Source organism: Xenopus laevis, chromosome 4L, assembly GCF_017654675.1.
Source record: "Xenopus laevis strain J_2021 chromosome 4L, Xenopus_laevis_v10.1, whole genome shotgun sequence".
Lineage (NCBI taxonomy): Eukaryota > Metazoa > Chordata > Amphibia > Anura > Pipidae > Xenopus > Xenopus laevis.
The window spans coordinates 108,923,993-109,063,950 of record NC_054377.1 but is presented as its reverse complement, the minus strand read 5'-3'; the positions used below and the strand labels follow the sequence as shown (position 1 = coordinate 109,063,950).

The following is a 139,958-nucleotide window of genomic DNA, read 5'->3' as shown; positions in this document are numbered from 1 at the left end:
GAGTAGAGGCAACCGCATTACCTCTGTCAGCCAAATCCAAACATTTAGGAGGGAACAGGTTTATACCAGGCCCTTCTCACTGTAGGTTTCCCCCTAATGACCGTGGGTTCTTCTGCTTGTAAAGTTAAGCCACTGGTAACACTGTCAATCATTAATAACCCTTCCAAATAGCAACGGTGATTTAAATCTGTGGAATATTTCAGGACAGAAGAGGAAACAGGAGAGAGAAAACATGAGTGTGTACACATTCTGCATTGTCCTGCTCTGCCCTTGTTGTTGCTTTGCACAAGGTAAGATTATAATAGGTTTATGAGTTCATACTGTATATCAGTTATTTAGTTAGTGCCATGAATATTTTTACTTAAATAATGAAGGAAATAAGGCTATACACATTTACCCAGGTTCAGCCTGTCACAATAAACAAAAATGACAAGAAAATTACCAAATGTTACAGTAAAGGCAATAATTTCTGCTACTGAGAAAGAGGACAGTGATTATGCATGAAGCAAAGAGGAGCTCCAGCCCGAAGCAGAGCTGAAATTGTACAAGGTTACCCACCTCATCTGAAAGATGTGCCTAAAGCTGTAGTCACTAACATTAACAGCATTGGAAAATTGCAATGTCTGTATATTGCAAAGCTGATTAGAATTATATTTGTTTTGGGGAGTATCTAGCAATGCATGCAACTGCAACTGCTGAGAACTTCTGTTTCTGTAAACAATGAAGCCAGAAAATAAAATATACAAGTGTAGGCTCTATTACATTTCCAAAACACAAGAAGCTGAAATCCTCCAGCCGTTTGTATAAGCGTACTGCTTTCAACGGTGGGTCCGGGTGCTCATGCTCCAGACCTTCAGCAAAGGGAAGTAAGTCACAGAAAATTTATTGTAGGCAGGCACCAATCTGGAACACCAGAAAGTAGAATCCAGGAGTCCAATGTTTAAATAGTACAAAAAAGTTTTATTTTACATTATGCATAAAAAAACGAAAAAGCCTTAAGAGTTTCTTGTCACCCAAGGACACTTAATTATAGAGCCTATGATGATTAGGTATCCTTGGTGACACAAAACACATTAGGCTTTTAAGTTTTTATACATAATGTAAAATAAAACTTTTTTGTACTATTTAAACGTTGGACTCCTACAATCAATTTTCTATAGGCTCTATAATCCAGAATGCTTGGGACCTGTGTTTTCAGTAATTTGGATCTTACCTTACCTTACGTTTGCTAAAAATCATGTAAACATTAAATAAACCCAATAGGAATGTTCTGCCACCAATATAGGTTGTGTTGGAAAGGGCTGGGATGAATGTGTCTCTCAATCAGCCAAGTAAAATGGGTGCCTACCTCCAAACAACCAGTTTTTGTGTTTTTTAATGTTTTTATGTTTTCTCCCTCATGTTTCACCATTGTGGTCCTGTGAGGATGCTGGGGCTTGTGGTTCTAGTCCGAGCTGAACCAACTTGTCAGTGTAATGAATTTGGGAAAAAAGAGAGATAAGCAAATTGACAATTGGATCAAACAAAAGACTACTAAACTACAGTTCTTTCCCAAACCCTGCAGTTTAATTTGACAAAGTCTACCAGAGTCATTCCTTTCTACATAAATGTATTTTCTACATAGCCATGTGTTGTATATCTATGTATACATGTGTATATTTGTCTACTTATGGGATCCAGTGACCTGATAGAATGCTCCAAATTATAGGAAGGCCATCTCCCATAGACTCCACTATAAGAAAATAATAAAAAAAATTTATTTGATTTATTCCCTGTTATTTATATAGCACTGACATATTTTTAAAAAGTGATTTCCCTTTTCATTGAAGTAATGAAAAAGTACCTTTTACTTATTGGTAACTAAGCTGCATGAAATCATATTGGTGCAAAACAATCACATTGGGTTTATGTTATGATTAAATGTTTTTTTAGTAGAAAAAAGGTTCAAATTACACAACGACCCCTTCTCTATAAAAAACCCTTAGTCCTGAACATTTCGAATAACAGGTTCCGTACCTGTACCCATAGTTAAGGTGGCCATACACTTTAAGATATAAAATATATATATATATATATATATATATATATATATATATATATATATATATATATATATATATAGATGCAAAGTCGAAAGTAGCGACACTCACAGGTTTTGTAGAAGGTTTGAAAAAACAAAAAGTTGTTTATTAAAGCTCAACGTTTCGATCCCCCACAGGGATCTTCGTCAGGAGAGTACAAACATTTTGTTTGTACTCTCCTGACGAAGATCCCTGTGGGGGATCGAAACGTTGAGCTTTAATAAACAACTTTTTGTTTTTTCAAACCTTCTACAAAACCTGTGAGTGTCGCTACTTTCGACTTTGCATCTATCTAAACTCTTTGCTGGCAACCAGGTACGTGAACGTGGAAACGGTGTGCACCTTCAGACGACATATATATATATATATATATATATATATATATATATATATATATATATATATATATATATATATATGGAAAGAGGGGTTCAGGGATTAGTATGGAGGGGAATATTGATATGAGGGACACAGGGACTTGTTAGAATATTTGTTTTTGTGGGAGGGGCATATTAATATTGGGGAGGGGACTGGCTAGGACCCAAGACTCCAATATGGGGTAGGGGCAAATTAAAGGTTTATAGTTATTATCAATAGGGAATGCATCTATCCAGAATTTGGTTTAGGATTCAGCCTTTTTAGTAGCAACCATGACTTTTTGTCACAAAACAAGGACATAAAAACATTTTGCATATGCAAATTATGGTTTGGATTCGGTTCGGAAAGATTCCGGGGCTTCAGACGAATCCAAAATAGTGGATCCCTAATGATCAATAATGTGGTATTCCAGTGATGTTGGGGGTTGCTGCCCATGGAGGTGATGGGCCCTAGGATTCCATTGCTACAGGGGTCCTGAGCAAATGTTGGTGCTAAGGGAGGGACTTGAGCAAAACAATCCCAGAAGCCTTTGCTGTCAGCCTGTTCCCTGTGAGATTCTCCCTCATGATGATCATATTTCTTGTAAATGATAAGGATATTAGAAGTCATTGAGGGGTTGTTCTGTGACCATATAAAGGCACAAGGCTGCAGGCTGAGTTATACAGGGAACTCTGAGTATCACTCATGTATTATAAGGGATAATGTACCCCCTACTGTGTAAATGATAAGGATATTAGAAGTTACTAAGGGGTTCTGTGTAGATGGGCGAATTTGCGTCGTTTCGGTTTAGTTTTTTTGGCGAAAATGCATCAGCGTAAAATTTTTGCGTCCGTTTCGTGAATTTATTCGCTGGCGGTGAATCGGGCAAATTTGCCATGAATTCGCGCCTGGTGAATAAATTCGCCCATCACTAGTTCCGTGACCTTATAAAGGCACAGGGCTGTAGAATCTTTAACATATTTTACATTAATTACACTTAAGCGAGAAAGGCAGCTTTTTATGCACATAATTTTTTGCAGTTTTACCCCAATTTATGAGTGGATGAGTACTAGACCTTCGCATGTTTACCTCTGGACTGCTTTGATTTTTTTGCCCGGGCTGCTTTTTACTCCCAGTCCAGCCCTGCCATGTATGGCCACTAGTGATGGGCGAATTTATTCGCCAGGCTCGAATTCGCGAAAATTCGCCGATCGTGAATTTTTCGGCAAAGCTAAACGGCGCAAATTCACTAATGGCCACCTTTAGATAGATGTATATATGGTGATAGTTCAATTTTACATCCCTTGAATAAATTTCCCTGCATTTTACAACATTTTTTTGAGGTCAGGTCAGTTTTGGAATCTGGATTGTCAACCTGCGCATCACTGATCTGGCCATTTTTCAGTATCGGCCCTTCCTAAGAGCGAACCCCATACACACAGGCAAATACGCTTTGAGTATGCAGCTTACATGTGTACGGCTATAGTAATATGAAGTGGCACCTTTTGTCCCGAGCTATAAACTTTACCAGAAATCTGCCCAATAAATCCAGGCAATCCACATGACTTCTTTCTGTCTTTCTGCAGTGGAGAAACTGACCACCTGCAATACCATCCACTGTTCCTTGGAGTTTAAAATGTTTAATGATGTGCTAAAGCTTTTTTAAATCACAATTATGAATGGTTTTTCTATGTTAACCTATAAATGTTCTTACTGACCTCTTGGTTTTCCTACTTAACATTCCCAAGGTATATATATCACCCCTGCTGTATTACATGTACATTATAGAGAGATAGCAAGGACCTTTTATCCCATAGAAAGGGTCACCACACTAGAGGCCACCCCTTTAGACCAGAGCAGGGGTCCCCAAACCTTTGAGCCACATTCAAATGTAAAAAAATTTGGAGAGCAACATATGCATGCAAAATGTTCCTGGGTGTGTGCCAAATAGGGGCTGTGATTTGCAATTGGTAGCCCCTATGTGGTGGCTGGGAGCAACACTTGTTGGGGACCACTGGAATAGAGGGACAGAACTTTAAATTGAAGCAAAGTAGGTGGTTCTTCACAGTGAGGTTGTGGAATGCCCTGCCAGATGGCTGATTCTGTTAATGTTTTTAAGAGTAGCTTGGCTAATTTCTTGGACGAGGATAATATCATAGGCTATTATGATAAGAAAATCTACAATTAGCATAGATATATATCTATATATCATGTGAGTGTATGGAGGGGTGTGCACTGGGTTTCATTTGGAGTGGTTGTAAACTCAACTTAACTCTGTGGTGAAATTCTTTAGTTTTATTAGGAATCCCTTAGAGCAGGGATCCCCAACCTTTAGAACATGTGAGCAACATTCAGAATTAAAAGGAGTTGAGGAGCAACACTAGTATGACAAATGTTGTAATGTTCATCACTGATAATGCTGCTACAAGATAGACATGGGTATGTACCTGCTTTACTAAAAATATTTTAATTCTGGCAAATCAGCTCTCACTAAGTGGTCATCCAGATTCTGTGATCTATTGAAGGGAAACACTGATTTACACAGAGATAACCATATGCTATGTCCTTCTGAAGGATGTCCCATTGTTTGTAAATGATAGATTTTAAATGTGTAAATTGTTAGAGTACCTAGCGTCAGACTGGGGGCCCTGCAGCATACTGGGGTTGTTGACTAGGGGTCCCCACTACCCCCGGGGCCCCCCACCCCAGTCTCAGAATGTCCTCTGGCAACATCCTATCCCGTTTTTTGTTCAGAACGGGAAGTCGCTTCCGGCTTCTGTGCAAGGACCAGGACGGGGCCAGCGCCCACTAGGTTTTATTCCAGTGTCTGGCCGGCCCAGTCTGACACTGAAAGCACCTCCTATCCACTAAGCTACAACTGCTTTTTCAAATAGAAAAAAAGCCTTTCATCTTGCCAGCTTCTTAAAAACATGTCTGTGATTTTTTACAATTCTTGTGGTTGACTGGTAATGGTATCTACTACTACACGTTGTTGCTGTTTAAGCAAAAAGTAAAATCTATAGTTTATATATTACAAGTAACTTACAAACACAGGCACAACTAATAATAATTCTGAGTACCATCAGATAACATCTGGGTGCTTTGTATCCCACATTAAAACGAATAAACTATATATTTATGTGTATATACACAGGGTGGGATAAAATAACATATGTGTTCGTCCTGCCCCCCACCTTTTTTTGTTTCACACTAGATGCATTTTTTTTGTACCACAAAACAATATAAGCTGTGCTGCAATTTTTCTTATGCAAAAATTTTGCCTCCTGTATAATGTTGAATTGTGCAGCAAATCTGTAAATAGTAAAATTTTTTGCTCATCACTAGTAATGTATAGAGGTGGCTTATTCCTGCTTCACTAATCATGCATAATGGGCAAGGGTACAATGCAAACAAGTGGCAGTGGCCTTGGGCATATACCTATCATACTTCAAACAAACTCTCAGTTCAGTGGGCGGGACTTTGTTTATGCCAATACAGTACAGAAGAGTAGAAAATGGCACCACATACCAAGAGGTCTCCTCTTTCCTTTTTTCCAGTGATTCATTTCCACAAAACACACACTGCAGGGATCAAAATACACAGTACTTATAAGCAACACACAAACTGCAGATTGGATAACGCATTTGCAGTAGGGTTAAAAGCTTTATTTTATGGGGCACTGTTTAACAAATAGATTGGGGTTAAACGCTTTAGCAGTTTACATGGGAAGGTTTGAGGTTTGGGTCCTCAGCTGTTTACACTAGTCATAATGGGCTTGCTGACCTTAGCAAGCAAGCAAGAATCACTGAATGGACACATGAGTAAAAATTAAATACATATTTTAAAAAAAGTCAAAACAAGAAAAAAGGGAAGCAATATAGCTATGTATAAATATTTAAGGCACCATTTATTTTTTTAAATTTGACTGTGTTAAAAGTCTCAGTGATTTTTCAATATAATAAACCCTCTGATGTCTTATTCACCAGAGGACATTAGAAGGGAGAACTTTTAATGTTACGGGATGCATTCTGTTGTAGCAAAAAAAATCAATACAAGCTTACTGATGTTAATACATGGGGCAAATTAGATCACTGTTCCTTAGCAACCCTTAGAAACCCATTTGCAAATATACATATAAATCATAATCCCTATTTAATCCATGTGGTGTTAATGTGTTTAATTTATTTATCCACCAAACTTCCTGTTTACTTGATTAAGGTGATTTTTCTTTATAGGATTTTTTTATGTTGATGTATCACTGACTACTTGATAGCTAAACAGAATTTGTTAATGAGTGATCAAACATGCCTGGTAATGATGTCACTAACGAGGCGGGGTTCATGTATTTTTAAATTGCGTAACTTAATTAATTTTATTGATGGTAATGCATTTTGACAAAGGCTCTGTCTAGACCAAGAGCCGAAACGTTAATGCTATGATATGTGATTAATAAAAAAAATAAAAAAAATGAAGTAAAAACCGGAGTGCGTGAGACCACGAATCTTTCGATGATTCAACCACTACACAGCACCCAGAAGTGAGGAATACTGGTACAGCATGTGCAGATGGAACGGACAAGGTATATATATATATATATATATATATATATATATATATATATATATATATATATATATATATATATATATATATATATATGCATAGAATGGACCAGCACACCGTTTTCTTCAATCAAACGTGTTTATTCAATACACACTGTGCATCATTTTGCAGCACTATGGTGACATCTACTGGCAGTAATGTAAAGGTACACTTAATGTTTTATATTCACTTTTACACAAAGAGGTTTATTGCAAATAATGAGGACGCATTGCAATCAGAAATGAAAGATTTTAATTTTGAGAAATTGTGGCACTTATCAAATATATAACAGTTAGGTGGTAATTACAAGCACATTATAACTTGAAAAGATGTTTTTTCTGTGCGACATTTTAACACATGTGTAATTGGAGTGTAAATTGAACATTGTGATGAGGTCATCATGACATGACTAACGAGGGGGATTATGGGTATAAAAGGTTGATCACTATCACTGTCACTTTATCCTTGATAAAGGCCCGGATGCGGGCCGAAACGTTAGGATGCACAGTGTGTATTGAATAAACACGTTTGATTGAAGAAAACGGTGTGCTGGTCCATTCTATGCATATATAAACACTTTGACCGAGCACCCGGCTTGGAGAAAAAAGAGGACAGAGTGCAGGTGTTTGTACTATAATATATATATATATATATATATTGTAAGAGTTTGGGTAGCTGGGATCAGTTTTCCTGGGGTAACACAGCCCACGGCACAAGCACAACTCATGAGAGTATAGTCTCTTGCTGGCAGTTTATTGTCTCTTGCAGAAAAATAATAAACAAAACAAACAATTCAAAATAAAATCCTTGCCACTTAATGGGCTTCTAACTAATACAGGTCAGTTTTCCTAACTAACCAGGAGAAGGCCTACCGCCTGTCTCCCCAAAACAAAGAACATACAGGAAGATATACAATACCAAACCTTTTGGTGATTTCAGTCCCTCTCACACAGGCAGCTTTCCTGTGTCTTTTCCCCAGCCAGGAACTCTCCACTCTGGCTTGAGCTGCCTGTTTAATTAACCACCTGAGTTACCTCAGGACAACTCAAAACACCCGGGCTGGACTAGCAGTCCCGGAACCACTCTGTTAGGAACCTGGGGCATAAATAAGCTCCGTCCTGGACTTTCCCAGGTATCCTAGTAGTGACCTCACCACATACCCCCCCTCCTTGTTTCAACCCAATGGTTGGAACAACTGAGGCCCAACAGGAATGAACCCGGGACAGGGCATCAACATTGCCCATTTCTGACCCGGGCCTATGTTTCACTGTGAAACAGTAGTCCTGCAGCGTGAGGAACCAACGATTCACTCGTCTATTGGTCTCCTTCTTTTGGGCCATCCATTTTAGAGGTGCATGGTCAGTAATAAGGTCAAATTTTCTGCCTAAGAGGTAATACCTTAAGGCATCTAGGGCCCATTTTATGGCCAAACACTCCTTTTCAATTGTGGCATACTTCCTCTCACAGTCATTGAGCTTCCTGCTTAAGTACACCACTGGATGCTCTTCCCCGTTATAAAGCTGGGATAATACTGCCCCTAATCCCACATCTGATGCATCTGTCTGGACCACAAAGTCATTTGAAAAATCTGGGGAATACAAGACTGGTTGTGCACATAATGCATCTTTGAGGGCCTGAAAAGATTTTTCTGCCTCAGGGGACCACTTGACCATGACAGAGTTTTTTCCCTTTGTTAAGTCTGTTAAGGGAGCAGCCAAGGTGGCAAAATGAGGAATAAACCTCCGGTAGTAGCCAGTGATACCCAGAAAAGCTCGAACCTGCTTCTTATTAAGAGGGCGTGGCCACTGTTGAATGGCTGCTGTTTTATTTACCTGGGGTTTTACCACACCTCTGCCAATGGTGTAACCTAAATACTTGGCCTCCTCCAAACCAACGGCACATTTCTTGGGGTTGGCAGTAAGGCCTGCTTTACGGAGGGAATCCAACACAGCCTGAACTCTGTGCAGGTGAGACTCCCAATCTGTACTGTGTATCACCACATCATCTAAATATGCAGCCGCATACTGTTGGTGAGGTCTTAATATTCTATCCATGGCTCTTTGAAACGTGGCAGGGGCATTTTGTAGGCCAAAGGGCATTACTCTGTACTGGAAAGAACCGCCTGGAGTGACAAAAGCAGTTTTTTCCTTGGCCTGTTCCGATAATGGTATCTGCCAATACCCTTTTGTTAAATCCAATGTTGTCAGATAACGAGCAGTACCCAGCCTGTCTATGAGCTCGTCTACCCTAGGCATTGGGTAAGTGTCAAACTTGGATACTGAATTAAGCTTGCGAAAATCATTACAGAACCGCCAGCTACCATCTGGCTTAGGAACAAGAACAATCGGGCTAGACCAGTCACTATTGGACTCTTCAATTACCCCTAAGTCAAGCATTTTTGCCACTTCATCAGCCACAGCTTTTCGTCTAGCTTCGGGAATCCTATAGGGTTTGAGTTTAACACGCACTCCTGGCTCGGTTACAATCTCATGCTCAACAACGGGAGTCTTTCCTGGGAGGTCAGAGAAAGTATCCCTATTCCTCATTAAGAATTCTTTTACCTCCTGTTTTTGGGAGGTGGACAAAGTTTCTGCAATGGTAACCTCAGGGACCAGATGGGTCTCGTGAGTGTCCTTAGAAACAGCATAGGCTGGTACTGCAATTAATGATGCCCTGTCTTTCCAGGGTTTAAGTAAATTAACATGATAAATTTGTTCTGGCTTCCTCTTGCCAGGTTGGTGTACCTTGTAATTTACCTCCCCAACTCTCTCAATTATTTCAAAGGGTCCCTGCCATTTTGCAAGGAACTTACTCTCCACCGTGGGGACCAAAACTAGTACTCTGTCTCCAGGTGAAAAGACACGTATTTTAGCATTACGGTTGTATATCCTTTGTTGGGCAGCCTGGGCTTGGGCCAAGTTTTCTCTTACAATGGGCATAATTGAAGCAATTCTGTCTTGCATTTGTGATATGTGTTCAATTACACTCCTGTGGGGTGTCACTTCCCCTTCCCAGGTTTCCTTAGCTATGTCTAAGAGCCCCCTAGGATGTCTCCCATAGAGTAACTCAAATGGAGAATAACCTGTAGAGGATTGGGGAACTTCCCTAATAGCAAACATAAGATAGGGTAAAAGGCAATCCCAATCTTTCCCATCTTTGTCCACTACCTTTTTCAACATACTTTTTAGGGTCTTGTTAAAACGTTCCACAAGACCATCTGTCTGAGGGTGGTAGACAGAGGTTCGCAATTGTGAAATTTTAAACAATTTACAGAGTTCCTTAGTTACTCTGGACATGAAAGGGGTACCCTGATCGGTGAGGATTTCTTTAGGGATCCCAACCCTACTGAACACATGAAGCAATTCTTTGGAAATGGTTTTAGCAGAAGTGTTGCGCAAAGGAATAGCTTCCGGATAGCGAGTGGCATAGTCCATGATCACTAAGATATATTGGTGACCCCGGGCAGATTTTAACAAATGGCCCACCAGATCCATGGCTATTCGCTCAAAGGGTATTTCAATAATTGGTAATGGGATTAAGGGACTACGAAAATGTGGCCTTGGAGTGGAAATTTGGCAAACAGGACAGGACTCACAGTAATCCTTTACCTGCTGATATACACCAGGCCAAAAGAATCTCTGCAAAACTCTTTCGGTAGTTTTTTTCACACCCAAATGTCCCCCATTACATGACCATGGGCAAGATCCAACACCATTCTTCTGTATGGTTTGGGTACCACTAATTGTTCAATCACCTCATTAGATTTTTTTGATACTTGGTACAGTAGATCCCCTTTTAAAGCCATGTGAGGATAGGATAACCTGAGCCCTGGCTCAATAGGTTCCCCGTCAATTATTTTCACATTTTCTCTAGCTTTTATAAGGTCAGGGTCTTTTAACTGTTCTGTACCGAAATTCTCTTTGTGTACATTCAAATCAGAGAAATCCACAACACTGTCAATAATACCCGACTCACTGGTTTCCCCACTAGGGTTTTGACCATCTTCAGGGTCCTCCAAGTCTCCTGCTAATACAGAGAAAGGGAAAGCTGGGGTTTCCTGAGGAGAATCCTCTGAACCTGTTAGTTCTGAATTTTCTATGGGCACAGGTCCTTCAACCACTGCATCAGAGCAGGGAGAAACTGATTGATTCCAGAGATCCCAAAACTGGGGAAAATCCCTCCCAATTATTGCATCATGCAGAAGGTGTGGTACTACCCCTGCAGAGTAAGTCACTGTACCAAGGCCCGTTTTAAACTTTAGGGTTGCCACAGGATACTCCCGTGTGTCACCATGAATACAAACCACACCAACCCTTTTTGACTGGAACTTAACAGGGCCTACGGAGTCTAACTTTACCAAAGTGACTAGACTACCGGAGTCTAGCAATGCAAGCAATTGTTTCCCATTCACACTCACTTTACACATTTGCTTTTCCTGAACCGGCACCGCAGTGCAGGCAACCGTAGCAAACAGGGACTGACGTCTATTCCTGGAAGAAAAATCACATTGCATGGGATCATCAAGCAAAGGGCAATTTGCTGCAATATGACCAAAATCATGGCAACGGAAACATTTAACAGTCTCAGAATTAAACCTAAGAGTCTCAGACTTTCCAGTTTTAGATTGCCAGCCTCCCGGGTTTTTGCCAAAATTCTCTCCCTTTAAGGGTGATTTACTTTTACCACCACCCGTGTCCCCATGAACAGTCTTACCCGTTGCCAGGGTGTACCTCCCTTTCAGGTGTGGAGCCCGGAACGATGCGGGAGGGGTGCCAAAGTTCTCAGCGGCAAAGTACCTTTCCACTAACTCCACAAGGTCATCTGCAGTTTTAGGGTCTCCATGGGTCACCCATTTGCGCAGGGCAACAGGAAGGGACCTCAGGTAGCGATCCAGTACCACCCTCTCAATAATCTCAGGTCCAGTCAAGGACTCTGGCTGCAACCATTTTTTCACCAGGTGGATCAGGTCAAACATCTGGGAGCGTGGAGGCTTCTCCGGGTGATAAGCCCAGCTGTATACACGTTGGGCACGAAGCGCCAGGGTAACGCCAAGGCGGGCCAGAATCTCTTTTTTCAGTTTCTCATAATCCTTGGCAGTAACAGAGTCAAGATCAAAATATGCTTTTTGCAATTCACCGGTTAGCAGGGGTGCCAAAAGACCTGCCCACTGCTCTTTAAACCAACCCTCTCTTTCGGCGGTCCGCTCAAATGTAGTGAGATATGCCTCCGGATCATCCTCTGATGTCATCTTTTGGAGGAAGCGGCTTACATTGATTTTGGGTACATTGCTATGTACTACTGCAGGTGGCTCCTGGGGTCTCTGTGCCAACTGTTGGACCAATCCTGTCAGTACCTGCCGGTCTTCCTCTGCATCTTCTGCCAGCTTTTTAAACATGGCCATCATCTGCTGTTGCTGTGCCTGTTGTTGAACCATTGTCTGTTGCTGCAACTGTAGGACCAGCTCCTTATGGCGGGCTTCCGCTTGCTGCTGTGCCTGTTGCTGGGTGGCATTAGACAGCATTAACTGTTTCACAATCTCCTCCATGCTGCACAGTTCTTATGGGATAACTACCCCTTTAATTCACAGTCTCTGCAATATTATACTGCCTTTTGTTGCTTTATTTTGTGCCAGAGCACCCTCCACCATATGTAAGAGTTTGGGTAGCTGGGATCAGTTTTCCTGGGGTAACACAGCCCACGGCACAAGCACAACTCATGAGAGTATAGTCTCTTGCTGGCAGTTTATTGTCTCTTGCAGAAAAATAATAAACAAAACAAACAATTCAAAATAAAATCCTTGCCACTTAATGGGCTTCTAACTAATACAGGTCAGTTTTCCTAACTAACCAGGAGAAGGCCTACCGCCTGTCTCCCCAAAACAAAGAACATACAGGAAGATATACAATCCCAAACCTTTTGGTGATTTCAGTCCCTCTCACACAGGCAGCTTTCCTGTGTCTTTTCCCCAGCCAGGAACTCTCCACTCTGGCTTGAGCTGCCTGTTTAATTAACCACCTGAGTTACCTCAGGACAACTCAAAACACCCGGGCTGGACTAGCAGTCCCGGAACCACTCTGTTAGGAACCTGGGGCATAAATAAGCTCCGTCCTGGACTTTCCCAGGTATCCTAGTAGTGACCTCACCACAATATATATATACAGCAATGACCCAGCACGCACAGGACTTACTCAAAAAATGAAAAAATCTTTTTTATTGTGCGAAATCAAAGTTTCGGTCACATATTCAGACCTTTATCAAGATAATAGTTTTTTTATTCTGGCACCCAGGCAATTAGCATTTTCAAACCGAGTACAAACTACATGCTGGTATATACAGTATATTAGTGTAAGGGACAAGAGAAATCCTTCCCCTGGTTGTCTATCTGTGACATCATCCAGCCCAGTTGCATGCTGGATAGCGATCCGATTGGCTGGGAACCCCAGTGCATCCTTGGGAGAAAGGGTGTGCCTGACTTTGGAGCCAAATGCACGGGGTCTCCCAGAGAGAGAAAGCAGAGGGAGCCAGCGTGAGTAGCTGTAAGACTGTGAGGCGCAGAGAAGAAGCTGCTGAATCTGGGGAGATTGAGCCCAGCCTGTCCCCTGCGAAGTTGCTGCAAACTCAGAAGGAGAAAGATGCCACTAGTGAGATTGTTTCTGCTGCAGAGCTGTGTGTGATCTCCAGTGTGAATTCCTCTGAGAGCACCCCGGTGAGTGAGACACCCAAGGAAGGATCTTGGCATGGATACGAGTGTGGAGCCCCACAGTGAAGACAGGTCTTAACCCTTTACCTGCTATGAGGAAGCTACTGCTAACTTCAAAAGGGAGAGGTACTTTTGGGGAATAAGGTAGCGCTACCTGGGGAATAAGAGCTCTGAGGAAGGGACAATCATTTGAACTGTGTGGTTATTAACCCCTTCCTGAGAATTGGGACTGTGATATTTACCAAGGACTGTGTAAAGCAACAGTTAAGTACCTAATAGTGGTTAAGGTAGTGTCCCACGTGTCCCCAGTGTAGTGTGTATTTGCCCTAGTGTTAAACTGTTTATATAAAGTTTATATTTGTTAATTTGCAAACTGTGTGTTTTATTATTCCTAGTGGAATCCCCTGAGGTGTGTTCCTCAGTGTTCACTAGGTGTATGCACTGCGCTGTAATTCCCAGTTCCCAGTACTTTTCATATGCAAAAGGGACTTTATGCAAAAAGGCACTTTATGTGCAAAAATATAATGGTGTCAACATTTTGATCTTACACAAAGGACCTTTATCAATACATCACAATATATAATATATAATGATAATAGTATACTTTTACTGAACTGAAGCACAGATATATGCCTAACATATTGACACTTCCAAATGTATAAATTTGTCCTTGTCCTTTAAGCATCATAGCAAAATATGCATACTAAAAAGCAAATAATTCACTTTTTACTTTCCTATAGTGAAAATAATGGGGAAAAAAACATATCAACTTTACATAGTATTTTTCTATTTAAATGAAACATTTCTTGCATCCAAGTGCTATTCACAAATGTACACATGTACAATATACAAACCTTTACTCAACATACTGAACATTGCTTTATTTTTTTTATTTTTCCAAGAATTCTTGTACAGTAGTATGTTCCCACAAAATAGAACTTACCACAACTGTTTACCAATGCAGAGACTGATTAGGTAAAGGACATGCCACCTTTATGGGCAAAACTCCACGATCCGATGCGGTGTGCTGGGTTGTGCTGCGAGGAAATGCAGGCGGCCAGACAAAGGGGCAAAATATAATGTAAGTTAATGAAACATCTCAGCTACAAACTACATGCATCCGACTGAAGACACATTGTGCGGAGTTTGCATCCGACAGTCGGATGCATGTATTTTGTAGCTGCGATGTTTTGCTAACTTACATTATATTCTGCCCCTCCGACTGGGCACCTGCATTTCCTCGCATCACGACCCAGCGAACCTCATTGGATCGTGGAGTTCTGCCCTTTATTGTAGCTACTGTGTGTAGTATCAGTATGGTATCTGTGGTATTTATACAAATGGCCTGGGGTGTCACTGTGCACAGGACTTGTACTGTGCATACACAGGACTTTCTGTACAGCTTGAGAGTGTTAGAGTTGGAAGTTACTGTTGTGTAATGGCTGCATGAACCTGCTAATAAAGTGCTGTTATACTCTACTCATCTTCGGCTACCAAAACATAACAAATTGGCGACGAGATGTCTCTTCTACCTCTGCAGCAGCCTGCACCTTTTCTCCCAAACCCTTGTGAGCCTACCATACCTTTTACTGCTTGGATCCGTATGTTTGAAAATTACATTATTGCTGCTGACCAAGGGGAGATTTCTGCTGCTAGAAAGCGTGCTTTACTTATTCACTGCCTGGGAGCAGAGGGACAGCCTGCTGTGTGGCATTGTGTCTGCCTTGACCTCTGTAAGTAAACCCTGGGATGATTTGTCTTGTACAAACAGTTATTCGTTTGGTTCATCACAAGAATCTCCTGGCGCTCATTATTTCTATTTGGTGTAGCACAGTAGCGTGAGAGTTGTAGTTATTCTACTCCACTTGTTAAACCTTCCATGTAGCGAAGGCCCTAGCCTGAGTGTTTTGAGTCGCATGTCGCCCATGCTCTAACAACTAGCTGGACATTAACTTCTTTTTGGTTTGCATAGTCAGATTAGCATTACATAACTATATTAGAAACATTTTGTATTTTGCACAGCCTATCTATTTACAAAGTTTTTATTTTTACACTGAACAATTAATTTAAAAGTCACTCCCTTCCCTGACCCTCTCCGCTGCCATTTACCCCTTATAACCACAGGCCCACCTCTGCCCCACCCATTTTCCCACCATCTCCATCTCCAAAATTTAAAAAGGTGGTTACCCTACTTGCATAAACAGGGAAATAAAAAGTGAAAGGAATGATTTGCAAATGATGAGAAATTCAAGAAAGATAGGAGCATAGATCCAGCATGTACTAAAAATGGATGGTCCGCGGTGCCTTCTTGTAATGGTTAGTACTGACTGCAAGAACTTAATGAGCTAAATGAATTTGTTGCAAGAATTACTGCAATGTCCAGTCTGGGTAAATGCTGAAGAACAAGGATTCCTTCCTTATTTCACATTCAAGTAGTTAACATTACTCCTATATCCCCACCTAAAAATGACTTATCAGAAAGGTGCAGCTTTGGATTTAATATCTGCAGACATACACCTTGGCAGTGGCTTTGTCATTACATCTGCAAACATTTTGCCAGTTTCATGGTATTCACCTGTGTAAGGCATAGTGTGGATTTCTACTGAGAGGAAGGTGGGAGTCTTTCAGGCAAGGACTGGTACTGTGTACTCAGGGGACAAGATGGGGTGAACAGAAACCAGATCAGGGTGACATCTGCAAACATTTTGCCAGTTTCATGGTATTCACCTGTGTAAGTGATCAGGGGGTTTGCCTACGCAGATTGGATGAGATGCAATCTAAATTTTCTGATAGAGGTTATCCTGCCCCTTTATTGGTCCAACAGCGCTCTGAAGTTGAACTCTCTAGCCGAGAGAATTTGTTACAGGGACGCCCACGTAAACCAATGGATCGCATACCGTTTGTCACTACATATAACAGTATTAGCCCACAGATAACTAACATTTTACGTAAACACTGGCGGGTATTAAGAGACGGGTTTCCAAATATCCCGAGCTTCCATTCTCCCCCGATGATGTCATATAAAAAGGGTCGTACTATTGGGTCATCCTTGGTGCAATCCGATATTGGTGGTAAAAAAGACACCCAGTTGCTACTACATTCTAAAAGACATGGAACTTTTCCTTGTTTGGGTTGCAACTGTTGCACAAATTGCCTGAAAGGCCCACATGTATACCACCCTCGTAAAGGTACACCTATTAATATCAATGGATATTATACCTGCCTCACTGTGTTTGCTGTATATGTAATAAAATGCCCATGCGGTTTATTATATGTAGGACAGACCACTCGCCAGGTCAAAGATAGAATTAGAGAGCACAAATCTGCTATAAAAACAAAAAAAGTTGATCAAGCTGTTGCGGGCCATTTTGTAGAGATGGGACATGGGATACACCAGCTTAGATTCCAAGTGGTGGACCATGTCCCCCCATTACGTTGTGGGGGTGACAGAGCGAAAAGGCTACTCAAGAAGGAGGCCTTTTGGATTCGTCGCCTGGAAACCCTCACACCTAATGGCCTTAATAGAGAGTATGAGTTACATACCATTTTATAAATATGATATTCAGTTGTTTTTATAGTTTTTTTATTGTTGTGTTTTTACAGGTAATTGACTCCAGCACATACTATTGAAGAAAAGCAGAATAGCTCCTTGCCAAGTGGCTACATTTAGAAATGGATACAAGTATGCTTTATATTGTACACAAATTGCTGTTACTTTGTTGCTATTTTGTCTATAGATGGCGCTGTTTTTACTTGTTTAAAAGGAAGTCTTTGTGACCAGGTGTGTTAGCTTGATAAAGAGCCAGAGACGGCTCGAAACGTTGCTACGATTGGTCTGTGCCATGTTTGAATAAAGGCCTTTTTATTGTATCAAGAAGGTGCTGTTCGTGTTCTATATTGATTCACCTGTGTAAGGCATAGTGTGGATTTCTACTGAGAGGAAGGTGGGAGTCTTTCAGGCAAGGACTGGTACTGTGTACTCAGGGGACAAGATGGGGTGAACAGAAACCAGATCAGGTGACATGGGCAAATAATCAAGTTCTGGCAGGATAGGGACAGATCGGGTCAGTCAGGGGCAGACTGGAGTGGGACAGACCAGTGAATGGCAGGAGCAGGATGGAGCAGGTGAAATATCGGCAACAGCATGGAGCAGGCATTGAGGCCAGGACTGGAAAAGGACTGAGTGGGTGACTAACAAGAGACAGGACGGAGTGACCAGGACCAGGACTGGAACAAATGGTACAGGTAGGAACCAATGACAGGACAGAGTGGGTGTAGAGTCAGGGACTAGCAGGAGAGGGATGGTCGGGAAAAGAACAGGTGATGGGCAGGGCTGGATTTCCTAGCACTCGCACTACCTCCCCCCCATTGCGCATCCCCAGTGCTTCCCAGAAAGCGGCTGGGCAGCTTTCTGCCCCTAATATTTTGCTGCCCTAGGCCTGGTCCTTTGTGGCCTCACCACAAATCCAGACCTGGACAGGGGGAGAACTGGAACAAGAATGGGGAGCAGAACCAAACAGGAAACTAGGAGCAGGTAGGCTACAGTGCTCCATCAGTAACTAATGCTCAGGCACAGAATGTGAAGGGGACAGGGCTTATAAAGGGCAGAGTCATCCCTGACTGGATGACTGACTCTAACTAACCAATAAGGTTGCTGTGGCCATACAGGAAAGGCCAGGTGATATGAGCACACTTGCAAGTAGCTTAACTGGCCTAGAAGATAAGGTACAAAGCTAGAAACCCAAAGGTCCCTGACTTTAATTCCAGCAGAGCCTTGCTGGTTTATCCACTGGCTTTCCAAGTAACACATGCTGCAACATTTAAGGCTCATTTAGTGAGCAATTTTGGCCCTAGTGCAGTAATTCATGGCAAATAATCAAATATTTTCACAATAACTTACGGTACTTTCAGTGATTAGTTGCTGTGGGTAACTGCCCAGGTGCAGATTTGCCCCACTTCCTGTAAGCCATAAGCTGTGTTCCTATGTGGATGAAATAAAAAAAAAAACTTGATTTGTGATAGACTAGAATGTGCTGCATGTATGTATATCTTTATTAATAAAGCAATGTAAGGACCCCCAGCGTTGTACAATATATAAAAGTAAACACAGGGAGGATGAGTAACATAGTAAATACAATATATATATATATATATATAGACAAATACAAGATTCCTCTGCACTCAACCCAGGGGTTGAGTGCAGAGGAATCTTGTATTTGTCTATATGTATTTTGTGGTCACACCCTCATTGCACCCCCGCCTAATGATTTTAAAAACTAGTGGTGAGCACAACTTTCCCTTGTTTATTGTTCTATAAGGGAAATTCAAAAAAGCTAATGTGGCTTCATCTCTACCTTATCTCTACCAACAAGGAAAGTATCTTACATCCCTGCACCACACACAGGGGTATATTTACCAAAGAGAGAAGTTAGAGATAACCACTGTGAAATACCACCTCTCTCCATTAATTTCTATGGGATTTTTAAAGGCATATTTATCAAAAGGTGAAAGTGAAAGTTCATCCTTTGATAAATACCCTTTAAATACCCCATAGAAATAAATGGAGAGAGGCAGTATTTCACTCCAGCAGACTGTGGTGATCTCTAACTTCACTTTTTGATATATATACCCCACAGTGTTCAAGCTCACACAGACCACCTACCTCTTTGTGTTCCAACGTATCTATTCCAGCATTTGCTATGGAAGGTATTGTCTGTTAACTAAAGATGAGATTTTATTGTAAATAGAAATTGAAGACAAAAAGAACATATACAGAGGAAGACTTGTCCAGAAGTGTTCTTCTGTTGATTTCTTCTTTTATTCTTTAAAAAGCTCCATAGGCAGGAGAAGTGTTTTTCGTTTTGTGTCCCTTGCAAGCCACCGTCTACTTGGCACCATCTTGATCACAAGCCATATCAGCTAAAGCAAGCTTAAATGGATTCTGTAATGGGAATATGTTGTTTACAAAACACATCAGTTAAGAGCGCTCCTCCTGCCCAATCCAGCATTGAAATCTGTTTTTCAAAAGAGCCAACAGATTTTTTTATATTTAACTTTGAAATGTGACATGGGGCTAGACATGTTCTTAGTTTGTCAGGTACACTCAGCCATGTGACTTGTGCTCTAATAAAATTCAGTCACTCTTTACTGGTACACTGCAAGTTGGAGTGCTATCACCCCCTTCATCCACCCCCCCCCCCCCAGCAGCCAATCAACAGAATAATGGGAAGGTCACAGGATAACAGCTCCCTGACATCTGCATTGCTAAAAACGCTCATATGCACTAGTGGTAGTCATGAGAAATAGCAGTCATTAGTAAAATACCCAAGTCACAACTCCTCTAGCTACATTGAACAGGAGAATAAGCAGCATATCGGAAAGCAGTTGTATTGTGAAGTGCTGGCTATTTCTGAAGGTACATGAACAAGCAACCTGAAATGGCTACCTTCACACCAATACTACAACAAAAATACATATTGGTTCAAGAATACATTTTAAAAGGTTGAATAAATTAGTTGCAATGTACACAGTTCATTTAGTAATAAAAACTACACCCCAAAAATCATGACAGAATCCCTTTGACTACAGTACATATTTATTTCAGCTGGGGTTACTTGTTACTTGAAATCACTGAAGTTCATCTAAGTGCCTTTCTTTTATGTATATGTTACATATGATAGCCTTCATTTAGTGTGGCAATTTATAATGTCCCCGCATTGTCTGTACATTTTAGTTGAAGCTATATGAGTTTGTAAAATACACTTCTGGTGTATGTATTGTGTTAAGATATTTCCAATTGAATAAGTTAAGTGTATAGTAGCACTCTATTTCTTGTAGGAATTCCCCTATTCTTGTCTGATTTTGTATGGTTAACACATTCCAATTGATATATAAAGATAAGACATATGTATTTATCTTGAGAAGTTCCAGAGGCATCTGTATAATAATAACAGAGCCCTTCCTTTGGAAGCAAATGACCATTAGTAAAGGATTTATCCCCACTGCATAACTCCAATTTTCATCTAACAACTATGTTAGCAACCATGGACCATTTGCTAAAAGTAAAATAAATTGAGGGCAAATGCTACTTTCCAAATCGTTTAGAAACCATTCAAGTGGGCATTTACTTATTTGCTGATTTTTAACACAATGTTCTCATAATGTAAGTACAATGTTTAATGTAATTCTTATCTAAATTTCATATTTTTTTCTGGGTAAGAAATAAATTGTCAGGCTGATTATGTGGCCAATGGTTTTATTATGAACAAGAAAAATACATACAGATTAAGCGACACCGTTGAAGTGGAATGTAAAAGGGGATATTCTCTCGACAAACCAAATGAATCTAGGATATGTACTTTGAATGGCTGGTCTCTTCCCCTGACATGTATAGGTAAGTATACAAATTCGATATCATGTTTAGTAGTTTAGTAGTATTGAGAAAATAATTACTCCCTGATGGGATGCATTATGTGTATCAAACAAAATATTCTGAATGTAATTAACATATATATACTGTATATGGTCCCAATAAGAATGCTCAGGGCTTGGGATGATTGTGCTACACATAAACCTGCTCAGACCTGTTCCCGACCCCCAAGAGGTCAATCGAACCAGTCTCTGGATTAATTTAGTACTAAAGTTTATTTCAGTATTTTCTTGCTTTCTAAAGAGGCTACTTTCCCTTTCTTGAAACTAATAAATGAATCTTCCAATAAAACAGCCTTAGGGAGACAGTCCTTACTATAAAAAAAAAATATTTCCATATCTTAAGATGGCACTTTCTTTCTTTTAATAGAAATGGATGCTCTAATGTTTGTTTAAAAGACCTACTGGTGAATAGAACATCTGAGAGTGTATAGGCCCCTTTTATATTTATACAAATTAAACAAAGTAATTTCCCCTCTTAAGTGCCTTTTCTACAACATAAACATGGGGCTGGCCCAGAGTGTTAAGCTGTGTTTTGATGTGTGTTGTCATATTCTGTGCACTTTACACTTATCTTAGAGTCCTTGGCAAAGAGAAGTGTTGATAAGTAGCACTTGATGCTATTTTTCTTTAGGAAGTTTCTCTAAAGGCTCAAGCATAGGCGACAGTGCTTACTAGGGTCTTTGTTCGTTATCTCTTCACTAGAGATGTCAGCAGATCTATTTATAGAAGAAACATTAGTTTTGTGAACGGTTACTGCTGCTAGGGCCAAACAGGGCAGAAATTAGGCTGATTTCAGCCCTCAACCACTAGCCAAATCTTCTTGTCTGCTCACCTTGTGTTGACTCCTGCACAAACAGACTTAGTAGAATTCTGCGAAGAAAAGTGAGACTGATTCTGTTCGCGCAGGAGCCGACACAAGACTTGAGGACGTGAGCAGTCAAAAAGATTTCTTCCCCATCTGGCCCTGGCCTAAAGAAAGGAAATAGGACATTTTGCAAACTTTTGAATTAAGAACGGTATGTCATTCACTACTCTTGCAAGTTTTTTGGTAATTTTTGAACTTTGGGGTTAACACCTCTGGCTGTTTTAAGAAATGCAAGTCCTGGTAAGTCCCCTTCAGATTTAGCTACCTGAAGTTCCATTAAAAGGGTAATTAATTTGCTTTGTTTTTGATAACTTTCTTAAATATTTTAGGAAAAACATTATTCCTTTGAAAAGTGTTAGTCATAGTATTTAAGTCTGTGCCAGATCATTTTGAATGGTTTATGTTGATCACCCTGACTTGCTTTATAGATATTTGATTAAAACTGAGGTCTATTGCCTCACCGTATGATAGATGTAAGCAGGTCTGGACTGAGAACTAAAATAGACCCTGGCATTTCAGGTACACAGAGGCCCAAACAGCCCCTACCAGCCCACTAAATACTGACTTTCTATGGGACCTTATAGCAGCCCCTCTGGCATTTGCCAGAACCCACAGATTGCCAGTCCGGGCCTGGATGTAAGCCTCTAATAGTATTTTAAAAGTATGATCAACAAGCTCTGTAGCCTTCAGGGTGGTTGCTAAAATCTACAATTCTTTTGTTGACTGGCTCATGTCATGCAAAGAACTTGCCAAAGTCCATTGTGGCCTTGTTAACACTAGGATAGGTATGTGGTGGAGTGTAATAATGAGAAGGTGATGTGTAATCAATTTTTGGCTGGTTCATAACATATCGCTTTAACATAGAAGATGCAGCTGTAGGGTGACACATAACTTTGGGTTCTTGGATGACATGGGCATTTCTGAAACTCTGTGTTGTCACCTTTATGCACTTGAGACTTATCCCCATCTTATTGCTTGGTGGTATGGTGTTCCTGGCTCAGCTCACCAGTAGCGTGTTGGCTTAATACTTGTGCTAGTGGAGAGTCTATACCCTGCATGAGTGCCGGTGGACATACTCTGAGGTGCACTGCAGTGAATCTTTAGATCGCTGAAATGATAGAAATTGACAGTACTTAACTAACTGATATGAGATACAGCATATCATAGTAACTACTACAAAGTGCATTGAAACTCTGTGTAAGGTATACTAAACAATAGCAGGTACATATACATATAACATGAGATACATGTGAGCTGAACTACAGGTAGGTACATGGTTAGTATCTGGTAGAACAGCAGCATGATGTGACTTCATATAAGTTACCAAACTTGCATATAGGGTTACCTGGTAAAACCCTAATCAGCCTTATGTGACATTTATATTCTATGTTTACTGTATATTGTGAGTTGGCCTCTAAGCTCAGTAAGTGACAGCAGCACAGAGCATGTGCAGTGAATCAGCAGAAAAGAAGATGGGGAGCTACTGGGGCATCTTTGGAGACACAGATCTTTACTGCTAAAGGGCTATGGTTGCCTTAGGCTGGTACAGAAACCCGAAATATAATGTACAACATTTCTAGCTACTTCTTTAGTCAAGCTTTAGTTCTCTTTTAAGAAAAAAATATAGTGCAAAGTTTATTTTGTTTAACAAAAACTTTTTATTTAACAAAAACATCACTGAGTTACAGAAAAATAATGTAGCAGCTACTCAACCACTATGCCTATGGAATTTTAGAAATATATTTATCAATGGGTGAGCTTACCATTTGAAAAATACACTTCTAAAAATCCTATATGAATGGACAGAAAGCGAGTGAATCTTTTTGTGAAGTGCTCACATTTTGATAAATCTGCCCCTAAGACCTACTGTACTATATGTACTGTATATATGTGTGTTCACCCAAATTCAGTAACTCAAAACAACAGCTCCCTTCTTTTGAGGCAAATCACATTTCTTAGCCCATCCCTCCCCTCCAGTAACATGGCATGTCTAGACTTATGTCTGCATACACTCATACTTGTTGCATCACAGTGCCAACGTGCACTACACTTAAAAGGTTGTTGAGTCCTAGAATCAATGTGAAGTAATTGTTGTCTTGGTGAGACACTGACCTTTACTGTTTCCTATGTTTGATTTCAGGCTGCTGTTTTGACCTCTGCTACTTGAATTGACCTCCTACCTGTCTGACCTTGCCTTTGCCTATCTATTCTGTTTTGATGTTTGATTACTGTTATTGCTCCATTGTTACCAGAGTAACAGGTGTAGGAGTGATCTGCCACTAGCTCAGTGTATGCGGACCCACTGATCCTGACCAATATCCATGTACTATGAATAATAGTCATTTGGGGGATAGGTCAATTTAAAAATGTAATCTACTAATTCATCTTGTCAGCCAGTTCATGGTCATCGCCAAATGGCGAAGTGAAAGGGAACCCCAACTCCTCTCCACTTCCTTCATTTTTCTGACTGTTGGTTTGCTTTGCATGAATGCATACAACTGCCTCAGTGATGGTGCACAGTGGGGCAAGATACTATGCAAGTCAAAGTCAATGGCACTCTATGATTTTTCTTTCTGTTTTCTTTGTAGATAAAATCTGTGACAGACCTGATCTCCAGAATGGAATGTTTTTCTCTGGTGAATACTTTCCTGCACGAAAAAATAGTGATCTTTGGTATAGTTGTATTGGTGACTTTGATCCTGTATACAAAGAATCACACAGTTGGTATTACGGCGTGTATGGCAAATCTACTTGCACAGAATATGGATGGAACCCAATGCCAAAATGTGTAGGTGAGTAATATTTACTGGTTTGTATTGATCATTGAAGAGCAGCAGCTCCTACATGTGCTCTATCATAGAAAGCAGAGGTATCAACACAGGACTGATAGGTGCTCCTTCATAACCTCTTTATAAACTGAGTTTATGTGACAATGTTTAATCAATGGCAAATTGAGAATACAAAAACCAGCAAGAATGGTTTATACATTTTAAAACTTGTGGAGGAATCTGCTTTCAACATCTTTCTTGTAACTCCCTTCTCACTGCTGTGGGCAAAATTGAAGGTTCATCAATAAGTAGACCTGATTGGTGTGATGAGACATCTCATAACACGATTTGTTTCCTTATGTAGAATTGGCATCCAGAAAGTAAAATGTATGTTGTGAGTATTAAGTCCAGAAGGAGGTTTGGAGGTTTACTGTTTTCATACCTGGTGAGGTTTACTGCTGTTAATGTAAAGTGAAAGCAATGTGACAGGGACTGCCCAATGCAGTTAAAAGGGTAATAGGTTAACAGGACAAGGAAACCCTAATTCAAATGGGTGCCACTATGTTAGGCACAATCAAGTGAATTTTCTATAGTTTTAGTGGGTGGAGCTTTCTATAGCAGGTCTGGCATCTTGCCTCACTTTTCCAGGCATTCCTTGCAAAGACTAGGTCCATGCGAGGGATTTCTACTTCAGGTAAGATGGCAAGTTATAGCTATTACTAGTGCCAGGCTTGTAAGAGGGTGAACCAGTTGGTGTAGCTGACTTGTGTTTAAAAGTGTTTGAATAATGTGTGAATGTATGTGTTAAAATTGTTGAGAGTGTTATGTGGTTAACTGGTCACGAGGTGGTGCTCCAGGGTAAAAAAGTGTAATTCATTCCCCCACCAGTAGAGGGAGCTCAGAGTGCTAGAGGGTATAAAAAGGAGCCACACCATAGAATTAATGTCTTTAATGGGAGGATGCTGTCAGAGACGGAAGCTCTGTTTTGAAGAAGATCTACAGTAAGAAGGAAAGAACGGTAGAACTTAGGATAGAAGATTGTAGTTAGCAGGCACTAGTTTTCTGAGGTAGGGAAGTTAGAATGGGTAGTTTCTTGCCCCAACTAGGAGTGTAGTGGAATTAGTTTTCCGTGGACATCCCACAAGTTAGGGACCCAGAGTATAGCAAAGACAAAGGATAGGGTTAAGGAGGCCTAGGGCAAGAAGAAGTACTACGGTGGATCCCATCGGAATAGTAAAGGGGTGCTGGTCGAGCACCAGATTACTGAGACGGGAAGGCTTGGCGGAGTGGTAAAGGGTGCTAAGGTGCACCGGATTACCGAACCAAGCAGAGATATATATATATATATATATATATATATATATATATATATATATATATATATATTTTGTATTAGTAAAAGTAAAAAACATGTCTCTTATTTTCAGCTTCAGATAAGTAGGGAGGTCTTTGGTTATTCATATAGTCACCTCTTGTTTGTCAGATGATGAGGTCAAATATGACAAGCAGAAAGTTATTATTTCTCAATGGGGTGAGATCATTTTTGAAATGGGTCTTGCACCAAGGTTCCCTCTGCCCTTTTTCAACTCGTCTAATTATTTGGTCTTTTTAAAAGAGAAGTTCAACCCTTTTGTAATATCTGTATGGTCCATTGTGTGGTGCTGATGTAAATATCATAGTCATAGAGGTTTCCCGTTCAAGAATTGAATAGAAATATATATTTTGGGCAACAGTGGCTATACCACTGGATTTTAGTATAATACTTCCCATGCAGTTGAGGCAATTTTCTGACATTTTAACATAAAAATACTACCAATAGTGTATAGGCTAATGAAAATGTTTAGAATAACCTGAGAGAATAACAATATAAGAAATAAACAACAGAACTCAGAATAACTACACACGAATGGTACAATCTGCAGGATTTGAAGTTTTGAATGAATACTTAGGGGCCGATTCATCAAGGGTCGAATATCGAGGGTTAATTAACCCTCGATATTCGACTGTGAACTAAAATCGTTCGACTTCGAATATCGAAGTCGAACAATTTTGCGCAAATCCTGCGATCGATCGAAGGATTTTTCGTTCGATCGAACGATTAAATCCTTCGAATCGAACGATTCGAAGGATTTTAATCCAACGATCGAAGGAAAATCCTTCGATCAAAAAATCACAGGCAAGCCTATGGGGACCTTCCCCATAGGCTAACATTGACTTCGGTAGCTTTTAGCTGCCGAAGTAGGGGGTCGAAGTTTTTTTTAAAGGGAAAGTACTTCGACTATCGAATGGTCGAATAGTCGAACGATTTTTCGTTCGAATCGTTCGATTTCGTTCGAATTCGAACGAATTTAACCAATTCGATGGTCGAAGTACCCAAAAAATACTTCGAAATTCGAATTTTTTTCATTCGAATCCTTCACTCGAGCTTATTGAATCGGCCCATTGGAGTTTACAAACTCCAATGGAAACCTTGGGGGTGATTCAAAAGATCACCCCTAAAAAATCTTTTGCCAATTTGTTGCAATGAAAAAGGTTTTATCTGTAAATATATACAGGTACATGAATAAAGGCCCCATAGTAATTTACTGTAGTTACACAGGATAAGGGTCTTCGCTATTTTATTGTGGCTTTAGGTTACTTGCAAATGTTAATTGAGATCAACCATCCCAGTTGGTTATGCCTATTGCACTGGGCTGTTACTTTAAGAATCCTCCAGTGTAATTCTCCATCTAAAGTGACCCTAGACACTATGGGGCAAATTCACTAACAGGCGAAAATTCGCCAGCGATGGCTTCGCACACATCGCAACACTTTGCCAAGCGTAAATTCGCCTGGACAACGATAATTCACGAAGATCCGAAGTTGTGCACGGGATACCGAACGCTGGCAAAATTACACCAGCGAAATTACGCTCAGCAGTTCGAAGTTACGCTAGCGTTGGCTAATTAGCATACGGCGTGCAGTTAAAGTACAATGGCCGTATATGCTGCAGCAAATACATTACACTACACAAGGCCAGGGAACCGTAATAAAACTATATAAAAGTTGTTATAATGCCCTACACATGTGCCCACAGTATAGTTTAGGTGCCATATGTTAGCAAATGTAGGGGGGAAGGAGGATACCCGGAAAAAAAATAAAATTACGATCTTTTTGGGGCAAATTCACTAAAGGACGAAGTGCCTAACGCTAACGTTAATTTGCTAGCGTAGTGCATTTTCGTTAATTTGCCGATTCACTAAGGGACACTGGCGTAAATTCGCTAGTGTTACTTCGCACCCTTATGCCTGGTGAATTTCGCAACGGAGATAACTACACAAATTCACTGACGCGCGCATTTTTCTGTACGCTACCTTTTACGCCAGACTTCCTTCGCCACCTCAGACCAGGCGAAGTGCAATAGAGTAGATAGGGATTGCTTCAAAAAAAAATTCTAAGTCCCAAAAAACGCTGGCATGTTTTCTTTTTTTATGGGTGATAGGCCGAAAAAGATCGAAACATTTTTTGGGGCTACCCCCCTTCCCCCCTACATTTCCTAACTCATGGCACCTTAACTATACAGTGGGCACATGTGTAGGGCAAAATAAAAATTGTATTTGCTGTTTTGAAGGTTTCCCAGGCTTGTGTAGTGATGCTACATATACCTCCATTGTAACTTCAATTTGGCGCTGTATGCAAATTAAACATCGCTAGCGTAACTTCGCTTTGCTTGGTGAATTAACGCTAGTGCAACTTCGCAAACTTCGCATTTTAGTGAATTTGCGTAGCACTGGCGAAAATACGCCTGGCAAGTGCGGCAAAGCGCACGCTGGTGCAACTACGAATCTTAGTGAATTTGCCCCTTTGAGATTCATCCAGCTTTTTAATCACTGTATTGGCCCCATTTCATGTTATCAAAAACTTTGTTATGTAGCCCCATTTGTATTTAAACTCATGTGCATGCAAAAGAGTGGTTGTTGTAGCAAAGTCACATTATTTTGTATAGTAGATAAGTCAACATGATTAGGCTATTGTGGCTTCAAGTACTGTGGACAGGCTATTGTATGCTTTAGATACTGTATGCCCTGTGTAGTCACTAGCTCTTCTTTTAGCTCCTTTTTATGTGATGAATGTGTTCCATTAGCATTATCTCAGTTGGAGTTAAAAAACATCAAAAAATTTGTGTTTTAAAGAAATAAAAGTATAATGCAGTGTTGCACTGTACTGATACAAGTGTCAAAGGAGAAAAGACTCAGGTTACACAGCAGATAGTAGATAAGCTCTGTAGAACATATGGTGTTATCCCCTGTTTAACCTGTGCTATATAGCCTTTTTCAATGTCTGCCATTGCTACACAGTAGCTTCTTTATATGAACTATAGTAGTGTTTCTGAAGCAAACAGATCAGTTTTACCAGTGAAGGACAACAGTGCATGATATTTTCATGTTTTGTTACTGTTCCTTTAAGGTGAGATAGTTCCCTGCCTTTGGAAGTCTGTGGACCTTGTCTAAAAGCCTTTCTGGTTTAAGGGAAGGGGGTAGCTATCAAACTCTACAAATATTGTAACAACTGTTTGAGCTAGACTGATTTGAGGGAGACCATTCACCCTCATATTATGAGAATGATCCACCATGTCTTCCATCATTAGTTTAAGATGAAGTCTCTTCCTCAACAGTTGTAATGAGGTTGATCACTTTGTTATGGAAGTTCACCATTTCCCCCATTTTGTTGTGTAAGTGCAATGATCTGTTACCAAGTTTTAACCTTCATTCAACAACACACTTCACAAGAGAAAGATGAACTCATTTTCACAACCTGATATATAAAAGAATGTACTGTTAATACCTTACTCATTGTATCATGCTCTCACCCCACAAACTTAAATTGTAATATTCCCATGCTCTGCCACAAACAGTATACTCACATTTTAACAATTTTTTGGTGAAGCATGTTAGCCAAAGGATAGACTCCTAGGGGCATATTTACCAGAAAATGTATTTATTTTAGAGCTCATGACAGTCTGTCTGAGTGAAATTCCTCCACTCTCAATTCAGTTTTATGGGATTTTTAAGAGTGTATTTATCAAAGGGTGAGCACTGACTTCTGCCAATTGATAAATATGTCTTTAAAAATCCTATAGAAATGAATAGAGAGTGGAGGAATTTAACTTTGGCATACTGTCTTGAGCTATATTTTCACTTTTTGGTAATTATACCACTAGGAGTCTATCCTTTGGCTAACATGCTTCCCCACAAAATCTTTAGCATGAGGCTACACGATGCCTAACCACACCAGAGCATTCCTAATTAATATAAACCCTGAAAATATTGTTGCAAAACATTTCCATGAGTGTACCTGAAGTAAGAGAGTATACTTGAGTGCTATTTGTATATAAAGTATCACTCTAGGTTTCAGAAGGTAAGGACACAGGGCATATTTACTAAAGGGTGAAAGTGAAAATTTGGAGTAACTTCACCAAACATTAAGATTCCCCTAAACGTCACCAATTTAGTAAAAGGAAAATAAACCAAGTTTTGGAGAATTAACTTTGCAGTGGTGAAAATTCATGGCTCTTCTCCAGGTGAACTTTCTCCGGTGAATTTTCTCAAATTAACTAAAAGCACAAGTATGTTTTTTCATCAAGAGAAATTTCTACAGGTTCCGACTGGCAAAATAGTAAATAAATTATAAACATAGAGCAGCTACTTCATTATCAACATCGCCCTTTCCTTGCTAATTTTCTCCATGGTGAAAATTTTTGAGTGAATTTTTCCCAACTACAATTGTATCTGAAAAAATCTCATCTTAATTTCTCTTGAAAAGGTGTACATATGAGTTTTAGACGATCTAGATATACAAAGAGGCAAAGTTATCAAAGAGGGCATGCCACATTCTTCCACCTATATGTGATTTTACAGGCAATTGTATAAAAAAAAATCCCATAAAAGTGAATTTAAAGCAGTAGAAATTCAATCTGGCAGACTGTGAGGTTCCCGTTTTGGCACTTTATATGCCCCTTTGTTCTGGTGTATCCCTCAATTAGCAAAGCAAGAACTACACACACTGAAATTCATGGAAAAGGGTTTACCCAATATTTATTTTTTCCACTAATTTCAGTGTGTGCGGTTCCTGCTTTGCTGATTGTAGTACCATTGTGATACCACACCAAGGGGCCGATTCATGAAGCTCGAGTGAAGGATTCGAATTAAAAAAACTTCGAATTTCGAAGTGTTTTTTGGGCTACTTCGACCTTCGACTACGAATCGAACGATTCGAACTAAAAATCGTTCGACTATTCGACCATTCGATAGTCGAAGTACTGCCTCTTTAAAAAAAACTTCAACCCCCTACTTCGGCAGCTAAAAGCTACCAAAGTCAATGTTAGCCTATATCTGTATCTACTCTGTATCCCTCATGGTTTACATACAGTTTACACCCTTTCTGATAGATTAAAGTGGTTAACTTTTAGCATGATGCATAGTTATAGTTACATAGTTAAATCAGGTTGAAAAAAGACAAAGTCCATCAAGTTCAACCCCTCCAAAGAAAAACCCAGCATCCATACACACACCCCTCCATACCTTCACTTAAAATTATACATACCCATACCTATACTAACTATAGAGCTTAGTATCACAAAAGGACTTTGATATTATGTCTGTCCAAGAAATCATCCAAGCCATTCTTAAAGGCATTAACTGAATCAGCCATCACATCATCACAACCTCACTGTCCTCACTGTGAAGAACCACCTACGTTGCTTCAAATTAAATTTCTTTTCTTCAAGTCTAAAGGGGTGGCCTCTGGTGCAGTGATTCACTTTGTGGGTAAAAAGGTCCCCTGCTATTTGTCTATAATGTCCTCTAATGTACTTGTAAAGTGTAATCATGTCCCCTCGCAAGCGACTTTTTTTCCAGAGAAAACAACCCCAACCTTGACAGTCTACCCTCATAATTTAAGTCTTCCATCCCTCTAACCAGTTTAGTTGCACGTCTCTGCACTCTCTCCAGCTCATTTATATCCCTCTTAAGGACTCGCGTCCAAAATGGCACTGTATACTCCAAGGGGCAGATCTACTAAAGGGCGACTTGTTGCCAGTGACCGATTCCCGCCCAGCGCAACACTTCGACAGGTGCAAATGCGCTCAGACTACGCCAATTCACTAAAATGTGGAATTTCACTTTAGTAGAATTTGCGAAGTAACGACCGTTTGCCAGAGCGAAGAGTCGTCTGGTGATAAGAGTGCGAATGACCGATACCGCCAGTTTTAGCCCATTAGTAAATCGGCGATGTCCCTGGGGGCGGTAACACTAGCGAATTGTCACTAGCATTAGCCACTTTGCCCCTTTAGTAAATCTGCCCCTAAGTGAGGCCTTACCAAGGACCTATAAAGAGGTATAATTATGTTTTCATCCCTTGAGTTAATGCCAGTGGATTTGCGCGATTCGCCACCAGCGAATAAATTCGCAAAACGCCCGCGAAAATTCGCGGCGAAAATTCGCGGCAAAAATTCGCCGGCGACAAAAAAAAATTTTAAAAAAAAACGGGCGCCGGCGTCAAAAACGAGACGCCGGCGCTGTTTCGCGAATTTTTTGCCGTTTTGCGAATTTTGAAAATTTTTCGACGAAGCGAAACGGCGCAAATTCGCCCATCACTAGTACTGGGCAGTGCAATCATGTGTCAGCAGGGTAAATAGAAGTGGACTAAGCACACATCCTTGGGGCGAGCCTATGCTTAGTTTTATAACCTCAGAGGTGTGTTCCCCTATTGAGAAATATTGGGGTCTATCAGTCAGAAAGTCCAGGATTCAGTTACAGAGGGAAGTGTTTATGCCTAGCAGTTCCAGCTTCCTTACCAATTGCTGTGGTATAACAGTGTTGAATGCTGAGCTGAAGTCAATAAATATCATTCTGACATATGTGTATAACTTTGCATTTATCAACATTGAACCTCATGTTCCAGTTTGCTGCCCAGTTTTCCAACTTAGTCAAATTACTCTGCAAAGTTGTAGCATCCTGCATGGAACCTATAGTTCTGCACAATTTAGTATCATCTGCAAAAATAGAAATAGTACTTTCAATGCCCACCTCCAGGTCATTTATAAACCAGTTGAAAAGTAAAGAACCTAATACAGAGCCCTGCCATACTCCACTAACAACACTAGTCCAATTAGAAAATGTTCCATTTACCACTCTTTGTAGTCTATCTTTTAGCCAGTTCTCTATCCAGGTACAAATACTATGTTCCAGGCCAACATTCCTTAATTTAACCAGTAACCTTTTGTGTGACACTGTATCAAATGCTTTAGCAAAGTCTAAGTAAATCACATCCACTGCCATCCCAGAATCAAAGTCCCTGCTTACCTTTTCATAAAAAAGAAATTAAGTTAGTCTGGCAAGATCTATTACACATAAAACCATGCTGGCTCCGACTCAAAGTATTTGGATTTTCTATAAAGTCCAGTATATTATCCTTTATTAACCCTTCAAAAAGCTTTACTACCACAGATGTCAGACAAACTGGGATATAGTTTTGAGGCTGAGAATGGGATCCCTTTTTGAATGGCGGCACCACATTAGCAATTCTCCAGTCTCTTAGCACTATGCCAGACCTCAATGAATCCTGCAAAATTAAGTAAACAGCTTTAGCAATCACAGAGCTAAGCTCGCTTATGTGATATTCTGAGACAATTTGCAATTGGTTTTCATTTTTTATATCTGTGGTTTTGGAGTTATTTAGCTTTTTATTCAGCAGCTCTCCAGTTTGAAATTTCAGCAATTTGGTTTCTAGGGTCCAAATTACACTAGCAACCATGCATTGATATGAATAATAGACTAGAATATAAACAGAAGAGGGACTGAATAGAAAGATGAGTAATAAAAAGCAGCATTAACTATAAATGTGAAAGCTGGGACAAGTCCGAAGTAGAAGATAAAACTAAAGAATTAGATAAAACTATAAAAAAAAAATAATGAAGACCAATAGAATGGTTGCTTAGAATCGGCCATTCTATAACACACACAAAGATAAGTTAAATGTGACCAACCCCTTTAAAATATACTTTTTATCCATACAGTGTTATGTGTATTCCTTTTATCCTTGGTACTTAAAGAAAGGTGCCAGCAAGCATATTTTAATATAAATGGGGGATTTACTGTTGTAAAAATAATGCAGACAGTAATCTGGCTGCATTAAACAAAGTTACAAGTGCATTTTATCTTGCTTTATGTTATAGAGACAGTAAACATGAAGTTATTATATAGTATATTATTGAGGTATTTTTACTGTTTTTTTGGAGATGTAACCCCCTATCTGCCCCAGATATCACCTGGTAATGCAGACATAATGATATGTGAAGCCCATTCATACAGAAATATTTTTAGCTGACAGCAAAACCTGAGTAGATTTTGACAACATAATTTAGTGAATAATCCTAGAACATATCCCAGTACAAGTGAAACCTACAAACCTTACCACATTAGAAATTATAAATAGATTAGGGATGGGCAGTTTTTGGCAGACAAGATACTGAAGCATTCCTCCATTAATTGACTTTATGTATGAATTAGGGATTCATTTGGATTCGGCCAAATCCGAATCCTTCTTGAAAGATTTTGCCGAATACCAAAATGAATCAGAACTCTAATTTACATATGCAAATCAGCGAGGGGAGGGAAAAAGACGAAAAGTCACATGATTTTACGGATTCCGATAATTTATTCTCTATTATTTTTTTTTATTATTTATAACTACTACATACAGCATGTATGAAAGCTATGCCACTGACACTTGAGTTTATTTAATAGTATAAGCTCAACTACAAAAACACATACAGAATTGCTTTTATCCAAGTGCTACTCTTAGGGGCAGATTTATCAAGGGTCGAATTTCGACCTTTGACTGCTTTGGTAAATCACTTTTCTTCTTGTAGCCACTCTGTTTAAGAATGGTGTCACTTCCAGTGCATCGACACAAACACCAGAAAAAGCGTACAAAAAAAATAGGCAAAGGGATCCTTTGAGTAAAACCTTCTCTAGCTATGTGCTAATTCCAGTACCCCCATGCATCCCTACAACCCTATACTTCATACCTTGCATGCAAATGATATATCCAATGAACTGTAAAATCTAAATAAAGAAAACTTTTCTTTTTTTCATAGCATTATGTCGGCGTTCTGCTGCACGAGTCGACAATGCAGATATTTATCATGCTAAGAATCAGTACAAGGAAGGAGACAAAGTTAGATTCAAATGTTATGGAGACTTGAGAACTGAAGATGGGAGAAATGATGGGGAAATTGAGTGTCTACCCAACCACAAATTTTCAGAAGCCAGATGCCTTAGTAAGTATTTTATTTCCTTTTATAAGTTTCTTGAACCTGTGCTAAAAGTTATAAATTATGTTTTTTTTTAAAAAAAGACTGAATTTGACATGTGAGAATTAAATGCACACTAACCTTTTTTTATATTTACTTTGTCTCATGGTTTAAAGATGAATGGTGCATTTCCAAAAACACTCCATTAAGTTTAAAAAAAAACACACACACACATAGCAGCATCCCAAGCAAGTTCATTCCTTCTTGTCTGCTTGTTTTCTGTATGTTTTCACTGGTGTGCTTTAGCAGGCAGAGCAGCACACAAAACCCCTGCCACATCCCTTGACTGCAGTAACGTAACTAACAGCCTCCGGGTCCAGCACAGGATGAGCACCTGGGCCCCCACCCCTCTAAATGCGCTAAAGGCGCAGTGTTTCCCTACCGTTGAGCTGCGGCATGAGTTTTTTCCTTGTTCTCTGGCGGGCCCTGGTGCAATTGCACCCCTTGCTCCCAGGTAGTTACACCACTGCTTGACTGTATCCCTTAAAAGGGATATTATTCAAATAAAGAAAGTCCAGAAAAGAGCAACTAAGCAGATAAAGGGTATGGAGGGCTGGAAGTTATGAAGAAAGTTTGGCCAAGCTAGGATTTTTAATATTGGAGAATAGTCTTTGAAGTGAGAATACGATGAGTATGTGTAACACTATTATCATAATACAAGGGTAGAAGGAGGTTAAATATTGGAATGCCAGACTAGGTTCAGGTACAGACCACACCAGGGACTGTCACTGTGGGCTTGGTCCTCTGTCGAGAGAGGTGAGTGGTGATGGGTGTTCACAAATAGGGGCAAGGGGTGCATTTGCCTCTTTCTGGAATTTCCTATACCTCACAGACCTTTGTCCCAGATCGCTGTTAAGTGTCCCATGTTGCCCTTCTCACAAACTACTGTCATGTGTACTGAGTGACGCTCCACCCACCACTGACTGTCTTAATTCCAAGCAGGTTTCTGCCTTTACAGAGTTGCTGCTCCTATCTGTAGCAGCCCTGTAGTACTTGTAACAGGGAGAAGAGTGTATTCAATCTAAGCAACCTGCAGCCTGCCCTTGGTGTGCCACACTTCATCAGATTTCCTAACACTGTGCAAGTGTAGGTGAGGGAATGCTTTTAATCTATCCATTTCTGCATTCATCTTAAGTTAACGGAGTGCTCATTCACCATTTTCAGTGAGCTTACCAGGCTGTCTCTGGTTAAAGGAGTGCTTATTGACCATTTCTGCAGTGATTATACTGTACAGTCTTGGGTTAATACGCTTATCAATTTCCTGTACTAATTATACTGGCACATCTGGGGTTAATTTGCTTATTATTCATTTCCTGTAGTAATTACACTTATCTCCATCCCTCACTAACAATATCGGTCAACCTGACACACTCCCCCTCAGGACTCCACAAGGCTACAGGTTCCTCCCCTACTGAAGTCCTTATCATGGCTTCCCATAAAACAGAGAATAACCTTCAAACTCCTCCTCAAAACATTCAAAGCATTGCACTCCTCCTACACTTAACTGCATCTCATCTTTTGTCTCTATTTATGCTCCTGGCCGAATCCTCCACTCCGCACAGAGCAACCGCTTGCTTGCACCCCCCACTAATATATTTCTGTGTTTTACCCCACAAAAAATCCAAAAAGGCACGGGTAACCACTTTAGATTTGGTAGAATGTGTACTTTCCAAAAATATATGGTTTTTGGGGGTAACCCTATATTTTTGTGTTTTTACCCCACAAAAAATGCAGTAAATGATTTTGATTTTTCAGTAGCTGAAGTAAAGTCCTGGCCAATTTGGATATGCTAACTTCATTTTGGGGTCTCTAAATTCCAGATAAGCTTTGATGCTGGGTAGTTAGGAGTAGAGAGACATAGTTACCCATTTTGGAATCAGCAGAATGTGTACTTTTCAAAAATATATGGTTTTCTGGGATAAACCTACTGTTTCAGGATTTTTTGGCCTTGGAATCTAAAGTATGCAGTTTTCTGCCTTAGTGCTTTCAAAATTTGGTTATATACTCCCGGGAGTTTTTGCTGTACAGAAGTCCTAAATTTTCGTAAAACTTTACATATCTGGTATTGGCACATTCAAGAGACACGAGGCTTTCCAAATCAGTTGGATTTTCATGGGTAAAATTAAATATTGTGTCTGGTATAAATTCATATATTGTGAAAAATGTGGTATGTAGCGCTAAAAATCTTTTTGCAGAGGTGGAAATACATGAAAACTTAGGCAGATTTAGAAAGCTCAGTTTCTCCTGAAAAAAACAATGTATAGGTTTCCCCTCAGAAAATACCACTAACGTGAGAGAGCACAAAGTGTTTCAAAAATGTCTGGCATTTCGCGTTACCAAAATTTTCAATTCTGCTGGGACTTAAAGGGTTAAGAGACATTATATTAAACACATTATGTTAAAACTGTTCTGTTATTAATAAACAATATTTGAAGTTTAATAATTGAGTTAGTGCCATTTATAATTGCTCTTATTAGGAGAGCAAATACTGAGCAATGTTATTGGTGGGGTAGAGGGTGTCTGTCATGAAAAGTTCCTCTATCCACAGAAAAAACAGTTAGAGAGATCAAAAAAACTGAAAGTGCTTAAATGTCTTCTGCAGCACAAGATATATTTTTCTGGTAAATGCGGGTGCATATTTTCCCTTAAAAAATGAAGGGGACAATGATACAATAATGATCTCCCTCAAAATGTATAAGATTTCTCTCTATCTGAATAAATGTTTGAGGAAGGAGTTTGGTAAGGAGTAGAAAGAGTTTATTTCTGTAAATAGTGTACCGGTAAGTTTGGTTCCAGTCACTAGATGGCGATATTAGGCTTGGGATCCCCTAAGAAGTTTTAGAGCAGGTATCCTCTGTGCTGAGCTGTCAACTTTTCCTGTTAAGGCACCAGCAAATTGTCAGAAATTGTCAGAGATTGATGTTAAAGTGATGGGAGACCAGGTGACACTGTATAAAATCTCGTAACTCCTGATAAAATTGAGGGAGTTGACAGTGCAGTTTGAAGTATCTGGAGTGAGTTGCTTGAGAGAGAGAAGCTATATAAGGGAGAAGACAGTGAGCTTGTTGCTCTTTGGCCTATGAGAAGGGGATAGTGCATGAACCCAGGGAGCCTGAGGTAGGGCACCTCAGAGAGGTTTCCAGTAGAACTAGATAGGGTAGTAGGATAGATTAGTTGGAGCTCACTGCAGGTGTGTGAACTAGTGGCAGGCTAGGTAGTTGAGCATAAGAAAAAGAGAGGAACTACTGTACTGGTGTTAAAACAATAGAAATACTGAGTATGTGTGTTTTTTTTATGAAATCTAACTATTTATTTTACAGGAGGTAAATCTTGTGATCAACCTCCAGATGTTGAGAATGCATTTGTTGTTGAAATGAAACCCCGATATCATCATGAAGACAGTGCCAAATATTCATGTCAGGCTGGATATACATCTGAATATGATCAAGCAAAATGTTTGGAAGGGAAATGGACAAATGTACCCAAATGCATTTGTAAGTGTTTGAGAGATACACACTGCTATTCTGTTTGCTAGTCATATAGTTCACAAACCTAAGCCTAAATATAGTGAATTGTTTAGATAAATATTTAACTATTATATTTGTTCACAGTTTATGAAAACACTAGTCGAGATGCGCTGCGCAATATGTTGGCGGTCTAACAATACATGTTAATAATAATCATGCCTGTTGGGCAATGACATTTTATTTAAACAACTTAATGCTTCAATAAGACAATTTCTTATAAATAAGTGTTATAACAGCATTTGAATGTACAGTATTTGAGTTATTATAGCATTTTAATGAATAAATTAAATACCAGTGCCCAATGCTACTGGTATATACAAATGTGCAAACTCTACTTACCTTTCCTTTTTTCCATGGTTCTTTTTTCCCTTCTTTTTTGTCTTTTTTTGCCTTGTTCTCTATAACAAGACCTTTGTATTTTCTAATTTTTCAGCATTTATTATTCTCTAAATTATTTAAAATCTTCCCCTTTCCCTGGTGTGCTTTGCTCTCTTAATTCTTTTCTGCACCTTTTCATATCTTCTTTTCTCTAGTCTCCTTAAAGAGATGGTTCGCCTACAAGTTAACTTTTAGTATGTTAGCATGTATTTCACCTTTTCTACTTCCCCTTTTTCTTTTATAATCTTTCCTCTGTTTCTCCTTTTAAACGTATTTTTCACAATTTTTCTCTTCTACCATCTCTCTTCTACCATTTACTTTGTCTTTCCTCTGTAACATTTCACCTTTCCTAATGACCACATATCTTTCCAGAGTTACAAATCCTGCCAGCTCAGCTCTATACAATGAGAAGATCACAGTACCAAACAGCTTACATGCAGCGATCTTGAATAATCGCTTACAAATCAGCATTTTTGGGTGATTGCACAGGATCGTTGCATGTAATATTCCTTGTTGGCCTCCCCTCAATTGACATGTAAAATGTTTTTTTTTTTATTGTAGTTGCTTTGGACTGTTCTCTATAAACTCCCTGCAACAGTCTGCAAACACTCTGCACAGCACACAGTCTGAAACAGCTACAATAATGTATTTCAATTACCTGCCAGTTCAGCAGAGGCTAGAGATGAATTATTACAGCATTGGTTACTGCAACTTTTGACAATTTAGGAAATCATGGTGTATCAGCAAAATGTATAAAGGGCTAGACATTAAGAAGGAAATAAGGAGGCAGATCTGACAGAGACATGGGGAAACAGATCAGGAAGGTGAATGGGGAAAATGATGGGGAGGAGAGCAGGTGTATAAGGCAAGTAATGCAAAGGAACAATCTCAAGCTTAATACTGGCTTTCTTATCAGAGTTAAATGGAAGCTATAGAAAAGTCTGTGTTTCATTGTGCTCCTTTCCTGCAACGCTCATTGCTGTAATGTTCTATCCATTCCTGTAAGAATGTTTAATGTTTATTTTAATATGCATTATCAGCTTAGCACTGGGTGTAGTAGAGAAAGAGAATGTTACTTACCTACTTGACGTAAATTCCTTTTCTTCTAGTTCCGACATGTCAGTACTCATGGGGCATTGCCCCTCCCAGACCTGGAGGTAGGACCTATAACATAGCCAATCAAAATGAATCATGACCTATAAGACCACATGACTTCCTTCTCACCACAGTTATACTTTTGCCATAGCAGTACAGTAACCAAATTAATAATTGGGATGGGAAACCCTGTACTGACATGTCGGGACTAGAAGAAAAGGAATTTATGTCAAGTAGGTAAGTAAAATTCTCTATTTCTTCTACGTCCCTCCATGTCAGTACACATGGGATCAACCAAGCCATGCCCCAAAAACAAGGGGTAGGAATAACCAACATAATGCAAAAACCAAACTGATGCTAAGGAGGCCCTGAGAAGAGGCCAGCATCACATCCATCCAACAGGGGAGCTGATAAAATGTATATCTCCTGAAAAGGGTAGATAAAAGGCACAAGAACATGAACAACATGTCCTAGGACATGGTAAACGATTGGCAACAAGAGCTACAAAACCAACCACTAAATTACAGAGACCGGCACTTGAGGATCAAGCATTGCAGATTAAGAATAAACATATTCTGCTTAAAAAGGTTCCCTCAGTGACTAGAGGGATACCTGCAAAAATCCTGCAATTGTTAAAACAAAAAGGTGCCCTAGGACACAACCAGAATGATGGCAATAGCCGTCTCAGAACTAAAACACCCTAGAAACCACCAGGAAATCAATCAGATCAGAAACTAAACACAACTTGGATGCATCTATCACCAGTGCTGGAGAAATACACGATCCTCAGCAATAGCGAGTGGCCCTAAAAAGACTTGGCCCACATTAGCCTACTCCTGCAGCTTAATGGAAGCAAACCAGTGCTGACCGGAGTCAACTCCACACCAGAGATCAGTCCAAGATCCACCAACTCCATGCTAATAATACCTAATGAAGACTTAACTAAATGAACACCAACTCTGGGTTATCCTAAATCAGCATGTCATTGTAACCATTGTAGAGCCATGCTGGTACAGCCCAGTAGCTCCACCAACCACCAAATCTAAACTGGGCATACAACAGCACAAGGATAAGATGCTAAACCAACCAATATGACTTAAGCCATCTACCAGTAAGATATGCTGTTGCCCCAGCCAACTGCTACACAAGCAAGCAATGGGACCCAAGCCAACTACAGTTCTAGAAAACACCCACAAAAGCCGAGGCCACTACAGCTCAAGCTAACAATGCTACAGTTTATGCAAAAACTGAACCAAACCTGTGACCATACATAGAAGCTACTGAACCAGCCAACAGCTGGGGTCACAATCCAAAATCAGGCATGCAAGAAGCTTATAGCCTACAAACACTGGTACCAACCAGCAATGATGCACAATCCACTGGCAGAGAGCCAGCCACCATACATGCAAACCAGTGATGGACCAGCCAGCTATTTTGTATTCCAACATAGATGTGCAAGGCCATTGTCACACTAGCAGGCCAAGATGCCCGTCAGCTGAAGTGTATGCAAAACACCTGAGTGGAATTCTAATAAACAACCAATAGTACATAAGCCAACTATCGTGAATGCCACCCTTGGGGACAAGGTCACCAACTGCACTGGCCCCTGACACAAAAGTCAATTTCCATACATGCAACAACGGAGCACAAGCCAGTTGTTGAACTTGCAAAACCCTGGTCCACAAGCCAGCCTTATTGATAATAAGCAGTGGCATACAAGACCAAAAACAATGCATGTAAGGCAGATGCAAAGGTTAGCTGTAAGCCGAGATCATATGACCAACATCAGCTGCTGAATACCAATCAGCAACAAAATTAGCTATGGGCTGTGAAACTCAGAGCAAACACCAGCTGATGGTACAACCCATGCTCCTGAAAAGGGTAGATAAAAGGCACAAGAACATGAACAACATGTCCTAGGACATGGTAAACGATTGGCAACAAGAGCTACAAAACCAACCACTAAATTACAGAGACCGGCACTTGAGGATCAAGCATTGCAGATTAAGAATAAACATATTCTGCTTAAAAAGGTTCCCTCAGTGACTAGAGGGATACCTGCAAAAATCCTGCAATTGTTAAAACAAAAAGGTGCCCTAGGACACAACCAGAATGATGGCAATAGCCGTCTCAGAACTAAAACACCCTAGAAACCACCAGGAAATCAATCAGATCAGAAACTAAACACAACTTGGATGCATCTATCACCAGTGCTGGAGAAATACACGATCCTCAGCAATAGCGAGTGGCCCTAAAAAGACTTGGCCCACATTAGCCTACTCCTGCAGCTTAATGGAAGCAAACCAGTGCTGACCGGAGTCAACTTCACACCAGAGATCAGTCCAAGATCCACCAACTCCATGCTAATAATACCTAATGAAGACTTAACTAAATGAACACCAATTCTGGGTTATCCTAAATCAGCATGTCATTGTAACCATTGTAGAGCCATGCTGGTACAGCCCAGTAGCTCCACCAACCACCAAATCTAAACTGGGCATACAACAGCACAAGGATAAGATGCTAAACCAACCAATATGACTTAAGCCATCTACCAGTAAGATATGCTGTTGCCCCAGCCAACTGCTACACAAGCAAGCAATGGGACCCAAGCCAACTACAGTTCTAGAAAACACCCACAAAAGCCGAGGCCACTACAGCTCAAGCTAACAATGCTACAGTTTATGCAAAAACTGAACCAAACCTGTGACCATACATAGAAGCTACTGAACCAGCCAACAGCTGGGGTCACAATCCAAAATCAGGCATGCAAGAAGCTTATAGCCTACAAACACTGGTACCAACCAGCAATGATGCACAATCCACTGGCAGAGAGCCAGCCACCATACATGCAAACCAGTGATGGACCAGCCAGCTATTTTGTATTCCAACATAGATGTGCAAGGCCATTGTCACACTAGCAGGCCAAGATGCCCGTCAGCTGAAGTGTATGCAAAACACCTGAGTGGAATTCTAATAAACAACCAATAGTACATAAGCCAACTATCGTGAATGCCACCCTTGGGGACAAGGTCACCAACTGCACTGGCCCCTGACACAAAAGTCAATTTCCATACATGCAACAACGGAGCACAAGCCAGTTGTTGAACTTGCAAAACCCTGGTCCACAAGCCAGCCTTATTGATAATAAGCAGTGGCATACAAGACCAAAAACAATGCATGTAAGGCAGATGCAAAGGTTAGCTGTAAGCCGAGATCATATGACCAACATCAGCTGCTGAATACCAATCAGCAACAAAATTAGCTATGGGCTGTGAAACTCAGAGCAAACACCAGCTGATGGTACAACCCATGCTAGATCCAACCAAATAGTCAATCATGCCTACTGCTGGTGTAACCAGAACCATGCCTGCAAGGATTGTAAACAAGACAAAACCAATGGCTGTTGTCCTGCCAAGGATTGCCGCAAGGCAAACAGACATGCCCACCAAGGGCCACAGCAAAAATAGTAACCATGCCTATCAGCCACCACAGCCTGGCTGGTAGCCTATGCACCATAGGTCACAGCCAAGACTGGCAGCGACAAGCCCCCAAGGACTATATTAAAAACTAGCGGCCACCTTAGCCAAGGGCCACAGAAAAGGCCAACAGCCCAAGAACCCTGGTAAAAGGCAAGCAAGCACCTAAGTTAAGGGCCATGAAAACAGGCCTGCAGCCATAATAACCCAGGTAAAAGGACAACCAAACAAATGTGCCAAGGGTAAAAGACCACATGAGCCAAAGGCTCATGCAACAGGCCAGCAGAACAAGGGTCCTTATAAAAGGCCAGCAGACCCAGGAGCCAAGGACCATGGTAAAAAACCATGGACCAAAACAAGGGCTCTAACCCAAGACAAGGGCCATAAAGAAAGCCAGAGGCCACGCAACCCCAGCTCCCTGGCGAGATGCCCGAGGCCACACAAAGGGCCATAGACTACAAGCATGTTAAGGTGTGAATAGACATAACAGTAAGTGCCCTTTAATCTACCAACAATTAAAGAAGGGAAACTTACAGTCACAAAAACTCAGTAGATGTAGTATAACTACAACTGAGATCCCAACAAAAACCACCAGATGGGAATAGAATGTCTAAGAGAAGGCCTACTGCAAACAAAAAGACGCCCTATAAATAGGAACACTGCCTGTTAAGTGTGGAAACACCATAGGAAAAAATGCTGCTACCACAGAACAAACCCCTAGCCGGTCCTGGAAATACCAGGTGTAATCAGAGCACACTTGCCTACTGTGTCTGCCCAGAGAAATCAGGCTCACAAACCTAAGACCTCAGATGACATCAATACAAGAAGTCAGAGGAACACCGACACACAACCAGATAATATGCGCTAGACAGTAGGAATAATCCAGACAGATCCTTGGTGGCAGACTGCTTCTTAGGAGCAGACTCAGGAGCGTAACTACAGAGGAAGCAGACCCTGCAGCTGCAGGTGGGCCCAAAAAGGTATAGGGACCCATGAGGCCCAAATAAAGAGCAATTTCAATATGTATTGGTAAAAAAGCACAACCTCTGGATATGTTAGCGGCCCTAAAATGAATTTGCTGTGGGGCCCAATGACTTACAGCACTGAGCAGACTCAATGTAAGGAAGGAAGGGGCTACCATACTGCTTCAGCAGTGCAAGCCTCCAGCCAACCCTGCAAGCACCCTGTGTAATAAAAGGCAAATATAACCTCTGTGTCTGCACAGAGGACAATAGAAACAACAGTAGCAAACTGAGGAGTATCTGCACCTTACCTGATAGCAATGAAAAGTCCGCAGGATGGAAACTTCAGCTAGAACCCAGATAGCTTTCAGCTGAGGAACATAATTAGCTTATTAACATGCAGACTTGCCAGTGTAATGAATGTTTCAAACACACCGTGGATACTGATTCTTACCGGATCCAGGTACCACCCTGCTTCAGCAGAGATTCACCAGCCAGTACTGAAGTACCTTGTGTAACTGCATTTTGCACAGAGGACACCAGCTCACAACATACGACTTCATATAATATAAGAAGGAACACAGGCAGCTTACCAGATAGCTCAGACTTGTCAGCAGGAATATCCAGTCCCCTGGAACACTGCTTGTTAAGAGCAGACTCATAAGAAAGGAAGGAGGTGCCATACTGTTTGAGCAGTATGGCACTCCTGGAAGTGCCTTAGGCACATGAGCCAATATAACCACTGTGTCAGCCAAGAGGATGCAGGTTCACTCATACAAAATTTAAAATATTAAACAGCAATAGCAAAGGGGCCAAAGGAACACCTGCACCTTACCAGCTAGTGAATAGTTAGCTTGATGGAAACTCCAGCCAAAGCCCTGATAGCTTTCAGCTGAGGGACATATTAAGCTTATTAACATGCAGATTTCCCAGTGAAATTAATATTTCAAATACGCAATGGATACTGAGAAATCAAACTCACCGGATTCAGGTACCACACTGCTTAGGCAGAGGGATTCACCAGCCAGTACTTAAAGTCAATACTGTAGCCAATACTACATTTTGCAGAGAGGACGCCAGCTCACAACATAAGACTTCAGATAATACAAGAAGTCAGAGGAACACAGGCACCTTACCAGATAGCTCAGGTTTGTCAGCAGGAATATCCAGACAGGTGGAACACTGCTTGTTAAGAGCAGACTCAGAAGAAGGAAGGAGATGCCATACTGCTTGAGCAGTGCAACCTCTAGCCCTTCCTGGAGGAGCCTTAGTAACATGAGCCAATATAACTTCTGTGTCTGCCCAGAGGATGCAGGTTCACCCATACAAGGCTTAAAATATTAACAGCAATAGCAACAGGCCGAAGGCACACCTGCACCTTATCAGATAGTGACTAATTAGCTGGATGGAAACTCCAGCCAAAGCCCCAATAGCTCTCAGCTGAGGGACATAATTAGCTAATTAGCATGCAGACTTCCCAGTGCACTACACACAGTAGATAATGAAGAATCATACTCACCAGTTCAGGCTGTTAGAACTAGCCCATATGCATACCCGTGGCCCTTTTGCAGAAATTCTGTAGAGTTCTGTAAAGCCTCACATAACTCAAAAGAAAAGGGGAGTCCAAAAGCTCACAGGTAACAATGGGGGAAACCCACACCTGTGTCTGTTCCCAAAAAAGCACTAGATTGAATCTTGTGCCTCGCTGGGCATATAGCGGGGGGCTGTTTTAGCACAGGGCTAGGACCATGGGTATGCCCACACACACTTCTTCCCAATAAGCAATAATTTACAGATTATGCGTCTTGAGGCATCAGGTAAAATCTTGTCCATTACATGGGAATCATCCCGCTGTGTCCACACAGAGGAAAAAAATAAATAAATAAACAAAAAGAAAATACAAAAGAAAAAACAAAAACTGTGTTTGATTTCTCTCAAAATTCACCAATAAATAAAAAGTGAGGAGGGAGATCCTACCTCCCTGTCCAGTAGGACAAAAAATAACTGTGGTGAGGAGGAAGTCATGTGGTCTTATAGGTCATGATTCATTTTGATTGGCTATGTTATAGGTCCTACCTCCAGGTCTGGGAGGGGCAATGCCCCATGTGTACTGGCATGGAGGGACGTAGAAGAAAGTTTATGCACACAAGAAAGGAAAGTGGATGGGGAGGGGTAGAGAGTGTGCAGAGAACAGCCAGGAATAAAGCTAAGTTGTACCCTACAGTCTGTCATTGCTATGTGGATTCTGCTACACCCTGCATTGTGTCATCACAATTGGCAGTAAATTTGTAATACCAGCACCAGCCCTGGCCAGATGGCAACCTTGCGTATAATGCTTACATACTTCCCAACGTTTGAAAATTGTAAAGAGGAACAAGAAGAGCAAGAACGGGTAGTGCAGTGAATTTTTTTGACCACACAGATTTTGTGTCCACACCCACAAACACTACACCCATTTAACAAATTTTAATATGGGTTATGGATTGTTTGAACACACTTATGGGGGTCTTAGGGTCATGCTTTATGTGTTTTTACAGTTTTGCTAATGGAGGTGTGGAGAAGTTTCCCTTTAAGCTGCAAGTCTCAGTTCTCCCAAGAGACCGGATGAGTATTCTGGGCTCTCTGCCAAAAGCCTTTATTTCATTAAGTTTAAAACTGCAACTTGTCCTGGCAGCTTCAGTGCAGGAGATCAAAGATAAACGCAGGGCCGCTATATATTATATGTACATGAGCACCAGTGGTTCTTATACATAAAAAAAACAAAGAGGAAGAGCTCCAAGTGTGAGAGATTAAGACAGCTTTATTTGACTTTTAAAAAACACTCACAAGATATTGGATAAATGAATGCTTTCAACAAACTAAAACCCCTTGTCTAGTGGAAGGGGTACTGCGCTTTCTACATCTATAAATGATGATAGCCATTTCATTACATCTGTAAACAGTGATTAATTAACCATTTAATTACTAAACGCAATATCGCAGATATAGAGAGCATAAAATATAGATACAGAAGCAATCATAAATACAGTAATAATTCATTCCAAATCCAGCAGCTATTAATTAATATACATTTACAAGAGTGGGCTGTAACCCATGTGGCCCTAACCTTGGGAACAATTTCTTGCAGTAGCAGAGCTCAGCGACAAATCTTCTGTTCGGGGCGACTAATCTCCCCAAAATGTCTTCCCGCTGGCAAGAATACGAATCAACAGCGGGATAGCATACAGATCAATTCGGATTTCCGAACTTCGGAAACGTATAACATCCCGCCAGCGATTTGTATTGTTGCGAGCGGGAAGGCATTTAGGTAGATTAGTCGGGGGGTAACTAATCTCCCCATCTGCCACTACCCTAATACCTAGAAAAAAATTGGCACAAAGCAGCTTTCTGAATGATGTTAGGGGTTGAGCGGTATGCTGATAGGCTGTGACACTGTTTACTTTTGTCCTCTATCCTATCAGAATATTGCCTGTTTAGCAATTCAGAATTTCTATCTGACATTTGGTTTAGGGCTGAAGTAGTCAGAGAGAGCTTTGGAGCATTTGGTGTAATTGTCAGTGCTGTCAGTAGGCAGAGTGCAATAAATATCATATACTGCAGAACTAGCACAATGAGCTAGCACTATAGCCACCGTCTCCACAAGATTTTCAGTATCAAGTAACCATTTTTTCCAGTTTTGTGCTAGATTATTTGCATCAGACATATCAGCAGCTGCTCTGCCATTTCACTTTCAGTTGCAGCAGTGGAAAGTAGAAAATGCTTGCAATTTGAAATGCCGTGGCTTTGGAGAGGAGCTATTAGTAACTTGGTTGCTTATATAAAGGCCGTCTAGTTGTATTTTCATATCAGACTACTCAGTCATGCAAGTCATTTGCATCATTATATATTTTGTTTTTTAGTTTTGTTTACATAGTTCACTCTGTAAGTAGCTGTACACATCACTGGTTTTGTTTATTGAGAATATTTTTATAAAGAGAATGTAATTTTTTTTTAGACAAAGGTATCTGGGACAAGAAGCACTCTACACATCATTATACCCTCCAAAGTCTAAGGGGGCTGTGCTGCCATATCAGCAATGCATTATTATGACGCTAAGCCCACCCAAACAGCTGGTAAACTTATAGTTCATATGGGCTTCAGGCCTCCTTGCACATCATGATTCTCATTACAAATACAGTCATAGGAAAAGGTTTGGAACCTGTCTTAATTCTTTGGAGTTTTGTTTATCATTGGCTGGGCTTTCAAAGTAGCAGCTTTCTTTTTATATATAACATGCCTTATGGAAACAGTAATGACAAAGTTTATTGGATTAACAGAAAATGTGCAATATGCATCATAACAAAATTAGACAGGTGCATAAATGTGGGCAGAGATATTACATCAATACTTAGTTGAGCCTTTTGCAAATGTAACAGCCTCTAGACGCCTCCTATAGCCTTTGATGAGTGTCTGGATTCTGCATGATGGTATTTTTGACCATTCGTCCATACAAAATCTCTCCAGTTCAGTTAAATTTCATGGCTGCCGAGCATGGACAGCCTGCTTCAAATCATCCCATAGATTTTCCATGATATTCAAGTAGGGGAACTGTGACGGCCATTCCAGAATATTGTACTTCTCCCTCTGCATAAATGTCTTTGTAGATTTCAAAGTGTGTTTAGGGTCATTGTCTTGTTGGAATATCCAACCCCTGCGTAACTTCAACTTTGTGTAAGGAGTTCTTACCTGGCGTTCCAAGATGGCGGAGTCCATGTTGGCGGCGTTCTCCATGTGCTTCCTTCTGGTCGCAGCTCTGTGACATCACGCCAGCGTCAGAATATCCGCCAGCATCGGATTGGCCGCCGGCGCCTAAGTGCCAGCGTCAAAACGCCTGCGTGATGACGCCTGCGTGAAGACGCCAGCGTCATGACACCACTGCGTCTGTTTTGGCGCCAAAGGAGGCCTATAAAAGATGCTGAAGCACTGCAGACTGTGCCCTACTATAGGTTCTTCCTCGTGAGTTCCTGGGTGCGCTTCCTGTGATTATCATTCCTGATCCTGTGTATTGACCTTTGCCTGATTTCGTATTCTGAACCTTTGCTGCCTGAACCGACCTTATTGCCTGGACTTCGACCACTCTCTTTCTATACCCTTGCCTGTACCTCGAACTATTGGACTGGTGCTTCCTCCTTGGTCCGCTACTCCTGGCTGAGCCTTCGGGCCCCTTACACTTTGTAACTGATGTTTGAACATTATCCTAAAGAATTTGTTGATATTGGGTTGAATTCATCCGACCCTCGACTTTAACAAGGGCCCCAGTCCCTAAACTAGCCAAGCAGTCCCACAGCATGATGGAACCTCCACCAAATTTGACTGCGTTCTTCCTCCGCCATGCAAATAACTACATTTGCCTCATCGGTTCAAAGCACTTTGTTCCAAAATGACTGTGGCTTGTCTAAATGAGCTTTTGCATACAACAAGTGACTCTGTTTGTGGCCGAGTGCAGAAAGGGCTTCTTTCTCATCATCTTGCCATACAGATGTTCTTTGTGCAAATTGCACTGAATTGAAGAACAATGTACAGATACACCATCTGCAGCAAGATGTCAAAGGTCTTTGGATGTGATCTTTGGGTTGTCTGTAACCATTCTCACAATCCTCTGCATATGCCGCTCCCTTATTTTTCTTGGCCTGCCAGACCTGGGTTTTACAGCAACTGTGCCTGTGGCCTTCCATTTCCTGATTACATTCCTTACAGTTACACAAATTGTAACTGGCCACCTCAAATACCTTTTCTCGTGATTGGACACACCTGCCTATGAAATTCAAGGCTTAACAATTCAACCAATTTGGTGTTGCCAGTAATCAGTATTGAGCAATTACATGCATTGAAATTAGCAAAATTTACCCACATTTTTGCACAGCCAGATTTTCACATTTGATTTCATAAAACTGAATACATCTTCACTAAAAATCTTTGTCCAGAAATCACCCCGTACTCAGATGTTCCTGGGGGGAAATGAAAGACATACCACCGTTATCTTTTTTGTTGAAAGTGGAGTAGATTATTATGCAGGCTGAGAGGGGTTCCCAATCTTTTTTATATGATTGTAAGTTTGATTTGTGTCACTTTACTGAATAATAGATAGAAGATGCCACAAAGCTTCTCCTGATTCTTCTCCTGTTTTTCTTTCAAGTATTCCCTTGAATTCCACATTATAAAAGACAAATCTTTCAATTCAATTGTGTATTTTGTTGCCTTTCTTCCAGATACATCTTGTGAATCAGCTCCAGAAATAAACAATGCTGTGCTACTGGATGAGAAAGCTAATTATAGCTCTGGAGAAAGAGCTGTTTATATGTGTAACTCAGGTTATGTTTTTTACAAGGACCAAAATTCAGCAGTTTGTAAGAATTCTCAGTGGATGGAACTGCCAGAATGTAGAAGTAAGTTTGCTGCACAAAAATTAGCATCCATCTATACATGTTCCTTTGCAGAGTGTGGTGAGCACCAATACCCCCCTTTATTCTGCTATGATGAATTGTGTAGCATACAGTGCAGGCATTGATGCAAGGGAATGAATTATTGTCAGTCTAAATCTTGTAGTAACGCTAGGGCTTTCTTAGCAGAAATGGCATGTTATGCAACTTGTAAATGCTTTTCCAAAACAGATGCTACTTTGCTCTGTATTGATGCATTGCTGTGGATGCAACTTTTGAAATTCCTATGAAAACTGTTGCATTGTAGATTAAAAAAAACATGGCAATTTGCATCTGAATTTCACTGCTTTCATAAATGAGACTTGCCATCAGTAGCTCTGTATACAAAATAATTTGTACAGCATGCTGGCAAGTTGTTGGATACACAAATTATCTCTGTAACATATGCATACAGTGACATAGTAAATTACTACAGTTTTGCAATCATTTTAAACAAAAAATATTAGAATGGATGTATTATGAATAGTTTTATAAAAATAAATACAAAATACAGTTATACTGCTTAGTGAACAGTCGAGATAACTAAGTAGCAGCGGTCCATCATTTCTAAATATATCCTAAGTGTTACAGAGACACTATGAAACAGGTCCCAGCCCCATAGAGCTATGCATCAGCCTTCATAATTCTAAGACAACCCCTTCTGAATAACTTGGGATATCAGAGGATTTGGGAGCTTAGTTGAACATCAGCCTGGGGGGCACAGGCCGAACCCTATGAATACAGCGGTAGGGTAGGATCCAGAGCATTATACTGTAATAGCAATACCATTGTTACTACATAATATGAGATCAGTTAACCATTTCAAAGCTTATTTACCAATACAAGTGGCTGAAACTGAGCATTTTACCCAAAGTTAGTCAGCCTGCGGTGCCATAGGTTTGGCCTTTATATATATTATATTATTTGTTTCTCTTGAATGTCATATTTTATTATCATCTTGCCACCTCTCTTAAATTTTAGTGTGCTTCTTTTTACATTAACTCTTTCACTGCCATCAGAACTAGGGGTAGGCAGAAGAGAAAGCTATAATAAGATATTCAGTATCAATGTTAACCCTGTTTTCTTTATAGAACAAGGACAGAGCTGTGGACCTCCCCCTGTGATACAGTTTGGGGACACACTAGAAAACAGAGAGCCTACCAATAAACATGGCACAGTAATGAATTATAAGTGTCCAGAATATTACATACTTGAAGGAAGCAAAGCGGTTATGTGTAGCCATGGAAAATGGGATGATCCACCAATATGTATAGGTATGTGGCCTTTTCATTCCATAAACACATTTAACATTCTTAGGTTTTTAATTAGTATGTCACAAAAAGTAAGATATGAATTACATAAAAACTGCACCAATATTTATTTTCTACCATTAAGGGGGGGCCACATGGGACATAACTTTTCAGTGAGTTTGCAATTGATCCTTAAGGGTAACTACCATGAAAATAAAAATTAAATATGCGCTTCAGCATACTGCAATAAGAAGTTTTCTAAATATAATCAATCAAAAATTTGGTACAGTTTCTGAAATAATCAAGTTAATCTTCATTATCCTCTCTAAGCATCTGTTTCTCTTCATTCTGTCTTTTTGCAGGAGTTGGGTGTCAAATAATCATCAACAGTTAGATCCAATATATCTTATAGGTGGGCTTCTTTGTCTAGAAGATGTATTAGAGTTTGCTCTATTGAAATCCCAAGGCATCATGTCTCTCTACATGCAGGATTTGTGCAAAAGGCCGTTATTTTGTTAGCTTTAAAATAAACTCTGGAGAACCACAGCAAATTCAGTGTGTCTTTATTTCTCACACAACATGTTTCGAATATAAATATCCTTCATCAGGTGCTTGTTACAATGTGAATAATACCCAAGCTATTTATTAACCCTTATCCGCCAATAAAAAAGTTAGCTCCAAGTCATGGCCAGACAAATCAAATAGTTGCTCAACAGAATATTGCCATCTAGTGGCCTATTCATAAAATGCACCAAAAGCTATTAGCAGTATATTGTTTCAGAACCATGTTCTCATGGACAGTTACATTATTACACAGTATAAAAACATTTTTGAAACAGTAGTCCCTTAAATTGTTACAAACTATAATAAATAGAATAAATAGTGTAAAATCGTACCATTTTGCAATATTCAGTCCAGTTTCACATAAGGAGTATTCAGACAAATAGAATTGTTCAGTCTAAAAAGGAAAAAAGTAGTGTTAAGCTGTAAAAAGCATTCATTTATAAAATGCTATTTGCGCTTTGTGGACAACATTTTCATGATTTGGAGTGGGAATGAAAATACACTTAAGGAATTCCTTGAACATATCAATAGACAACATCATACAATTAAGTTTACTGCTGAATTTAGTACTAACTGTGTAAATTATTTTGATGTCAATGTTTAAAGAATATTCACAAACTAGATTCAGATCTGTATACTAAACCTACAGAATGTAACAATATGCTAATTGGAAGCAGTTACCATACTCTGGGGACATTAAAAGGCATACCCAAAGGACAATTCCTGAGAATTAAGAGCCTCGGAAGATCAGAAGTACTTAGCTAGTAGTAATAACCTTATTGAGAAGTTTGTGGAAAGGGGTTATGAAAGGGAAAGCCTTATTGTGACACGTGATGAAGTGTTGAAAATTGACAGAGCCTCTCTATTACAAGGAAAGAAAGAATTGCATGGTGATACAAAAATAGAAAGTATACCTTTTGTCTCCACATTTGGCCCAAATAGCAATGAGATACAATAGTGGCCTATGTTACAAAAAGACCAAACTCTCAGTAGAGTATGCAGAAAACCACCAATTTTCATCTATAAGCATGGTAACAATCTTGCTGACAGTTTAGTGAAATCAGACGTAACACGTCCCCGGAAAAGGACACGTTTTTTGGGACCACCTAAAATGGGAACCTTTCCATGTTTGAATTGCATTTACTGTAATTCTATTATTAAGGGTGCTTTTGTAACTCACCCGCAGAAGGGTAATAAGTTACCTATTAAACAATACAGAACATGCAATTCTGAGAGTGTAGTTTATGGATTAAAATGCCCTTGCGGAAAGATATATGTTGGCCAAACGAGAAGTGTGCATAAGGATTAGTGAGCATAAACGTTCTATTACTAATTATGATTCTTCTGACATAAAAACACATACTCCTGTAGGTAAGCATTTTTTTTTGATCATAGACATTACAGTGCTAGTCTAAGATGGCTAGTATTAGAGGAAGTTAAACTACCATTGCGTGGGGGTGATAGAAAGCGGATGCTCCTTCAATGCGAAGCAAAATGGATTGAGATCTTGAATGCATTGGAACCATGGGGATTAAATGATGCCTTTAGATACAAATGCTTTTATAGCTTAACACTACTTTTTTTCTAGGGATGCACTGAATCCAGGATTCGGTTTGGGATTTGACCTTTTTCAGCAGGATTCAGATTCGGCTGAATCCTTCTGCCAAGCTGAACCGAATCTGAATCCTAATTTGCATATGCAAATTTGGGGAGGGGAATCGCGTGACTTTTTGTCACAAAACAAGGAAGTAAAAAATATTTTCCCCTTCCCACCCCTATTTGACATATGCAAATTAGGATTTGGATTCGGCCGAATCTTTCGAGAAGGATTCGGGGGGTTGGGCCGAATCCAAAATAGTGGATTTGGTACTTTTTTTACCTTTTTAGACTGAACAATTCTATTTGTCTGAATATTCCTTATGTGAAACTGGACTGAATATTGCAAAATGGTATGATTTTACACTATTTATTATACTTTGTAACAATTTAAGTGACTACTGTTTCAAAAAAAATTTATACTGTGTAATAATGTAACTGTCCATGAGAACATGGTTCTTTAACAATATCCTTCTAAAAGCTTTTGGTGCATTTTCTGAATAGGCCACTAAATGGCAATATTCTGTTGAGCAACAATTTGATTTGTCTGGCCATGACTTGGAGCTGACTTTTTTATTGTTGGCGGATAAGGGTTAATTAATAGCTTGGGTATTATTCACATTGTAACAAGCACCTGATTGTCACGATCGCCGCCCGGAGCAGGACCAGGAGCTCCGGGCGGCGCAGCTATCCCTTCCGACGCCGCTCCCAAAATGGCGGCGCCCATGGCCGCCACGTGGGTAGCGGCGCCGGCGCAGAGACGCCTGCGCGCAAGTGCGCAGGCGCGAAGACGTCACAACGGCGCGACGGACGCAGGCGCAGCGCGTCGGTCGCAGACGTGCTGACGCCGACGCAAGGGCGCCAAAAAACCCCTTTAAAAGGACGCCTGAGGCGCTAAGATGGCGCCCGAAAATAGGATCTCGTTCCTGTATTGATTCCTGGGTTCCCTGTTGCCTTTTCCTGTTATCCCTGAGGATATTCCTGTTTGATCTCTTGTTGTTGACCCCCTGCCTGGACTTTGGACTTTGATTATATTCTGCCTGCCTTGTGACCTGTTGCCTGAACTCGATTACCCTTTCTGCTTAAATCCCTGGATACCACGATCCTGATCCCTCCTGAGGGGCTTCCTCCTAAATCCGGACTACTCCCCAGAGGGAACTCCCGGTTCCCTGACATTATTTTCGGGCCATGGATTCCACTGAGAAAGCTCAACCAGATTTCGGCAGGGCCTTTCGGGGCCTGCATTCCCGCATGGAGGCGTATGAAGCCCGGCAGAGTTACGTGGGACACACGCTGGAGGCGATTCTGGAAAAGCTCTCCTTGTTGACACCAGCGACCCCCCTGCCGGCACCTCCTCCGCAAGCGGCTGCTGCCATGGCTACCCAGCCCTCCACTTCTGGTCCACATATTCCTGCTCCGCCTCTCTACGATGGCGATCCTCAAGCCTGTCGAGGATTCGTGAATCAGTGCCAGATTCGATTTGCCCTACACCCCACCGAATTTGATTCTGAACGTGCCAAGGTGGGGTTCGTGATTACTCGTCTGGCAGGGAAAGCTCTCGAGTGGGCATCTCCACACTGGGAGAAGCAGTCCCCACTGATGGATGACGCAGAAGCTATTCTCAAAGAATTCCGGATCGTCTTCGATGCTCCCGGCCGGGTGACATCCGCTGCTTCCCGTCTGTTCCAAATCCGCCAAGGGAGTCGCAGTGTAGCGGAGTATGCTATTGAATTCCGTACACTTGCTGCTGAGACTCGTTGGAACAACGACGCATACCATACTGCATTTTATAATGGTCTCTCCCTTCGCATCAAAGATGACCTGGTCTCCCGTGAATTACCCACGCAAGTTGAAGACCTCATCGCCTTGGCTGTCAAGGTGGACACTCTTCTGAGAGAGCATCAAACCCTGAGAGATCGTGTCAGGAAGTTTCAACCCTTGTTGGCACCCCGCTTCCAGAGGCCTCTCCTGCAGGCTCCTGTCACTCCGCCTGCCCAAGCATCCATTTCCCTCCAGGAGGAACCCATGCAAGTGGGAAGAACTCGCCTCACTGAACAAGAAAGACTCCGCAGACGGATGTCAGGCCTGTGTCTGTATTGTGGCGGACATTCCCACTTTGCCAATGCCTGTCCTGCAAAGGCTAAGAGTTTTGTACCCCGAGGTATGTCTATGGTAACTCATGTAGGGGGCACTACTCAAAAGTCTCGAGATTGGTTTCAGGAGAAGACCCAAGAAAACTCACACAGGTTTCTTCTTCCCTTCCAGATTCGTCTGACTGATAAAACCATCTTCGGGAATGCTTTCATCGATTCCGGAGCCGGGGGTAACTTCATGGACGCTCTCTTTGCTAAGTACATGGGAATTCCCTTATTTCCTTTGCATTCTCCTATGCGGATCGTTGCCATAGATGATAAACCCCTGGAGTCTGTACTCACGATGACCACTGGCGAACTACCTGTGCAGGTTGGGGCCCTGCATAAAGAGAGACTTTCGTTCCTTATTATCTCTTGTCCCGCTGTTCCTGTTGTTTTGGGTCTCCCCTGGCTGCGCCTGCACAATCCCACCATAGACTGGTCCACAGGGCAGGTTTCTCGTTGGAGCCCATTCTGCTTACAACATTGCCTTCCTGCTAAACCCCTCAAGAAGGTAACTATCTCCTCAACCGAGTTAAAGTCTCTTCCCTCCTGTTATAAGGAATTCTCCGATGTGTTCTGTAAGAAGTCTGTGGAATTCCTTCCTCCACATCGTCCCTACGACTGTCCTGTCGAACTCCTGCCAGGAGCCATGCCCCCCAGAGGCCGCACTTACCCTCTCTCTCCTGCTGAGACTACCGCAATGAAGGAATACATCCAAGAAAATCTCCAGCGGGGGTTTATCCGCCCTTCTACCTCTCCTGCAGGGGCTGGGTTCTTCTTCGTGGAGAAGAAGGACGGAGGTCTTCGGCCATGTATAGATTACCGGGGCCTGAATAAAATCACTGTAAAAAACAGGTACCCTCTGCCCTTGATCGTAGAGCTCTTCGACCAGCTGAAGGGGGCGAAGATATTCTCTAAGTTGGATCTCCGGGGGGCGTACAACCTCATTCGCATCCGTGAGGGTGATGAATGGAAGACGGCTTTCAACACTCGTGACGGGCACTATGAATATCTCGTTATGCCCTTTGGCCTTTGCAATGCCCCTTCCGTCTTCCAGGAGTTTGTTAACGATGTGTTCCCGGATCTCCTAGGAAGGTTCGTAGTCGTGTACCTGGACGACATCCTGATCTTTTCTAAAGACCTAGAAAGCCATCGCTCCCAGGTGAAGGAGGTACTCTCTCGTCTGAGGAAGAGCTCTCTCTTCGCCAAGTTGGAGAAGTGCGTCTTCGAAGTGTCCAAGATCCCCTTCCTAGGATACATTATCTCTCCTGAGGGATTTGAGATGGATCCCGTGAAAGTGTCTGCCATCCAGGAGTGGCCTATCCCGCTGAGTACCAAGGCAATCCAGAGATTTATCGGATTCGCTAACTATTATCGGCAGTTCATCCGGGGGTTCTCTTCCCGCATTGCATCTATCCTGGCCCTCATCCGGAAAGGGGGTAAACCCAGCTTGTGGCCTCCATCTGCCATTGAAGCTTTTCAGTCCTTGAAAGAGGCCTTCACGTCCGCTTCTGTCCTCCGACACCCCAATCCTGAACTACCCTTCTGCATCGAAGTCGATGCTTCTGAAGTCGGAGCTGGAGCCATCCTGTCCCAGAGACACCCCGCTGATGGGAAGTTGCATCCCTGTGCTTATTTCTCCAAGAAGTTCTCGTCCGCAGAGCAGAACTATGATGTCGGGAACCGAGAACTCTTGGCTGTCAAACTTGCCCTTGAAGAGTGGCGTCACCTCCTGGAGGGTTCTCTGATTCCTGTTCAGATCTACACCGATCATAAGAATCTCGAGTTCATCCAGTCCCTCAAGAGGCTAAACCCCAGACAAGCAAGGTGGGCTCTCTTCTTCTCTCGATTTAATTTTATCTTGTCTTATCGCCCAGGCTCCAAGAATCAGAAGGCCGACGCCTTGTCTCGTAGCGTCACTCCGGTGGACCGCTCTCCTGAGAGACAAGAGCCAATCATTCCTCCAATCAAGATTATTGCCTCCCTGTATCCACAGTTTGCCGACCAAATCTTGGCTGGTCAGTCTTCTGCTCCTTCTGATACACCCATTGGAATGGCATTTGTTCCTCCTGAGCTGCGTCTGCCTATCCTGCAACAGACCCATTGCTCCAGGCAAGCCGGACATCCTGGCCCAGCTAAGACTCTTGAACTCTTACGACGCCTGGTTTGGTGGCCTGATATCCGCAAAGATGTGAAGGACTTTGTTGCTGCTTGTAATGTTTGTGCCACATCTAAGTCTAGCCACTCTCGCCCCAGTGGGTTACTACAGCCTTTGCCGGTTCCTTCTCGTCCCTGGACCCACTTGTCCATGGACTTCATTGTCGAACTTCCTCCCTCTGGTGGGAACACTGTGATCTGGGTTGTCATTGATCGATTCTCCAAAATGGCCCATTTCATCCCCCTGAAGAAGTTGCCCTCTGCGGTGGAGTTGTCCCAGCTATTTATCCAGTACATCTTCCGCCTGCATGGTTTCCCGGTGGAGATCGTCTCCGATAGAGGCCCTCAGTTTACTGCCAAATTCTGGCGTTCACTATGCAAAGACTTGGGAATTGTCCTTCAGTTTTCGTCTGCATACCATCCGCAGACGAATGGGGCAGCTGAACGTGTCAACCAAGCCCTGGAACAGTTCCTGAGGAACCACGTATCCCTCTGCCAGGATGACTGGTCTGATCTCCTCCCATGGGCGGAATTCGCTCATAATAATGCTTGTCATTCCTCTACAGGAAGATCTCCGTTCATGTCGGTGTATGGGCAGCATCCTCAAGCTTTTCCCCAAGACTTTGTGTTATCTGACGTCCCGGCTGCTGACGATTCCGCAGCTCATATGTCTGCTATTTGGGCTGCTACCAAGTTGAACCTAGAGAAGAGCGCTCTTGTTCATAAGACTTTCGCGGATCGTCGTCGAAGATCCTCTCCTCCCTACAAGGTGGGTGACAATGTCTGGCTCTCTTCCAGGAATATCCGGTTGAAGATACCATCTCCCAAGTTGGGTCCAAAATTCGTGGGTCCATTTCCCATCTTGGAGATAATCAACCCTGTGGCTGTCAGACTTCAGCTTCCACCAGAGATGAGAATCCCCAACGTGTTCCACGTGTCTCTGGTGAAACCCGCCATCACCAACCGGTTCTCTGGCGGTCAATCTCCTCCTCCTGCCATCTCTGTGGAGGGTCAACTCGAGTACGAGGTGGAGAAAATCCTAGACTCCAGGATCTCCAGAGGGTCCCTTCAGTACCTCATTCAGTGGAGGGGCTTTGGCCCTGAAGAATGCTCCTGGGAAGGACACCGTGATGTTCACGCTCCTCGTCTGGTGAGGGATTTTCACGCCAAGTTTCCCCAGAAACCTTGTCCCGGTGGTCCTGAGGCCCCCCGTGAGGGGGGGGTACTGTCACGATCGCCGCCCGGAGCAGGACCAGGAGCTCTGGGCGGCGCAGCTATCCCTTCCGACGCCGCTCCCAAAATGGCGGCGCCCATGGCCGCCACGTGGGTAGCGGCGCCGGCGCAGAGACGCCTGCGCGCAAGTGCGCAGGCGCGAAGACGTCACAACGGCGCGACGGACGCAGGCGCAGCGCGTCGGTCGCAGACGTGCTGACGCCGACGCAAGGGAGCCAAAAAACCCCTTTAAAAGGACGCCTGAGGCGCTAAGATGGCGCCCGAAAATAGGATCTCGTTCCTATATTGATTCCTGGGTTCCCTGTTGCCTTTTCCTGTTATCCCTGAGGATATTCCTGTTTGATCTCTTGTTGTTGACCCCCTGCCTGGACTTTGGACTTTGATTATATTCTGCCTGCCTTGTGACCTGTTGCCTGAACTCGATTACCCTTTCTGCTTAAATCCCTGGATACCACGATCCTGATCCCTCCTGAGGGGCTTCCTCCTAAATCCGGACTACTCCCCAGAGGGAACTCCCGGTTCCCTGACACTGATGAAGGATATTTATATTCGAAACATGTGTGAGAAATAAAGACACACTGAATTTGCTGTGATTTGCGGCTGGACGGGGCTGCTACTCTGTCAGAGACACCCTACATACAGTGAGTGAGGGTTCACCAAAATATTTGAAACAATCCGTTATTTTGTTAGCTTTGGTTTGGACTGAATCAGTTATTTGAGGAAGTTCTAATACAGGGATCCCCAACCTTTAGAACCCGTGAGCAACATTCAGAAGTAAAAGGAGCTGGGGAGCAACACAAGCATGAAAAATGTTCCTGGGGTGCCAAATAAGGGCTGTGATTGGCCATTTAGTAGCCCATATGTGGATTGTCAACCTACATTGAGGTTCTGTTTGGCAGTACATCTGGTTTTTATACAACTAAAACTTGCCTCCAAGCCTGGAATTCAAAAATAAGCTCCTGCTTTGAGGCCACTGGGAGCAACATCCAAGGGGTTTGGGAGCAACATGTTGCTCACGAGCTACTGGTTGGGGATCACTGTTCTAATACATCTGCTAGGAAAGGACACCCCTGGGCTTGTCAATTTTTCCCTATATAAGCACCAGCATGGGGAAAAAACTTAGTAAGTGAATTCACTGAGGGTGCCCAACACCTTTTGCTGAGGTTGTTCTGTAATATAAGCTGATGCAGGCGCGCTCCAGGTTTTGCTGCCTGAAGCAGTGTTTGAAATGCTACATCGCTAGCGCAGAGAGCAAAATTGCGCTCTCTGCGCTAGAAAAGCCAGATTTCCAGTTTAAAAAACAGAAATTTGGCTCTTAAAGTTACAAGGAACGGCTTTTTGCCACCCCTTGTAACTTCTGGGGAGATGCCGTCTGAAGTAAGGTACTCACCTTGCCTCATGGCAGAAACGCCCCTGAGCTGATGCTACGGGGCTGCCTATTCAATTCTGATGCTAACTGCACTGGTTTCTGTCCTGCCATGTAGTAATTATATGTTTTAATTACTAATCAGCCTTATATTACAACATTTGTATCCTATGTGTACTGTATATTTAGAGTTGGCCCCTAAGCTTAGTAACTGACAGCAGCACAGAGCATGTGCAGTGAATCAGCAGAAAAAAAGATGGGGAACTTCTTGGGCATCTTTGCGGACATAGATCTTTACTGCTAAAAGGATGGAAACATGGATTCCTCATATGTAATATCAATATAATGAATTATACTTACATTAAAAGAGTCACCTTGGCCCTTCCTACATTTCTCTCCACTTCTTTCCTCTTTTCTCCTTACCTTTACCTGTTTCTCTTCTTTCTTAAGCAACTGATATGACCAGAATTTCTTCTGTATTGTTAAAATTAAACTGAAGAATATAAAACTGCATAGTCGTTTTCCAGAGATACCCGTGTGGCACACACTATGATGATGGAGGAACAATATTAGTATTTGTGAAAAGAAACTAGGGCAGAACACTTAGTAGTACTCATATATATAATCTGTAGTAGGAGTCAAGGTCTCATTGTGAAAACTACCCCTACAAAAATAGCAATTCATGCACTCAACCATTTTGTTCTTTTGTCTATTTAAATCAGGTCATAATCACTTATTAACTTGGTTTCTATATGTCATTTTTATTTCTCTGTTCCCCAGAGCCCTGTACTGTTACAGAAAGAGACCTAACCGCTTATAATATTCGACTGAAATGGCTAAGTGATAAAAAGCTGTACACCCGCCATAATGAGTTGATTGGATTTGCATGTTTAGATGGCTATGAAATATCTGATGAGAAGTTGTTAAGAATACAGTGCAACAGAGGCAACCTACCCTTTCCTAAGTGTATTAAAAAAGGTGAGTAATACATTCTACTTTGTGACATGCAAAAAAGAATTTCAGCCTCATTTACTTCCACACGTACTACTGAAAAGCATTAAAATGGATATGATATTGAAGTGCATCAAAGCCATTCACAATGGTACCTGTGCTCCTAACAACTAGGGGCAGATTTAGCAATGGTCAAATTTCGAATTCCTGTGAGTTTTTTTAAACTCCCATGAACAATCGAAATTTATTATAAAAATCAAATTTTTAAAACTCTGGTGAATACGATCGACCCAAAAACGTGAATCGAATTTGAATTGAATTCTATTTGAGTTTTAAAAACTCAATTAGATTTTTTTCTCTCGGAAAAAAACTTGAATGTCAGAAAGGCTGCAAACGTCACTAAATTGATCCATGGACCTCTCCCATTGACTTATACAGCAATTCGGTAGGTTTTAGGTGGCGAATAGTCAAATTTGAGATCTTAAAGGGCCAGAGTATGATAAATTTCGAAAATTTAATTCAATTACTTAAAAAAAAACCTCAAATCGAATTTGCATAACTCCCTAGTCGAATTTTACAGTTTTGGCCTTAAAAAAACTCGAAAATTTGAATTCCAAATTCAAATTGATAAACCTGCCCCCTAGTGACAGAGCTAATGCACCCATGCAGCCAATTACGTTGATGAAAAATAGTGTATATGCAGATTTCACCCGCAGCATCTTGCCCCCCTTAAGTTGTCGGTACTGTCTCAAGACATTCATGTTTCAGAAGGAGAAGGAAAGCATTTGATTGTATCTACATACCTGACACCCGGGTGCAGTGCTCCTATCAGCAGAAAACTCCACTGACCCGGGGTTCTTCCAGGGAGCACCACAAAGCAATCCTCTTCTTCTTTTCTTTATTTAGATTTCCTGGGGCAGACGCATGTGCAATAGAATGAAATAGCCTGCCCTGGGCCTAGGTTTGGCACCTTTGTAAAAACAAAACTAAAGGGGTGGGCAGTGACGTAAAAAGGGGCGGAGCTGTGCCGCAAAAGGGGCAGGCCACATTGCGCAACGGCAAGATGAGGAAGGAAAGTTTCCACCCGAGGGCAAGGCCTTTTCTTAACGGTATTACAAATTACCGGCAGCTACAGTGCCGGTAAATTTGTAATACTGGCCTCAGGACAGGATTTCCTACCCTGCCCCCCACCTACTCCCCGTCCTCTGTCCACCCGTTCTCCGCCCTCATATAGGAGAAATTATGTATTTGCAACTATATAGGAAGCAGAGCCTGCAGTCCAGCCCCTACTCACAGACCATGACCCCAGGGTCTGCTTCCTCTATAGTTACACCAGTCAAAGGTCGAAGTGAATTTTTGAAGTAAAAAACTTCGAATTTCTAAGTAATTTTTGGGTACGTCGACCATCGAATAGTCCAACTTTGATTCAAAGTTGAAAAAAATTTCTAAATTCGAATATTGAATTTTATCATGTACTGTCTCTTTAAAACTTCGACTTCGACCATTCTCCACTTCAAAGCTGCAGACTATGTTCTGCCCTGAGTTATGTCCGACAAAACTGGTGACAGCCTCCCACTGCTATCGTCAAATCGGCAATACATGCAGAGAAATTATCAGGACACTCCACACACAGTCCGAAAATCATATGAAACGAAGATTTGTATGATCAAATCTTTGTGTCTATGGCCAGCTTAACTCACACTCAGAGCTAGACTTAAACTAACACAAGCCCTCTTTCACTGGGACCCTTATATATTGGGGTCCTGGCTCCTCCTTGCTACAGACTCCTGTTTCAGGCTCTCCAGCCGTATTACCCATTTTCCTGTAGTGGAGTCCACAGAGCAATAAAATATCTTCTGCTGCGTCCATACTAATTAATTCCCCCCTGCACTGCCCCTAATACTACTAACAAGCAACCGGATCTGTTCCATCACAATATTCAACAGAATCTCAGTAAGGTAGCCTGACTTTGTCTGTTTTTTGTTGCAGATGCTGAATTATAGGCAACATTTATATTCCTTTTCTATCAAAATCCCTGCCAGTTACTCACCTAGGAAGACAGTCAGCAGTGCAAGGAGGGTGTAGGCCTAGAACTGGCAGTGGCAATTTCGTTATAGCTTGGACATGATGTATGTGGGGTTATAGATGGATATGAAGTAAATGAGCAAATCTGGGGATATCGGGATATCCAAACCATGGTCCTCTAAATGATGTTGAGCTGGAAGTTGCAGCATCCCCTGTTCAACAACGTCTGGAGTACTGCAGCTTATATTTTCTGAATATTAGAGATTCCTGGAGCTGCCAAGGAATAGTGATAAAGGGAATCTGTGGTTATTGCTTGATATAAGCGAACAATGATGTTTTTAATAGAGTTTTAAATAAAACAATTAAAAACTGGAACTGAAAGAAGAGTTCATGGATGGCCTACACTTAAGTTTGTGTTTGGGCATAGACGCCTGCACAGTGTAACTAATAAAGTAACTAATTCCCCAAATTTAGCCAGGCTTGATAAAAGGCCCAGTGCAGTACAAAGTGTTGCTATTTAGATGTATGTCAGCTATTAAACCACAACTAAGCATTTTTTAACTTTTCATACTGTGCTGCAGTAACTTTGTATATTTATGGTCAGCAGGGGACAAATTAGTAGGAGGGGATTTTGAGCACACACCATTTTTTTTAATTTTTATTTTGTAAATTGAATTTGCCAAAAGTAAGGATATGATTTAGTGCTGTCAAATGTGCCCTCTCACTAGAGAAAGTTTAGTATCTGAGGATTTCCATGTCCTTTACAAAACCAAGTGTTTTGAATTTTCAGGTTCTTGTTTATTGTCACTTACGACTATGGATGAAATGCATATATTTGTAAATGGAAGCACTGAAATTGAACCTGGCGAAACGGTTAACTTTTTGTGTAAGGAAGGATGGATTCCAAAAGATACATTGACTCAAGTATGCAAAAACAGAATCATAAAGTATCCAACCTGTCGAAGCCCCGGTAAGTTTTTAAAGATTTCATGAAAAATTTGCAAAAGTTCAGTTGGTGCATACATGTGAAAATATTGATGAAGACACCTGTCGCCCATTTATAAAAGACATAAAAGCCCTTTGCAAAATATAAAACCCAACTTATTTTAATGTGTAATCACTACACATGTACTTCCCTGCAACTTCTCGCATTCCCCCTTTAAGGGAACAGTAACACCAGAAAATGTTTTAAAGTAATAAAAAATATCATGTACTGTTGCCCTGCACTTGTAAAACCAATCTGTTTGCTTCTGTTTCTACTATAGTTCATATAAACAAGCTGCTGAGTAGCAATGGCGGAAATTGAAAAAAGGCTATATGGCACAGGTTAAATAGTGGATAACAGATAACACCATTATGTTTTACAGAGCTTTTCTGCTGTGTAACCTAAGTCTTTTCTCCTTGAATGGCTGCCCCCATTTCTATACAGCAGCTTATTTATATAAACAATAGTAGTGTTTCTGAAGTAAACAACAGTTTTACCAGTGAAGGGCAACACTAAATTATATTTGTATTACTTTAAAACACTTTCATTTTTTGATGTTACTGTTCCTTTAAGTCAATATTTTACCCAGAAGTATTACATGTAAATGCTTTACTGTACATGCACTTTTTAAAATTCCACCAGCAGTATATACAGTATATCACACATTCTCTATGAGCTCACATATCCGTATACTGATAACACACATGTGTATGTTTATGCTTGTACCACAAGAGGATTAGAAGTCAGCACTCACCCTTAGGGAATAATGGACGGTGTGCAAGTCTGTGGTGGCCACCTCCACCTAGTCCGTAGATCCAATCAGCAAATAGACAGCACCACACGTTTGTAGTATCTTTAAAAGAGAAAAAAACTCACAAGTCCATATCGTGGCCATTCTTTCATTGTGTCCAGTCCCAATGGTGTGCTGGTTCCCACTTACTGGTCTCCAATCCAGTTGACATCATATGTAGGGGTTTTTGGTGGGTGAGAAAGCCATTCCACACACTTGGGGTAAAAAATCACTGTCCAGCTTTATTGAAAAAATTAATTAAAACAACAAACAGGCATCCTTAACAGATGTACTCCTACCCTATGACATGTTAGATCACCTGACGCATTTCATGCCCCCTTCTGGCACTTCATCAGAGGTGATGAAAATTTTATGCAATGTTTTTTGTATAATGTAGCTGTGTTTTTTGTATAATAATTAGCCACTAGATGGCAATGTTACAAATGGTATAAAAAGTGTGCACTAACATGAGCTCATTAGCTTGAGAAAAGGCGATTGTGCGCCTGAAACGTCGCTATTGTAATTCTGTGTGAGGACTAAGCCCTTTTTTGATAAAGGCCTTTTAAAGATACTACAAACGTGTGGTGCTGTCTATTTGCTGATTGTATGCTTGTACCACACTCAAATGTTCACATGTCCATAGGTCTAAGCAAGTAAGAGAAAAAGGAGAATTAGTATATGGAGATTGGGTTTAAGGCAGAGACAATGGGAAATTAACACATGGGAAGAGGATGATTCAGTGGCATGTAGGAGGTAAAAGAAGAGAGCCTATCATATAGGGAGAATGCAGAAGTGATCTGGAGAAAGGCAAGGGACTCAGAAGCGGTAATGGCACAAAGTGAGGAATGAAGAACAGAAGAGCACATGGAGAAAATACGATAATGGTCCAACAGAGACAGGAATGAATAGTAAATAGGGAAAAATAGGATAGAGTGGTATATCTATGGCCAGTATGACAGATGTAACTGGACAAGGAGAAAAACAGAAATATAATGAAAAAGAAGGAAAACAGAGACAGTTATAAGCTGAAGGGTTAAGGTAAAGGAGAAGAAAAAAGTTAATGAAGAGAAACAACAAAAAAGGAATGACAGAAACAGGACTAATGGTTATTTGGAAGAAACCATGGAATAACAGGGATTTAAATACCATTCTGAGCAACTATTCAAAGAAGGTAGATGTTTAACTAGTCCTAGAAATAAACGGTGTAGAATGCAATGGTTTTTGTTCTAAGGTCAATGGAACACACAACTCTCTTGTATATTTGTCAGTGGAGTAAAGGGCAGTCTGCTACTGTCCATGCTGTCATGTGTGCACTCTGACAGTTACAGCATCAGCAACAACAACTCAGTACTTACAAAAAATTCTCAGTTGCATCTCAACCACAGCAGCTCCCTGTCCATTTCATAGTTAAGCTGGGATATTTACTTATATCGAATTGTAGGTGGGGGGGTGGAAGCATAGCATTCAATGGCTTATTAGCTTTTCTGTACAATGCTTCATGTACGTATGTATTTATTTGCTTAACTGTAATTCTTGCTATTGCAGACAGTTGCCAAATATCTCAGGAACAACTAGATAGAATGAGTTGGAACTAGATTCAAAGGATAAAGATTCAGTCTATTTTGAAGATGGTGAACGTATACAATTCAAATGTAAAGCTGGCTTTACTATCACTACTGGCACTGTGGGACTATGTACAAAATCACATGTTACCTATCCAAAATGCACTGATGCAGGTGAGTACATTTCCATAAAACTACACTAGGAAGGCTGCTTACTATGATCCCTGTAACCATGTTCTAGCCATTCTACAGGGCAGGGACCTTTTCTATCACTTACTATTATTAATACGTACTTATAAAGGCCTAATTCACCAGCATTGTAAAATAGAAGGGTGTATACAACAAACATATAGATTATATATAAATATTGATGGATATAAGACGTAAAGAGGGCCCTGCCCAATAGCTCTTACAATCTAAATGGAGAAGAAAGTACGATACCATGGAGGATGGAGGACATTAAGATATTTTGAGATTAAAGATACTAAAAATGCCCTCATCTCTAAACAAAACAGATATTATTTGCCCATATATTGCAATATATTCAAGATGCCCAACTATGTCAAAGTTTTCCCTGGTCTGGCCAGTCCTACACTCACTCTAATTTGATTCATTATGAATTACATTGCTGCATTATAGCTTATACCTATATATTGATTTATGGTAGGAATTTATTGTGTCTTTTTAGGGAGGCTTAGTCATTAGGAGACATATGTAAAGAACACATCAGTGCATTGTGGCCTAAACCACTCCCTAGTTTGCATGTCATTCAGACACACAAGTTAAGAGTGTTGGTGGGCACAAATTACAGGGTAACTCTGTACTTACAACCAAGGGGTGACCTTGTACTGCCCAACTACTACCCTCTCTGAATGCAGTATTTAGCATCTTATGTGAGGGAGAGGGCGTTTGGTATTTATGAAACCATCTCCAGGTCAGTAAAGGATGAAGTTGATGCAAAAATATGATCGAAATACCCCCTCCAACTACAATGCTATATAAAATTGTATTGGACCCATATCTAATAATTCATGTATGTACAATATTTTATGTATGTATTTATCTATTTATTTGCCCTAACTTTAATTGTTGCTGTTGCAGACATTTGCAGATTATGTCATGCCCAGCTTGAGGAAAATGGGTTGGAACTAGATTCAAAGGATACAGTCTATTTCGAAGATGGTGAACTTATCCAATTTAAATGTAAAACTGGTTTCACTATCAGTACTGGAACTTTGGGGCTCTGTGCAAAAACACAAATTACCTACCCAAAATGCATTAAAACATGTAAGTAGAATTCTCTCAACTCCATGTTGTAGTGGAAAGTGGAAGAGAACCTTTGTAAGGGCTTTAGCATGCAGACAAGGAGGGTTTAAACAAAATGCAGCTTTATTCGGAACGAACAGAAAGGAAGGGTTCAAGACAGGTAATCGGATTAAAATACAACAAGGCAAGACAGGGAGAAATTCTCAGTACAGAAAGTTCTAATGCAGCACAAAGTCTAATGTTCAAGCAACAGGTCAGGGCTAGCACAGTTCAGGCAGAGTCAAAGAAAAAGTCAGAATGGCTGGTTGTACTGTTTGTAAGCTGCCTATGTGCTGTGTAAGTTCTAACATACAAACAGAGGCATGAACAAAACTGTGTTTTTACCAAATTATTTTATAAAGAAAAACTAAAAAGCATGTACCTTAGCAGGAATGTGTATACAGAGCAGACAGTAAAGAAAGTCCAGGTTCGGGCATAATGTCTATGCAGGTGCCAAGCAAAACACAGTCCAAAGACAGGCAGATGGCCAGGGCAGGCAGCAAACCATCAGGAATCCAAATAACAGGCCAAGGTCAAAACTGGGGAGTCAGAACCAGAGGAACTGACTTACAGAACAGGAACTCTTTCAGCAGAAAAGGCTTATGATCCAACGCAGGTTATTGGAGGAGGCAGGCTTAAATAGTCCCTTAATTGACCCTGCAGGTGGATCATAGGCAGTTACCAGGGAACATAGATTGGGAAAAATCATTGATATTATCTGCCAGGCCCAAACCACACTGCCTCCTGTGGCTCAACCCAGGGAAACAGTGGTCAGTACATAGCAGTTCACAACCACGAATTTCCTGACATATAGTCACTAAACCAGTCATTTTGACTTGCATCAAGTGGTAGAAGGCACAGCAGGTGCATTTCTATCTGACTCTGCAGCATGTATCTGCTCAGCTAGAAGGCCTGCATGTTCACCCATTGGTCCTGTTCCTCAACCCCCTCCAAGAATTTTAGGTACTGTAAACTAAAACTTTTTGAAGATACAGAGGTAAAATGCCATATCTTCTTCATTGAGAGATTTACTGCAAGGAAAGGTCATGGCTTTACTTTAGGGACACTCATGCTTCTGTTTGTTTCACAAATAAATGTTCTGTTAAACCCTGGGAGCTCCCATGTTTTCTCCTGCAGGAGAGTACTGTAAGATGCACCAGATGACTGGCACACTTTCATACTTCTCAGAGTGTCAATCCCATGGTTGCACCATTTGCTGCACAAAATGAGACAGGGCATGTTTTGATGCTGAAACTTTAATTGGTGCCCAGTCCCCTTTTGCCAATTCTGTGATGTACACATGCCTATACTGGCTTTCGGTTCTCAGAGCCTGCCCAAGTGTGTTTATCCGGTTTCCAACTGCTTATTGGTTTTGGCCCTAGCTGCCTGTTTTGACTTTTACCTGTCCCTAACTATGATAAGGCTTCTTTCCCTGCACTTTGTTTGCTGTAGTCTGATCTTTGAACTGTGCAGATTCTCTTTTAGTCCCGCAGAAGAATATTCCAGGGTCTCAAAAGAACATCAGTGAAGAGCATTGCTGGAAAACCACTCTAGCTGTCACCCATGGTTCCCAGTCACTACACACTATGGGGCATGTTTATTATGCTGTGTAAAAAACAGCGGGGTAATACACAACATGCTTCATGGTGTAAAATTTGTACTCGTCTTTTTTATTAGAGTTACTTCCGCCGGAAGCAATCTAAAATAACGGCAGAAATTTGTCATTTGCATGGTGTAAAATTAAACACATCTTGATAAGCTTGCCATTTATTTTAAACACTTTTTTTCTGTGAATTTCATTTTACACAGCATAATATTAATAATAAAGATGTGATGGTAGTTCATTTTACATTTTGTATGTAGAACTGTTTAGGTACATTTTAGTCTTGCAGACCAACATAAAACATCCTGACAGAGAACTATAACAATTTCCTGTAGTGTGCAGAACTTACAAGAAAAACTGAACCTCAGTACTGCTTAAACCTATGCACCTTTCTCTATGAATGCATAGCCTTTTGTTCTATAGAGTTCTAGATCAAGAACATACAAATCCTCCAAAACATTGATGTTAATAATGTTTTATTCTTCCTAGAAGAATTGTATAGATGAAAATGAATTCAGCTTTCGGGGACCCATTTCAAGCACATACAGACAGTGGTAACTGGATGAAAAGGAATGTTACAACTCATGGCTGAACAATAAACCTTTCTGTGGCCGTGCAACATATGCATACATTGAGATATTTTATATTCTCTTACTTGTTCTTACTTTACCTGTTGACTTTATATTTACTGAGGATGAAATATTATTATAAATTTTTAATGCAGAAATGATTGGTAATCTTTTCCAAGGCTTACTTTTCCAATGCCTGCTGAAACAGCCTTTAGTGATTTGCATGACTTGTATTTACAAAATACTGAATGGTTCATAATACTGTGGGCTGGTTTTGAACATATTTGCTAAATTACCAATAAAATACATTTTAATTTCATTTAATGGATTACGCAAGGCCTGTAGTGGTTTAAAATAATAGCGTCCATGGGATTTGGATGGCATAAAATGAAAATTTGCCATTTAGCTTACACAGATTTTTACACCGCTTTTCTGGCTTTAATTGTTTTACTTAATATGATATATAGGCCCCATAATGTGCATACAGGGTCCTTATTCTGCAGCAGCCAGAGAGTCAGCCATGAAAATCCATATGCACTATTTTAATGATGGAGTCTTTACATGCCACATACTACTCTATGCATATTGGGCATTAAACTGACCCTTTAAAAGACCCTTTGCATATTTAATAGATATTTAGATTACATAATATTTAAGATGTTTTATCTTAGTATGTTTGGAATTGTGGGAGATAGCACACTGAAATATTTGAAGCAATTTTAGAAATAGCATTAAAACACCCAGAGCATTGCAGTTTGATAGCTTGGTGCTATCCCATTTTGGATTTGGCAGAATGCGTCCTTTCCAAAAATAAAGGTTTTTTAAAAGTCAACATACATTTTAGGAGCTTTTACCACACAGGCTGTCTGTATTTGAAGTAGTTATAATATAAGTCATGAAACTAGTATGCACAATGAATGTTTTGTGGGCCCTACATGCCACATACTTTTGGTACATTGGGCAAGATCCAAGTTGCAAGCTTTGAGGTGATTTTCAACATTTTAAGAAATTCTTCTAAAACCAGTACATTGAAGAAAGCATTTCAGTTGGGTAGTTTAAAGTAGAAACACACTTTTAATTATTTTGGATTAATCTTTCCAAAAATGTAAAGTTCCCTGGGGTAAACCCACTGCTAGTGAAAATTTTGACCTTGAATTCTAAGCTATGCAGATTTCTGGAGCAGTGCTTTGTAAAGTTGGTAGTGTACTACTACCCACAATGCAGACTTTTTCCCATAGTTCTGGAATCATTGCAAGGAGGAGATGCAATCACACAGATGGGATGCATATATGGTTTATATATTTCTAAACCACACTTTGGACAGAAATATGTATACTCACATACCACAACAAGGCCCCTCATTGTACATAAGTCATGCACTGCTTATTGGTATACAACTCTGTAGTACAAATCTTTAGTTCCCTCAACAAACAGTATGACTAAATAGTATAAACATGTTGTGCTTACTCTTAATTTGGAAACTTCAGTGAATAAAACCGGGAGCTTTTACATTAAAGCTAATTAACATATATGTGTAAGGAGTTCCTTGTTCTAAAGCATGCATGCGTTATGCAGCCCTTTCCTGCTAAGTGGTTTGAACTCATTTTGCTGTTGGAAATATATATATATATATATATATATATATATATATATACACACACATACAGTATGGTGTTAATCACTTATGGTGTTAATAACTTTTGGCATCGAATCAGAGATCCCATACGTCTGACTCACCTCCTCTTCCAAATTGTGCATAGTGCACCAATTGACGAATCGGAAACCTTGAGCTACCGTCACCCGCAAAGGTGCCAGTAGCTCTATGGTCCTCAAAACAGATGCAAATGAATACAGTGAACATGCTCCTAGAGAATCAGGCTCCGGCATAATTTTTCACGAGTGCTTGGAAATGCTAACATCTTAACACCAAAAATTTTCAGTGCGATAATGCCCAATTCACGTTGAGTTACACAAGTAACTGCATTAGTTTGAACACATCAGCTCCATCACTCCCTTGGGGTCACAATGACACTGGAATTATAGGTAAAATGCTACAAATAGTGACTTGCACTTGAAATTGCATTTTGCACACTGCACTTGTGCTCAATTTTGCTCACCAAAAAGCCCATACACACACAGATTATGCAAAAACAAAATTCTGGATAATAATCTGTACGTCAACACTAGCCCACTGATGCAAACACCCATATACAATTGATATTGGTAAGTAAACATGAAAATAGGATACCAACAAAAATATATCATGTATAGCTAATATTTAAACAATCGTGAAAAAAAATACATCAAATCCAGTTGATTTGACTTATTACTATAGATATTAATTATGAAATCAATGGCAGCCTTCCTACCAGTTCTATACAAATATAGATGGTAAATAAAAACAACTAAAATTAAAATGAAATAGGTATCCAACTAAATTCATTAAAGATTTATTTTGGGGGAAAAAGTTCAGTGAATAAAAATTTTACATTAAATTAGTACTGATGGCATGAAATTATGTAGTGATGGATGAAATTATGAAAACAAAGGTGACCAATTAGATGAAGAAATCAGAAACATGAGTATTATATTGGAGGAGCAAGCTGTGATGGGAGATATTTCGAGCGAAAGAAAAACAAGGTGATACAAACACTGTAAATGCCCATGGCACTTGAATGTGAGGACAACCCCTATATCACCATACAGCTACCAACACCCTGATTTCACCTAATTCAAGTATCCCAAGCTAAATACACTGCTCACTCCATTATCTGTGGTCAATCTATCAGTTTTGTCCACATACCTAAGTTTGTAGCTACATTCTGTAACATAAACCACATGCTTAGACGGACAATTGTACAACATGCTAATAAGATATATATACCATAATGTCTTTAATTAGTGATGTGCGGGCTGACCCAAAGCCCACAGGGCTCCGGCCATGAGGCTCCAGCCAAGAGCCAAGGTGAGAATCTTGCCTCAGGCGGCACGGAGTGGCCAGTTACCAAGGGCGGCAAAAAGCCGCCTCTGGTAACTTTAAGAGACGGATTTCCATTTTTTAAAACGGGAATTCGGCTCTTCTAGTGCAGCGAGCATAATAGCGCTCACTTAACATTTAGTATGTTAGGGAATGGTTAATTCTAAGCATTTTGTTTTTAGTTTTTTATAGTTGGCCTTCATTATTTATTTTTATAGTTTTTGAATTATTTGCCTTCTTCTGACTCTTTCCAGCTTTCACTGACCCCATCTTAAAACAAATGCTCTGTAATGCTACAAATGTATTGTATATGTACTTTTTATTACTAATCTTTCAATTCATGCTCTCTCCTATTCATATTCCAGTCTCTTGTCCAAATCAACGCATGGCTGCTAGGGTAATTTGGACCATAGCAACCAGATTGCTGAAATTGCAAACTGGAGAGCTGATGAATAAAAAGCTAAATAACTCAAAAACCACAAATATGAAAAATGAAAAACATTTGCAAATAATCTCAGACTATCAAGCTCTACATCATACTAAATGTTAATTTAAAATGAACAACCCCTTTAAAGGAAAAGGAAAGTCTAAATCCAAATGTTAGTCACCCCACCCCAGTGATTGTAGTACTTACCTGATGGTGGTTCTGTTAGCAGAAAAATGCTCCAGCCTGGGGTACTTCTTTCTGAGCACCACAAGGCAATCCTGTTTCTATTTTTGCACGGGTATGAATGCGCAGTAGAATGAAAAGTTAAAATTTAACAAAAAAGTTATTTAAATGACTGGGGGTGCCTAACATTTGGACCCCCGTGATTTACACTTTCCTTCTCGTTTAAGCAGAGCTGTCAACTTTTCACTAATAGAAATATGCCAAAAAAAATTTCTAGGACGTCAGCGGAAGTTATGGCACGCACAAGCGCAGAACCTCCGCTGAAGCGACCAAAAACACACTGCGCTATTACTGAAATGGTCTGCACATGCGCACGCCGGATTTTTGCCTGCAAATTACTGGAAATTGGCAGCAATCGTCAAAAATCAGTGGAATGTATTAGAGTGAAGGGAGACAGAGAGGAAAATCTGTGAACTCCCAGGAAAATCTGGAGAGTTGACAGCTCCTAAATACCCACAAGCTCCTGAACCCCCTAAATACCACATTTATTTTACAGAATTTGTCAGGCTATGGAAAGTTTGAACACTTTTCTGGGGGTTTTAGCGTCAGGTTTTATGTGTTATTACAGTTTTGCTAATGAAAGTGAAATTGCCCTTTAACAAGTCACAGTTTCCCCAAGAGACCGGCTTATATTAAATAGTTACAATTGTATCTTTGCTTATCTTAAATTGTTACAAATGCATCTAAATGCACCTAGTATTCTAAACTCTGCCAAAAGCCTCTTATTACAACATTTCCAAAACATTGTATCCTTTTCTGGCTGTTCAGTGCAGGAGATCAAAGAGAAACTGAGAATATTTCACTAACAATCCAGGACTGCAGGTTGATCTGTCAGAATCTGGACTGTCCCGCGAAAAACAGGACAGTTAGGAGGTACGCAATGACATTGCATATGTATCACAGACAAAGTGTTGTAAAGTTATTTCAGTCAACCCCTATTTTAATGTACCCCCCATTTTGAAATATAGAATAGCAGCTTCAGTGTAACAGCAGTACCATAGGGTTCATGTATAAGCACAAATGCAGTGTACAAAGAGCAATTTTGGGTGCAAGTCACCACAATTCTTCCGATGCAATTACAATCAATGCAATAACTGGAGCTCTGTTCTTGTCAGAGTCTGCAACTGAGAAGAGGGTGGATTGCTTGAGATCACTTATCAGCAACTGACCAATGACACTCCAGGAAACAAAGTCCTGTGCTTTTTTTCATGTCTGCTACAGAACTGTCCCTTGCTTTTTTATAATATCAGGACGGCCACCGGCCATGCAGGATAGCAGGAGCTGCAAGCAGAGCTTATGTCAGCAGAATAGGAGAAATATACACAATACCAAGGCTTCTAATTAAAAAATGATAGAGAATTTTATAAAGTTTATATTGCAGATTTAATTCATTTGGTCTAAATAACACACACAAGGATTATAATTTTTAATTACGTCCCCTTTTTTTTATTTGAAATAAATAGTGTAATACATAACTAAGTAATTACTTACAAAGTTGTATAGTGTAACAAGTGGGATAAAGCTCAGCATTTAACATCAGGGTCAAACAATGTACATGCATGTGTTGCAGCAGTGTTATAAACATCTTTTGTTACTTAGAACTAAAACAGAGAACAGAATACTGAAATACAAAGGAAATAAACATTGTCAAGGAGGATCAACAAGTCTAGTATATGGGTTATAAAGTCTTTTATTGATGACCAGAAGTGTTTCAGGTTGGTACAGGTCTAAACCACATGCAAACCATTTGCCAGCGACTGGTGGCACATAGGACATTCATCAAGGTGCAATGGGGAGATTCTAAGGAGCCTATGAGGAGTAAGTCATGTGCCCTTTTTAAGAATTTGAAATGATATCCCCTTTAAATCATGGACACTCAAGCTTCAAGCAATCGGATGCAACTGCACTGAATATTTCTACAATCTGTTGGTCTCATTTAAGCTGTGGGAACCCTGAAGCTACACTGTGGTGGTGCATACAAGTTACCACTGCATCTGTCGGTGCACTGCAAGTAGGGTTGCCACCTTTTCTGGAAAAAAAATACCGGCCTTCCTATATAATTTATCTTTTTTCCCTATTAATAACATTAGGATCAACCATCATTTTTACCGGCCAGGTGGCAACCCTAACTGCAAGTGACTTGCAAGAGGACCCAGCGGCACTGAGCGCTACTATACACAAGTGCAAGGAGTGGCTTTAGATGCAAGTGCCTTTAATAAATGTAACTGCATTTTGTAAATGAGCCCTCGTGTTTGTCAGGCCTCTGACAGGGACATGGTACTGTTGTTGTGTGAATCGATAGCTGTGTTCTGAATGCCGCCATGATTGTCTCATGGCTGACATTTTACTGACAATGAAAATTATGTTTCATACCTATGTTAATAATAGGGGAGAAATCTAAAAATATAAGAAGCTTTTTTTATTTATTTATTTTTAACAGAAAAATGGTTGCCCTGCTCTGGAAGAGAGATAGGTGCTTCCTGCATAGAATATACCCTCAGATCACTAACCCTGCAGCACAGAGTTGCCAGGCTGGCGGTTTTCCAGCCAAATTACTACTAAAATTTAAAGTCCAGGCGGGTTTTGAAAGTACAAACTAGCCAAGGTACGGATTTGGGCTACTTTTTGGGCCTTTGGCTGGTTTGTACTTTGGAAAGTTTTTTCTTGCCTTAATGTGCCAAGCCTGCATCTCCAAATGCATGTTGGGTAATGTAGTTTTTGTTTAACAATTTGCCAACTGCCAAGTTTAATGTAAGACTACAATACCCAGCATGCAATTGGACTGACTTTTGTAGAAGTCAGGGGTAATCAGATTTTGGGCTATGTACCCCAGCCTCTCGTCCCATTCTCGTATTTTCCGGTGACTTTCCTCAATTATAGACAATTTTGGGGCAAAAATCTGGCCACCGACCAAAATGTCTAGAGGTTGACCAGTTTTATCAATATTTATTGAAATTGTATATGTATTAGGGCCTCATGGGGCCCTATACCTCCTCTGTAGTTATGCCACTGGTGACGGGCGAATCTGTCACATTTTGCTTCATGGAAATATTTGCAAAACAGTGAAAATTTGAAAAAAGGCATATTTTTACATCTATTTATTTTTGAGAAATGTTTTCACTGCACATGTGCTATTATGGGGCTACTTTTGAAGTGCCTCTAGTTTTGGGTTGGTTTAGTAGCTGGCTTTGGCTGGTTTTGCAGCACTGCAGATGGATTGAGTCAGAGTGGATATTTGTGAGGTAAATAGAAGCTCAGTATAAATGCACGCATTGATTTCCTGCACACTTCCCTTCACCTGCTCGGGCTGGACTGAGAGTGACAGCATGCAGTGAATTGGTTACGGCTTTTATAATAGCTTTAAAGTTTACCTTTTAGAAAAGAAAAATCTTTAAAGTCAATGTGAATTGAAGTTCTCGATTTCCTACAGCGGCTGGAATACCCTTCCTGATTAGCTTTTACTTTCACTTTCTGTTTCACTCGCTGCTTGTTGGCAGAGTCGCTCTGTTATGGAGGTATGTGCAAATTACACGTTTTCAGTGATTGCTGTTTTTTGCCTTTTTTACTGATTGTTGTTTTACTACTAAGCCCTAATTCTTCCAGCAACAAAAAACTTTCCCACCTGATCTGCACTCTCACACCCTCAGTCTCTCATACACACACACGGCTTCTCTCAAACACACCTACCTCTGGTTCTGCCACAGCAACCAGGCCTGAGGCCTCCCCTTCCTGTGCACAGACAAACACGCTGCTTTTTGCTCTGGGGAATGGAAATTACTTTTGCCATAAAAAAGGATTAAATGAATAACAACAATGTGAACTGCAGTCAGGCCATGCTGAGTCAGATAGTTATGTCAGTGCATGAAAACAAAACGAGCAATAAATACAATTTGCATTGCTTTTCATGTATTTATACAGCTCCATAAATATATTTTATTTCAGGAGGGCAAAGCTGAGTGGAGTCAACAGTGGAGTGAGTTTAAAAGGCCCACATTGTAAAACTTCAATAGAAACCCGAGTTATTTATTTACCACATTTTGCCACATTGTGTTTTCTTTTTATTTGTTCAATTCATTTCAATGGACGAGACCTTTTCCATACATAGTTTTATTAATAGGTGAATTGGAACTTTTCCAATGGAGGAGCTGTTATTTCTAAAATTGTGTCCAATGTAGGGTTGCCATCTGTCCAGATTTACCCAGACAGCCCAGGTTTTAAGAAGGGCTGCCCGGGTCAAGACAGTCTGTCTGGTTTTCCAAAAATGGAAAACCGAGCAGGATCTACCTTGATTGACATGGTGATCAACCAATCACATTGCCACATCATAGCCCGCCACTTGACAGCTCTCGCTCCGCCTGCAACATCACTGACCCGCCTCTCTGATGTCATGGCTCCGCCACCTGCCCGGATCATAGGCAATGGAAAGGTGGCAACCGTAGTCCAATGTGGAGCTTTATAAATAAACAGACTTTTCTGCCCACTTTAGGTTCACAATTTTCCAAACAGGCTTCTATGTTCTGCAAAAGTAAGGGAGTAATCTCCCTTAAATGATACCTAAACCCTCTGACAAAATGAAATTAACATTTCTCAGAGTGGATGCGCCACTTTCCTGGGTTTAATTGGATACTCCAACAAGATGTCAGATATGGTGAGAATAAGCAACAATTAGTCACTGGTGCTATAAGGTGGAGGGCACATGGGGCTGAAACTGCCCCTGCCACTAATTTTGATGCAATTGGTCTAACAGCACCAGTACTGATAGTTCTTTGTCTACAAACAGAGGAAAGGCCCCTGTTCTTTCAGTATTTGAGGGCATTAGGATGGGACAGTACCAGGTTTTGTAGCAGGGACTGTAGGCCTAGTTATGGTTTGCTTTCCGTACAATGTTTGTACACAATGTAGAAACATTGTCAAGGAATAGTATAAGCTTTACATGGACACGGTTTGTATTTTTTTCATGTAAAAAAGAGGTTTGTAAAAGGATTCTTAAAATCCTAATGTTAAAATCTTGATACATTTGCTTATACATTTTTCAGCACCATGGGAGAAATTACAGTGACTAATGTATTAATTGTAACAGTTCCTCTGTTGCAGACATAGCAAAGGTTGAGGGGGTATGCTCAGTAGGGGATAAATCTGCTGCTATTGGGTTACAAGTCGAGGTACAACCTCCACCAACTTTTCCAGTACCTTCTGCACCTGACACTTGCATAATTAAGCAAATAGCTTAGAGCAGCATTAGGCCTGAAGGCTGGCCAGATCATCCCTTTAATCACTGACCCTCATGTTACTTCCACTAAGTATATTTCACAGGGGGGGGTAGTTATCCCTGTTCACAAGACCAGTGCAGAGGATGTCACTGAGGACTTAACAATGAATATAATACACAAATGAAAATGAGTGATGTCTGACAGAGACCTGCTCCCAAACCAAACTCGATTACCCCCCAAACGAACCAAACTTGCTTACCTGAATTCTTTTCCCTAACCTTGTACACCCGACATGCCCTCCGGTATGGGCACCACGTAAGCCATAAGTGACGTCCTACAACGACCCATTTTTGCAGAGGGACAATAAATCTTCCTTTTCTAACCACCCACTGCAGCTAAAGGGTGCCAGTGGACTGCCGTGAACCGCACACATGGTCAGGAATATTTTATTCAAGTCCGACTGATTTGCAGGTATTTGCGTGTACCTGCAGGTAATCGATCCGCTGTTGGACTGTAGTCTGAGAATGTTTTTTCTAAAATACAACTCAGCATTGCTGTATAACAGAAATGTACATTTCATGCACGTACGTTTAAAATATCTTAATTCAGATCTGTGTGTCATGAGGTGGTTGCCATTACTACCGGTATCTAGAATTTCTCTCACTTTTTTAGTGTGCCTTGTAATTTAACTAACCACTATTTTAGGCTAGCTCCAACTATTTCTTCATTCACATGATGTAGTATAGGTAGTGGCAGCTCTGTTATAAGTTGTATAGTGTGGCCCACTCTTCCTACTCTAGTTTGTATATTAAACTATGTTCCATATGAATATTATGGCATAGAGGCCAGAAAAACAGAAAATGAATATGCTTGCCTTAATTTTCTTGACTGTGTCATTCAAGTTATACCCTTCTATTTTTGGTGCGTGCATGGGGGAGGGCTTCTTCTGTCTGGGGTAAGCATGGAAAAGCAAGATGTATAATAGTTTTGTCCTAATACCTCATACAATAACTTTCACATGACTGCTATTTTGCAGGTGCATCTGCCATGGCTTGTATTGCTGCTGTCTTTATATCTAGCTGGTGTAAGCTCTGATGGTCAGGATAATGATTGGGTTGACCCCTCTGATATGTTGTTTTATGATGCTGCTACAAAGAAAATGCGTATTCCCAAGAAGGTATTTCTGAAAAAGTGGTATTATTTTATTGTTTTTAAAGGGGTGTTTCACCGTTAAGTTAACTTTTAGTATGTTTTAGAATGGCTAATTCTAAGCAACTTTCAATAATTAATGAACTCTTTCAGGCTTTCAAATAGGGGTCACCGACCCCATCTAAAAACAAATGTTCTCTAAAGCTTCAAATTCATTGTTATTGAGACTTTTTATTACTCCTAATTATAGTCCAGTCTCTTATTAAAATCAATGCATGGTTGCTAGGGTAATTTGGACCCTAGCAACCATATTGCTGACATTTCAAACTGTAGAGATGCTGAATAAAAAGCTAAATAACTCAAAAACCACAAACAATATGAGAACCAGTTGTTTAAGAATATCATTCTCTACATCATACTAAAAGTTAACTCAAAGGTGAACAACCCACCCCTTTAAGTAAGTCCTTGTGTATTTGTCTTCCAGATTTCATTTTTGAATGTTCAAAACTCTCAAATTCGAATTGTGTATTATCCAATTTCAAGATCTATCATACTCTGGCCCTTTAAGAACTCGATTTCAACTATTCACCATCTAAAACCTGCCGAGTTCATGTATAAGTCAATGGGAGAGTTACAGGGACCATTTTGGATATGTTGGTAGCCTTCCTGACATTCAAGTCTTTTTGGAGAAAAAACTCGAATTGAGTTTTCGAGTCAGTAAAATTTGTGTGAGTTTTAGATATTCTATTTTTTTCTTAAATAATTAAACTCACATGAATTCGAAATTTGACCTTTGATGTGTCTCTTAAGGGGCAGATTTATCAAGGGTTGAAGTGAATTCGAGGGAATTTTCGAATTAAAAAAATTCAAAATTCTAAGTAATTTTTTGGATACTTCGACCATCTAATAGGATACTACGACTTTGAATTCTATTCAAAGTAAAATAGTTTGAATATTCGACCATTCGATAATCGAAGTACTGTCTCTTTAAAAAAACTTCAAATTCAATACTTCGCTAAATTAAAGGAAAACTATACCCCCCAAACAATGTAGGTCTCTATTAAAAGATACTGAGTAAAACAGCTCATGTGTAAAACCCTGCTTCATGTAAATAAACCATTATCATAATAATATACTTTTTTAGTAGTATGTGCCATTGGGTAATCATAAATAGAAAATTGCCATTTTAAATAATAAGGGCCTCCCCCTGAGATCGTAAGATTCACTGTGCACACATACAAACCACATGTAAGGTCACATGAGCCAATTAACAGACAGAGTTCTGCCTTTTGCTTCCTCACTTCTTCCTGTTACAGTTAGTGTTGTAGTATTTCTGGTCAGGTGATCTCTGAGGCAGCACAGATAGAGTCATGAAATGGTGGTTCAAGGCAAGAGATGTAAAAGGGCAATATTTATGTAAATATATATTCCAGTTTGGTAAGATTCTTTAATATGTCATTCAATTTGATATAAACTATCTGTTGCTTAAGTATTCATTTTGGGGGTATAGTTTTCCTTTAAACCTGCCGAAAGCCTACGTTAGCCTATGGGGACCTTCTAGAGCATTTTTCTAAGTTTTTTTAAGTCGAAGAAAAATTCGATCGCTGAAATCCTTCGAATCGTTCAATTATCATTGATAAACGATTTTTACTTCGACCGCAGGATACCCAAATTCACTGAAAAAACTTCTAATTCGATATTCAAAGTCAAAGTATTTTAATCTTCGAAATTTGACCCTTGATAAATCTGCCTCTAAGTTTGTGAATAACATACAGGCACAAATAGTTGTGCAAAAAGTGCATAAAGGTCAAACCCTAAGTTCCAAGACTGGAGCAGATAATATTCTAGTGTTTAAAAAGGTAGGATCCAAAATTATTTTTAAGGAGGTTCAGATGGAACCAGCAGCAAGATAGGAAGGTTTACGAAGAGCGATGGCAGTGGGTGTGGTTGGTGTAAAAATATGGCAGCTCTGAGAGGAGCGGAGGAGACAGCCAGGAACATACAATGAGAACAAGTGAGGAAATGCAGCAAAAAACAAAGGAATGAGGGGCTTTTAAAGTTAGCAGAAGCATTTTGTATGTTATCATTTGCTTTACAGGCAGCCATTATAAAGATTTTACCTGGAGTTGAACAGGTTCCTTCAAAGGATAAATCAGGAGGTTTCTAGCAGTAAAGTGGTAACGTTGTACTGAAAAAGAGAGAGCGAAAGTACTGAATATATGCTAAAAGTTAAAGTAAAGACAGGACCACACTATTTTACTAATGATGAGGCCAAATGACCAATAAACAAATTGTAAGCAAGTATGAAGTTAGCAACATAGTGATATTCTGTGTCAACTTGCAATTGCTTTAAACTTTTTATTATTTGTGGTTTTTGAGTAATTTAGCCGTTTATTCAGCAGCCCTTCAGTTTACAATTTCCGCAATCTGGCTACTCGGGTCCATTCTATGCATACTAAAAGTTAATTTAAAGGTAAAAAACCCTTTAAATGTGTGCACAGTGTTGTTCATAGTCAGTTTTTGTATTAGTTGTGCACTTACTGTATAATAATAAAATATTCCAAAGGCTGCATACTATATACAACAACAAAACCTGGGTGCTGGTACAAAATAATACACAGGACCAAGGACAGCACTTCATAAATAGATTTATGTTATGTTCTAAGAATTTCTCTGTTATCTAGTATTTATTATATCCAGCAACAAATATGACTAACGAGGATTATATTAAACATAGCATGTGTAAACAAAACTGAAAAAAAAAAAAGATTTCCTCAAATGTTTTATATACCATGGCTGAACAAATTTTAATGAATGTCTTTTGCTTTTATGCCTGATAGTTGATGGAAAGCAATAATATATTAAAACAACATTTTAAAGGAATCTTACATCACGCCAAGCAATTATCTCTGGTAAGTAAAACATTCTAACAACCCTTAAAAATCTAATTTTCTAATTTATATAAGAAAACTTAAGGTTATCCCCAACTGTGTATTAAAGCAGGATTCCCTCCTGATAAATTTAACAGCCTTAAATATTTACCACAGTCAGCTGAAAAAAAGCAAACAAAAAGAGAAGCAAATACTATAGTGTGTTATATCTTTATATACAATAAGGGACAGACACGTCAGTATTTCAGTTCTGGTTTTTATTATCATTTAAGTTTTTTGCAATTAAAATTGACAAATTCTCATTTCCTAAACGTAAATATTAAAGATTTGAAAATAAAAAAACAGCCGCTGAAAGCAGGTAAGTTTCTGTAGAAATTGTAGACCCTGCATTTTAAAAATTTCCGGTACAGGTATGGGATCTGTTATCCAGAAACCCGTTATCCAGAAAGCTCCAAATTACAGAAAGGCCGTCTCACATAGGTTCCATTTTATCCAAATAATCCAAATTTTTAAAAATGGTTTCCTTTTTCTCTTTATTAATAAAATAGTACCATGTACTTGATCTAAATTTAGATATAATTGATCCTGATTGGAAGCTAAACAAGTCTTTTGGGTTTATTTAATGTTTAAATGATTTTCTAGTAGACTTAAGGTATGAAGATCCAAATGATAGAAAGATCTGTTGTCGGGAAAATCCTATGTCCCAAGCATTTTGTATAACAGGTCCCATACCTGTATTATAAAATGAGAGTATGTTTCATGTCAGATAGAATGTGTTTTTACATAATTTAAATTTTTTTAGAAGTTTTATGTACATAAGCATTAAGGGGTGCTTTCTTGTACCCCTTAATGCTCTTGCACTTCTGCCTGGGGACCTAGTAAATGCACCTACTCATTCTCTTTATAGTAATACTGTAACAGACAATGACCTGCACATAATAGACAATAACCATGACAGCAAATTCTCATCTCCAGCCTAATAGTCATGAAGATGAAGAACAACATTTTGATGCTGAAATTATCCTAACAAAGCAAATGATAACAGAGATGAATAGGATTATTAAGGACGAAGAGTGGAATCCAACGATTATGGAAGCATTTTTGAAAAATATTGTTTTTCGAATGAAGTACCATGACAAGCATAATTGGGAGATAAAGTTTGAGGATATCTTTTTCATGGATTTTGAGCATGCGTTTATGGTGAGATAAGATATTTTTTGCTCATGTTTTACAAACCAATGCCCCTCTAGTTATTCTAGCTTCATACCTGCTACTATTTAATTCTGAGGTTTTTAATTTCTATCTTACAGGTTGTGGTTTTTATGCTGACTGCGATTGGGGTCTTAGACTTGTGGACACGAGTGTCTTGGTTAGCTCAGCTCACCTGTGTGCTCTTCCCTGTTGTCTATGTTTTGCAAACAATTTATGATTATGAGGTAAATCATCACTGTGCAAACATAGAAATAAAAAGAAAATTAATTATTTCTATCAATATATATTGCCATTTCACATATTCTGCTCTTATTTTAGATTATTTTTACTATAAAAAAGAAGGACTCGGAACAGCCAGGTACAGAGAGTGATAATTTTGTTGTCATTCTCACAATTGGCGGTTTATTGATGGTGAGTTCTTAATCTCTTTTATTGTTTGTTTGTTTTATATTGAGTTCTAGTCACAAGGAAAAGTAATAAAGGTTATTTTTCGGTTGGGAAAGTTGATAGGGGCTGATATCTAATAAATACATTTCAGGTGAGGATGACATCATTATCCAGGTGACTAAGGGGCCAATTCACTATGGGTCGAATATCGAGGGTTAATTAACCCTCTATATTCGACTAGGAATTAAAATCCTTCGACTTCGAATATCGAAGTCGAAGGATTTAGCGCAGATAGTTCGATCGAAGGATAATTCCATCGATCGAACGATAAAATCCTTCGAATCGAACGATTCGAAGGATTTTAATCCAATGATCGAAGGAATATCCTTCGATCAAAAAAAGTTAGCCAAGCCTATGGGGACCTTCCCCATAGGCTAACATTGACTTCAGGAGCTTTTAGATGGCAAACTAGGGGGTCGAAGTTTTTTTTAAAGAGACAGTACTTCGACTATCAAATGGTCGAATAGTCGAACGATTTTTACTTCGAATAGTTCGATTCGAAGTCGAAGGTCGAAGTAGCCCATTCGATGGTTGAAGTAGCCCAAAAAAAACTTCGAAATTCTAAGTTTTTTTTTCCTTCGAATCCTTCACTCGAAGTTAGTGAATCGGCCCCTATATGTAGAAATATCAGTGCAAGGCATTGTTACATATGAGCCCATGATTCCAGATGTGGAAGTCTAAAAGAGGGACATGATATCACAGATAAGAAACATTAAATAAGAACTCTGAAAAAAATGAAAATGTAAAATAATCTTCATATTACAGAATGAGGAACTTTCTATATAAAATCATTTAAAAATGATGTACTTTTCTAAAATTATCAAGTTAATCTTGTGTCTCAGTCGGTTATTAAGTTATTAAATTAAGTACACACCAATGTAATTGACAAAATCGAATTGCTTAGAGAGGGAAACTGTAGAGTAACTTGATTATTTTAGAAATGATACACAATTTTTGATTCTTTATATTTAGAAAATGTCTTCTTTCCACGAGAAGAAGCTTATATTCATTTTCTCTTTTCACAGTAGTTCCTCTTTCAGAACCTTGACGATTTTGAAGTGTGGATACCATCAATACAGAGCTGTTTCATTAAAACTAAATAATATGTGAAATAGAACAGCATAGGACTCATTTACTAATGCAAGGTGCTGTGTAAAGCACAAAATGGAGTCCATTCAATGGGGCAGACTTTCATACTTAAAATGGCAGTTTCTTAAATATGGGGTTATCCAATGGCACGTGTGTTGTACTATTAGTAAAGTATTATTTTGATGTACAAATGTATTTATAGGAAACAGTGCTTATATATGGGTTCTCAGAGACCTGCAATGTTCAGCAGTATAGTTTCCCTTTAAGTAAACATGGTATACCATTTCATACATCAGACCTTATGTTATGGTGTATCAGCTATTATCAATGTACAAATGAATTACAGTATATTCTAATGGGGTGGAAATTGGGAAGAAGAAAATGGCCAGGGGGCAGTAGGCAGAGAGAATGGAACAGTCCTTAATTTTTATTAAATATGTCTAACAGGATTTTCTCTTGACTCTTTGGAGTGTTTCTACATGGTTATACAAAAAATGCAAATAATTTTCTATGTTCTAAACAGTTATATGCTCCCTGGGTTGTATGGTTTGTAAAGCACAAGATATGCCAATGGCATATTCCCAGGGCTGGTGAAGGGAATGAAGCTGAACTGCGCAGAAATGAAGAGCATATTCCAATGGGTGTTGAAGGGAACAACGCTGATCTGCCCATTGACCCCGCTCTTATACCAAATGAATCACCAATATGCCTATCTGTACAGGAGACACATGAACAATACTCTCAGTCTGATGTTCAAGTGGCTAAACATAAAGTGACAAATCACAGTCTTTTTAGGGTGAGTAATTGAAGTTATATATTAAACAGAAGGACAGACAAAATCTGTCATAAAATAAAACTTAGGAAAAGCTGCAATGTATGTAATGTAGCGTTCTGTTTCAAGGTATGTTGTGAACGTGATGTGATATATGTGGATTTTGCATTATGTTTTTACTTCATGTCAAACTGAAAACAAATCAGCAATTCACTGAGAAGCCCTCTGTATAATGAACTGCTCCTTATTATAAAGCCTAAAAAAGGATGCAGCTGGAGGAAGGGAGGGGTTTGTTTATACAGATGACTTCTCAGTAGATTGGTAACTTGTTTTAATTGGAAGTATAGTATTACTTTCAGATTTTACCCTTGTTCAGTGGAACAAATAACAAATATGAGATATATTTTGTATATGTTCCTGTATGTTCATCACAAGCCCAATTCATTGAATGAATGTTAAAAAATATACTTTAATTGTACTTTTTAGCCATTTCAGTTAAATCATTTCCAAAGATAAGAATCTAATACACATAATTAAAAAGTTAACTGGAAATAGGTTTAACTTGATATTATAATGCAAGATTTCAACAGTCAACTGGTTACTGTTGTTTCTGTGAAATTAAACTACATGTTAGAAATGTGTTTTTATGGACATAGGACTAATTAAGATATATTCTGCAGAACTCTGATGGTGAAAATACAGAATTATATTCTGAATTTGCAAAATGTGCTGTAAAAACACTCAAAGTAGAGGGAAAAACATCGACACTGCCACCTACAACTTATGAAGAAAGTAATATAACAGCTGATTCATCTTTGCAAGTCAATACAATGAATACAATTTTATTCCAGGAATTATTATTTGAAGGGGTCGATCAGTCTGTGCAGAATGACAGGAGTCTTTTGGTCAGTAATGAATATACAAGCTCAGAAACTCCTCCGGATGAGTCTCCTAGCTTTGTGGTTATTCCAGACCAAGCTGAATGCTTGGAAGCTTCTCAGAGTGATGATGGACCTTCTGTCATCTTTGAGCTCATGTGAAAAATATGCCATTGTGACTGAGCCTGAAGATGCTTTATTGCCAGATACAATTCTGAATCTTCTCAGAATGATGGCAATACTACCAGCAATAACCCAGAAGAATAATAGACGTAACCATTGTAAGAGTCGTCACAGAACTGTGGTCACAATTTTTGGTTAGTAATGAATCTTTTTGAAGTGACAGAACCCCTGTCACCTCCACGGTCATTTCAGAGTAAAGCTGGCCATCAACACAAAGATCCCAATGTTGGTATCATCGAACTATCGGACGTCCTCATCTCCCGACCTGCCACTAACCTTCAGTTGAAATAAAGTCGTAAAAGAACAGATCAGCCGATGTTCAACCCTTGACAGCAATCGTAAGAAAGTTTATGTCCAACAAAGATGGTGACAGTCTCCCACTGAAGATCGTCAGATAGGCAATACATGCAGAGATATGATCGGCAGCCGACAGAAATCTCTTAACCTGTCCGATCAACTGAACGACCTATCGGCATGGCACAACAAATGTCGGGACACTCCACACAAGATCCGAAAATCGTACGAATCCAGGATTCCTACGATCGGATCTTTTCGTCTATGGTCAGCTTAAAGGAGAAGGAAAGCTCCATGACAGTTTATTGGCAACAGATTAGCCACAATAGTGCAAGATAGAATGCTATATTTATTCTGCAGAATGCTTTACCATACCTGAGTAAACAGCTCTAGACAATGTCTCTTTTTGTTTAGGATAAAAGCTGCCATAGAAACTTGGTGTGACGTCACTTCCTGCCTGAGTCGCTCCCTGCTCACTTACAGCTCTGAGCTCAGATTACAGCAGGGATGGGAGGAGGGAGGGGGAGAGGAACAAACTGAGCATGCTCAAGCCTTGCCCTGGTGGTTTATGCTGAAAACAGGAAGTCTGATACAGAAGCCCATGTATACACAATAGAAGAAAAGAAATGCTGTGTTTCTTTTGACAGAGGACTCAGAGCAGCATTACTTTGTGGGTTTACTGGTGTATTTATATAGACCTTTCTGATAAAGCTTACTTAATTTTAGCCTTTCCTTCTCCTTTAAGGTGTACAGTAGGTGAGGCCAAGTCTGAAGATTCGTAAGGCTCATGGGTAATTCCATTCAAAACCAGCCAGCTTGATAAATAATGCTTATTAATGTATTTTATCATTTATTGACTCGGATTCTTCTAAAAGAAAATGCAAGTTGTTGGGCTGTTCTACCTGGAATTTCTAGAACTGTAAGTGATTTTGGTCATTATATTAGATCTAAAAATTCCGATCTTAAAGCATTATTGTGCAATCTGATGTGCCATAGATACTGTTAAACCTTACAGTGTATGATTTCTATACTTAAGCAGTATTTTAATATCGATATTATTTCACTTGTGATCACTCATAACCCTAGTAACTACTCAGTCTGTTCATGTATGCAGTCTGAGATAGAAAATGGTCAAAACCACGGGACTTTTGGGGGCAAATTTATCAAAGGTTGAGGTGAATTTTCAAATTAAAAAAAAAAAATCGAATTTAGAGTTAATTTCTGTGTACTAGGGAATAGTCCAAATTCGATTCAAATTTGCAAAAAATTCGAATATTGAAATTTATCATGTGCGGTCTCTTTAAAAATCCAATTTTGATCATTCCCCATCTAAAACCTGCCGAATTGCTGTTTTAGCCTGTGGGCGGCCTCCTAGAACCTATCTGAAGTCAATTGGTGAACTTTTTTGGGGAAAAACTTAAATCGAATGCGCTATTACTGCGATTCGTACAATTCGAATGAAAACGGCCTATTCACCCCCAAAAAAAAACGTAGATTTTTTTTGATGAATTTCGGTTGGTCTTTTTTTTATTAAAATTTCGAAATTATGGGAGTTCGACCCTTAATAAATCTGCCCCTAAGTGTTGTGCTGTAAAAGTGTCTCCGAGGAAGAGGCACTCAACTCCATGGGGCAAATTCACTAAAGTTGCGAAGCGCCTAACGCTAGTGCAAATTCGTCAGCGTGACGTAATTTCGTTACTTCAGCGATTTACTAACGGGCGCTGGCGTAAATTCGCTAGTGAAGTGGACCTACGCCATATCAGCTCAATTCAATTATTTTGTTTGGCTATAAGGAGTATATATACATGTGTATATACTACACCGGTGAAGCTTTTATATGATATCTATAATAAACACTGTGAATATATCATAAAATGTAAATTTCTAATTACTGTGACCACAATTTTAAGGACAAGTAACACCTTTATTTTCACTTAGGGGGTTATTTATTAAAGTCCGAATTTATCGCAATATTTTCTGCTACAAACTCAGATCAAATCCGCTCGGGTTTTTTTTTTTACGCTTATTTATTATTAAATTTTCCCGAAAAATTGCTTTGCGGGAAAAAATCAGATTTTCATGATTTGTTCTGATTTTTTTCATCTGATTTTCACAAAATTCATGAATTTTTCTGAATTTTCACTCGAAAACTCTGAAAACTTCGGGGTATTGCACGAAACCCAGTGCACACCAAAAAATCATTGGGACTTCTCCCATTGACTTATATGCAACCTCAACAGGTTCGAGATGCCGGATTTTCAGATTTGGACTTTTCCATCCTCAGGGTTTAATAAATTCCAAAAATTCATGATTTTTTAGAAGTCTGATTTTATAGAAAATAATTTTACATTTTTGCATTCGGAGTTTAGTAAATAACCCCCTTAAAGTTTGGTTTATTCATCCAGCACCTACAAATAACTATAAGTAGCTTGTACTTGATCCGAACTAAGATATAATTACTTCTTATTGGAAGCAAAACCAGCCTATTGGGTTTATTTAATGTTTACATGATTTTCTAGTAGACTTATGGTATGAAGATCCACATTACGGACAGATCCGTTATGCGGAAAACCCCAGGTCCCAAGCATTCTGGATAACATGTTCCATACCTGTATTTCAGACCTTATCCGTTAACTGCTATGTAAATTAAGTGATCTGCTATGCAAATCAGCTAATTAATCTACACAACATTGTGTAGTGGGTTTACACACATATATACATTCACTCTCCTCCCAAATTAAACCCTTGATTTTGAAATTAATTCACTTTCTTTATATATAATACAGCTCATATTACTTTATTAACATATCTAAGTTGTCTTTTTTTTTTTTTGTGCTAATAAAATAATACAAAATATATTGGCTTGGTTTCCTGCTTTCCTCTGCCTAGCAAAGCCTTATTATAATAGTATTGCTAATTAAAGGGGTCTTTTAGTATATTATAGAATGGCTAATTCTAAGCAACCTTTTAATTGGCCTTCATTTTTTATTTAGTATAGTTTTTGAATTATTTTCCTTCTTCTTTTGACTCTTTCCAGCTTTCAAACGAGGGCCACTATGAGGACCCCATCTAAAAAACAAATGCTCTATAAGTTTACAAATCAATGCATGGTTGCTAGGGCTATTTGAACCCCTAACAATTAAAGAGCTAAAATTGTGAACTAGAGATCTGCAAAATATATAAAATATGAAAACCAATTGCAAATAGTCCTAGAATTTCAGTCTCTACATCAGTGATCCCCAACCAGTAGCTCGTGAGTAACATGTTGCTCTCCAACCCCTTGGATGTTGCTCCCAGTGGCATCAAAGCAGGAGATTATTTTTGAATTCCAGGCTTGGAGGCAAGTTTTGGTTGTGTAAAAACCAAATGTACTGCCAAACAGAGCCTCAATGTAGGTTGACAATCCACATAGGGGCTACTAAATGGCCAATCACAGCCCTTATTTGGCACCCCAGGAACATTTTTCATGCTAGTGTTGCTCCCCAACTCCTTTTACTTCTGAATGTTGCTCACGGGTTCAAAAGGTTGGAGATCCCTGCTCTTCATCATACTAAAAGTCAATTTAAAGGTGAACAACCACTTTAATTGCTACTTATTATATAGGAATGTAAACAGCCATCTGCAGCTATGGTCCTTTAAACAAGTTTGATTGGCAAGTACCACCTAGCCTTCATGATTTTTCATTTATTTAGCATTTTGTTCAAAGCTCTCCGGTTTGGTATTTCAGAAGCTATTTGGTTGCTAGGGCCTTTTTTACCTTAGCAACCAGACAATGGTTGCATATGAATAGACAAGGAACGGAAGAGAATTATAAGGAATAAAAAGTAACACTATTACTAAAATTGTAGCCTCACAGATTAATCATTTTTGGCTGCTGTGGTCAGTGACCCCAATTTGGAAGCTTGGTGGAGGAAGAAGAGGAAGGCTTATAATTCAAAACCTATAAAAAAAATAAGGTTGCTAATCATAGTACATTCTATAACATATTAAACATTAACTTAAAGGTGAATCACCCCTTTAAGTCAATGTTTAGGTCTTCACAGGTATATAGAAAATAATGTACCTCCTACATTTCAATGATTAGAAAAGGCACAGAGGAGGCTGCAGCTCAAATATTTTTATAAAGGTCATGAAAGTCCAAGGCCTTTTAAAGGAACAGTTCAGTGTAAAAATAAAAACTAGGTAAATAGATAGGATGTGCAAAATAAAAAATGTTTCTAATATAGTTAGTTAGGCAAAAATGTAGAGTAACTGGATGTCGAACAGAACACTACTTCCTGCTTTTCAGCTCTCTAACTCTGAGTTAGTCAGCGACTTGAAGGGGGGCCACATGGTACATATCTGTTCAGTGAGTTTGCAATTGATACTTCGCATTCAGCTCAGATTCAAAAGCAACAGTTATGACTAGTGATTAGCGAATTTATTTATTTCGCCAATGAAATTCAAAATATCACTGTGTGAATTTTTCGCAAAAATTTGGCGCAGAAAAATTTGCAGAGAAAAAACGCCCATTGACGTTAATGCATTTGATCAAAAAAAGCCATCATAAATGCCCATTGACTTTAATGCATTTTGCAAATCAGTGGAAATAAGGAGAGTTGTAAAGCAGGAAGTAGTGATCTGACTATTATGTTAGACATCCAGTAACTACAGCCTATATAAATTAAATTTTTTTAACTACATTGAAAACATTTTTTATTTACCCAGTTTTAATTTTTATACTTAACAATTCCTTTACATTTTAGAAGGGAGTATGTTATCCTTTACACTGATATAAGCAACTATTAGCACTGCCTTACAGCTATTTACACCAATGCCTCATTCCCCCGTTACTTCACCTATTGTTTTATTTGTGGTTCTTATGAGTCTCTCGGAAGTAATTGAAACACATTGGCTATGTATTAGCAAAGTTTTTTATTACATACAAAGAATGAAAAAGATACCGAATGAGTACAAGAGCAAAGCACAGTCAATCTGCAACCAAGATCCCAAACAGTCTGCAGATCAAGTCCTTCAAGCAGTGCACGGAAGGTCCTGTGGCTGCACGCATCAACCCCAGAAGTGAAATCTCAACTGACTGGATACAGACCCCCAGTTTATATATGCTCAAATACAGTAAGCCCATTTAGTGATTTAGTCAATAAAGAAGAATGATTTGGTTAATAACAGATCTTGCTTCCCATGCGCTCATCAGGACCTGGCCAGACTCCCAACAAGCACATCTGAAGCAGAGATCTTATCTTAAGGTGGCCATACACGGGCCGATAAAAGCTGCCGACAGACCGTGTCGGCAGCTTATTGGCCCGTGTATGGGCCCCCCCCATGGGCTTCACCGATCGAGATCTGACCGAAAGTCGGCCAGATCTCGATCGGATGGGACAAAAAATCCCGTCGGATCGCGGCCGCATCTATTCGTTGATGCGGTCCCGCGATCCGACGCCGTTAGGCATCGTTAGGATCCGATCGTTGGGCCCTAGAGCCCACGATCGAATCAGCTCGATATTGCCCACCTCAAGGTGGGCATATCGGAGGGAGATCCGCTCGTTTGGCGACATCGCCAAACGAGCGGATCTCTCCATGTATGGCCACCTTTAGCTAACTAGTAGCTGAATAGCATATTGTGCCCCTAGCTAAAATAAAGGAAGATCTGATAAGGGCTTCAGATATCATAAGCATTTTAGATAATACATATGAGAATAAAGAACAAGCATTAGGTCATCATGTTGATTAGTTCCCATGATTTCTCTTGCACAAAGCTTCATTATACATGATTATAGATTATAAAGCAGTCTTGTATACTATATTGGGATCAACATATGACATCGGCTCAACAGTAGAACAGTTCTTTGTGTAATATTTTTCTACAGTTCTTTATCAAAGCATTGCAATGAGCTATTGGGTTTAATCAGAGTATTACCATGAGCCATTATTAATACACCTATGTATCAGTCTACTTTATATGAAGAACATCCCCTCACTCCCCTTTCATTGATATGAAGCATCAGGAAGCCCTCTTCCTTATCGCAACAGAGACAACACCACCACCACTTGGCAGACTATGGGGCTTTTGGGATTATATGAATGGAAACGAGCTGAATACAACCAGGGTCAGAAAAAATCCCCTTGGGCCCAGGTTCAAGTTGTCCACTATATCTTGTACTTCAATACCAGTGTTCTTCTACCATTAAACACATCATCAGTGTAATGTACAGTAAGTACATAAACAAAACATATCCATATTTGGATGCTGTTTTACTGTTTAAATTGGGCCATATAGGAACAAAAATCTATATACATTCACCAGGCAAACTTCATAATCCAATTGCTAACCAAAAAATTATAAATGCATCCTCCAGAAAGCAGTCACAGGCAAATAGTTATTGTTCAAAGCCTTTTAATTACATGGCAAAAAACATGAATGTATTTCCTTCAGTATATTTGGAACGGTCTAAATCCTAAGACGGACGAATGGCTAGTGTCAGAGGGTTGATAGTTGTCACCCCCGCCCTCTATGACGCCATAACGCTATAGGGCCCAAGGCAGGATGGACTATAAGGGCTAATGGTCAACTGTGGACAATGGTCACTCATATAACTTATACTAGGCCATACAAATAAATTATCTCCACTCTGTTACTTAGATTCCAGAGTGTCAGCAAAGTGTCAGCATGCCCTTTTGCAGAAGTGTTGCTCAATAGCTGTCTGTACCACAATGGCTATGTTTAGCCAATAGCTGATTGCGAGACTGTGGACAGTTGGAACCAGAAATCTCTTATGTTGCAAAACTGCACATCTTACAGGAATGTATAAATGTATATGCTAGTAAGTCTCCTCGCCGGACCATGTATGGTATTTCTTTGTACCCCTTGTCACAATTACTGTAAATGCCTTCTGAAAGCTATATAACGCCTGGACCAAGAGGTGGGTCTTTGGTAAGTCCTTGGCTGACATTCTGTGTGTTACTCCAACAGCTTACCCAGACAAAACTGTTATGTTGTATTCTGTATGAATAAATTGCCTGACTATTACTAAAGGTTTTCCTTTACTGAGTTTTGTCTTACACGAGGTCAAAATGGTACTACTAAAAAATACCATCAGAAGGTAGCAGGGCTATTGCCTAGTTCAGGGGTCAGCAACCTTTACTATCAAAAGAGCCATTTTGCCCCCTTTTCCACTAATGAAAAATAGTCTGGAGCCGCAAAACATGACACAGCTTATAAACTTTTAAAAGTTTTAACCTTTTTTTAATTTTAACTATTACAACAACAGAATACAACAAACAGTATTGTAGTGTGTAGGCCTACTTTGAAATGAATTAAATACTATTAAATGTGAGTGTTCTCATCTGTTTAATGTGACTTCTGTTTCTGAAGCTCCATGCTGATCTTCCCTCTCTTGTCTTGAGTGTGTGACTGTGATAAGGACCATGATGCATCATCTTGTTGCGGCTCGGTCTTGCCTGTGGACGTCTATACAGCCCTCGCACCTGCTGGCGGCTTCTTGAGTGTGCGACCGTGGTAAGCTAACCATTAGCTTACCGCGGTCGCACACTCAAGAAGCCGCCAGCAGGTGCGAGGGCTGTATAGACAACGTGACAGGCAAAGCTGCAAGAGCCGCAGCATGCAGGATGAAGAGCCACATGAGGCTCCGGAGCCGCGGGTTGCCTACCCCTGGCCTAGTTGTTGAGGCAGGGCTGCTGTCAGGAATCATGGACCTGATATTAATAGGCCTGGTCACACTCTGATCTGATGAATCCTGTCTCTAATCCACCCTTTAGTGAAGCCCCCACCCTTCATTACAATCCAGGCTCCCACTTTCAACTGAACTCCTGACAGTACTCCTGCCTGCCTCCCTCCCCTTGATGGTAGCCTTGGGTTCAAAGGACAAATATTTCTGGAAGCATGGCCATCTGAACTTGGATTACTACAGCATAGCAGGAACAACTCATTATCCTCACAACCTGGACAGAAATTAAAAAGAATAGGTATTCTACAACAATATTGTCTAGACTTTTCTTAAAGCTTAAATATATTTTAAAGAGATAGTGCTAGAACCTGGTAACACAACAATTACATTGTCAATCATTAACAATCCTTCCAAATGGCAGAGGTGATTCAACTCAGAAAATCTGTGGAATGTTTCAGGACAGGAGAGGTAACAGAAGAGAGAAAACATGAGCGTGTACAAATTCTGCATTCTCCTGCTTTGCCATTGGTTTTGCTTTGCACAAGGTAAGATTATATTAGGTTTATGAGTTGACATAACAGTTATTAAAAGTGCCATTAATATTTTTACTTAAATAGTGGAGGATATGGCGATATAGACCCTCAGGTATAAGTAGAGAGCTCTGCCACAATGTAGAAGAAGTGTAAACAAATATTATAGCAAAAGCAATTATTGTAATAGCTAACTTCAGTCTCATTTCAGAGAATGGCTGTGACCTGCCGGTTGTGGAAAACGGAAAAATAGCACAGTACTACTATGTTTTCAAGAAGTTTTATTTTCCAATGAAAGAAGGGAAGAAGCTTTCTCTGTCTTGTGCAGCTGGATACTCCACTCAGTCTGGAAAGCAAGAGGAACAAATCACTTGCAAAGGAGTAGCTTGGGAACCTGCCTCCTTGTGTTTCAGTAAGTATACTTGTAATTCTTATGCATTTATATGTGCGTTTATATTTATTCCAGTGCACATTGCACTGGTCTCTGTTCTTCCATAATGGAACCTGGACAGGAAAGATGTATATAAAAAGTGCAGTGCTTTATTGCGGGTCCCTGTGCTGGCAGAATAAATGACTATGAAGACAAAAAAGAAGTACCATTAGAATTAGGTTATTTGATGTATTTTAGATGTAAGACCTATTTATGAGCATCAGAATATCTAGGAATACCCCATCTGTAGTGTATACAGCCTTGGGAAACCATGTTTATTGAACTGCAAATTCTAACCTCATACTGACAAATGAACAGTGTAGAAAACTATTTTATAACATGGAATCTAATGCAAACACTGACATGAACCATTGTCTTTCTTGTCAGAGAAGTGTATCAAACCCTCCCTGAATCATGGGAATGTGCATAACCCCAAAGACTCATATAAGTTCCTGGAAAGAGCTCATTATAGTTGTTTAGAAGGATACGTCACTGTAAGTGGAAACCAAACTGAGGAAGTTCAGTGTTTAGCAAATGGATGGTCTTCTCAGCCAGAATGTCATCAAATATCTGGTATGTATATGGTTAGGTTTATACATTGTTTGGTCATTTAGATTAGTGATGGGCATTACATGGTTTGGTGCAGCCCACAAGCAGAAAGAGAGAAAGAAAACCAGCATTCTCCAATTTTGTCTAGAGCTCAACCAAGTACGGATATTGATTTGTCTGAGTGTCTGGCTCATATACTATTTAACCCTGTTAGAAAATGCTGAAACCAAAATAAATATATATACAGACACATGAAGTTCTTGGTGCAGTAGTCTTAAGGGCTGTGCCAGTTTGATTGTCTTTTTGATATATTTAATATATAAAAAACTAGGCTTTTAACAGATTGGGTCATGTTCACATAAAATTTTAGTATGCATTAGACAGATATATTCTACGTTTTCACTGTTCACATCTCCTCTAAGGGTAAGGGCACATGCTAAGATTAGGGGAGATTTAGTTGCCCGGCAAGAAATCGCCTCTTCTTCGGGTGACTAATCTCCCCGAAAAGCCTTCCCGCTGGCTAGAATCTAAATCGCCGGCTGGATGGCACTCGGAGCGCTTTGTTTTCCAAGTTGCACGAAGTTTAAACTTAATGTGTGCCCTTACCCTTATTATCAATTACTATGAAGGATCATCAGTAGAGGGCCAGAAAAGACAGGTAAGTAATTAAAAATAAGAATATCAAAATTGGACCCTCGCAGTCTATTTGTTTTTTAGTTTGTACCAACCACAATTTTCGGTTGTAGGCTGTAAATAGGCAGAATAGGAATACCTAAAATTCAGGAACCATACAAAACAAATCATGACAACTAGTTGAAAATTTGCTTAGAATAGGTCAATCTATATCAAACCAAAAGTTAATATGAAGATTAACAAATCTATAAAATACTGTTTGCATGTGAAAATAGCATATGGTGATATAGAAGAGTGTGTGTTCCTATTCTAATCATTTAGATGGTTGTGAAGCTCCTCGTCTGTATAATGGACACTACACCACCACAAAGAGAGCTTTCCATGTAAAAGAAATACTGCAGTACCAATGTGATGAAGGCTATGGAACTCCAAGTGGCAGGACTGCAGATGAGACTGAATGCCTCCTCAGAGGATGGTCCTCGGTGCCACAATGCACAAGTGAGTCCATGTTTCATTATTGCTATTATTATTCAAGAAACAAACTGACAGTAAATAAAGGAGTATGTATTATTATCAAATAGCCACTCTAATCAGAATTTTCCATTTTAAAAATAAGAGGTGTATAAATATAATAAATATAAACATTCACATAGGACTTGGTAGAACTCAGCAGATTATAAAAACCTAAAGTAACAATAAAAAAGCAAAAAACAAACTATAGGGAGCTGGTAAAGATTAAAGCTTATAGGAACAAAGCGCTTAACCGCAGAAAATCATTCCTTCTACATGTGTTGTGCCACACAACATGTTTTGGACAAACCCCTTTATCAAGTAAACGCAGCTGATAGAAGTTCCTTTATATACTCAAGTTTAATGGCACTTTATCTGCCTGGGAAAAAGTTCTTGAATAACACCTACTTAGTAGGTGAGGCTAAAAAGTAACAAACTGGGAATGGGGAGTGGGGAAAGATCTGGATTGCAGTATATAAAAATAATTTTCTATTTAGAATATTGGGGGGAAGTGGCCTATGCTTCAAGGGAATGGAGGCATAGTACAGAGCTCCATTTAACTAGCATACTGCTGAACTCCATGGCATCAAGGAGCTTGAGAGCATGGGGGCCAGGACAGACTACCCGGAAAGGAACAAAACAAAACTTGTGAGTAACCAAAAACAGTACAATGCTATAACAGACAAACAAACGAAAGAGATAGCTGAGCCCCATCGACAAGTAGAGGAATTACAAAATAGAAGCCGTAGAAACAATATAAGCCTAAAGGGGATCCCGGAATCTGTTACAAAGGAGGAAATACTACCCACTCTCCTTCAAATTATAACAGTGTATTGGAAAGTGACCCCAAAGCTACAATCCCCATTGATCTAGCCCACAGGGTTTTCAAGCCACGGAATGCACCTCCCGAAGCTCCCAGGGACGTATTATGTTGTATCTACGACTGTTAAAAGCTACTATCTATAATGCCTAGAGTATACTTAAATTATATAGAAACTGTGCTATTTTGCATAGATAAAGATATCCAGTAAACCATACAAGATAATTTGATCATTCAAATATTATAGCAGCAAGGATTGTAATATCAAAGCTTTGGAGGAATCCAGAGCCACCACAAAAAAATGATTGGGTAAAAGAACATAAAGAAAATGAAGGAGCTGACAGCTTTAAAACATGGTAAGATGAAAAGATATAAAAAGATATGGGCAGACTGGTCTGCACTAAAGAAGGCTATACAGTAATAAAGATGGCAAACTGGCTATAAAGAACAGGTAAACATAAAAAGCAATATATCCCATATGAAGTGTAATATTAAGGGGGTTATTTATCAAAATCTGAATTTTTCTTATTTTTTAAATAAAAAAAAAGTCCAACCAAACTAGAATACACGATTTGACCTTATTTATTATTTAAAAAAGAAATTTTTTTTCAGGTTTTTCCCGAATTGTATGATTTTTTTAGGCTTATTTTCTTGAATCATAAGATTTTTGGGGTTTTTGCCCAAAAAACCTGAAATGATTGTATTTTCAGGCTAAACTCAGCACAGACCATAATAACTTCCAGTTAGGCTAGGGACTTCGCCCATTGGCAGGTCAGAGATGGTGGATTTTCTGATTCTGAATTTTTGTTCTCCACTAAAAATTTGGATTTTATGGTAAAACAACTCAAATTTTCGGATATTCGGATTTTAATAAATAATCCCCTAAAACTAATTGAGGAAAGTTAAGACACATACTGTAGGTGAAGTACATCACAGATTAGTATTCTTACATGCTTCCCCCACTCCTCTCGCTTACCACAGCAGCCCCTGGTTAACACTGCTTATTAGTAAAGGCACTTCAATTTGGTAAGTAGTATAAATGGAAATATTTAATAATGCTGCAGAACTGATGTATTGTTCCTATTTCTTTTTTGCTTGTTTATGTACCCAGTTTTTCCTTCTGTACCCCTGATACATCCTCAAAAAATAAATACTTACAAAAAAAAAACAACAACATTGGCGTCTGACTATATAAAATGTATTGCTCATATGCCTTATATTTTATTTTTCTACAGAACAAAGCTGTAAAGAGTTGCAGCCTGTGCAAAATGGTGGCTTTTATCCTGTGAAAGCAATGTATGTGGATAGAGATGTGGTCCAATTCTTCTGCACAGAAGGCTATATACTGAGAGACTCCGAACTAATACAGTGCTATTCCTTTGGGTGGTACCCTGAACCCCCTTCCTGTGAAGGTAATTTTTCTGCCTAAAATCATTCTATTATAAACTAGTTGCAAAATAGCAAACTACAAAGATCTAGAAAAAGGGTTTTTTTCATAAAGAAATGGAAAAGGAAGGAGAGGGCGATGAGAAGCCTAAAATTTGATCTAAACCCAAAAAATTTATTGCTTTAAGTCTCAAAACGATTGAGGTGAAGAACTTGGAAACGACATACTATTATACATAGAAGAAAAAAAAACACATCACTCCATATTTCTTGCTACAGAACTTTGACAATATCCTAATATTTTGGGGTAGGAGAGAACAACCTCTCTTATAGTATTGAAGACATACTAGAGGGATGTGACATGGAAGCATGCCTGCTGTTCTGTGCTAGTGTACAGGAAGGGGAATTCTTACTGGTGTATGGTATAACCATAGAGGTCACGAGGGAGAATATTTGGCAGAGGCCATAAAGGAGATAGATTTCCAGCAGTGTGGGTAACAGCAGTAGCAAGGGATGGATAGTGAATAATGTACTACTTTTAGTAATATATAAAGATATTAAAGTATAAAGCTATTAAAAGACATAAGAAGTTCACTGACAATATAACCCACATGTAATGTGAATACCATGGCTGATATCTATAGCGTTCAGTAGTACTTATTACAAACAAATTTTGCCACTAATAAGAACAGTGACATTGATAAGAACAGTTTGTTACAGAATAACCCCATAGGACATAATGTGTAATGTATAATGCTTTAATAACTCCCACTACCAAACTACTCCTCTCCTGCTTCACCACAACTTTCAGTGCTCACAGTACCCAGTGTCCTTCCCCAGACATGCAACAAGCCTTTTTAACCATTATCTCTTATGTTATTCACAGAACCTTGATATCAAGAAATTATAGGCACTACAGGAAATATATTTTCCATAGTTCTCTGCTCAAAACACCGGCTCAAAATTACATTAGAACCCCTCAAAATAGGTCTCCTCCTTTGAGTTCAACATGTGAGCACTGTGACAAAAACTATTACGTTAAAGGCTGTCACAACATGCTCAAAACAAACGCAGCGTCAGAAAATTGTTAAAAATAACAGTACTGCAATATTCACATGTGTATTTCTTTGCAGCGGAACAACAAAAAAAAGCTGGAAAAAAAATAGAAATTCATAAATTGTCTGGACACAATTAAAGGCTAACAAATTCCAGTATCTTTTCCTCTGTATTAGAAAGGGTAATGCACAACATTTCCAGTGCTGCTATTCCGACATTGTGATTTCAACACTTTTCTCAGTTCGGCTGGTTTCAGGTAGTTTACTCTAATGAATAGTGTGCAAGTACACCTTTTGCCATTAGGTACTCTGCATTGCACTGAAGGTGTGAATGAGGCTTAACATCTATTTGTTTACTGGAAGAAAGAAAAGAACTCCCCTCTCTACAGTCAAACATAGAGGAGATTTGCCGATGCTTTGGGGTTGCTTTGCTGTCCTTGGTAATGAGTGTCTGGACTATGTGAATGATATTATAAAATTATGGGATTACCAAGGCATTCTGGGGTATACTACCAAACCTAGTGTCAGAAAGCTGGGGTTTGCCAACTTAAACTTGCAAACTTGATGCATTTATGTTGGAGTTAATTTAGTAAAAAAAAGAATATTGAACTTTGGCTATTTTACAGGAATTCTCTTCCTGGGAAGGAAATATAAATTACTCAATGGCGTTTAATTTAATAAAGAAGAATAGTAGTAAGGAACCCCCCTTTTTCCACCACCCAATCCAATTGTCACTACCTACTGGCAAGGTGATGTATACAAAAACTGAAATTAATGAAATTAAGTTGTAACCATACAGTAGGTATAATTTATTGGTAATTTATTGATGCCTAATATTGCTTACACAATTAGTTAACTAAAGTGCTAGTGCTTAATGGTGATTTTATACTTGAAAGTGCTATGTGCCAATTAATTACATAAATAAACTTCAATGAAGTTATAAATGCAATGATCTAAACCTTGCATTGTGTACCATTTCAATTAATGCAATTAAAGTGCAAGTGCTATGGCTAATTGCAATCTCAGATTGCCAGTGAATTTAAAAATAAACAAAGATTATAAAATTGGTTTGGTTAAAAAAAGCTACTGCTATTAAATAATGGAAGATGAATTCATTAAATTCTAAAAAAAACCACAGCATTTTAGAAATACAAATGAGAAAATAAAAAAAGTGTAGAGGCGGAGAAGTCCCAAGAAACTGCTGGCTGTTTGTATTTTCTAGGCCCCTGGGACCCCATACAGGAGAAAGTCGGACGCTGGGAACTGTGGTCTCAAAACTACCTTTATGTCTCTGAGGAGAGCTAATCTCTAATAAGTGGGGGGTTTCTTACTACTATTCTTCTTTATTAAATTTGTTCAAGTTAATTTGTAAGGTATTTGAAAAAAGTGCAAAGGTGACAATATTTGTGATCATATATATAATGGAACATTTGGATTAAAGATATTAGATGTCACCTCTGAGTTCTGTGCTCTGTATTCATATGGCCACTGAACTCCTTGGCGACTTCTAATATCTTATAAATATCTACGGGGTTTATTATCCACTATATATTTTACAGGTTATTCCGTGATTTTGTATTTATATATTTCACCCTTAGATGTAGACGAAAAACAAAAATAAGGGTATATTTCTTTCCTTTACACTGACTGCATCACATGGTTTCATAATGAGTACAATTCTTAATTAACAACAGAGAAAAGCAATAAGTGCCCTCCTCCACCCAGACCTGCACACATTATCCTGCTCACAGACCCAGCTGTACATCGCAATGGGGACAGTGCTCGTTATGAGTGTGACTATAATTACATGTTAATTGGTTCTGAGGAGATCTACTGTGAGAATGGTCGTTGGACAGCTCCCCCTAGTTGTGTTGGTGAGTACTGTAACCTATCATGAACAGGAAAAAATATAAATACAGTCATAATAATAGGCTTTCACGCCTGCATGTAATAGAAGTTCATTTAATGTTGTTAAAGGGAAACTAAAGTCCTGGAGAAACAAAATTCTAAGGTGATTCCTAAGTCGTAGGGCTACACAGAGGTACAGCAGCCCTGTCAATATGAAACATCTCACACTGGAGCTCTATCTGCTCTACTAAGCTTGAACTTTTATCTCCTGCTATCTGGTATTCTCCAGGTCTACTATGTCATATGTTTCACACATAGTGGCCCTACATAGACTGACCTTGGGCTTAGCTACTAATTCTCAGTGGATTTGAAAGGGGGGGGGGCAACAAAAGATTATTGCCAGGTCTCCATGTTTAGACAAGAGATCAAGCTGGTTCAAGAGTACAGCCTTCTAAATTACTAACATTTTCAGATCCGATTTTTCTTTTGTTACCCCTTTAGTTTTATAATTAATAAGCAACAAAAATAGCACTTACAGGCAGGAGTCAAAAATCAATATTGTGCTAGTTAACATTGGCAAAATACATAAAACCAATGCTGAACTTTTAGAATTTGAAACAATACATACATTTTGTACCATGAGAAAGTATTTTTAATCTGCAACATTGTGCTTTACTTCTTGCAGAACTGAAAGAAAAACTAAAATGTGCCCCACCGCCTTATGTAGAGAATGGAGAGGTGATGCTGCAAGCAGAGGTTTACTATAGTGGTGACAGGGTTAACTTCCAGTGTGCAGAAGGGTATGAAATTCAGGGATCAAGTGAAATTATCTGCAAAATGGGCAAATGGCCAGAACCTCCTAAATGCAAAGGTAAGAGACAACAGGGGTCATTTACAATGCCAAGGTGCAATTTGCCATTTTTTTTTTTGCACCTTGCCAATTACGTAGAGCGTAGGGCATTGTTCAAATAGCCACAAGCCTTTGATTTCAGTTTCAGAGTGCAGAGACCTGTGAACATCAGTTCCAATCTAGCGTGGACTGTGTTAGGCCACACTAGATTCAAAGGGAGTGGGGAGGACGTAGATATGCACCATCCCAGCCCCTTACTTCCCCTAACTTGCATTTCATTTGCACATGCAAGGGCCCACTCATAAAATGGCAATTTAATATAAGCTTCATCATACTTAAAAAATTGTCTCAATACAATCAATTAAAAATCTGTACCATTTTTGAAATAATCAACTTTATCATGTTATCAGGTTTTACTTGTTCATTAAAGTGGACCTGTCACCCAGACATGAAAATCTGTATAATAAAAGTCCTTTTTAAATTAAATATGAAATCTAATTTATTTTTTTTATTAAAGCATTCATAGCTGCTGTAAACTCATTTAAAAAGATCAGCTGTCAATCAAATATTGCCTACCCCGCCTCTATGCCTAGGCATAGAGGCGGGGCAAGCAATTACTTTCACTTTCCATTCAGCACTACCTAGATGTCACCGCTCTCCCCACATTCCCCCAGCTCTCTTAACCATTTAATTGTGTAACCAGTGCATGGGGATGGATATTGGGTCCCTGTCCCCTGGTGCACAAACAAGATTCTGAGATGATACAAGGCTTGCCTTAATAACAGTGTCCACAAAATGGCTCCTTCCTGGTTGCTATAATTTTGAATTCCCAGACTGATGGAAACAATATTCAAATAATTTATACAGTGTAATTAAAGTTCATTTTGCTTGACTAACATGATAAAATAGGATTTGGAATAATTTTGTTTGGGTGACGGGTCCACTTTAATGAGCTGGAGGTAAGCATTGAAAGTACTATTTTCATTGTTGTCACTTTGCAGAGTGATTTGACTAAATTGGAAAACTGGGCAGCAAACTGAAAAATGAGGTCCAATGTTGATAAATGCAAGTTATACACTAAATAGCAGAGTGTTGGGGGGGGGAGAGGGGTTCCTTAGCTGAGAAGGATCTAGCAGTTTTGTAGATAACAAGTTGTCTAATTACAGGCAGTGTCATTCTGTTGCTACTAAAACAAATGAAGTTCTGTCTGTTCTGTAAAAAAGGGCATAAACTCAGGGGATGAAAACATAATTTTGCTTCTTTATAGGTCCCTGGTAAAACATCATCTGGAGTATGCAGTGCAGTTTTGGACTCCAGTCCTTAAGAGGGATATAAATGAGCTGGAGAGAGTGCAGAGACGTGCAACTAAATTGGTTGGAGGGATGGAAGACTTAAATTATGAGGGTAGACTGTCAAGGTTGGGGTTGTTTTCTCTGGAAAAAAGGCGCTTGCGAGGGGACATGATTACACTTTACAAGTACATTAGAGGACATTATAGACAAATAGCAGGGGACCTTTTTACCCATAAAGTGGATCACCGTACCAGAGGCCACCCCTTTAGACTAGAAGAAAAGAACTTTCATTTGAAGCAACGTAGGGGGTTCTTCACAGTGAGGACAATGAGGTTGTGGGATGACCTGCTGGGCAATATTGTGATGGCTGATTCTGTTAAGGCTTGGGTGGTTTCTTGAACAAACATAATATCATAGGCTATTGTGATACTAAAATCTACAATTAGTATAGATATTGGTATATATGGTTTATGTGAGTTTGTGTAGGGGTCTTGTGAATGTGTGTAAGTATGGACACTGAGTTTCATTTGGAGGGGTTGAACTTGACGGACTTTGGTCTTTTTTCAACCCAACTTAACTATGGAATTATCTTCATTCTCTCCCTCTCATCATCTGTTTCTCATCATCTGTTTCTATTTATTCTATCTTCATGCTGGAGTTGTGTCAGATTATCATTGACAGTGAGATCCAATATATCTTTCTTTATGCACTCACACTGTATGACGAGAGAATGAGGAGAGACAGATACTGAGAGGGGGAGATGAAGGGGCAATTACTTATTTCAGAAACTATACAAAATTTTTTAGAAAATTTCTAAGTATGACGAATCGTATTTAAATTGTCATTTGCTGAAGGAAAATAGCACTTCTACGACAAGTAGGCATAGATTATGGCAAATATTACCAGATATTTTCTAATGTTTTTCTTTCCTTCGGTGCAGCGAAGAGTGACTTCTGTCAGATTCCTCCACCACTCACAAATGGAGAGCTTATTGACCTTCCTTCTCTTAGCTACAAAAATAGTGAATCAGTGGAATACAGGTGTAAAAGCTATCACCTTATGGAGGGACCTAAGACTGTTAACTGCACACATGGGAAATGGACTGAACTACCAACATGTTTAGGTGAGTCTAGATTATAATCCCTCCTCTTAATCACATGCTGAAAGACTGTGTGTACCAGGGCTGCTCACATAATAGTTGTAACATTGGCCATAGCTGCTATTATGTCCCAAGTGGTAGTTAATAAATTACACAAAAAAAACAGATTTAGGTGTAACAGTCATGTAATTTTAGGGAGTTGTAGTAGTATCGCAACTTGATTCCACCAATCAACACAATTTAAATGGGGTAGTGCACAAAAGCACAAATCATCAATTGAAACAGTTATAGAAACATAACACTGGTTTCTATAACTGTTTCAATTGATGATTTGTGCTTTTGTGCACTACCCCATTTAAATTGTGTTGATTGGTGGAATCAAGTTGCACACCAGAAATACAGCCAATGGGAAATATCTAGTAGAAGTAAATCTAGAGTAACTGATTTTGGTTTCACTACTCAACCAAGCAACTTCTTCAGTTCAAAATCTGGATGAATGAAAACCATCATAATCAATGGGAAATAAACAATAAAGCAGTATTTTCCTTTAAAAATTCTGACATGTATACATGTTCACCCCCAGTATCAGGAGTTAGGTTACAACAGGTAATAAATATAATTTCTGACACCTTCCACAAGGAGAAAGGCTAACAAGGATGGAACAAGGCAGCACTTGATTTTGACATGTATACGTTTTCACCCCCAGTATCAGGAGTTAGGCTGGAGCAACAGGTAATAAATATAATTTCCTACACCTTCCACAAGGATAAAGGCTGACAAGGATGGAAACAAGGCAGCACTCGATCCTTGAGTAGCAGAAGTGCTTAAACAGTGAAACATACCTACTAGAAAACAGTCCAAGAATAAAAGCTGAATTGGGTGATGAAGGCAAAGTCAAGAACAGTTAGGCAGGTAGCACAGGTTGAGAACTCAAAGACAGACCACAGGTTAATTCTAGAGGGGGACAATGTGCAGGAACAAGCCAGCATTAGAAGACAGCGCCATAAGACAAACGTCAGTGCCACTCCTAAACAATTGATTACTTTACAACGAGGTAGGAATCTTTACCTGGATGCCAATATGGAACTGTGGACTTGTATAATTATTTTGTCTTCTTATGTTTTACAATGCTGCATACATCATTTTATATAGGCAATAACATACCTACAACTCAGCACCAATTGTTTCATTACAGAACCATGCACCGTGAGCGTTGATCTGATGAGACAAAGGAATCTTGAGCTTAAATGGAGTTTTGAGATGGATACCTACTTCCTGCATGGGGATATGATTGAGTTTGTATGTAAAGATGACTTGGATATGTCAGAGCATCCTGAAGGACTAAAGGGAATGTGTCAAAGGGGAAATATTCGATATCCAACTTGCAGCAGAAAAGGTAATATCTCTATCAACACTGAAGCTGTTAAATATACTGGTTTCATTATGTCGAATTCATGGCAGTGCTAATATTCTTGTAGATATGTTCATTTCCAATTAAAATTAATTAACCCATGCTTAATACAAGAAGTAGCATCCAGGCAGTGGTAGTGTTCACTCACAAGGTATTTATTTATGTTCAGGACACAAAAGGCAAACGTTGTTCGCCTTCCACAAATAAACCAACCAAAGCTTCATTCCACCTCCATAAAATAGATCCCTCTAGTGCTTATTTACGAATAAACATTATTTAGAAATATTATAGTTTCCACCATTCCATTATATTGTGTACTGGCAACAACTGAAGGAAAAGTCCATCTCATTTACAGCACAATAACCATAGTGTGAACTAGTCAAATCACACCCATTAACATTTAAAAGCAAAAGCTGACTTATTGCCGGGAATAGAGAGGGTAAGCTAACTGCCTTATGCTTGATGCATATCCTTAAAAATGAAATATGTAGTCTGAGTTATTTATAATATTTATAAAACAAAATTAAATGTATTCTTTCATTTAGGGCTTTTGGTGCAACTATTTGAATGTTCAGTATCCAGTTCTAAAAGCGTTTCAGTATCCAGATATCAAAAAGTGCATATTTCGTGAACATGTTGCATGTACATGGGTTGTGCATGTCTCAACAGGATACACAGTGGAAAATGTTAGCCACCTTAATAGTCTATGTGCTAAGCAAGACAGCTTTCAAGCTCACTGGTTTCTAAAAAAAATTAGTTTTTGAATGTCAAGTAGCTACAGTAGAATATTAGAATACTAAGTTTAAAGGAGAAGGAAAGTGTTCTTACACTTGGGGGTGCCAAATGTTAGGTACCCCCTAGTGATTATATTGACTTAACTGAAACCCCGGGCCGGTGCTCCTATCAGCAGAAAACTGCACCTGCTCGGGGGTTATACAAGTGAGCACCACGGAGCGCTTCTCTTCCGTCTTCCTCTTTCTTTGCGTGGCTGTGCGTGCGCAGAAGAGTGAAAAGCTGAACTTTAACTAAAAAGTCATTATTTCGTTCTACTGCGCATGCGTCTGACCCAGGTAATTTGAAGAAAGAAAAAGCCAGAAGAGAATCGTTCAGTGGTGCTCGCTGAAATAACCCCGGGCCGGTGCAGTTTGCTGCTGATAGGCACACCGGCCCAGGTTTTCAGGTAAGTAAATACAATCACCCCCAAGTGCAAAAAGACTTTACTTTACTCCTTTAAAATAGGTTAGATAAAACTCTATGCACCCTTGTAACCTATTGGGATCAGGGGCATATCAATAGATGAAGCAGGCCCTGCAGATGCGGGGGGGGGGGCAGTAGTGTAGAGGTGTATATAATGAACAATTTCAATATATCTTGGTAGAATAGGTAAGCTTACCAATGTTCTGGTGCCTTAAATTGAACTTGCTGTGGGGCCCAGTAACATCTAGTTACGCCACTGTTTGGGATAGCACTGTAAAAACCAAAATCTACCAGCACTCTTACATAGTTAAATTTGGTTGAAAAAAGACAAAGTCCATCAAGTTCAACCCCTCCAAATGAAAACCCAGCATCCATACACACACCCCTCCCTACTTTTAATTAAAATTCTATATACCCATACCTATACTAACTATAGAGCTTAGTATCACAATAGCCTTTGATATTATATCTGTCCAAAAAATCATCCAAGCCATTCTTAAAGGCATTAACTGAATCAGCCATCACAACATCACCCGGCAGTGCATTCCACAACCTCACTGTCCTGACTGTGAAGAACCCTCTACGTTGTTTCAAATGAAAGTTCTTTTCTTCTAGTCTAAAGGGCTGGCCTCTGGTACGGTGATCCTCTTTATGGGTAAAAAGGTCCCCTGCCATTTGTCTTATGTAAGTTATTTTTGTGTCTGCAGATAAACTGAACGCCTGTGGTCCACCTCCTCTTGTTAAAAATGGCAGAGTGCTTGCACCTCAGGAGAACTATGAGTCAGGTTCTTCGGCTGTGTATATGTGCTCAGAGCATCACTTCTTGAATGGTTCCAACACTGTTCAATGCTCAGATGGAGACTGGGACCATCCGCCAACTTGTATAGGTAAATTCCTATCGTACACAAAAAAAACTGGGGTTACCTTGTAAATGCCTACTTTATTAGTTGAATAAATGTTAGGAAAGCAATTCTTAGTTACGGACATATATTTTTTATACTAAACGCTCCTTTTTTCCATTAACAGAGCCGTGTGTCTTATCCAAAGAAGAGATGGAGAGAAACCAGATACGTTTAAGATGGAGTTTTGATAACAAGGATTACTTTTACCATGGAGAGTATATTGAGTTCTTATGCATAGATGGGCACGAGAACACCAGTCCTACCATCATGTTTTCCCTTAGAGCTCAGTGCAGCGACGGACAGATTAAATATCCAAAATGTGTGCTGAGAGCCAGGTAGCCTTTAAATAGTACTGTGCTCACTGGTGTTTAATTCTACACATTTAGGGGCATATTTATCAAGGGTCGAATTTCGAGGTGATGGGAGTTTTTTTAAACTCCCATCACCTAAAAATTCGAATAAAAAAAGAGCAACTGAAATCTATAAAAAAAAAATCAAATGTTTTTACCTTCGGGTGAATAGGCTGTATTCAATCATTTGCTTCGGATTGTATTCGATTGAAAAAAAAACAAAAAACCTTTTTCAATGTCCACCAAACATGTGACTCCAAATAAGTTCTAGGAGGTCCCCCATAGGCTAAAACAGCAATTTGGCTGGTTTTCGATGGCGAATAGTCAAAGTTGAATTTTTAAAGAGACATTGGATATTTGAATTTTCAAATTTTTTTCAAATTTGATTCGAATATGGACTATTCCCTAGTCGAAGTACACTAAATTACAAAATTTGTATTTAAAAATTAGAATTTTCATTTCGATCCTTGATAAATCTGCCCCTTAGTGCTTAGTAATCTATGCACAACTCATTCAATAAAACAGAACACTCTTGACCAGTGTCTGAACTGGATTTATATTAACTTTACAAGTAGATGCCACATTTAGCAATATCTTTGTTTAATTAGTGTGGGTACTTTTTTATATTGTAAGCCCTAATAAGCAGGGGTCTTTTTACTTCCTATATCAGTCAGTATTTGTATGTATGTTGCATGTTTTGTTGTATTCATCCTTCTGTTGTACAGCACTGCAGAACATGTTGGTGCTTTATAACTGCATGCTATTAGTAATAATAATAAAAATAATAATATACTTTACCTCTTCCCAAACTCAGAAATCCAGTGCTACTCAGTAACCCATACTTATTCTTCTTGGTTGTAGCACATGACCAGTGCATACCTCCAAAACAACGAAATAACAGTGCACAGCTCTATGCAGGTAAAATAACATTCTAAAGAAACCTAAAAGCTACAGTAAGTGATGGTTGCAGAGTTCTTACATAAGAGGCCTTGGACTGCTAGAGGGAAAAAGATGGGAAGCTTCAGGGAGACTGTAATAGATCTGCTTTACCTCTGGGCTCCTTAGAATGCTCTTAGGTTTAAAAAAGCAACATGGCATTCATTATTCAGGGAAAGAGGTGTCTTATTTTGAATTCTAAGACCAGAAATATTAGCCCGGTATTTTCTGCCATCTCCCAACAGGAAGTACATATATTTCTTATATACAAACACCCATGTTCAGTACATAAAACTGTATTGCCTAGGTTATTCTTTATATTTATTAAGTCCCCTGTAATGATCAAAATCTTTTTTTAATTTACCATACAAATATTTAGGTATTAAAACATATTTGTGGCTTCTGTATCATGCCTGTTGTGGGGAACCAAAAAACTAATGATCTTCTTTTAAATAGGTATTTCCTAAAATAAAACAACATACAATTGTAAATATCTGTCATATATTTTGCTGCTCACTAGCAACAAATGGTACATTTAAACAAGGTACTGAAATTAAATAAGGTGCTTTTAACTCTAGAAGAACAAAATGTTGGAGCAAGGCACTCTGATAGGTCACACATAGATCAGACTGATAGTAAGTAAAAATATGAAACTTTTATTTATATAAACATCTCATGCCTAATGCGTTTCGTGTCACTAGGACACTTCAAGTGTTCTAGTGACACGAAACGCGTTAGGCATGAGATGTTTATATAAATAAAATTTTCATATTTTTACTTACTATCAGTCTGATCTATGTGTGACCTATCAGAGTGCCTTGCTCCAACATTTTGTTCTTCTACATACGGATTGTCCCCTCCCTTGGGCTGAGGGCCTGGGGCAGGAGCACCTGGGCCACCTATTCAACTTGGTGAGTTACTGCATTGGTGAAGCTTTTATGCTTAAATACATTAACTTTTAACTTTAGACAATGGAACTGGAGCGTATAATATGAGCCCACAAATGACTGTAATACATGTTAGTGGTTGCCAGGTCTGATAACTGAATCTGGTTTCAGCACTGGCAGATCGTTAAATGGAACTGTAACACTGTCACTAGTTAAGCCTATGGTTAGAACTAGGGATGCACCGAATCCAGGATTTGGTTTGGGATTCGGCCAGGATTCTGCCTTTTTCAGCAGGATTTTTATTCGACCGAATCCTTCTGCCCGGCCGAACTGAATCCGAATTTGGATATGCAAATTAGGGGCGGGGAGGGATATAGTGTGACTTTTTGTCACAAAACAAGGAAGTAAAAAATGTTTTCCCTTTCCCACCCCTAATTTGCATATGCAAATTAGGATTCCGCTGAATCTTTCACGAAGGATTCAGGGGGTTTGGCCGAATCCAAAATAGTGGATTAAGTGCATCCCTAGTTAGAACTCTTCATAAAATATTGCCTAACAAAACTATTTGACATTATTGATTTAGGTAACGTTTTAAGAAAAAAAAAAAAGCTACCGATATACATTTTTGCTCCAGCCTAACTACCTAATTAGCAATTTCTTAGGCAGGTATAGTGAGAGGCCCGGAGTATTGGGCTAACTAAAACACTGTAAATATTTCTTACATGTCATTAACTAAGGGTATCAGCAACTAAAAACTGTTTTCCAGATCAACATGATATAAAATTGCATTTCCATCAGTACTAAGTGTGGCTTCGCCAGTTATCATTGTTCTTAAATTATCCATATTCCCACAAAGTTCCTTTACTTTTGGGACACAGAAGATCTTTTGCAGGGGCACATAAAGGGTATCTCCTTGAAGAAAAGGTTCCATGTTTTCATCCTGCTCTGTCTGAGGTAGTGTTGGCCATTTGGAAGTCAGCTTTAAATCCATGCAGTGTCCATGCTCATTATCTGTATTGTGTGGCTCTTCATCCTCAGTATCTGTATTGTGTGACTCTTCATTCTCTTCTTTCGGGATAAACTGCTGTAGAAAATTTGCCTTTATTTGGTATGCATGAAATAATGCTACTTTCTGTACAGCCTGACGCAGGTACTTCTCTTCTTGAAGACTTGGGTATACAGCATGCAGCACCTTTTAAAACATAATCTGTTTACTTATGTAAAGTATGAGGTCACTGATGTCAAAATGAGTGCAATATTGTAGTTTCAAGTCTACAATGCAGAAATATACTCTGGTCAAGATCTATTATGCAGAATGCTTGGAACCTGGGGTTTTCCAGATACTGCACAACATGCAAAATTGCTACAATGGGCAGAGGGTGATAAAAGTTTAAGATTGTTCTAAATGGGCACCTTCAGATCTATACTACTAGTAATACTTACTGTTTTGTATACACTCTTATATTCCATTTTCCTTTTAAGAGATTCCTCACTCTCTGTGTAATTGCGGGTAAAAACTGCTATTTGGGAACAAAACCCAACATTTTTGGAATCCTGAAGAGGTTCTCCTACACCAGTAAATTCCACCCTGTAATTAAAGCATTCAGCAACTTCAGTAGCCCTATAAATGAAAAAATGCAAATAGTTGGCAGAAAAATCATCCATACAGAACCCTTAAAGTTATACTGACACTAAAAAATTATTATTCAAAATATTAATGTACATTAAAAGTTACCTATAGCTCATGTTGATGTGTCATGTTTTTCACTGATAGGGCTGCTTTTGTTAGTAATTGTTACTTGAAGTTCCTAAACCTGACTGTTTTGTTAACCTTACTGTCCCTTCTCAACCTGTCAGTTACAGTTTCTAATGCTAACTGACTGCTGAAGCTCAAATGTAGCAGCACCCTCAGAGAGGAACATGGGGGATCAGATGGGTAATGAAAAAGCATCTGCAAAATTATAGGTAGCATGTGAAGACAATATTATGATAGATGTAAAAAAAGGTTTAATTTCTGGTGTCAGTATCTCTTTAAGTGTGAAATACTCTCAGCTCTCTGCATTATCACAGCAGCCAAATCTTTGGAATGTTTGATCCACTGTTTAATATTTTAATCTAGAAGGTAAATGTGGTAATTTAGATATAGAGAGATGTAGGAGCATGTCCAATATATAATTCCAGATATTTTTCCAATTGAAAAGAAGATGCTAATTCATGCAGGGTCTCCCAATCTATTATCACTTGTCTTTGTAAGATAATGTTTTTTTTAGCAGTGAATATTATTAATTTGGGTGTGCCCTAAGTTTATACGTTCCTCACACCTTGGCATGTCTAGTCTGGTGAATGTTACAAAAGACTGGACATTTTAGGCGTGAAAAGCCAAAGGCTGTTTTGAAACAGCATATGGTTAATTAATATTCAGTAATAATTATATATATATAAATAAATACTTACAGCAGTTTGCAGGTACCCATAGCCTACCTTGTTTCAGACAATTTAATTCTATTTATTTTCCACTGGCCACACAATGTCATCTAGTTTGCATTAAAGTGAGCATATTGGTGTTTACATCTACACTTGCTTCTGAGTGTTCTGCTGTACCCTTCTCATATACTTTCACAGTCACTAATTTACATACTCCCACATACTCAACAGAACATTGTTACTCAGAGAGATGCTCAGCTGCTTTGGATGCAAAGCTCTGCCATGTGAATGTGCCAAGTTATCCCATTGATGGTACATATCATATAGTGATTCCAATAAATCTTACTACAATCCTAGATATAAAGCTTGGTGACACTACTTAATTGCAACAGGTAAAAGGCAGAGTCTATATATATATGGATATATAACTGCTCTAGTTTAATCAAAAGCACATAATATTTTATTGACATACAAACTTACTTATTGACAATTAAATCCCTCAGCAATTCTGTATTATCACTATTAGTCCCACTAAAAATACAAAGCATACATGTAGATGACATTCAAATGGAATATTAGTGATCTTACCAGCTCTGAAATTCTCTGCGGTTCCATTCAAACTTGTGATCAGGGTGCCGGAAGCCTGTGCATTTGGGAAGCAGGATGTTAAATTCAGCATTAGGGGTGCTTATTATTACAGTGAATGGTGCCATGAATCCAAATAGCACTTCTCTGAAATCGGCCAGATCATCTGCTTTCAAATGTTCTATCCTGTAAAAGAAAAAAAAAAACTTTGTAGCGTAATATCAACAACTGAAAAGCTATTGGCCAGCTGTACACTGTATAATTAAAGTAACTGCCTTAAAGGAAAACTATACCCCCAAAATGAATGATTAAAGGGGTGGTTCACCTTTAAGGTAACTTTTAGAATGTTATAGAATGGCCAATTCTAAGCAACTTTTCAATTGGTTTTCATTGTTTATTTTTTATAGTTTTACAGTTATTTGCCTTTTTCTTTGCAGATTTTAAATGCTCTGTAAGGCTATGAATGTATTGCTAATATTGCTCATTTTTATTACTCATCCTTCCATTCAGGCCTCTTCTATTCATTTTTCAGTCTCTTATTCAAATCAATGCATGGTTGCTAGGGTAATTTTGACCCTAGCTACCAGATTGCTTAAAATGCAAATTTAAAAGTTGCTGAATAAAAAGCTAAATAACTGTTATTATAAAATATATCTGGAACGGTCTAAATCCTAAGACGGACGAATGGCTAGTGTCAGAGGGTTGATTGTTGTCACCCCCACCCTCTATGACGCCATAACGCTATAGGGCACAAGGCAGGATGGACTATAAGGGCTAATGGTCAACTGTGGACAATGGTCACTAATATAACTTATACTAGGCCATACAAATAAATGATCACCACTCTGTTACTTAAATTCCAGAGTGTCAGCATAGTGTCAGCATGTCTCTTATGCCCTTTTGCAGAAGTGTTGCTCAATAGCTGTCTGTACCACAATGGCTATGTTTAGCCAATAGCTGATTGCGAGACTGTGGACAGTTGGAACCAGAAATCTCTTATGTTGCAAAACTGCACATCTTACAGGAATGTATAAATATATATGCCAGTAAGTCTCCTCGCCAGACCATGTATGGTATTTCCGTGAACCCCTTGTCACAATTACTGTAAATGCCTTCTGAAAGTTATATAACGCCTGGACCAAGAGGTGGGTCTTTGGTAAGTCCTTGGCTGACATTCTGTGTGTTACTCCAACAGCTTACCCAGACAAAACTGTTATGTTGTATTCTGTATGAATAAATTGCCTGACTATTTCTAAAGGTTTTCCTTTACTGAGTTTTGTCTTACATGAGGTCAAAATGGTACTACTAAAAATACCATCATAACTCAAAAAATCTTAAATAATAAAAAATGAAAACCAATTACAAATTGTCTCAGAATATCCCTCTCTGCGTCATATTAAGGGGCAGATTTATCAAGAGTCGAGATTCGAATTCGAAAAAAAAAAAAATTCGAATTTGAATCTTACGAATTGAAGGAGTAGGACATTTGATCAAATTTGATACAAAGTTTTTTCCAAAAAAAAACTTTGATTTTTCAGAGTCCACCAATTGACTCCATATTGTCCCCCATAGGCTGAAACAGCAATTCGCAGGTTTTAGATGACAAATGGTTTCGAAGTCTAATTTTTAAAGAGACAGTATATGATAAATTTCGAATTTAGATTTTTTTTCAAATTGGAGTCGAAGTACACAAAAAATAGCTCGAAATTCGAATTTTTTTTAATTTGAATTTTCACTTCGACATATAATAAATTTGCCCCTAAAAGTTATCTCAAAGGTGAACAACCCCTTTAAGCAACAGATAGTTAATATCAAATTAAATGGCATATTAAAGAATCTTACCAAACTGGTCTATATATTTAAGTAAATATTGTCCATTTACATCTCTTGCCTTGAGCCACCATTTCGTGATAGTCTGTGTGCTGCCTCAGAGATCACCTGACCAGAAATACTACAACTCTAACTGTAACAGGAAGAAGTGTGGAAGCAAAAGACACAACTCTGTCTGTTAATTGGCTCATGTGACCTAACATGTTTGGTATATTTGTGTGCACCATGAATCGTAGGATCCCAGGGGGCGGCCCTTATTTTTTTTTTAAATGGCAATTGTCTATTTATGATTACCCAATGGCACATACTACTAGAAAATTATATTATTATGAAAATGGTTTATTTATATGAAGCAGGGTTTTACATATGAGCTGTTTTATGCAATATAGTTTTATAGAGACCTACTTTGTTCACCTTTAAGGGTGACAAAAGTTGAGACAAATTTACTATTGGTCTATCAAGGATTATATACAGATATTATAGACAACTGTGCATTTTTTCAAACAACAATCATATCAGGCTTTCCTGACACTTCATGAAGCACAACATGAGGTAGTATTGGTGGAGTAGCCCACGCTCTTCTTGCCTCTTGTACATACCTGGCAGTATTATATTCTGCTGTAAGGCTATGGACACATATGCGGGGTAACGCTGTGGTTCATGCCAAGGTTTTTAAAATAGCCGACTACTGTGTTAATATGCATGGGGAAGTGCCATAGCCTAAACTAAAAACCGCTAGCATATTTACGCAGTGGTCGGCTTTTTTTAAAAAGCGTGCAGAGGACCTTGCCGAAACCGCAGTGGTTCTCCACATGTGTGTCCATAGCCTTAACAGTCTTCTGTGCAAGGGCATTGTACTTAGGAAGCTGCAGGTTGGTCACATACTGAATGTACCTCCCTGTGCAGCAAAACACGAGCATTTGTCAAACTATTCATAATCCACCATGCTGTAGTTTTCCAGCAAGAGCTGCCACTTACTGTTACCCTATTGACAGAGACATAAAAATTGGGAAAAACTAGTTATACCAATGCCTACCGGGTTGCAGATGGTCATTAAAAACTGTAGATTTCACCTTTCCCCTCAAATTATGGGAAGGCCATCTCCCATAGAGTCCATTTTAAGCAAATAATTAAAATTTTTAAAAATGACTTTCACTTTCACCATAAAAGTAACAGAAACCGTGTACAGGTATGGGATCTGTTAACTGGGTACCCATTATCCAGCAAGATCTGATTTTTTTTTTCTCTGTAATAATGAAACTGTACCTTGTACTTTATCCTACAAAGGATATAATAAATCTTATTTTGTTGAATTCATATTTAAATGTTTTTTTAGTAGACTTAAGGTATGGAGATCCAAATTATCGAAAGATTCCTTTTCTCAGGTCCCAAGCATTCTGGATTATAGATCCCATACCTGTATATCCTTAAAGGGGTGGTTCACCTTTAACTTAACTTTTATTATGTATAGAAAGGGCAATTCCAAGCAACTTTTCAATTGGTCTTGATATTTATTTTTTTATAGTTTTTGAATTATTTGCCTTCCTCTTCTGACTCCTTTACAGCTTTAAAATAGGGGTCACTGACCCCATCTAAAAAACAAATGCTTTGTAAGGCTACAAATGTATTGTTATTGCTACTTTTTATTACTCATTCTTCCATTCAGATCCTCTCTTATTTATAGTCTGGTGTCTTATTTAAATCAATACATGGTTGCTAAGGTAATTTAGACCCTAGCAACTAGACTGTTGAAATTGCAAACTGAAGATCTGCCGAAAAAAAAGCTAAATAACTCAAAAACAAATAATAAAAACCAGTTGCAAATTGTCTCAGGATCTCTCTCTCTACATCATACCAAATATTAAGTTATAGGTGAACAACCCAATAATATTTATTGATGATCTAAGGCAAATTTCCGTCCCTGTTTTGAAGCACATGATATGGGAACCCCTGCTTACTTCATGAAAGATTCTTTAGAAGTGGTAACTACTTACAGCTCAATGCATGTTATCAAATCAAAGCCAAGAAGAGCTGGATCCTTCTGTGTCACGGAACCCTGGTATAAGTTTACTGTCAATGAGGTCTTGCTGGGCTCGAGGTAATGAGCTGCTAGGGGTGTCAGGGTATGCCTAGATATGCAAAAAGGAATCAGTAGATTAATAACTGATAGGACATCCATGCAATATAAAATAATGTCCATTGTTTAAAGACTAAATTACAGAATAAGACTGAAACAAGTATCTTTAAATGACAAGTGAAAACTGCTGGGGCTGCCAGTCTTCAAAGCAACCCCCTCCCGCCAGAGGTCCCAGTCACTCCTAGGGTGCTTCACTTCTGTAAATGGGATCAATAGCATCTAGGCAGATCTGGTCGATCTAGTAGCCACCCTATAACAAGTAGTTCTAAAGTATTGCAGCACCAGCCAGCTGAGTAACAGACCTGAAGGAGAACAGACTTCTGCATTGTTTCAAGGTTCAGAACCAGCAAACAGAAAAGGCAATAACAAATAACAGAAAGTATGTTTACAAATAAAATTGAAACCATGAAAATGTTATAACTAATGTTTATTGGAAAGCTGCTACTTTCATAACACAAAAAACTGTTGTTGGGAAGACATACGTTTAAATAAATTCATAATTAATACAGTTTTCTTAGCTTGAAGAGACACATAGCAGCTTGGTATGAAGGTCATGTACTAAAACTGTAGCAGTTCATGTTTATTTAAAAATGGCCACAGTAATATTAAATATCATTAACTAAAAGATTCCACATTAAAAAAACATTGTACATTACATTTTCCTTCTCAGCACATCTTCATCAATGTCCAAACCCACAAGCACCTCAATGCAGTCCCAGAACCTGAGTGTGTGAAGAAGTGCACACTCGCTGCAGCCAAGATCTGCAACCTGTAAAACAACACACATAACAACACCAGTTTACTCATTCATTACTGCTGAGGCCTTATCATATCAGAGTAATTTTGCTCTGAGTCCATGAAACAAATGAAACACCACATTTCTTTCCTTCTATTGTGTATACATGGACTTCTGCATCAGATTTCCTGTTTTCAGCTTAAAGGGATACTGTCATGGGAAAAAAAAAATTTTTCAAAATGAATCAGTTAATAGTGCTGCTCCAGTAGAATTCTGCACTGAAATCCATTTCTCAAAAGAGCAAACAGATTTTTTTATATTCAATTTTGAAATCTGACATGGGGCTAGACATTTTGTCAATTTCCCAGCTGCCCCTGGTCATGTAACTTGTGCCTGCACTTTAGGAGAGAAATGCTTTCTGGCAGGCTGCTGTTTTTCCTTCTCAATGTAACTGAAGGAGTCTCAGTGGGACATGGGTTTTTACTATTGAGTGCTGTTCTTAGATCTACCAGGCAGATGTTATCTTGTGTTAGGGAGCTGTTATCTGGTTACCTTCCCATTGTTCTTTTGTTTGGCTGCTGGGGGGGAAAAGGGAGGAGGTGATATCACTCCAACTTGCAGTACAGCGGTAAAAAGTGATCGAAGTTTAATAGAGCACAAGTCACATGACTTGGGGCAGCTGGGAAACTGACAAAATGTCTAGCCCCATGTCAGATTTCAAAATTGAATATAAAAAAATCTGTTTGCTCTTTTGAGAAATGGATTTCAGTGCAGAATTCTGCTGGAGCAGCACTATTAACTGATTCATTTTGAAAAAAATTTTTTCCCATGACAGTATCCCTTTAAACCTCCAGGGCTTGGTCTTGAGCATGCTCAGTTTGCTCCTCTCCACCACCCTCCTCCACTCCCTGCTGTAATCTGAGCCCAGAGCTATGAGTGAGCAGGGAGAGACTCAAGCAGGAAGTGATATCACACCAAGCTAATATGACAGCTGCTATCCTAAACAACCAGATAGAACCTCTAGAGCTGTTTACTCTGGTATGGTAAAACATTCTACAGAATAAATATAGTTCTCTAACTTGCACTATTGTAGCTAATCTATTGGCAATAATTTGCCGCTGTAGTTTTTCATCTTCTTTTAAGCTTTTTTAAAATATTAAAATAATAACAATGCTAACAACTTTCTGTATTCCAGAATTCCTACTGTTCATGAAAAAATCATCTTAAACAACTCATCATTTCTCTGGAACACATTTCCCTATTTATCTCAGTTGCAGTGGATACACCCTCAATACTAGATTATCATCAATCATCTTTATGACTCCCAAAGCTGCCAGCTCTGAGCCCCTTATTTGGTAGGCACAGATCTGACTACTACTTAGTGATGCTGATAAATGATCTCAACCAACAACACACTGGGCATTGCAACATTTTACCTTTTTGGGCTTGTAGGTATCCACATAGGACTTCACAAACTGATAGCGCTGTTGATAGAGTGGCGGCTTGAAGACCACTGGTTCCATAACTTACTTATAAGCAAGCTATACAGTTTACAACTATAGGGGAAAAAAAGCAATTACTAAATACTCAGGCTGTTTGCAGGGGATCAAGAGGGAATTAACCATATATCATGTTTGTCTTTTCTAATGTATTAGCCTTTCTGCATCAGAATGAAATCTCCTTCACTGTCCATTGCATTTTACTGCAAATTCGTAAGAGCTGATTTGCCATTACCCCAGGCACAAATGTAAGAGCACAAAGTAGTTAAAACAACGAATGCTCAATTTAGCAAATGTGTACATTAATGTTATGGATGTTTATAATTTATACATTCTTCCATGACTGCTTTTTTCATTTTACAATGTGGGCCATGTTTCCTGCAAAGGGATAAACTGTAGTACATAAGTGGTTGGGGGCACCTATACAGATCCAAAGTACGGGAAGTCTATATGATCTATATGACTGGGCTCTCACTCAACATATGCACTGGTTTAACACAAAAACGCAGATTTATCAAACTGTGAAATTACATTTCACTACAGAAAACTTGTCCCACTTTTTATTCATTTATTTATTTTTTCTTTAGAAGTGTATTTATCAAATGGTGAATTCTATCATCCATTGATAAATATTCTTCTAAAAATCCTAGGAATTAATAGAAAGTTTTTCTGTGGTGAGCTCTAATTTCACACTTTGACAAATTTGCCCCCTATTGCCACTAAACTTTGCAATACGCTTCCAGATTTAATCATATGAAACATAATAACTTACAATGTGGGTACGTGTGCTGCTCAAATAATCCCAACACATTTCTATGTACCAGACATATCAGTTAGTTTGTTTTGAGGACATTGTGAAAAATTAAATCTGCTGATGCATCATGTGGTAGTAGTAGTAATAACCAGGAGTTATAGTTCATCTTCCTGTGTTTTTTTATTGACATTTGGCCCAAACAATAGGGAACTCAAAGGTGTCTGTACCATGTAAGGTCCTCTGTTCTGTAGCCCTCTGTTTAGGGTGGTGACATGCGCTAAAATTCTGGGGAGATTAGTAGTCCATAGACAAATCTCTTCTTCGGGCAACTTATCTCCCCGAAAGCCTTCCCGCCGGCTAGAATGTAAATTTGCCATCAGCATGGCACTCGGATCGCTTCGTTTTCCAAAGTCGCCCGAACAGGGCCGGGGTAGGCAGAGTAGGCACGTGCCTAGGGCGCAAAGCTGGGAGGGCGCCAGGCACGTACCTCCTCTGTCGCCTACCCCATGTCCAGTTCCCTTCTCTGCCCGACTCTCTGCATTTTTTCCTCGCTTTTTGCACTTCTTCGCATGCGCGCAAACTTCTATTCACGCATGTGCACGCGCAAATTCGCGCATGCGCACGCTAAACAGGAGCCGCGACTGCCCAGCACTGTGCCCAAAGTTGCCTGACGAGGAAAACAAATCACTCCTAGTGCCATGCCGTCTGTGATTTACATTCTAGCCAGTGGGAAGGCTTTTTGGGATGATTAGAGATTTGTTGCTGGCGACTAATCTCCTTGGAATCCTAGCGTTTGTCACCACCGTTAGATGTAGAGAAGTTTAGGATTAGATAATGTATTTACTCTTAGGGGCAGATTTATCAAAATGTGAGTTTAGATCTTAATAAATAAAAACTCCCCCACGTTCTATTCCTTTTTAGAATGCTATTTATCTATGGGTGAAAGTTAGAACTCTCCATTTGATAATTACGGGTCTAAAAATACCATAGGAATAAAACGTGGGTGAGTTTTTTATTTAAGGTCTAAACCTCACATTTTGATAAGTATGCCCTTTAGTTGGCTTTTACATGTCTGAATCTATTGTTCTACAGTACAGTTTTCAGATCACAAGAAAATTCAGGGACATGAATAAATATAATCTGGTGGGGCAGCACAGATTGCATTAAAGATAAATTGCAACCAGTGCAGTGGGTTTTCTAGCCCTGTCCTTGAATCTTTCAGAAGGCCCTACGAACAATGGTTGCACCCATATACACATAAAATAAATATAAGCGTCCAATTAAGATTTGTTTTATTAAAACACAAAGATTGACGTGGTATAAAAAATATTTCCCCAACACAGGAATACCTTTTAAAAGAGCAGAGGGTTCAGTTCTCTCCTACTAAGAATTAAATACAGCCTGATGCCCAATTGTGGATTGAGAGAAATAAAAACGTTAGCGCATGGTTAAAATATGACATTTAGGAAACTGCCAGTCTCTTGTTGTTCATGTCTGTCTAACGCTTAACAGCTACACAACTGCACCTCTCCTATGACTGCAAGCTGCAACGTGAAGGAGAAAACAAGACAAATAAAGGGAAGGCTATCTGCTGTGAAATGGAATAAGAAACCAGCGGACCTCGCGTCATAAGCGGACTCCACGGGTGACTACTTCTATCAGCGAGCGATTAGTGTCAAAGAAACAACAAGGCTACTTCAATGTGCGCAGTACAATGAGAGATTCAAATAATGCAGCGTCACCTCTAATTGGCCTCCGACTAAACGGGATTGTCCAGTAAAGAGTCTGCCTTCCTTAAGGCTGAAAGAAACAAGCGTTTTGATTGGCTAGAGGAGTCGGCTCTTCTATTAGGCTTCTTCATCTTCCCGGCGTGTTCCAAACCCAACATCACTTCCTGTACGCGCTTGTTGTCACTTCCGGTGATTTGGTTGCCATCTTTCCTCCGGTGTATAATGGCGAACAACAGCGCGGCGGCCCAGGCTGGGGCGCCGCAACCAGCCCAGACAGGCGGCGGAGTAAACAAGCCGGCGGCCTCAGGGAAATCCGGAAACGTGTTGCCGCTCTGGGGCAACGAGAAGACTATGAACCTGAACCCCATGATCCTGACAAACGTTTTGTCCTCCCCTTACTTCAAGGTGCAGCTGTACGAACTTAAGACGTACCATGAGGTGGTGGACGAAATCTACTTCAAGGTGCGAAGCGATGATAGTTTGTATGATTCAATAAGTTTGCTTGGAATGCATCCGGGTTTTACCTACAGCAGCACCACGTGTAACATGTTTATATAGATTTGTATATATATTCCTTAATGTTTCTCCATCCACTGCCAGTCCCTAGTCAGGGGGGACTCCATCTGCTCCCACTCTATTCCTATCTGATGTATATACTCTGTATTCACTGCATTTTGTATCACTTCAATTGGTGATCTGACAGATGGGCACAATACATCACGAGGCAGTGACACTCTATAACGCCAGGGTGCTGCTCTATAACGCCAGGGTGCTGCTCCATAACGCACAACATTCTGATGCCCCATGTTGATTAGAAGGGCTAAGATTTGTTTTCCATGGACCTAGTTCACTACATCTTGATAAACTTGCCCTTTAGTGTGCAGTGGGTTTCTTACTCTTCAGTACAAATGAAGGTCGTTCTGATCTTTTTAAAAAGCAGATCTGGGATGTTACATTTTGCTTTGCATCTCATTGTATTCCCTGTTTTGTAACTGAGCCACACACACACGCTGTTGTCTATTTCTCGTAGGAGGGACAAAATCTGTCCTAGGAATCAAAAGAATGCAGCAATCTGCCTAATATGTCGTGTAGCCAGTTCCAAAAAATTACTTGAATGTACAAAAAAACCAATATGGCAGCGTCAAGATCATTATATCCTGCAAGATTGTAAAATCACACTCCAGTGACAGGGTATCTCATACTTAAAGGAGAACTAAACCCTAAAAATGAATATGGCTAAAAATGGCAACTTTTATATAGTGAACTTATTGCACCAGCCTAAAGTTTCAGCTTGTCCACAGCAGCAATGATCCAGGACTTCAAACTTGTCACAAGGGGTCACCATCTTTGAAAGTGTCTGTGACATTCACATGCTCAGTGGGCTCTGAGCAGCTGTTGAGAAGCTAAGCTTAAAGGAGAATTCAACCCTGTGTAAAAAAAAAAACACATAAACCCTATAAAGTATGGGGCATTACCCCGGGGAGGGTGATAGTTAGCCTGGGGGGGGAGGGAGTCTACCTGAGAAGGGGCGTACAGGGTTTTTTTTTTTTATACAGGGTTGAATTCTCCTTTAAGGGTCGTCACAAGTTATGAAGCAGAAAATGAGGTTTTTCTGTAATATAAGCTAATGCTACAGGGTTGATTATTAAATTCTGATGCTAGTTGCACTGATTTCTGTGCTGCCATGTAGTAATTATCTGTATTAATTACTAATCAGCCTTATATTGTGACCTTTATATTCCTTAAGCTCAGTAACTGACAGCAGCACAGAGCACGTGCAGTGAATCAGCAGGAAAAAAAATGGCGAGCTACTGGGGCATCTTTTGAGACATAGGTCTTTACTGCTAAAGGGCTGTGGTTGCCTTGGGCTGGTAGAGAAGCACAAAACATAATGTACAACATTTCAGGCTACTTCTTTAGTTAGCCTTTGGTTCTCCTTTAATCTGCTTTTCTGAACTGGTTCTGACAGTGTCCTTGGTAGGGAAAAGATCTCTGAACATTTATAATTTAATATATTTTATCTCCATTTCTCTTGACTTGAGGTGGTCACATTCATTTTCAGCAAAGTTCCCCAGGCTGTTTTTTTTATAATGTATTAAAACCTGTTTTTCATAAAGAATAACCCACATGTGCTAAAAGGCAAAAGCTTGCCCAGGAGCAATAACCTATAGCAACCAAGAAGGCGACAGGTGACCTGCAAATGCTTCCTTCTGATTGGCTGCAATTAGTTACTGCTCCTAGGCTACTGTCTTTTATCACATAACCCTATAAATGTTTACTTGACTGTTTCAAAACTGCGCTGACTGGGTGCTGATGGTCTCATTCATTGTAAATCTGATGGGGTCTCTTGCCCACTACACCCAAAGGCTGCAAGTTGTATTGTGCCGTGCCACCATCCATGCAGTATATCTTTAGTTTTCTTGCACTTTAAATATAAGCCTTTAATGTCCATTTGTAGGTTACTCATGTTGAACCCTGGGAGAAGGGCAGCCGGAAAACTGCTGGACAGACAGGGATGTGCGGAGGGGTAAGTACAAGTACGTGCCTCCTTATTTTTTAAGGACTGACCATCCCCAGAAAGTACAGGTTACTTAGTATTTTTATATGTATTTATGTCTTTATGCTTTGCAATTGAAGTACAGATATGCAATACCTTATTTGGTAACCCCTTATCCAGAAATGACCAATTTATAGGAAGTGCATGTTCCATAAAATCAATTTTAAGCAAATAATTCCAGTTTTTATAAATTATTTCCTTCATCACTGTTATATTACAGTATAATGTACTTGATGGTAACAGCTGCATGAATCTTTGGGGGGTTCTGAACAAAAGCTGCCACGTTTTTGCTGCATTTAACCTATATATTAGCAAAGTCATCTTTTTTTTTTATCTTGGAGAATATGGAATGCTTTCTTAGTCATTTTATTGAATCAAATGTTTGGGACAGGGGGGCATGACCGAGTATCTGATGACATTGTATCAGTTTTTGCTGGGATTGCATCTCTTTAGGGACCCAACACCTAACTCATATTTGCTTGCGCTCAGAACTTGTTTTCACCGTGTGCACACGAGAGACGAGTATGAGTTCAGTTCAGTTGAAGACACCCTGTCCCACTATTGTATAGTAGAACTGTTATGAGTTTCTTGGGAACAATCCTAAACCAATTGAACTGAAAAAATGTTTGGATAGTGAACAACCCCTTTAAAAGACCTGTTTCTGGTGGAGAATCATTTTTAATACAAATTATTCCACTTGGATTCATTTGACATGTCCATAGATGGGATGCTTGATACAAAGTCAAAGGTGGAGTTCTCCTATATTTATTGGCTACAGAGGTTGGCGAATGTGTTTGTAATACGGATCAGGAAGGGAATTATGGAAGCTGGAGTCTGCTGTCTGAGGGTGGTTAGCAACAGTGAGGTGAAGAAAATGTTTTGACTTCAGCGGATAGTTGGAATGAGTAGTCTTACTGAGAGCATTTAACAGTTAAAATGTATTTTTGATGCAAATACTGCTGAAAGTGCAGCATTATTGCAATTTACACAACATGTTTCGGGCATTACAGGCCCATATTCAAGTGTGTACTAAACAGTGTACGAGTAAACACAAAGTAACCATGCAGAAGCGTATCCCCCCTCTTCCACCCACCAATTAAGTCTGACAACAACACAGTTAGTTTTTTAGGTGCAATATATTGAAACGTTTGTTTAAACATATAGTCCATAGTGTCCATAAGATGAAAGTTTGTTGCTGCAAAGTCCTACTTTTAAGTGTTCTAAAACAAAGTGAAACAAATATAGCATGTAAATAGTTCAGTTTGCAGGTACTGCCTGCAATAAACGATGTAACAATGTAACATAGTTACAAATATACTGCACAATCGTAACCTTATACTTGTGTTAGGAACAGTAGCTCTTACCCAATTGCTGGATAGGGCAATTTCTGAAAAAGAGATCTATAAAAAATAAGGTCAAACTCAAATAATCATTTAGTCCTATAGTTATGTGTATTAAAAATTTTAATTCACAGATTAAAGATGAATCTGTCTAAAACTCCCTATATTTTACAACCCTTAGTGTATAAGTCCATTCATACCCAGTTTAGAGCATGGAGCCTTCAAGGAATGGCAAGTACTAGAGGGGAGACCCACAAGAATTAGTGATTTTCTGGAAAATAATAAAATAATATCATTAAAAGAAATTCAAATGAAATGGGGAAACCATGCTAGAGATACAAGGAACTACTGTCAATTGCAACACTATATCTATAAATTTAAAGAGGAAGAATGGGATAGAGAACTGACCAAATGGGAAAAATTATTGGAAAGTAAAGAGATCCTTAATAAAGCAATCTCCAATATATATAAACTTTTATTATCAAATATTTGTCTGGTGAAAGACACAGCACGCAGGGAGTGGGAAAAGGAATTAAACATCAAGATCTCCCCCGTAATGTGGAGTAAGATCCAGTTACTAGCTCACAAATCATCGAGAGTGGCAAGAGTGAGGGAAATTAATTTTAAAATAGTTACTAGATGGCATCTTACACCAGCTAAGTTGAATAGGATGTATCCTGAACTTAGACTTATGTTGGAGATGTGGTATGGAAAAGGGGACACATGCTCATATATGGTGTAAGTGCAAGGATTTGCATGTTTATTGGGGTAATATTTTGAAAGCAATAAAAGAAGTAATGAATATTAATATGTTGGCGGAAGATGTTCCTTTGATCCTGTTAAGCCTAGATATGGATAAAAATTGTTTATTAAGGGACCCACTTACCTTGCATTTGCTTGACGCGGCCCGGTCAGTAATCCCAAGACATTGGAAGGAGTCGTCTCCTCCCAGTTATATGGAGTGGCAGCAGGTTGTAGAGGATACTAGGAAGATGGAAGAAATAACACATATTATTCATAATAAGAGTATTAAATACTGGGAAATTTGGGAACCATGGGTTGTTTCTAAACAAATAAGTATAAAGGGGAGGATAGGCCGAAAGAGGATCAAATGGAGGATCTTTCTGTGTATAAACACGATTTATCTGGGGGTCTGGCAAGTGAATCAGCCGGAATAATAAAATTGTAACTGTTTTACGTAGCTTTGAATGTTAGATGGTTCGCGGGTTAAGTATGTGAACAATGGAAGTGTACTGCAACGAGGTAGCGCTTGTCTTGTGTATTCTTAATCTAATTTGCTATATTCTTATCTACTTTTTATCATTTTATCTATTTATATTTGTCACTAGACTACTTTTGTAAAAATTGTTAAATAAAAATTAAAAAAAAAAATGTAATTCACATAGCTTCACGCTGCAGAAGTAGTTTGTGGATAGTACCCCCCTTTTTGGTATCTTGCATTTCAAGTAGTAACCATTTCAATTGTGCTTGGTTGTGGCCATATCGTGAGATATCTTGACACTAATGTGTCCATTGGGTTTCCTGTTTTGTAACTCCTAATGTTGTGACCTTATTTGTTCTTTAGCTGCTCTACTGGTTGGTCCTATGTTGACTCACAGGGGTGTTTCCAAATGTTACATTTTTACAACATGATACATGTTTAGTATTACATGTTGAGAAGATTCAAAGTCGTATTTTATTAACTTTGGTGGGGTGACCGTTTCTTCCTTGATTATGGATGAGCAGCATATGCAGTTTAGGTATGCAAATGTAACCCTTTTTGGTTTACCGCAGAACATGTTATTTTTTTAAAAATAAAAATTTAGGAGACCATATCTCTGATGGATAGAGGCTGTCTCTGAGGTTTTGCCCCCAGTATAGCTGAATAGGGCATAATTGGTTAAACAGTTTGTCATCTTTCTGGTCTTGTAGTATTGGCCAATAGCCTAACTAACCCCCCCCCCCCCCCCCCCGGGGAATGCTCCATACTTATCCCTCGGCGGCAGATTCTTTCAGCGAAGTTCCACTCGTCCACCTTCCGGCTCCTCTGTAAGCTGAATGGGAGATCGGCAATTTCCATGTAATTCTGCATATTTGTTGCAAACTGCTCCAACTGCGCATGCGCAGAAATACCTCTGTCAGCTTACCGAGGAGCCGGAAGATGGATGCGTGGAACTTCGCTTGAAGAATCTGCGCCGCGGGATAAGTATGGAGCATTTCCCGGGGGGGGGGGTAGTTAGCCTGAGGGTGGAGGGAGGTCTACCTGGGGTGGGGGGTAGGGTTTTTTTTTCCCCTCGACTCCTTTAAGTCCTGTGAGTAATTCATTTTGGTTAATCTTCCCTGTCGGCGCCTCTACGGCGTGCTTGTATGTACTTTTGGGTATGGCCCTAATGTATGTGGTTGTGCTAGCTGGATGATACCAATATTACATCAGTCTGTAGGTTTTGGATACATTTCTGTTAAGATCCTATTGTCACTGATTCTCAATCACACATCTAAAAGGTTGATGGGATGATGTTGAATTTTCCCTTATAGGAGTAGGAACAGTCCAATCAATTGAGGGTGTCAAATGTTGGGGCACCCCGCAAGGATTGTAATCGCTTACCTGATACTCCAGGCCTGTACTCCAGTTAGCAGAAAACTGTGTGTGCGCAGACCTCTTCCTGCTTCTGTCTTTACTGTGCATGTGCAAATGATGCAGAGTGAAATGCCAAACTGTAACCAAATAACCATTTTGAAGATGGGAGGAAGAGGATTGTTTGCTTACAAATACCCCAGAACGGTGCAGTTTTCTGCTAAAAGTAGCACTGGCCTGGGCTATCCAATAAGTGATTACAGTCCTTGTGGGGTGCCGTTCTATTTGGTACCCACAATCAATTGGACCTTTCTACTTGAAAGTTAATGCCTCCCTCAAAGCAAGCTATATTTCTGTTACAGAATCCATATATAAATGCATTTATCCAAAAAAAATTCTTTTCATAGAAAAAAAACAATGCTTTTCATCCATTAGTGTGTTTCTTTGGGGATTTTTGTGTAGTAAAGCATAAATCACTTAACAACTTTGTATTTTGTCTGTTATGAATTCAGGTTCGTGGCGTTGGCACTGGCGGCATTGTTTCCACTGCTTTCTGCCTATTGTATAAACTGTTCACCCTCAAGTTGACAAGAAAACAAGTGATGGGTCTCATTACACACACTGACTCCCCCTACATCAGGGCTCTTGGTTTCATGTACATAAGGTTAGTATTTTATTTCCCCTCCCTCCCTCCCTCCCTCCCTCATTTAGCAAATTGCCATGATCTAGCTGTTCTCTTGAAAGGGGAACTGTCGTGAAAATGAAAATTTAATATAAGCTTCCTCATACTGAAGTAAGAAACTTTCTAAATACAGTCCATTAAAAATTCTGCATTGTTTCTGAAATCAAGTTTATATTCGCTATCCCTCTCTCCGCATCTTTCTCTTCAGCAGTTGGCTGTCAGATGAATGATCCAATATCTCTTATAGGGGTGCTCCCTTTCCTAGCAGATCTATTAGAGCTCACTCAAATAACTAATTCCGGCACAAACTAAATCTAACAAAAGTGCCTTTTGCGCAAATTCTACATGTAGAGAGACAGGATGTCTGGTGAGTTTAATAGAGTGGGCTCTAATGCATCTTCTAGGCAAAAAGAGCCCCCCTATAAGATATATTGGAGCTTTCATCTGACACCCAACTCCTGAATGAAGACAGAATGAGGAGAAACAGATGCTGGGAGAGGAATAGTGAAGAAAAACTTGATTATTTCAGAAACGGTACAGAATTTTGAATTGATTGTATTTAGAAAGTTTTTCAGTATGCTTAAGCGAATATTTCATTTTCACCTAGTTACCCTTTAATGAAGACCAAAGCAGCAGAACCATGGCAAAGCAGGTGTGCTGACCAAAATAGAGCATAGGTGTTAAAGTAGCTTGCCATTGGGTAGGATTCCTCCTTGAGAGATTGAGTTTATTTCTTCCAAAAAAAAAAAAAAAGTACCGTGCTATATTTCCTTATGGCTCCCGTGCTGATGTGATTACTTTAATCTCTTTACTTGTCATTTAACAGATATACACAACCTCCTGCAGATTTGTGGGATTGGTATGAGGATTTTCTTGATGATGAAGAGGTATGTCACCAAGGGTAATAATTCGCTTTTCATTTGCACAGTTTGCAGTGTTTATTATGAGTACTTAGCAATTTATGAAATATTTAGATCGAAAGACCAGTACTTTTAGCAAGAAAGAAAAGTCACCATGGGTGACATTAGCAGTTGTCTGTTGTAATCCTAATTTAAACTAGTAGCCCAAACAGGTAAGAGCAGATGCTTCAAAGTTCACGTGGCAACATTCACGGCCTCATAGAGTATTTCAGACAAAATGCCGTTCCTGTGTTTACTGTTAATATTGCTGTTACTTAGAGTATTTAACTGCATGATCATAACCCTGAAATCATTTTGTATTTTAGTTCTGTATTTCTGGCTGTTCAGCTTGGTTAATAGGCCTTTATATCAAAGGTTTCAGTGCCTCATCATCATTACATTTCAATGCGTGTTTCCTTTAGCTAACTTGCTGTTTTCTCCTCTAGATCTTTGTGCTGCAGCAATTGTATTGGGCGAAATTAATCTGAACACATACATGTGTGTGAGTGCCAGCAGTTTTAAATTAAGATTCGCCTTTGTTTGTTTCATGCCTGGGTGAAATTCACCTTTTTATTTTTTTGTGCTTGAGTGAAGTAAACATGGTTAAGGCAATTATTTTTTTTTTCCCTTTTCCCCCAAGCTGCAGTTGTCCACGTTATCCTTTCACGTGAAAACAAAGTATGACCTGACAAGTTTAACAAATCTCTGGCATTGATTCACATTTTTACATTGTTTCTGTCTGTTAACTGTAATATTCACACTAACCTGTACACTTTATTTAATTGAGCGTTATTATATTTTTTCTCTTAATAACTGGCTTTATTATTAAATGTTCAAGTAGGATTATTTTTCTGTCCTCTTAGCCAGATGGTAAAGTATGGGAGCGAGGCTTTTCCTTCTCTGAATTTGTACATTTAGTGATTAACACGTTGCTCCTGCAGATTTGTTTTTAATAATCCACAGTGGAAAATTTTTCTAGCACTAAAGAAATCTCTGATGATCTGTGGAGATTTCCTTGGCAATACAGATTGATAATTCCTTCATGAATATACAGATATGAAGTGGAGTGTCCTGTACGGTCTGGTTTATAGTTGATTGAAATGATTACATATACAAACATCCAAATCAGGTGTTTTGTTTAAACAAGGAATGGCTCATTTAAAAACACAACTGCAATAACACCAGCTAAAAAGGATGCAAAATTGCGTACACCTTTATTCTATTCATTAATGCTGTTAATATTGTGCACCAGAAGTTAAGCCATCCCCCAAAACTTGCAAGTCATTTGCTAATTATTGCTTATTTGATAACTGCACCATCACGGACACCCGACACAACTTTTTGCAAGGCCACAATACCAGAATTCTGGGAAAAAACTATAAATTGCGTATAAAAAAATAATTTATATTGAGGGCTGTTCATAAATGAGCCTTTACATCCCCTTGGGAAATTCAATAAAAATCAAACTTGCCCGATCAATATCAGGCCAATCTTTGGCCTTCTATCGATTGGGGAGACCCGTCTGATGCCCCCACACACAGACAGCTGCCAAATCAGTCTAAAGGACTGATATCATCGGCTTTAATTTGACCCTGTATGGCCACCTTAGCATTTAACAGATGAGCCTGTCCAATTCAATGGTGATTTTATGTGTTATTTATGTAACCTGTAGAAACACACCGCTTTTACCAGTGCATGCTAACAGTATATTATATATGTTAATTACTTTAAAACTTTCATTTATTGATGTTACTGTTCCTTTAATATACTGATGTATTTCCATGTTAAGTACACGGCATACAAGGCATTTTATCACTGCCAAAGCTCAAAAATATAAACAGCGTCCTTTGGTTATTCTAAAAGTCAGTTAAACTAGATAAACCAAAAACAAATGGAAAACCTAAAACAACTTAGATTAATTTCAACCTGGCATACAACTGTACAATAGCGGAAAATGCAATCCAAAGTCAACTAAATTATTGTTTTTAGAAACAGAATTGCTTCTGCCATATCCTCTTTCATAGAAGCTCTTACATCTAAATTGATTATTTTCAGTGCTTGTATTTAAAGTGATTAGGAGTCGGTACATTTTTGGCGACTCCGACTCCAGATACCCAAAATTGATTGACAGCTCTTCACATAAATTTACGATTTTTTCCCTGCACCCCTACAGACGCTCATCAATGTACTTTTGTTAAAAAAAGACATTTAATATTTTCAGTAGTTTACTAGATTTAATTCTGTTGAGGAAGAAATGAATGGATCACTATTCTAATTTTCTGTTGAATGATGCTTAATACAGAGGAAGTCAAATATTGACATGTTTTGTCCAGGTCCAGAGTTAAGATGCAAAGAGATAAGTCTGCAGTCACAAAGGCACTGAGTAATGGAGACTTATGCAGGTTTAAAACTGCATTCAGAAACGCAATGGGAGAATAGGAGTACGCTGTCCTCTTAAGCAGACAAATGTAAATTAAATGTGTTCTTTTTAAACAATGGGTGAGTGTTGAGGTTACTTGCTGCTAAATGTATGAGCCAGTGTCTGATTGGGTGCAGTCCAGTATGTGTTAGACCTGTTTGGGTGGCTTTACCGCTGCAATTTAACACAACTTGGCCAGCAGTAATCTCTGTGACCGTGTGACTGGTAAGACCATAGACTATAAGAGCACATTTTATAAGCTGCGCCCTCTGTGTAAAGTATGTTGAACAAATACTAACACTCATTTGTATAATGTTACATTATGAGAAATGAACCCATCTAATGGTAGAACTATACGGACGACTTCTATGTTTTCGGCGGATCCGACGCGCTGCGCCAACACACAGGCTGATGTCAGTTCAAATACGAAGGCTGAAAACTAACAGTGTCATAGCCTAATTCAGTAGCTGCTTTAATGCTGTTGTCAATGAAACATCAAGTAAGAGTAGGAAGTGGCAGGATGATATTTAAAATTAAACCATTTTCTGTATTGTTTTTATGAAACTTAAGACGCACTCCACATTTGTTAATGTTCTGGCACCTCTTCTCATTAAATTATATTTTGTAGGAACTGGATGTAAAGGCTGGGGGAGGCTGTGTAATGACTATTGGAGAGATGCTGAGATCATACCTCACCAAGCTAGAGTGGTTCTCCACGTTGTTCCCCAGGATTCCAGTACCGGTCCAGAAGCATTTAGACCAGCAGATAAAAACGAAGCCACGGAAGGTTAAGCAGGAAGGCGCAGAAGAAGTGGAGGAAGTGGAGCGGCACACAGAGAAGCGCTCCAGGTTATACCATATTTTGACATTGAGTTCAGCAGAGTGAGACCGCTGCAATATGTAGGGGCAGATTTTTTGGAATAAACTTACACCCAACAAGTTTTGCTGTGTTTAGAGTTGTAGCCACGCCAGAGAATTGTATTCATCCAAATGAGCAACTCGCTTGCATTTACAGATACAAAAAAAATGCAATTGCATAACGCACATTTAGCATGCTAAACAGTTAGCTTGATTCTATATCTTTTTTTTATTTTAGATCGCCAAAAAGATCAACAAGTCCTCGGAGGTCTCCCAGGAGATCCAGAAGCAGAAGTCATCATCGAGAGCACCATGGCACTTCAAGTTTTGACAGAGAACTTGAAAAGGAGAAAGAACGTCAAAGACTAGAAAAAGAATCAAAAGATAAGAGAAGATCAAGAAGCAATGATCGCGGGCTGGAACGCAGGAGGAGCAAAAGCAGAGAGAGACACAGGACACGAAGCAGGAGCAGAGACCGCAAGGCTGACAGAAGAGAAAGGGACAGAGAGAAAGAAAATGAGAGAAGTAGAAAACGGGACTATGACAAAAAAGGTAATGGTAGAGATAAAGAGTCTGATAGGACCAGAGATCGATCCAAAGAATGTAGGAGGAGTCAGGAGAAAAAAGAGAGAGATAACAAGAGGCACAGAGATGACAGAGATTCTCGCAAGGAGAGGCGGCACAGCAGGAGCAGAAGTAAAGAGAGAAAACAGAGAAAGAGTAAGAGTCCTAGTAAGAATGCAAGCAGTCGAGCTCACAGCCGAAGCAAAGATAGGTCAAACCGACATAAAGAGAAAGCAAACAGACGTAGCAGAAGCACAAGTCGAGGCCGAACAGACAGTGCAGAGAAGTTAAGGAAACGGGAGCGCAGCTCCAGCATGGAGAAACCACGTAAACGAAGCAGGAGCAAAGAACGGGGGCATAAGCGTGATGGTGAAAACAAGGACCATGATTACCACAGCGGTGACCTTGATGAAAAGCAAAGAGACAAAGATGAGACTCTGTAACATTTAAATTGAACGGATCACATTGAATCCTGTTTCCCCTTTTTATTTCCTGCTTCCCTCACAAGGTCATGTTGTTCAGTAGCACTCTTGTTTATATTATTTTGACAATGTCTAAGCCATGAGACAACTTTCTCTATTTTTCATTTTGGGATGTGCCTTTTGGGAATCCCTCGTGCACTGGACATAAGTCGGTTACTCCTGCATCAGCTCATTGCCTCTGTGCGGCTATTGTTGCGTTTTTATTGGTTCAGTGTTCTGAAAATTGACTGATATTTTAATTCCTCCTATGACACAATAGCCCTGCAAGATTCTGTATGCCATGTCGTTCAGAAGCTGATGAGGTTGTCATTTTCTCCAAATGCTGCGCGCATGGCTTTCGTTAAAAAGTTTGTTAATCTGATTATTTTTGTCATTTTTTAAAATGAATACAGACTTAAAATTTCAAATTAGTCTTACTGTCAAATTATAAGGTTTTGTTTTTTTTTCTTTTTAAAGAAATGTAAAATTTTTGAAATAAGCTTTTCCTTTCTAAAATGGGTCCATAAAAATGTAACTAAATGGGTAGAGCCTATAAGAATGGAACAATCTTCTGTTTTTTGATGTCCAAAGAAACGATCTCCTCCTTGTTAAGGATTTTAACTGTTCAAAGCAAAAATTATTCTAAATTTAGAATAATATAAGAATAAAAACGTGTATTTTCTTCAAACCGAGTTAAAGGAATCCTTAATACAATGCACAGTAAGAGACTTTGGAAGTAGTCAGGCATATCCTTAGGCTTCCTTCACATGGGCATTTTTATTTGATCTTCATCTGCCTTGGGTCTGTACCCACATTTATATTAATATAAATGCATTTAAAATAGTTTGTTTTTTTTGTTTTTCTGCAATCTGTGTTAATGTTTGTACCCATGAGTACAGATAAATAGGGCAAACTGAAATTAGGTAGCATTCTTCTGGGACGGATAGAGGAGTTTCTCTTCATTCTGTCTTCATGCAGGAATTGGGCGTCGGATAATCATTGACCGATCCAATATATCTTACAGGGTTTTTTTTTTTTGTCTAGAAGATGTATAAGAGCTCAGTCTATTAAAAACACCAGACATCATGTCTTTCTACATGCAGGATTTTTGCAAAAGGCAGTTATTTTAATTTTTTTTTGTACTGGAATCCATTATTTTAGTGAGCTCTAATTCTGCTTGGAAAGGAAGCCCCCCCCTATAAGATATACAGTATTGAATCTAAGGGGCACATTTACTTAGCTCGAGTGAAGGAATAGAAGAAAAAATACTTTGAATGGTCGAATATGGCTACTTCGACCATTGAATTGGCTACTTCGGTCTTCGACTACTACTACGTCTTCGAATCGAACGATTCGAACTAAAAATCGTTCGACTATTCGACCATTCAATAGTCTAAGTACTGTCTCTTTAAAAAAATTCCTCGACCCCCTAGTTCGCCACGTAAAACCTACCGAGGCCAATTTTAGCGTATGGGGAAGGTCCCCATAGGCTTCCTAGCAATTTTCTGATCGAAGGAATATCCTTCGATTGATGGATTAAAATCCTTCGAATCGTTCGATTCGAAGGATTTAATCGTTCGATCGAACGATTATTCCTTCGATCGTAGGAATATCGCTAAATCCTTCAACTTCGATATTCAAAGTCGAAGGATTTCAATTCGGCAGTTGAATATCGAGGGTTAATTAACCCTCGATATTCGACCATAACTAAATTTGCCCCTAACTGTCAAGGACTATCTGACACCCAGCTGCTGCAAGAAGACAGAATGAAAAGAAACAAATGCTGAGAGAGTTATAGTGAAGATATACTGGATTGTTTCAGAAATGATGCGGAATATTTAATCGAATGTATTCAGAAGATTTCTTATTTCAGTATGATGAAGCTTATCTTAAATTTTCGTTTTAGCAATGGTTCCCCTTTAAAATCCACTGTGTGCCAAGCACATGTAAAAATGCCTTTGTTGATGCAATCTGGGGATAAGCATGTTCAATTTATACTATGGATGCAAATATGGAAACCAAGTGGTTAAAGTTGATACCTGTCTTTGAAAACACGATTATGCTCTTGCTGCTTTATGTCTTGGTAGAACTTGTATCTTCCACATGGTGGCATTTCTGGTGTCCTGGCAGTTGCATATGTCTGGGGGCCACAATAAACTCGCTATATTTTTATTCCTCCTCCTGGGATACACGTTTGTTAAAGAAAAAAGCGAAATATGGTAAGATGTCTCAAATTTCCCATTCGTGCTTGCATCTTTAAAGATTTCTATAAAACAAATCTTTTAATTATGAAATACAGGCTTCTATGTGAAATGGCATTTTGTAATATTTATAAATTTTTACTTTGTTTCACAAAGTGTCAGCGTCTAATGTATTTGAAATTCGCAGCGAGTGTTCTCTACACCTTTATTCATCAGAAGACCAATAAATAGTGGTTCAAATGATGTACCGTATCTGTCACAAATATTGGGCTGAATTCAGTGTATATGAATATGGGAATTTGTGTTGCAGCAGCTGTACAGTTCTGCTAATCTTAGGTGCATATTTATTCAACATGTGAATTAAGAGATCGCCACATAAAAACCCGCTTTTTATTAATTTGTGATTTTTCATTGATT

The 139,958-nt window shown here is 39.4% G+C and overlaps 5 protein-coding genes across 14 annotated transcripts; 4 read left to right on the top strand and 1 right to left on the bottom strand.

The window, feature by feature from the left end:
* Positions 1-218: 218 nt before the first annotated feature.
* LOC108713552 (complement factor H-like) lies at positions 219-71,467 on the top strand. Its single transcript, XM_018257109.2, is given in 13 exon segments — positions 219-290; positions 20,960-21,133; positions 24,625-24,828; positions 34,943-35,125; positions 38,479-38,652; positions 50,848-51,024; positions 52,149-52,331; positions 62,139-62,336; positions 65,125-65,304; positions 67,655-67,684; positions 67,687-67,845; positions 68,773-68,958; positions 71,069-71,467. Coding segments are annotated over 13 exon segments (1,908 nt in total). The 5' UTR covers positions 219-232; the 3' UTR covers positions 71,071-71,467.
* Positions 71,468-78,061: 6,594 nt separating this feature from the next.
* LOC108714451 (chloride channel CLIC-like protein 1) lies at positions 78,062-90,079 on the top strand. Of its 3 annotated transcripts, none has more exons than XM_041590632.1 (8): positions 78,062-78,310; positions 81,042-81,182; positions 83,995-84,066; positions 85,021-85,245; positions 85,356-85,481; positions 85,576-85,668; positions 87,317-87,589; positions 89,666-90,079. In XM_041590632.1, exons 1-8 carry the CDS (start codon positions 78,305-78,307, stop codon positions 89,678-89,680), a joined length of 951 nt encoding a protein of 316 aa, XP_041446566.1. In that variant the 5' UTR covers positions 78,062-78,304; the 3' UTR covers positions 89,681-90,079. The 3 variants fall into 3 exon arrangements, with proteins under 3 accessions (XP_041446566.1, XP_018114208.1, XP_018114207.1); XM_018258719.2 differs by lacking the exon at positions 89,666-90,079 and adding an exon at positions 88,417-88,991; XM_018258718.2 differs by lacking the exon at positions 89,666-90,079 and adding an exon at positions 88,246-88,991 and having other exon boundaries at positions 78,063-78,310.
* A 6,460-nt stretch (positions 90,080-96,539) lies between these two features.
* Positions 96,540-111,568, top strand: f13bl.L (coagulation factor 13, B polypeptide like L homeolog). 2 transcript variants are annotated; one of them, XM_041590630.1, is made up of 12 exons: positions 96,540-96,903; positions 97,027-97,150; positions 97,347-97,547; positions 97,953-98,138; positions 99,069-99,245; positions 101,313-101,489; positions 104,213-104,392; positions 105,052-105,237; positions 107,449-107,631; positions 108,803-109,003; positions 110,923-111,102; positions 111,242-111,568. In XM_041590630.1, the coding sequence occupies exons 2-12, from the start codon at positions 97,093-97,095 to the stop codon at positions 111,454-111,456; spliced, it is 1,944 nt and encodes a 647-aa protein (XP_041446564.1). In that variant the 5' UTR covers positions 96,540-96,903; positions 97,027-97,092; the 3' UTR covers positions 111,457-111,568. The 2 variants fall into 2 exon arrangements, with proteins under 2 accessions (XP_041446564.1, XP_041446565.1); XM_041590631.1 differs by having other exon boundaries at positions 96,540-97,150.
* A 2,185-nt stretch (positions 111,569-113,753) lies between these two features.
* On the bottom strand, positions 113,754-125,130 carry henmt1.L (HEN methyltransferase 1 L homeolog). Of its 5 annotated transcripts, none has more exons than XM_018258711.2 (7): positions 124,998-125,130; positions 122,439-122,558; positions 120,923-121,035; positions 120,124-120,258; positions 116,303-116,485; positions 114,734-114,911; positions 113,754-114,482 (listed from the first exon to the last, which is right to left on the bottom strand). In XM_018258711.2, the coding sequence occupies exons 2-7, from the start codon at positions 122,523-122,525 to the stop codon at positions 114,039-114,041; spliced, it is 1,140 nt and encodes a 379-aa protein (XP_018114200.1). In that variant the 5' UTR covers positions 122,526-122,558; positions 124,998-125,130; the 3' UTR covers positions 113,754-114,038. The 5 variants fall into 5 exon arrangements, with proteins under 5 accessions (XP_018114200.1, XP_041446557.1, XP_041446556.1 ...); XM_041590623.1 differs by having other exon boundaries at positions 113,754-114,374; XM_041590622.1 differs by having other exon boundaries at positions 114,734-114,878.
* Positions 125,125-138,028, top strand: prpf38b.L (pre-mRNA processing factor 38B L homeolog). 3 transcript variants are annotated; one of them, XM_018258708.2, is made up of 6 exons: positions 125,125-125,447; positions 127,444-127,512; positions 131,970-132,121; positions 132,966-133,026; positions 136,086-136,306; positions 136,554-138,028. In XM_018258708.2, the coding sequence occupies exons 1-6, from the start codon at positions 125,208-125,210 to the stop codon at positions 137,320-137,322; spliced, it is 1,512 nt and encodes a 503-aa protein (XP_018114197.1). In that variant the 5' UTR covers positions 125,125-125,207; the 3' UTR covers positions 137,323-138,028. The 3 variants fall into 3 exon arrangements, with proteins under 3 accessions (XP_018114197.1, XP_041446554.1, XP_041446555.1); XM_041590620.1 differs by having other exon boundaries at positions 125,405-125,447; positions 127,444-127,522; XM_041590621.1 differs by lacking the exons at positions 125,125-125,447; positions 127,444-127,512; positions 131,970-132,121 and having other exon boundaries at positions 132,966-133,040.
* The last annotated feature ends 1,930 nt before the right edge of the window (positions 138,029-139,958 follow it).

What these genes read in the sequence shown, in the direction of transcription:
- LOC108714451 (XM_018258718.2), top strand. An exon ending in AAACAATTTATGATTATGAG is followed by an intron (nt 85,482 to 85,575) that starts GTAAATCATCAC and finishes CTCTTATTTTAG; the next exon opens with ATTATTTTTACTATAAAAAA. An exon ending in CAAATCACAGTCTTTTTAGG is followed by an intron (nt 87,590 to 88,245) that starts GTGAGTAATTGA and finishes TATATTCTGCAG; the next exon opens with AACTCTGATGGTGAAAATAC.
- prpf38b.L (XM_018258708.2), top strand. Translation starts at nt 125,208, where the DNA reads ATGGCGAACAACAGCGCGGCGGCCCAGGCTGGGGCGCCGCAACCAGCC. An exon ending in CTTGGTTTCATGTACATAAG is followed by an intron (nt 132,122 to 132,965) that starts GTTAGTATTTTA and finishes GTCATTTAACAG; the next exon opens with ATATACACAACCTCCTGCAG. An exon ending in CACACAGAGAAGCGCTCCAG is followed by an intron (nt 136,307 to 136,553) that starts GTTATACCATAT and finishes TTTTTATTTTAG; the next exon opens with ATCGCCAAAAAGATCAACAA.
- henmt1.L (XM_018258711.2), bottom strand. Translation starts at nt 122,525, where the DNA reads ATGGAACCAGTGGTCTTCAAGCCGCCACTCTATCAACAGCGCTATCAG. An exon ending in GATGTGCTGAGAAGGAAAAT is followed by an intron (nt 120,259 to 120,922) that starts GTAATGTACAAT and finishes TTGCATATCTAG; the next exon opens with GCATACCCTGACACCCCTAG. An exon ending in CGCAGAGAATTTCAGAGCTG is followed by an intron (nt 114,912 to 116,302) that starts GTAAGATCACTA and finishes TTTCATTTATAG; the next exon opens with GGCTACTGAAGTTGCTGAAT.
- f13bl.L (XM_041590630.1), top strand. Translation starts at nt 97,093, where the DNA reads ATGAGCGTGTACAAATTCTGCATTCTCCTGCTTTGCCATTGGTTTTGC. An exon ending in CTCGGTGCCACAATGCACAA is followed by an intron (nt 99,246 to 101,312) that starts GTGAGTCCATGT and finishes ATTTTTCTACAG; the next exon opens with AACAAAGCTGTAAAGAGTTG. An exon ending in TCCAACTTGCAGCAGAAAAG is followed by an intron (nt 109,004 to 110,922) that starts GTAATATCTCTA and finishes TTGTGTCTGCAG; the next exon opens with ATAAACTGAACGCCTGTGGT.